This window comes from Hemibagrus wyckioides, linkage group LG17 (genome assembly GCF_019097595.1).
Source record: "Hemibagrus wyckioides isolate EC202008001 linkage group LG17, SWU_Hwy_1.0, whole genome shotgun sequence".
NCBI classification, from domain to species: domain Eukaryota; kingdom Metazoa; phylum Chordata; class Actinopteri; order Siluriformes; family Bagridae; genus Hemibagrus; species Hemibagrus wyckioides.
In genome coordinates, this window is record NC_080726.1 from 15985440 (window position 1) to 16099405 (window position 113966).

Genomic DNA, 113966 nt, shown 5'->3' on the forward strand with positions numbered 1-113966 from the left:
CAATGAGAGACAGTCTAGATATCACCATAAATAAACAGCAGCTCTTCGACAGAGCGACGGAGCCCCGTTGGCTTTGGTATTATCCTTTCACTCTAATGCCAGTTCCTGTTGAACTTACAGAAAAAATGCTCAACACATTGCACGAGCAAGACAAGAGCACATTCTTGTGTCCACGCCAACCATTACATATGTTCAGCTTTCTCGTCTTCTGAAGCTGATAGAGGTTCAGAAAGGCAAAGAAAGTCTCTACAAGTCTCTCCCACCCCCTGTTTCCCAAACAACTTCTATTGGATTTCAGCTCTTTAATTGCTTTGGCTCAGAACGTAGGTATTTTTCCCCCTGTGATTTTTTTGTGTCCAAAGCCTTCCTCTTTGAGTGAAAGAAACGGAAAGCACTGCAACACTGATAAAGAGGGCGGGTTTGCCTTTCGCTTTTCTCAGTTTATACAAATAGAGGGAAGTATTGCACAAAGGAAAGCAGATTCTAAGCTAATCAGTTTAAACTACTATGTTAATTTCTCTGACCTGTGTATCAGTATGAGTCCATCAGGCTTGATTATAAAAAAACACTGGAACAAAGAGCAGTTATAAATGACACAATCCAGTATTTCAGTTGGCCTTTGTGGTATGAAATAGCTGTCAGTTCTGTACCACTTCTAAGCTTTCATTACGAATATGTTCTTGATATGCAGCACACTGAAGCTTTGACACTTCGAATTCGGAGTCAGTTTGCTGACTGGAAGAATTTCTTTCAGCTTAAAATGCTGTATAAAAAGCATACATAACTAATCTCATTTTGTATCTCAATGTATCTCATTTTAAATCAACCTGTGTTTTGCAGGTTTATATTTCCTGTGCCATATTCACACCATGCCTGAGGGGGCGGGCCGCGACAGCCAGAAAAAGCTGAGCAATCAAGGTCAGTAGATACAAGCTGTAACTGTACGCTAATAAAAGATAGAGAAAATAATCATTCATGTGAAGGAACTGACAATTCTTAATAGATGAAGTAAAAAAAAAATAATTTGTGTTATTATTTAAAACTGAAAAATGTGAAAACAATTATTCATTCATTCATTCATTCATTCATTCATTCATTTATTTATTTATTTATTTATTTATTTATTTATTTATTTATTTATTTATTTATTAACTCCACCACCACCAATAATAATAATAATAATAATAATAATAATAATAATAATAATAATTATTATTATTATTATTATTACTATTAGTAGTAGTAGTAGTAATAGTAGTAGTAGTAGTAGTATTATTATTAAAATTATTAAAAATTATTATTATTTAAAAATTTCATCTGAAATGTTTAGGTCTAAGTTGACAGTGTTACTTGGTTTTTAAATTTTAAAAGTAATAGAACAGCTTCGATACTCTGGTGGGTTGTAATTTCCTGATTAAAACCACTGTTCGAAAAAAGAACCAAACAAACCACAGTCCTGGATGTGCTTCATGGCCTCTTGGAGGTCTTTGGACCCAACTTTGAGAACCAGTGCTCCAGAGATGTAACTTCCATACATTGAAAGTTACATACAAAGCTCACAACTAAGCAAAATGTATCTGACAAAAATGAATTATTTTTCGACTGCCAAAAATGTGAATGTGCATGATAAGAAATAACCCTGAAATGACCGTAGAGGATTGAAGTGAGGAAGTCCATATTTTTAGATTGTGGTCTCGTCCTACATCACAAATAAATCTGGCTTATAAAAATAAAAATTCTGACGAATGCAGTTGTTTGGGACTGCTCATTTCCCTTTAATGCACGGACAAGGCTCTGATGGAAGGTCCAAAGGAAACACATTTTGCATCACATGACATATATTTGTGCCTGCATATTTTATATAACCCTACATCACCAACAGTAAGTCCAACCCTTAATTCCTTTCATTTGCTTACTGGAAAGTACCCATTCATCGTGTGTGTTCTACAGTGGTGTTTTAGAAAATATAGCAACAAGACACCAGTTTATATAAAACTGACAGCAACATGACGAACTATTTGCAAAGGTTTTCCGCAAATATTATTGTTGCACATTGAATAATGCTGGCTGCATCACATTACACATTGGTGCAGTTTCAGTTTTTCAGGTTTGTGCTTCTGACTGGTGATGTGCATCGAACACTTTTAGAGTAAAGCTCAGGTTTTGACCACATCCTTATAGGCAGGTGCAGTTGTCACATTTCTGCATCTTTGCAAAAAAGATGAACAGAGGAAGTAACACCATTCATGTAAGAAAACAGCATAAATTTATCCTGATTGTGAGTCCTTATAGGTGTAATACTTACTGCATTACTAAAATAAAAATAAATAAGTGAAGAAAATGTGAATGTACATGGTAAAAACATGCCTTATTTGGGTATAGGGAAGTATGAAAAATGATGAAATGCCTGCCGTCTAACTTAAAGTAGAAAAAAACACATATCAAGGGGCAGAAAAGCATGTTGTGGTCATGCGTCATTGACCACATCAGCATGCATTAAATACTTGCATTAGCTTTCAAGCAAATGCAACATAATATTGAGTTGTTTTCTGATTCTGCAAGACAGCATGCTGATGTGGTAGACCGGAAGAAAGGGGTGTGGATGTGACACATAAGTCTCTAGCTGTCTGTGGGTGCAGTATAACTGTTTTTTCCTGGGCAAGGGCTTTTAAACAGACACTTAACTGACACGAGTGCTGGCTTTCGCTACCGGAAAAAGAAACATAATCAACTGTAATATGAGAACGGAGCTAGTGCACCCTGGATTGGGCTTTACAAGTTTACTGGGCTTAAAAACGTTTTTAAATGATTATTGTTAATCTAGCTAGCTAACCAAAGGTGATGATCATCATTAGCCTTGTCTGTATATAATCTGTGGCTCCTCACAGCGCGGATCAGGTAGGTTCTCTTGTTTCATTTCGAGTTCTCTCTGATGTGGCTATGTAATCTCTGAATCCAGGCCAAGTAGATTTTTTACTGGCCATCACTGAAATGGTTCGATTTGAGATGACATGGTGTAATAGTGAAAGACGTTTTTATAAATAACAGTCATGCTTCAAAAATGGTTTTATGCTTGGTTAGAACTGTCTTAAATGTAGCTCTGTAGTCACATTTAATGAAAGCAGAAGAAGTAACTTTTAGCTATAAAACAGCAAGTCACATGGGCGTTATGAATTATGAAGGCCAATTTAATATATATTTCCATGTTACAGTATTGTGAACAAAGCTATAGGCAAGAATATTTATTGAGCTGGGATGCTTGGAAGCTGCCCAATTCAAACATTTTATGTGAGCATTTTACAGCAAATTTGTGCCCTTGTTGATGACATCCAGTTTCCATATTATTACATATAATTATGAAGCATAAGGCTTTCTTCCTCCCTCCGTTTCTCTCTCTCTCTCTCTCAGTCTCTCTCCTTCTCTCTCTCATTTTATTTCCTTTGTTTGCTTTCTTTTTATTATAGCTAAGATGAATTCCTAAAGAGCCACATCAAATCCTTTGCCTGCAAGACTAAATAATGATTTGTGTGTGTGTCTGTTCCAGAAGATGCATCCGCTTTACATTATCACACGTCATGCACTTGTCAAATAGAATTTATGTTAAGCTTTGAAACACTTTGGCCCTGCATTCTTTTTTCACTCAGTATAAAAAATCTTGGAACTGGCCCACTCGTGTACTCATCTAACCTTGATGTGACCAGCTGATGAAGTGACCAGTCTAGCTAGCAATGATCTATGTTTAGCAGTGGAAGGCATTACTCACTTATTTGCCTTATTTTCACCCCTTTTTTGTTCATCTCCTCACATTTATTCATTTGAAACTGCTGCCATATTGCTATTGATTTTGGAAAACAGCCAGCAAAAGATAAATACTGGCTTTCGGGCTTTTTTATGAGGAAGGCTAAATCATATTCAGACAAAGAACATAGCCAAAGTGCTTTCAAAACTTGGGACCAGGGAAGTCTTTGTTAGTGGTTTCAGTGATTAGTTGGATGACTGGTCGACAGACTTGGCCGGCAAGCCAGCACGGTTTCTCACTGTTGGGTCACAGGAAATGGAAGACTGTACGTCTCAGCTGGCTTCTGTTCCATAAATGGGCCACCATTGTAGAGGCCATGGCTGTAAATTCTCCTTCTAAACAATAGCCATCTTTTGTTCTACAGTGGCCTGTTTTTCTCTCTGTGATTGCCAGACTGCTAGTGCATGGTTGTATACATTATTCTTTCCAGTTAGAACATTACTGTGATATTTTAAATAAACTGGCTTCTACAGGATGCATTCTGTTTGAATAAATCACTTGTTTACAGGTTTGGTCATCCATGAAATTGAAGGCAGGAAGTTTTCTTTTTGTTTCCTGTCTTTTCAGGTTGTGGTTGCAGTATTTTGGTGCAAAGTTGTGTGATTGACACACATACACTATTGTGTGCATTCAGTTTTTGCTCAGTCACTTTTTCAAGAGCGAGAAGGTTTTTAGCAAAAGTGTTTGTATATGAAGTATATGAAAAACTACACAGTAATAATGATTAACAATGAGAAAGGGAAAGAGAAAGTACTAGTAGATAGCAGTCTGACTCAAGTTTCTTTAGCTCTCCCTTTGTGTCTCATATTCTGTGTCTTTATTTTTCTCCTCAACTGTGCGGGTGTGTAGCTGCTAAGCGGCCTTCCTCTGTGTCCTCTCTGAGTGGTATCGTGAGCCGGATGGCCTCTTCTGGTGGCACCTCTCGTGGGAGCTGCACCTCTGTCAACACTGTTTGTTCTGACAGTGACCGGGGAGCGAGTCTCAGCTCGTCCACCTCCTCTGCCTCACTGCAAGATGGCCACTCATCCTCCTCCTCATCTTCACTGCCCTGTGGAGCTGTTCCAGCCTACCCATCACTACCCCAGCGCAATGGCTCTGACATCAGCCTGGACCTCATGCCGTTGTCAGGCCCACCCTCCTCCTCATCCACAACCATGCCGAAACTTTCACGCTTACAGCGGGTGTTGCTGGAGATTGTTGAGACAGAGCAGGCCTATGTGAGAGACCTAAAGAGCATAGTAGAGGTATGAGTTCTAATTCCTACCCTTATCACACACACTATTTGCTTTCCATTGTTTTAAGTTCAACAGAACTATGAGGCATATGTAGTCATTCGGACAAAACCAGACGCTCTCAGTCGATCTGTTTATCTTCAGCAGACTCTTTCTTTTTCCAAGCTGTACATGCCTGAGGCATTGTGACTGAGTTAAAAGAATCCAGACTAATACAAAAGCCTTTATCTTTACATTAATGCTATCATATTTTCTTCAGATGTAATATGAACTGGTTGTGTAGGTGATAGAAGAAAAAAAGCTGGACTTTTCGCAGTGCCAGCGGCTATTTCCTCAGGATCACCTCGAGATGCCACAGCACCATTCATCACGCTCTCAGGTGGGGGGGTGTAGGCCATGGCAGTGGATAAAAGCAACAGTAAATTTAATCTTCCACATCAAAAGCACATTCACAATGTTTCTCACTGGGGTCAGTCAACCAAGGACAATGAGGAGGTTGTTGTTCATAGCTCCACACACACATACAAACACCAATCCGATGGTGGTGAATAGTATAACAGTCTCTTTGTAGAAACTTTCAGCACAATGGTTATATAGTACATGGAGTTGAGTCACTGACCTTGGGAAAAGGTTGTCAGGCTTCTATCAAGAGTGTTGAAATATAAGAGGCAAGCGCTGTTAGAAAAAAAAAATCTATTATATATTATTCTTGAGATAGGGGTAATAGTGTTAAACTCATGTACAGGTGCATACAATGGCTGCTGTATGCATATTATCTTTATCACTTAATTGACACATGCATGTTTAGCAATGTGAACATAACAGCATGAGCACAATGTCATTCAAGATGTCACTTCTAATTTCTCATTGAGGTCAAGAGAAATGTTTCTAGTATTCTGGTGCTGCTAAGGTGTGTTTTAGTTCAGACTTGCCTCTAGTGGACACTGATGTACAAAATGGTACGCAGGGTATTACGCTAAAATGTACTCAACCTATTTAGGAAGCTATGTACATCCTTATAGGAACCCTTTATGTCAGAGTTTATGGGACGTCTGTTTTTAAAAATTCCATTAAATTTCACTTAATATGTGCTGCTCTCCAGTATATGCTTGGATCCCCTCATTGAATGACTGACAATTTGATTTACACAATTAAACTAGATTGTTTATGTCTTTAGCAGGTATCATTTTGGTGCAGCAAGCTCTCTTGGGCATTAATGGCCATAGCGTGCATTCGATCTGAGAAAAAAATGGTTCCTTAAGAGGGTTCCTAAAGGAGTTGGATTCAGAAACCTCTCTGGGAGAGGTGGGAAAAACACTGTTCCTCCAAAGAGACAGATCAAAGGAGCCTTTAAAGTTTAAGATTGAACTTTATTCCCTTTTCTTGAGGTAATTTTTATGTCAAATACAAAGTGCGAAACGTTCTGCAGGTTACAGAATGTGTCAATAGACCTTATCACTGATGGGGCTTTTGAAGTTTAAAAATAAGTGATAAAAAGAGAAGAAACACTAGTGTGGCCCCCTCAGTGAAGTAGAACATTAATTATTTGCTGAAAGAGTTGTCTAGTGGAGGAGTGCTGCAATTTTATCAGTCTGCAGCCTCAAAATGGGGTGTGATTGTAAGATGATGTCAGAGTGCTTACACTGGGATTTGCACATATCACATCTCAAACCCTGGCTGAGCTTCTATTAGCAAGAGCTGTCTGGTTTTAATAGAAAGTAAGTGAGCAATGATGTCTAACTCACTTGAAAGAAGGGCCAACGTTTCCTGCCCCCATATGTGTGTCGTGCTTCATATGTAGAGTTTTTATTTGTTTGTGAGTCCTTTAGTATTTATCTGCAGGAGTGTATATGTGTGATTTGGAGAATTTTTGGGGTAACAGATTGAGTGAAGCCCCCTTTTTCCTTTTTCTAGGACAGGAAACAGGGGGGATGGGGGTCTTGGCTGTAACCCCCTTTCTGGAGCACAAGCAAAGGGGCCCACTCACTAGAGAGGGACAAACTTCTCCAATCTCTGACCTACTTTCTCAGACAAAGGAGAATATGTGCAGCTCCTGTAACTTTCAGCCTATACCCCGTCTCCGTCCTGCTCTGGATCTCATTCCTTTGTCTGACTTTTAAAGAAAACATCCTTCTGCAGTTTCTTTTCCATCTCTGTTCTGCCACTCTGTGGTTTACTTTCCTAATCTTATGCTCAGGTTTCGGTCTTCTGTTTTGCACTTTTCCCTGTCCCACTGTCATATCCCTTCAATCATTACCCCCCTTCACCCCCTTCTCCCCCTCAAGCTCCTAAGCAGCACGGCATCTGGGGAGTTTTTCTCTGGCCTGTGACAGACTGTAAATCAGCATAATAACGGTGGCCCATACCAGGATTTGCCTTTAAGGGTTGATAAATGTGTCAGACTCCTCATTTTCCACCCCGTTTTGACCTACCACGTCCTGTTTGCCTTCCCCGACACGCTGGTGGCTCTGGAAACAAACAAAAGGCAAGAAAGAGCTCCTAGTTTTTGCACTGGAGGAATGTGAGTAGATTATAGGGACAGAGAGAGAGGAGGGGGACCAGTGTGCTTTTCTCTGCCATGATGTCTTGCATGCCTCATAATGTTTGCTTGTTTAGAGCTATTTATTCTACCAGACCAGTCTGGGACACTTTGGTACTTTCTTTAGTGTTTGTTTTGCCTGCTGGCTGACTATAGTGACTTTTCTCATGGTAGATTACATCAGAAAATAGTGGCACCCCCAAATTTTTTTATGTGTCGCATGTTTGTTTGCACTAAAAAGCTGAACAATTAATGAGTTAATGAGGCCAAGCAGTGACCACTGATAATGTGCTGAAGGATGTGCCTGACTAGCACAGCACAAGCATAGCTTATCCTGGCACCAGACAAAAAAACATGGCCTTAAAGATATAATTTGACTGAAAGTGATATCGTATGACATTAGTATTTATAAATGGCACTGATTTGATTGCAACATGTGTTTTCCACATCAAGTCGATAAAATAAATGGATCACATTATAATTGAACTTTTCTCCATACACTGCACATTTTTGTGTTCCCGCTCCCAAACCATCTGACTCAACTCATCAGCTCTCCTGATGAGAGTAAAATTGTGCGTTAGCGCAGAGAAAATGAAAACAGTCCAGAGGGGATTCAGGACCAGTACTGGGAAAAACTGGTCAATATGTAAAAATCATGAACCTGAACCATGACCCTATTAGTCTTATGTATTAGCTCATATGAGCCCCATTTTTCATATTTTGATCATTCATCTTCTTCAGTAACTGCTGTATACTGGCCAAGGTAACGATGGATCTGGAGCCTGTCTTGGGAATGAGGGGTGTCAGGTGGGAATACATTGAATGGGACGCCAGTCTATAACAGATCATCATACACACACACTCATACCTAGGGGCAATTTAGCTGACACCTATATGCATGTTTTTGTCAGGTGAGAGGAAACCATGGACCCACATAGACACGAGGAGAATGTGCGGAATTTCTGCAAAGATAGTAACCAGGGATCCATCCTTAAGCTGTGAGGTGGTAGCGCTATCCTCTGTCCTACTGTACCACTGTATCTAAAAGTCTTTCTAATCTTAATTAGTAAAGCTGCCTTCATATCATTGTGTGCTCTGGCCAGAATAAAGTTTGGAAAGGCCAAAGGAAATTGTTACGATTCTGCATGATTTACCATTTGCTATTTGGAGTTCTTGAATTAATAAAATTGTCTATGTTTGGTTAATTTGGGCCCTTTTCGCTGATCAACTCAGTTTATAGTGAAGCCTAATGGGATTGGAAAACTCCTGCACTCCTGATGTGCTCAGTTGCATCTGCATGTCAGTGATTACTGAGTAGACTCATTTTCTCACGAGACCAAGTGATGGCTTTGTTTCCTGGGTCAACAGCACCAGAGTGCAGAAAGATAAGATAATAACAGGAAGGGTCTTCTACCATCCATTAATTGCATTCCTCATTTTCTTCATGCATTAACATGGTTTTAGAAGCTTAATGTCAGCCTTTCCTCTCATTAAAAAGCCTTCATGGAAATTGTAACAATGATTATTGTTGTTACTTTGCTCAGAGGTGAGAGGACCTGCTGTGGACAGATTACTTGTCTAGATACCCTTCCATGTGCAACTGATTTATGTCTAATTGCTTATAATGGAAAAAAGATAAATGGAAGTGAATTATAGGTAATTACTGGCAAATAAAATGTCATATAGCTCATGAGTTTTTGATAAACTATTGCCAGAGTCCTGGAAACACTTTATCTACAGCTGAACTAATGCCTCAAGGTTTCAGTGCATTCTTTCTTTCTGCTTTGTCTCTCTCAGGACTATCTGGGGTGTATCATTGACTGTGGAGACCTGCCTCTTAAACCAGAAGAGGTCAGCACTCTGTTCTGCAACATAGAGGATATCTATGAGTTCAACAGGTGAGTGTTGCCATGCTCTGCTTTCTTTCACTTTCTCTGTCCCCACTTTTTTTTTTCTTTCCCACTATGCCCCTATGTGTTTTGCAGTCATGTCTGGGTCAGAGGCATTATGGTCAGACGCTGCTGCTTGGGTGGTTCTTCTATCTGTATAACGTGACTCACACAAAGTTTGGTCCAGACTGTAGACAATTGCAATGAAAAAAGACAAGGTCCAGGCTGCAGCCAAGAGGAACACTGTTTTGTTTTTGAGCCTCTCCAGAAGACTCTCACTCCCAGCCTTGATTGCTATCCTGCACTACACTTAACCAACCTTAGTCAGGAGAAAAGGAGCGTATGGTTCATCACATCCTGGGTTCATACAGGGAGGAGCAAAGTGGTTTTACGACTAAGGGAATTTTTTAATTATTATTATTATTATTATTATTATTATTATTATTACAAAAAAGATTTAAAAAAATAAAATAATGAATATTCCTAAAAAAGCTCTTATATTTCAAGCTTTACTTGTTTTCATCATTTCAAATTTATTATTGGGCCAAAATTAATGAGCAGTTTTGAATGACCCAGATGTGTAGCAGCAAGAAGGATAGATTACTGCTCATTCATGGCTAATATGGAGGAATACATGCTTTTTCAAAATAGCTAATAGAAGATGACATGCCAACTGAGAAAATCAGCAGGATTTTTCCGATGCTGCAACCTAAGAATATTTTAATCACCCAGCAATTATTTATGCATATTTTGAGCCTATTTTAATCATATTTTTTATGAAAACAGAACGACTTTCCGGAGTGAAAACAGAAAAACATTCCACATCTTAATCAGAGAACAGCGTGTAGAATAAATTATTGTACTTCCAAGCTCTCTCTGTTCATTTTGTCATGCACTATAGTGGACAATGATCATATTTCAATTAATAATTATTTGATTTCCAGACTTTACGTGGCAAAACAATTAGAAACGATTCAAAAATATTCGTTCATGAAAGTGAATTCATTTCCCGTTGAAAAAAACAGCAAGACAAGAAGATGTTTATTTGTTTTCCCATTGTCTTTTTGAATTGGAACGTGAATGGACAGAACACTATACATACACTGGCCATATTTTCTGCACGTATTTTTTATGTCTCTCTGTCTTCCTTATGGAAAATACAGAAGAGGTCATGGTAGTGTGTGTTGATCAGTAATCATGGTTTGGTTCTTTTCTCCATAGCTATTATTTAAAGTTGAAGTGGAATGATTTTTACTTGAAGCCTTCAGTATGAACTCTGCTCATCAGCTGTTTCCTTGCACCACTCACTAGCAGACACATGTATCCAACTTCAGTGTGATTGAAATTTTTAGGATACTTGTAATGCCTTTCGAGGAAGCATCCTCATGCTTCTTACTTTTCATCACCCCAGGACCTCTCCTGCTGAGGACTCTGTTTTCACATTTCACTCTCTCATATCCACTCCAGGCCGTTCTCATTACAGGACCTCCTCTGACATTACTAAATGATGAAGTCCAACATGACGTTTTTTCCAGCAGCCCCCAAGGGAAATCTGCTCTGCTATGTGGTAACAGAAAATCTTACAAAAGCCCTGGGTGTATTTGCGGCTTATTGTATAGTAATATCTATAAAAATACAGGTCATCAGAGCCAAGATTTTGTTCCCACCTCAGGCACATTTTGCCACTTCTCTGAAATTTGATTTGCGTGTAAAGGAACACGAGTTAATCACAGTTCCGCTGCAGCACAGACTTCTTCCTCATTCTTCCCTGTAACTGTTTAGAGTGCAAGACGGACCTTGTTTTGTTCCCACAGTTTATACTTAATTTCTTCTCTTCTTCTTGGTGTCTTATCCATTTCATCCTCTCATTTCTATGGAATGAGGTCCCTGTTTTTGCTCACAATGCTCTCGTATCTTTTTCTTGGCACTAGTCAGTGCATACAGATGTCATTTTACCTGGAGCCAAAGCAGCCAGGCTCTGAGGTAGTGCTCTAGGCCTCTATAGCGATTATTCTACATATGGCCTGTCAGACAATGAAGGCACAGTCAGCCTGCTGTCTCTTCCAACACTCATCATACCTGTTTCATTGCAGCACTATACTGAAGTGAAACGCTAGAGTCTCTTCATTGTACATTCACTGTAGAAGTGGACATTATATTTAGCACCTTCTGAATTCATGTATTCAACTCTGTACTGAAGGGAAAATGGAAAGCTAGCAATGAAATGACCTTTATCAGGTATGTTCCTTGTTTTTGCAACATATATGGAGCGTATTCATCAGAAAACATTGTTAGTGCACCGTTAATTGTTCGATGAACGACACAGTGAATGAAGTGCTGAAAGTTTTACTCCCGTGGATTGTTGCCCATGATGTTATTTGTTTGATGCCAGACTCTTTAATAAGCATTTGTAGAGGTGATGTTAAGCACGAAATATTCTCCATGCAATATTAAAATGCAGCATTTTTTGGGATATTTCTGAATCTTGAATATATATATATGTTAACCCTAACTCATTCTCTTGCATAAGCGATGCAGAGCACAGTCTCACTTCAAAAGCATTTTTCTCACCCTGGGGGTCAGAAGGGGGCATTTATTGGAACCACCAAGGGAGATTCCTCAGCTAAGTGAAATTTAGACCTTTGTCTGACCTCCATCCACTGTTTTCCTTATCTGAGTTCTTGCCTGGCTTTGATATTATGCCCACAGTGGCACATTTCCCTAGTTTGAGGAAGGACCCATGTTAAGCAGCATCCTTTGCTGAAGACAGACATGGAAGAATTTTCCCAGACACTTCTACACCACTATTGTTTCATATGATTTTGCAGAAACAAAAAGGTGTAAAATTTGGTGTCACTTAACCATAGAAATGTTGCCTCACCTGCTGATACTTTTGTACACTTTTCTATGCATGGGACAACTTTTCAACACCAGGATATAATAAGTTTTTAAAAGTAAAATATAGTTACTGGATTAAAAAATGTTTTATGTGAAACAGTGGCGTGTAAATGTGATTCATTGTTTACAATGTAAGTCGAACCACCTCTTCTTGTGAAAGTAAGCTGTTCTTGGCCACGTTTAGTGATGAAATGTATGACACTCTAGCAAAGCCTGGAGTCTAGCTCATGAGGCTATGTGTCACTTAAAGAGGAATTATCACTCCAAACCAAGAAATGGAGCAGAAGCAAGTGCCTCTGGGTGGAATCATGTCTGCAGTGCAACTTAAGGTTTGACAGTTTATTAAAATACATGAGCGCAGTGAAAAATGCTTGAATAAAGTAGTTTTTTTCTGTACATACCACACTAACTGCATTAGCAGACAAATATTGAGAGTGAAAAGGAAGCCAGTATGAAAAGTGTGAAAGAAGCCAGATGACAGTAGGCTGAGTAAAGGGATAGAATACGGGGCCAAGTAAGTCTTAGAAACAATATACAAAGAGGTTAAGGTGGAGATGGAAGGAATGAAAAAAGACAAGGAAGGGAGTTTTTGAATGTAAGGTCCCTTGCAGGTAACTCCCTTTCCTGTTCCTGGTTGTAACTATAGGCGGTAGAAAGAGGGATTATCGGCATCTTTTCTTTTTCTTTTTTTTCCCCCAACACTGCCAGTGTTAAATTCCCCCATCCACTTCATTTTCACCACATAAGGATTCCATAACAGCTCTTTTGGAACACATGTGCTTTCTACAACCATGATTCATTATACTGTATGCTTTATTAAACAACTCTGACACATTTAAAGATCTGATCAGTACTTGGCTTACTTTTCCTAATGGTGTTAAAAGTCTATGTAAGTGTTTTGCGATTGACAGCATGGAAAAGTAATAGCAAGCATATAACTAGCATAATTCATGTCTTTGGCTCAAATGAGCCAACACTTTGACTTTTAGTGCTAAATTCTCCCAGTTGATATTATGTCCATCTAGACTACCAGAGTTTAAATACAAGTAGACGCATGGCCTGTGATCACAACGATATACCTCTTAGGCTTTTAGCGTATGGGGACGTCTTTGTTCTGGAAAAAAATGCATACTGCCAAGTTGCATAAACAATATTGTTTTGTTCTGCCTCTCGATTGTAATCGAGCCTCGAGCATCACAAACCGTAAATGGCACTTAGGAAAAGCCAGCTCCTTGGTGTTCCCTACAGCAGACAGCCAGCATGAATTCCCCTCCACTTTTGTTATAAGCAAAGTGAAGCCCCCTCACCACAAAGGGCAGCTGAATAACACGCTCTGTCTCTAGAGGAGGAGGGAAAGATGCTGAAAGCTTGAGCACAGCGGTTTTCCCCGTGAACTTTTCCCCTCGGCCACATGTAGGCATGATCAGAGAACTTACAGGGCAACACGTTGTTTTCTTTGGAGGTTCGGGGAGGGTTCCCCACAGACTGACCAGTATAGTAGCATGAGGCCTTTTTAGTGATGATAGTTCAAAGTTTGCTGATGAATTGAATGACGTTCAATGTGTTCAGTCAGCTAAATTCTCACCAAGCTCTTGTTAGATCTTCAAGGGACGGGTTGCAACCTCACACCAAAACCCCTGGAGATCAAGTGAAAAATCCCAGTTTTTCTGTTTCTTGTCTGACTCACGATAGTTATTGTTTTACAAAAAAACCAACCCTAAATCCCTCTACTACTCTTCTGTCCCGCCAACGATGCTGTCCAAGATAATCCGCGCCTGCTGTTTTTGATTCATTTAGTCACTATAAGGAGTTCTCTTTTGCTTTCTCTCTGCTCACTGCCATTTAAAAAATATAAATCATGCACACTGTGTGCTCAGGAAACATAATCATCTATGTACCTGTGGTGATAAAGCAATAGACATCTCAGTTAAAGAATAAAATGTGAGCTGGCAGCACACTCATGCCATGCACATATTCAGAATTATTTAGCATTCTGCTCCAGGGCTCTTGTAACAGGAAAATCCAGAGAAAGGGGTTCAATGTCTGCAACGTCTGCTGTGGGGATCTGGGGGAAATGGGACGAGGGTTGGTATTTGAGCCAAAATAAGATGTATTCCATCTGTGTGCTCTTAAGAGATAGTGGGGTTGAACCGATGGAAAAGAAACAAATGAACGCTATGTGGAAATGGAGACAGGGATCGGGGTTTACTGTAGCCAGGACCGTCCTTTTGAAACACCAGTCCCAGATGTCTCCATAGAAGGAGAATAACACTGCTTAAACAAAAACCAGTCCCAAGGTTTTCCTAGCTTAGGAAAAAAAAAAACCCCTGAACTTCCATGTTCTGTACTGTGACACTGCATAGATTTGAAACATTTATCATTCCGAGTTTAACTTCTGAGATATATTTGTGTGAATATGAAATCAGACAGCAGCAGAGGTCTCACTTTGTGAATCACATCAAGATGTGAGTTAAATATTTTCTGTATCAACAGTGAGCTTTTGGAAGATCTGGAGCGCAGCCCCCATGCAGCCGCTATAGCTGAATGCTTTGTGGAGCGGGTGAGTAAAGAAGCCATTTAAACTATATCACTGGTGCAAAATCATTGGCACGTAAATCTGTAACCTATCACATGATGCCCGTGCCATACAAACAGCAAAAAAAAATGTTTTTACTCCCACAAAAAAGGAAGAAAAGTAGAAAGTCTGAAAGTATGATTTAAATAGTCTTAAAATCTTTTATGTTTCCCTTGGATTGACAATATTGCTTATTCAACCGCAGCTTTTGTTAAACTTGTTAAAAAAAAACAGCTGTGCGAATGTGCCATATGCCTGGCAGTATAGCCGAGGCACAACAGTGGAATATTGTCTGTGAGGTATTTGTGTGAAAGACAGATGGGCTTTGTGAATGAATCCCAAACATATCAGCAAACTGTGCTGACCTTTGAACATGAGCATGTGTGTGAGCTGAGGGGGTTTGCAGTCACTTTTACTGACACACTCCACACTACAGTGACAGGCTAATGATCAGACCCGGGTGGCATGAGAGCACAGACAATGCCATCTTTATGTTTGGCGAGGAGTTGAATATGTCACTGCTCTCTTTTTTTAAAGTCTTAGAACAAAACCTCTGTTAAATAAGTATGCACTGTTTGCTGATACTATCCACCTCTCTCTCTCTCACCACATTCTCTTCTTGCTGAACGGAGCATTTTTTGGATCAATTAGTGTTTAGTTAAGGACAGTACATTGGATTCAACCATTAACAGTGAAACTGTGTTTCCAAAGCAAAGATTCCTGAGCTCGACATTATGCTCTAAATAAAGCACAAATCTGATATATGTAAATGCTTGAAGACCATATCTGGCCAGATTTTTTATCAGTCCCCAGTTGTAAAGCACAGTATTGAAACTTCAATGGCAAGGTGGTATCTCACAATTCTTAACACTTCACACGTCCGGAAACCCCTGTTTCGAACCTGAGCTTGGGTTAATGTCCATGCAAAATGTTGCCTGTTCTCCCTGTGTCTGTGCGGGTTTCCTCCAGGTTTTCCTTTGGTTTTGTTCCAGCTCCCAAAAACATGCCTGTAGGTGGATTGTCTGCACTATATTTCCACTAGGGGTGAATATTTGTATGCTTGGAACCCTGTCATGTTTATTCCCACCGTATGTTCAATGATCCTTAGATACCAGCACAAAGTGGATACTGAAGACAAATAAATTAATTAATGGAGCATTTTAGGATCTTCTTAAAAAAATACATACTAAGTACATGCCAGTAGCAGTGGCTATTTTTAAGGACTAACCTTATTTGGACTAATTTGGCCTTTTCTCAGGATCTCAGTGAAAAAAAAAAAATCAGACACTAGTATTTTTCCAAAACAAAGATTTCTGAAGTGGACCTCAGGCTCCAAATAAAGCCTAAATCAGACATGTTGTGAAACACAGTATCCAAAGCAGATAAAGGACATCACGTAATTATGATGCGATGATGAAAATAGTAGTGTATGAGGGTAGCTGTGGTTTACATTTTGATACATGGTTCCAAACCAACAGCTGCGTGATTGTGGGTTTGAGTCCTAGATGGATCATAAGAGCTGCAGCTGAAGATTACCTCCATTATGCTAATTGCTGAACCCTATAAGTTTCTATAATGAGTTCCATATTTACTCCGGCAGTGATGCACATATATGAAACATCCACTGTTGTATATGTTTGTATGATTTATGAATAGTTCAGCTAGTTGGTTTGTATTATTGATAAACCAATTATCCTGTGTAATTAATATTTTTTCCCTCTGGTTTAGAGTGAAGCTTTTGACATTTACACCATTTACTGCATGAACTATCCCAAGTAAGTAGATTTATTTACAGTGTGCTTGTGTGGTTTGGTTATGTAATGCTTTGTCTTGTATATATCTGAGTTGCACACACCTATCTCATTTCAGACACAGTAACTCACTACATGTTGACTATACAGCTGTTGTTATGGCTTGTAATTAAACTTTTATGGAACAAACTACCATGTACACCACATGTACATTCCTTTAAAAAACAAATGTTTTCATGGAACCCCTTAAACTATTGGCTTTTTATTAAGTTATTCATCTTATAGCATATTATTTAGTAATTACTGTGAATTATTTGGTAACTACAGTGAAACTAATGGGACAGATGTGTAATATAAGTCAGAGGAATGTAAATCTGGACCCGTTCTGAGAGCTAAGTAGCATAATCTATGGTTTAAAACAATATACTGTATATTTAGGTCCTTAACCTCAGACATTAGATTATTAATTAAGGAAATTGCTTAATGGTTTATCTTAGCTGGTGTAAACGAGCTAACACCTTTTTGACCAAAATGCCTTTGGAGGAGAAACCTAAAGAGAATTGTTTAAGCATACATTGTCCAGTTAAATTATAACTTGCCAGTGGGCTTAAAATTCTTTAAAATAATAAATGACAAATGCAGCTGCTTGTAATCAGTTTAATAGTAATGCCGCTTATCATTCTTAACCTACCATCAATGGAAAGTTATTGATAGACATTAGATTTTAACCAGCTATCCATCACTGGCTCACTGCTTGTGACAGCTTTCATGTGAATGGACTGCACGTCGGTTGTGTTCCCATTTCTTCTACTTCATTTCCCATAGGCCGATAAAATGCATCAGCTGCAGATGTTCTGCTCAAGCTGATTCATGACCACAGTCATATTTACTCGCTCATATAGACACACAACCCAATAACACTGGCTCCGGTGCACCGTTTTCACTGTGCTAGTATGTGAGTGTGAACCTGAACCAAATGACCCCACTATGCCTCTAGGACCAGCAGTATTTTCTCCTGATGCAGTTTGCAGACACCTTAGCAGCTGCATTTTGAGACACTGGGTGTTTTTGTAAACGGTTTAGATTTGTCAGAAGGAAGTTTTACTGAGCCATCAGCTGAATCCATTAACACAGTGACATGAAATGCCTGCCAGGTAGAACTGCTTATCTTATGTTTCCCAGTGGTCCACCCTGACCATGACTGTCTACATGCCTTCTTCCTAAACACCAGCTCAGTGGCCGTTCTCAGGGAATGCATGAAGAATGAAAGCCTGGTGCGCTTCTTCCAGGAAAGGCAGGCCACTCTTTGCCACTCGCTGCCCCTAGAAACCTACCTGCTAAAACCTGTGCAGAGGATCCTGAAGTACCACCTCTTGCTGCAGGTTAGTGTATGGACAGAAAATGTTTGACATAAGACTGTGCTCTTTATAGTAAAATATCTGGCTGTTAAATATCTAAGATTTACATAATTCTGTAAACCTTTCTTTATTGCTAGTTCAAGGTAGTAAAAGAGAATGCTCTCAGAAAGAGTATCAAAGCAACATAATAACTGAGCGAAGCAAACGCCTGAATAGTGTGTTGTAGCTCAAGCATCTGCATGCGGCAGCTTCAAGACTGTGATCAATGTCTCCCCCTTCTGCCAGGAGTTGTCCAAGCACTTTGACAAGAGTGATTCAGGTTATGAGGTGGTGGAAGACGCCATCATCACCATGACAGCTGTGGCCTGGTACATTAATGACATGAAGCGGAAACAGGAACATGCAGTACGGCTCCAGGTGCAAGCAGAAACATTTTTATGTCTTTCTGGGCAAAATTTATTTTTTTAAGAGTGTCTCTTGGAAATCAAAACAAGAGGCAACACGAGCTAGGGGATTGCATCATCAGACACACAAGGTTATATACAACAGAAGCTTAATAACTAGACAAGCAACCTAAGCACTTAAATAAAGACACTAATCAATGGGAAACCAGAGTGATCAAGATAGCATATGTCTGTCCACAAAACATTGTTCCTAAAAGACTTATCTCTGATCATGAACCCCTTTTATGGAGATACAGAATGCAAAACCTAATGTACCCTAAGACTTAAAGGAATACACTGTAACTTTTATTCACACTTTCTGCATGTTTGATTGTTGTTTATCTGAATAATTGTTTTAAATATATTCTTACATAGCACACACAAAATCATACACTTCGATTTTGAATGTACTATATGTGACAACCACAAATATTTTTAGAGGGGAAGAGGAGATGTGTATATCTAAGAAGTGATAAATGCCCTTCATTTAAGAATTCTTTATAAGGCTTCTATCAAAAATATTCTCATTCATACAGTTTTCCAATTTTAATACCTGCAACATGCACATACAGGTCAAGAGTTTCCAGTAATGTTCACATCAAATATCAGAATAGGGGGGAAATGTGATCTCACTTCTTTTTTTGGTTGAGTGTTCACACATTACTTGTGCAATCAGGTGTTTGATGTATCTGAAGCTCTTGACCTCTATCATGATTTTAAGCATTGCTTAGGTAAGATAATCATTTAAATCAGTAAGGGCACAGTTATTCATATTAAAGTGACCAGAAAGTATACATTAAACAGTAATAACCTAAACCAAGTCTGTATTTAGTGTGTCCTCGTTTGCATTTCAAACCCCAATTCTCTGAGGTCATGAAATGTTATAAGGAAATTGAAGGACATCTTGGAGAACTTGTAGCTGTTTGACCGTCTTTACCTGCTGCAGACCTAAATAATAGTTTTATTAGAAATGTGCCCTATAAATAAAAGTTTTCATTTCTTTAATGTTACAGGGAAATAATTCCTAGTAACTTCAAATTTCTGGGAAGAAATCTAAAATGAGGTGTTCAAAGAAATAAAAAATAGATGGCCAAAATGAATGTAATAATTAAAAGCACTTATGACATCTGGTTAACCCCTGTAAAGTTAACCATCAAATTGTATTGATACACACAGTAGACACACATACACACAATTAGGGCTGAAATTGTGAATAAATATTGAAGTGGAACCTAAAAAATTTGCCACATCCTGACAGGAGATTGAGAGTCTGCTGCTCAACTGGACTGGTCCTGATCTCAGCGGCTTTGGAGAGCTGGTTCTGGAAGGTTCCTTCCGGGTTCAGAGGGTTAAAAAGGAGAGGGCCTTCTTCCTCTTTGACAAAATGCTGCTTATTGCAAAAAAGAGGATGGAACATTTCATCTACAGCACACATATTTTTGTGAGTCAACAGTGTTTTAAATTGCCTTTGAATGCATGTTGCATGTTTTTAAATGCATTGCTGCGCTGGAATGTTTATAGATGAGATCAAACATGGAATGCACATGTGTCTTTTGCAATTTTCAAGTGTTGTAACCTGCTCCTGGTGGAGAACATGAAGGATCCTCTGTGTTTCAAGGTGTCAGATCAGACAATTCCAAAACAACAGCACATTGTTCAGGTAGGAAATGGAAGATCAGAGACATAAAGGACATACAGTGTGTACAGTACATATTTTAAATTCTCACACACACACACACACAACACACACACACACACCCACACACATGCAGAATGATGTTCTAAAAGGTACGTCAACTAATACTATGGTGGTTTAGAAGCGCATGGCTGAACAGGTGTTAGTAGTGTGCAAGTGTACAGCAGTAAACATTACGTGGTAATGTTATTGTTTGTGGTATAGGTGTGGTACATCAGTTAAAGCACCAGCCTCCAACACAATAATCCAATTATTGCCAGCCAAAACACTGACACTAAACTGACACAGAGTAGGGCTGTCCAATTTGTTTCAGAAAGAACCTGTGTGGGTGCATTTTTTATTTTTATTCAAACCATATAGAGGCCACTCCTTATAGTACATTAAAAGCCAAAATCAACTGATTATGCAAGTGGAACCAGGTGTGGTGAGTACAGCTTGATTAGAATGAAAACCTGCATCCTGTGCATCCCCTTTTCATGGATAAGATTGGAAGATTAACACCTGCTCATGGAAAATCTACTCCTTTAACCTTCAACTGCTTAGTGGCGTACTGTCTCAAATGTCTGTGGATAAAAGTGTCAGCCAAAAGCTCAATATAGCTGCCCCAGTATTTAAGAGTACCTGAATAAAATGCTGTCCACTTTCCACTGAAACTCAGCTATTCATTAAATCAAAATTTCTGCACCATTGATATATCTTAATGTTTCTGTTTTTACTAGGCTAAAAACCAGGAGGAAAAGCGATTGTGGCTGCACTACCTCAAGAGGCTAATAGTAGAAAACCATCCTGCATCTCTCCCTCAGAAGGTAAGATTTACCCCAAGACATGCATTGTGTTCCCCAGTGTTTCAATTTAATAATGACCGGATTTTGTGTGAGGAACAATACACATGTTTTATTCATCCTATATCACAGCAATTTACTAACAGTTAGAAATTTGTATTCATTAAAGGACAGTGTAGCATACCTTTCAATCTATTTATAGTTATACTCACAAGCACTTTACTAGAAAAGCCTATACACCTACACATTCATAGAATGATCTAATCTAATCATGTGGAAGCAGTGCAGTGCAATCAGAATTCACATCAGAATCTGGAAAAATTTGATCTCAGTGATTTTGAACGTGGCAGGATTGTTGGTGCGAGATGAGCTGATTCAAGTATTTCTATTACTGCTGATTTCATGGGATTTTCACCCACAACTATCTCTGTTGATTATTCAGAACAACCACTGAGCTAGAATTCTCTGGACAGAAACACATAGTTGATGCGAGAGGTCAGTGCAGCATGGCCAGATTTGTTCAAGAAGACAGTAACCCCAATAACCACTCTCTATCATTGTGGGGAGCAGAAAAGCATCTCAGAATGCACATCGCATTAACCCTTGAGATGGATGGGTGACAACAGTTGAGGCTATAGTGGGCACAGGCTCACTAAAACTGAATGTTTTCTTGGCACACTTTTGGCCTCTTAATACTAATCAATCATCACTTGAATGCCACAGCCCATTTGAATATTATTTGTAATCCTGTATCCCCCTCCAGGACCACAATTAACCCATCTTCTAATTGCTACTTCCAGCATGATAATGCACCATGTCACAAAGCAAACGTCATCTCAGACTGGTTTCATGAACATGACAGTGAGTTCTGGATCTAAATCCAGTAGAATAAATTTGAGATGTGGTAGAATGGAAGATTTGGATCATGAAAGTGCCCCTGAAAATCTGTAGAAATTGTGTGATACAATCATGTAAACATTCACCTGATTCTCGAAGGATTATGTCTAACATCATGTCACAAATGTCACTTAGACAAGTTAGTTCCTGCTATCACTCTGAAGCAGCCATAAGCAACGTTAATTTAAAGCGCTAGTGTGAGGTCTTCAACAACAAATCTTAAATTAATGCCTTCTGACTTATCACAATCAAGAATTGTACAGTGCAGTGCTGTGGAAACTTTAATTGAGAAAGCATAAATGATTATTCAAAAATTATCTTGGAACACTGTGCATAGCGCCTCTGTGGTAAAGAAGAGTTTCTATGAGTAGTTTTTTAGTAGCTAACTTCAGGTGTTATTTATATATATGTGTATATTATATAATATTTTGTTTTCACAGGCAAGACAGGTCCTTGGTGATAACTTCTGTCAATGTAAGTAATAGAGGCATGTTTAAATAGATCTGGATTTGCGTAAAGTTTAAACTGAAAAAATGGACAAGCACAACCATGCTTAAGCTAATAACTACAACTATTTAGGGTTTGCAGAGAAAAGCAAGCCTTAACATCAGCTCATCTCATGTGTACAGATTTCATGGACTGGATCAAACAATGTTATGAAATGTTTAGTATCTTCCATTTGTGTCCTTTATGAATAAGCTATTTGTTGCTTGACTTTTAGCACCTCAGTTTGAGCAAGAACCAAACCGAAAGCCTGCTCCTTCTCCTCGATTAGATGATGCCCATGGATTTCATAGAGGAAGAAGACAATCAGGTTTGAAAGTATAAAGTTCACACTTTTTTCTGAAATGCTACTATAAGGTGTCATCCATTTAAATGTGAATGGCTTCACCATGTTTATAATCTGACAATTATTTCAGGGAGCAAGTATTAACCATAAGCTTTCATGTACATTTAAGAAACTGAATTTAATTATCCTGTATTGCTATTTTGTCTATGCTATTCTTTAGAACCCCCTGAATTTATCTACACCCCTGAGAAGGCCAGGAAAAGCCTTCCCTTACTCCTGGAAGGGAACCTCCCTTATCGCAGAGGGCGCAGACAGTCAGGTACCAACTCGTAGAGTACAGTGAAGTGACATATAAGTCATTTTATAATAATTTGTGGTTACTTTTGGCTTGTGGATTACAAAATGACTGCTTTTGCTTCCAGCTCCTGCCAAAGACATAGAAGCAGCATTCCAACAAAGTGGTGAGTTCTCCATAATAAATGGCATAGGAAATGAATACGTAACTCCTATAATATATATTTCAATTTCTGACATTTAGTGAAAAAAAGTTTGGTTCTAATTTCGCTGTGTTTTTTTTTTCTGTACCATGCACCATTGGACAACAGCCTCTTTAAAGGTGAGAACTGTCTTTTAAAATTTTAAATGAAAATACCAACATGTGCAAAACAAAATGTTCTTATGTGTTTGTATTTGTGGTTTTCTAGGCTGGCAGTGAAGGTGAGCTCTACACACAGGTTGAAAGCTTGGCCTCCTCAGGCAGTGCCAGTACTCTTGCATCATCAGTCATTGAGGTTGGTTCAGGCCAGGATAAAATGGGTCTTGGTCAGGATGAAGATGAGGACATGTCACCTCTCCCTTCACCTCCAACGCTCTCCATCACTGAAGAAATCATGCAGTTTATCAACGAGAGTCGTGCACGAGAGGGCATGCCAGAGCTGTCTTCTAATGTGGTAAGAAATTAAACAGAAAATTAAAAAGGACCACTGATATATCTAAAACTATTTGCAGCGCATTTTATCTAAAACACACATAGCTCTGTGCTTCTGTTAACACAACAAAATGTGGTGTTTACAGAGTATTATGGAAATTTACCAAATGATAAAGAAATAATTTAAATTAACATATTGATATTGGTATGAAAATCATAAGTATCCTGTAAACTGATAATATGAACATGAAAAAATATGACATATGTTGCAATCAACCCCTGATAGCATTGGCTGTTAATCAGACTATTGTTCTTTCCACAGAGTGAGCCCAGGACAGAGACCTTGGACACCCAATGCACTAAGTCAGAGGACCTAATGGAATATCAGAAAACACATGTAATAAAAGAGGAAGATCAGCTCCACATTGTTTCCAGTAACCCACAGGAAAATCAACCACTAGTAGATATTAAAATAAACCAAGAGGATGACAATGAACATTTTTCACATAATGTACTGCCTGACACAACCTCTTATAATGATTTTATGGATGATGTTTCATCCTTAACATCCTCTCACATGGCCAAACAAAACTATGGGAGTGAAAGTGAATTGACGGAATCTGAGGTCGTCATGGCAGCTCTAACGCCTGAACAGCTAATGGGACAGGAAGGTGAGAACACTGCTGCCAAAGATAAAATATCTGCCTTAACACATAAAAGGGAAGGAACAGACATTAGTGAGCTAAGTGAGCTGAGTGATGAGTCCTCTTCCATACACAAACCAACTGATACCCAGCTCCTGCCTAAAGAAGAAGCTGAACAAAAGCTGACGAAAAGTAATCGGCAGATCATTGAAAAAATTCGCAGCTACTATGAAGCAGCAGAAGCAGTGGCGGAGGATGGTCAAGTTTCACGGAGGAATAGCTTTTCTAACATCCCCACTGGCCTGGTAAAAGACTCTGTGTCACGCTTTAATTTCTTTGTTCACCAAGTCAGTGTATGTGATTCTGAGAGTGGGCGCTCAGATTCCAACGAAAATGAAATCACATCCGCATCACCTACCGTACCTGACCAAAACACAAAGAATTTCAGTCAGCCTGACTTCACTGGTGTCGATGCTGCAATCCGACATAACAGTCCAGGGCAAAGTAAGACTGAGTCGAAATCTGATGATGATGAGAAGATTTGTGAATTCAAACCCTGTATGGAGCTCTGGAAAGAGAAAGAGAGAAAAGCGTCAGGTCTGCAAGAGAAACCGAAAGTGTATGCCTGTAAAGAGGGTGGATTTGCAGATGATAAAGAAGTATGTGCAAAAGATCCAGTGTCTGATAGGAGGATTCCTGTGTTCAATGAACGGCTTGTACCTGAACAGGACCTGAACGAAAGCTTAGAGCCTAAGAGCCCTGAGCAAACAGACAAAATTATCACAGAATCTCAGTCCACTGCTGTGCCCAGAGACAAGACTTACCATAATGGCAGTTTGGAAGGTCTACCAAGTCAAATTAAAGTGGGACGATGGTCTCGCCATGGTAAAGCGATCACCTGCAGTAGGACACTATACGAAGGCATTGCTGATGTGTCAAGTCTAGGATTCTTTGAAACCGCTCCAATGGATCAGTGTTTAGTAGAGAACTCAGAAAAAATTCTGAGTAAGGTACAGATGCTAGCACAAATGTATATGGCCAAGTCAAGCTGTATGAAGGTACCATTGCATCAGAAAAGAACCCGGTTTACAAAGGGACCATGTAAAGTGAATATCCCTTCAAAGTCTCAGATACTGCTGCATCAGGCAGAAGTGAAAACACAGAATCAACTCTCAGGTGAGACTTTATTTATATATATAATATCTCAAACTATGCATAAGTGTTTGTGATATCAATTCAGAGCTTGTTTTTCTTATTTGACAGATATTCACATGGAGTCTGTTTCTCACTCTGCACCCGAGTCATTTGGGCATGTGATTGTTAAAGAGCAATTCACTTCAACCTTTCACCAAGAAAATTATTGTGATATTAGCGGACAAAAGGAGCAAGCCACAAATCTTGGGGCTAGTGCAACAGAACTCATTTCATTTGAGTCCTCCAATATTTCAACTGAGTTATCCCCTGAAGTAATGGAAGATAATTTGGCCACAAATTTGGTAGTAGATAAATCTCTGACCTTTAAGAGAGAAGATGAATCTCAAAGTTTGGCTGTGGACAAACCAGTGATGGATTGCTATTCTAACTTGTTAAATGAATCAGATGTTGTGAGCCTTAAAGAAGAAGCCCACAGTGTTGAAGAGAAAACTGATGGTTTATTGAATAAGCCTTGTGAAAGTTTACTGTCTACAAGAGATACACTGGGTGATACCCAGCTGAGGGAAATGGTAAATTCTGATTCCAGTGATGCTTCCATATCTTACTCAGAGAACTCCACTCCTAACGTGGCTGTATCCCCTGTTGGCACTGTGGATACATCACTCCCAATAGAACTGGCAATGTGTGTAGAGAATGGAGTCTCAGAAACAACACACAACAGAAATTCCCAAATGTCACCAGATGTGCTCAACTTTGATGCATCACATCAGCCATGTTCTTCACAACCCCAACATCAATGTTCACCTGAAACAAGCTGTACAAATGTACCACCTGTGCTTGGGTCCAGAGGAATTGTAAATCCAGAGTTGGTGGAAGGCCAAGAGGTAATGCACAATGATTTATCGGAGTTGAGCCACCCACAAACTTCACCTCTCTGTAAACCTGGCATAGATAATCTTCCAAAATTCAACAGCCAAAGACCTGCCAATCTGCTTAATGTGATGGGAAGAAGCTTGCCTACCTGGAACTCATCAAACATTTCCTCTCAAAGGTAACCTCAGTGTATGATTTTTGTTTTTTGCACTTAGCTAACTTCCACATAATAAATACCCTGAATGGCAGGGTGTTTATTATGTTATATGTAAAAAGAATAGAATATTTTCAGCGAATCTGACACAAGAGAATTTTGAGTGAAAAACTGAAAGGGTTATGTCTGGTTAGTGGACTGCAGGGGCATGATAAAACTGGCACAAGCCAGTCTCTTTTTGGTGTCCAGAAATCATAAACAAAAGCCTTTAGAATGTAATAAATGGAAAACATTGCATAATATGGAGAGTCACTGTGAACTCAAAAATATATAGAGAGACTGAAATACTTAGAATGAATGATAGACTTAATAAAATACTTAATACCTGTCCCCAGTTTTGCTTATATTCAAGAGCTTACTAAATTTCATTTTGATCTTATTTCTGTTTTGATTTTAGACTTTCACCGATACAACCCTGTTTCAGGGAACAAGACCAAGGCACTTCATCATCAACTTCTTTGATCTCTAACAGTAAACCTTTATGTGATAATTCTACAAGCATCTCCCCAAGTTCATCTGACTTAAAGTCACCATCTGCCTTCAGCTTTAGCCTTCGGATGCGCTCACCCTCCCCTAATATAATGCATTCAAACTCCTCTACAAATTCTTCCCTTGCCAGATCACTAGCTGCTTCTTGTATTAGTCAGACAATTTCACAAAGCATGGCCAAGAGGAATGCTCGCCTGCAAGCTACCACTCCCCCTGGTAGTCCCAGTTCACTGCATGCTTCCAGTCTAAGAGTAAGGTCTCCTTCCCCTAAATCTGTCACCCAGAACTCGTATGTACAGTCTGATTCTAGCATTTTACCCACTAAGTTGACAGGAAGCCAAATTCCAAAATGTCCGCCTTCTCCTTCATGTTCTAATAGTCTGCGATCTAGCCCAGCAACTGTACAATCCCCTCCTCCTTATCGCAGCCAAAATTCTGTGTCCCCTGCTTCCCCTGTCCATCAACCAGTACCCTTTGTTACTAATACAAGGGCTGATCATCTTGAACAGTCTTCATATATTCCTCTGAATAGCAATAACAACAATAACAATAACAGTATTTGTAGTAATGCCTGGACAAGTAGTAATAAAAAGTCATCATCCTCATCCTCATCATCACAACTGCACAGAGCTCCTCAGTCTCATGATCCACATCGAGGGACATCCCACAACAGAATTGCTCGACCATTCCTGTCCTCTGAGCCTAACTCACGTGTGCAGTCCCCCATAACTCCTCAGTCACCAACCCTGTTCACACGTATCTGTTCCCCACCACTTGTCCAGAATAGTGCTGGCCCATTAATAACCAAGCCTCCAAATCCACGGACCCCCAGACAGGGTAGGGCCAGTCCTTTCACACCTTTGTCTTTAGAGCTTTCTCAAACACCTTCAACCTGCTTTTTGTCCCCATGTGCAAGTCCACGGGTAACCTCCCCGCCTCCTATTGGCATTCCTACAAACATATGGTGTATTGTAAGCCCTCAGCCAAGGAATCCACTAGTGACACCTTCCTCCCCAACAAGTGCAGAGGCAAGTTCTACTTCAAGAGGCTCCAGAATCACTTCACCAGTGTTGGGAACATCTCCTTGTTCACTGTTCTTCTCTCAGAACCAAAGAAAACCAAGAGGAAGCAACTTGGTATTTGAGAACCTGAGAGCCAGCCCATCAAGTCCATTCAGAAATGAGCATAGGTCCTTTGCTGAGAATGGACTATGGGCAGTAGATGCAGATTCACACCCAAGTAGTCCCCAAACATACTCCTGCAATGGCTCCCCTATTTGTGTTAGTCCAGGACCTCAGTCTCCTATTGGGGGGACTGCTGGGAAGACCAATGATGCTGGAAAGCACCTACCAAACTTTAACTGGCCAGAAATACATGAAATGTCATCTGTCTATAACTCAAAAGACAACTCTCAGAGTAACCTTTTACCCTCATCATCTTGTCCTGAAACTGGACAAGAGGAGCCAGAACTGGGGAAGGCTACTTGCCGGAGTAGCCTTATCTGTGCCTATGTGGCTAAAGCCACCCCAGGACCTGAAAATAACTCTCATATTCAGTGCTCAGATGATGGAAAACAAGTGGATAATGTGCCAATACAGGGGACTAAGACACCATTAAAAACAAGTTATGCCACAACTGTCAACCTACAAATTGCTGGAAGTGGGAGAATTGCATCCTTTAGTAATGCCCAGGTAAGCCTGACTCAAACTCTGGCACCTGTGACAGAGAGCCAGGGCATGAGAAAGGTCAGCATAAATGGCTGCACACTCTCACTGCAGAACTGTAAAAGGCTCTAAGTGGAACTCATCTGAGGCATATTAGAGTGCCTCCTGCTTTAACAACATTTACCAAGCACTTTACCATGTGTAAAAGGAGGCGGATGGAGATTCATGTCCACTTTACTGAGATTACGGGTGTCAAGAAATTTGTTTTCAATGCTCATTGCTTACTCATTAGCTGCAAAGGGTGCTTTACATACAACTCAAGTTTGGAGTACTGCTCAACCGGAATTTCTGGTTTGTTTTTAAGCAGTATTATTTTATTATTTTTATATAATTGTAAAATAATTTCTAATTTCTATGTAACTTAACCAAAGCCTCTGTGACAATTTTTTTTCTTTAGCTGAAATAGGCAATTCTCTTATTTATGAAGTAGGGATTTTTTTATGGCACTTATCTCTTTACTGTATTTTGCACAATTTCTTATGTGGTCCAGACATATATAAATGATTGTTTTTTCGCAGAATGAGAAAAGAAATTTGTATGTACAAGGGACAGTAGAAGAATGTTGCTTGGTTTTCAATAAGGTTAATCAAACATGCTTTAATAGAAAATAAATAAATAAATAATCATCATTCCAAATTCATTGTGAGTCCATTTATAGACCTAATCCACCACAACCTTTGAAAGCACCTTAGTAATGTCTGTGGTAATGGAAAGGTGGGCTCTATTATTTACCAACGTTTCATAAAATGTTGCTAGTCTGCTTTTGTACAATAGAAACAAAAAATGAAACATCAGAAGTTATTTAAAAATGAATACCATAATACAGCCCATCCTGCCTGCCCTTCCTGCAATAAGAATAATCAAATCAATGTGCCACATTTAATGATGTGTAGTTATAACTGTATTGTTTATACTATATATTGTATAATTTTATACTATACTATGTATTATGATAACTACATAGTAGATAACTATTAAAGTATGACTTTGTGAGTTTAAAGAATTTGCAGCATTTCATAATGTATAGTTATTTCCAATGTGTCGAACCATTTGAATACACCCTATAAGAATTTGTTCCCTCATTATAAATAAAAAATATGTGTATGTCTTTTTTGAATTGTCATCCGTTTTTAATTTGACACTTTGGCATTTTAGATTCCGTATACTGTATATACACGCGCCGTCCACTTTATTAAGAACACCTGTACACCTCTACTTCATGTGGTCATCTAATCAGCCAGTCATGTGGCAGCAGCACAATGTGTGAAATCATTCAGATGCAGGTCAAGAGCATGATCAAACATCAGAATGAAACAAAAAACTAAATCCTGTGATCAGAGGGTCTGCAGTCTGAAACACTTTGTGGAGAGTGTGGAATAAAAATTCTACTGTACTCACTACTAAAATCTGACTCCAGCTCCACACTGACCTGACAGCTCAGTCTAAGTGAGACTCATAGTTAGTAAGGCCTCAAAACTAAATAAGCCAATCAAGCAGACTAGATGAATGCAGATAAGAGATTTTATTTTGTAATCAGCGCTGACACAAGAATTGAGATGCTCACGCATGAACGTCCCTACAACCTCTCTCCGGGGAACTCCAACTACAGCCTTTATATACATTTCCCTTATCTTCCCAATGCAACACGTCACTGGTTCTTTGCCTAGACAATCCCACCCATCTTTCTTTTTTAGACCTTTTAGATTCTTTTTTACACCATTATCTTTGAATTTATAACTTTTCAAATACCATTATAATTAAACTTCCCTAAATCATTATATTAAAAATTGGGCGTTTCCGCCCCCACCAGTGGGATTGTCTTCGGCCTCACCTCAATCTAGGGTGCATCTCTGCCATTGATTGGTCCAAGTTTGGAAAGCCTGGTACCGCAGAGAAGGCCTGCCAGACTGACATCATTGATACAACTATTTGTTCTTCAAAGCCCTTGCAGCCTGTGTGCAAGGCCCGTGACAGGCCAACATGCCGTGTTAAACCTTATATTGTTCTTAAGCTCAAACGACCTAACGAATAAACCTTACCTGAGAACTCACTCCTGCTGTCCCCCGATTATTTCACACTACATCAAACACACACCTCATACATATATCCTCACTTACAAAATTATCTCCCACAAGAGAGAGAGATCAGAGGAGAATGACCAGATTGGTTTTAGAGCTGATCCTAACCCTAACCCTATAGTAACTCATATATGAAGTTTTACAACTATACTGAGCAGAAAAGCATGTCAGAACACACAACACATCAAACCTTGTGGTGGATCATTAACATCAGGTCAGGTCGCATCAGGTTCCACTCCTATCAGCTAAAAACAGAAATCTAAGCTTATTTTGAACTCAGACTCCCCGAACAGGGCTGTTGAGGACTGCTGTGTGTAGTTATACCTGTGGCTGTGGTGTACAAAAGAAGCAGGATTACAAGTCTGGGGGGAAAACATATTCAGCAGTTTGATGATATCAGCATCTCGTTGGCTGGATGTAGTTGTTGTAAACAAGTAACTCTCTGTTCCTTTTATTCGCCTAAAAATTGGGTGGTCTGCAACCAAAGGTGCCAAGCTTTTTCAACAAATCTAATGAAATGAAATGAATGCTGAAATTCTTATCAATCAACTTTTGATTTCAAACCCAGATATCTGTCAATCTAGAAACGAAAGTGTATATCTTGCTCGTACCCATGCACACAAAAAGTCAGAAAGGAAATGATTTTGAAGAACACTATGTCCTGTTAATGTGCCAGATGACAGACTGGGTTATATAAAGTTTTAAGCAGAAGAGGGCGTTTCTTATTATGTAAAAGTCTTTAATGCACTGGGAGTCAACACTTTGACGCTTAAGATCAATGCTTGATGAGTGCTGAGTGGGAGAGGAAACAGCTATTTTTATTTATTTATTTATTTTTTTGCGTGGAATAACGTGCAAATGCTTTCTTTTACGCACCCTGAACAGACCCCCAGTTTGTTCATGTTTGTCACTGGGGTATAGTAGAAAGTCCAAATGAATAGGTGTATAGGTGTATTCTGTGCGCTTTAGGTATGTCTGCTGCAGATTTCTTAAATGAAGGCGGAGCTTTTCTTGATTTCGTATCTAAGAGATGTCAAATACACGCTGGTTATTGTCAGCACTGTGCAGTGGACCCAGCACTCGGAGGGCGAAGCAGCTCTATGCTTGTGTGTTAACTGCAAGTCGTTTGGAAAAAACGTGTCTTTCCTCCAGTCCTCTACTTTTGTTGTTGCTGTTTTCTCACGTGCATGTTGCGCTTGTGGATTTTCCCTGGAGCCTAACCGAAGCTGTACTGCGTTTTAACTGAAGCAATATGTGGACATGCGGAGAGACGTGGTGCGAGTGGCGAGCTGGAGCTGGACCATGGTTTTGAGAAGAGCAGACCAGCACCAGTTTTACATGGAGTTAACACCATTGCTTTTTTATTTTGGCGCTATGGTTTTGAGACAAGCCAAGTGTAGCTCACCTTGCAGTTTGGAGATTCAAAATGTGGTGAAGTCTTTCCTGGACGTGCTTTCCAAAGTGGTAATGAACTGTATTCATCTGTCAGATCTTTCTAATCTGTTGTTTGTTTACTGTCGTGTTTTTGTTTTCTTCTTCTTCTTCTTCTTCAAATGCACACGTTTCTATTCGAATGAAAGAGAAACTAGCTCGATTACTTATTACTTAATTCCTTACTTGCATAGCCGATAGCTATAACTAGTGATCCAAGTCCGTGTGGTCCAAGTATCTTTCACATAAAAATACTCATTATATAAAGCTGTTTCTGCTCTGGACGTTTGCTTCAGCTGTTACAATATTTCCTGACTATTAAACAATTAAATATATATATATATTATATTTGTGGCCACATGTTTACCACATGTTTGACCTACGGTGAGCCTTTATAATGAAGATGAATGAATGGACTGAATAACGTAGGCCCTAAAATCAGAACTGTAAAAGCCAAATTTATTGATATTTCCGTCTGCATCTGCCATCTGTTAAGCTGAGTTTAATCATTTACTGGACGAGTGAAATGATGACAAATGGCTATTAACTTTATTGTTGTTGAAAATGTTCGAAAGGGCAAGCAATTAGTTAGTAATCAGATATCCTAATAACTCTACAATAACATAATAAACTAAATACAAACCTGGGCGTGAAATCAAACAAACCCTATAATAGAGTATCTAATGATATATTAGATATAATTAATTAATTTATTTGGCTTGACTAAAGTTTTTTTTTTTTTTTTTTTTGCCGTGTGTGTGTGTGTGTGTGGGGGGGGGGGGTTTGATGGTATCATGGTATTTTTCCATTTCTTTGCAAAAGCTACAAAACAAATCTCTCTCTCTCTCTCTCTCTCTCTCTCTCTCTCTCTCTCTCTCTCTCTCTGAGACACCTCTTTCCTAGGCTTTTTTCAAAAATGAATATCGAAAGTTATTATTAATCTAACACATGGTGATGTCTTAGAACTAGTAAGAACACCAGGGTGCCATGTTCTATCTGCATTCCTGCTTCACCACATTGCTCCTCAGTCACTGAGCTAAACATTCACATTGAGTCTCTCTCATAAACAGTGCCAGTATCACACATACACTATTTTGCTAAAAGATTTGGGACATTTGACTTTTTTCATTCACATGAAATTGAATGACATCCCATTCTTAATACACATGATTTAATATGGAGTTAGCCCACTTTTTGCAGCTATGCCAGCTTCAACTCTTCTGGGAAGGCTTCCAACAAGGATTCGGAGTGTGTTTATGGGAATGTTTGACCATTCTGCCAGAAGCTCCTTTTTTATGTCAGGCACTGATGTTGGATGAGAAGGCCTGGTTCGCAGTCTCCACTCTAATTCATCCCAAATGTATTCTATCGAGTGGAGGTCAGGTCAGCCACAGCAAACTCACTTATCCATGTCTTTAGGGACCTTGCTTTGTGCACTGGTGCGCAGTCGTGTTGGAACAGGAAGGGGTCATCCCCAACCTGTTCCCACAAAGTTGGGAGCATGAAGTTGCTCAAAATCTCTTGGTATGCTGAAGCATTAAGAGTTCCTTTCACTGGAACTAAGGAGACAAAAACAACTCCTGAAAAACAACTCCACACCATAATCCAAAGTTTACACTTGGCACAATGCATTGAGGCAAGAACCATTCTCCTGGCAACCTACAAGGTCTGTAGGTGGAGGTCTGTAGCTACTGACCCTGCAGAAAGTGCCTCATCATGCGCTGAACCCACTGTGTGACTTTAAGTGACCTGCCACTCTGTGGCTGAGTTGCTATTGTTCCCAATTGCTTCCACTAAATACCATTTAAAAGTGAATATTTAGTAGTGAGGAAGAAATGTGAGACGTGTTCAATAAAAGGGCTTAGAGCACAACCAATTCCACGTTTCCACTTGTTGCGTGAGTCAGTGTAGAGAAAATAGAGTCTAGACTTTCTTTAAGATTTTGGTGTTTCAGGTACTGCTTAAATGAGCTGCTAATGTATATTACGGAATGGGAATGAGTCATTCATGATTAGATGCCAATTCTAAAAAACTGTCTTGGGAGTTTCCTGTAGTTAGTTCCTAAGTTTTGGAAAATGGCAAGAAAACTAGTCACTGTTTCCAAAGAATCCAGTAATTTCCAGTGATTTTTTTTTGTGTATTTGGGAAGAGTGAGAACAGAAGAAAGTAGAACAGAAATAAATTACCCAAAAACACAATCCTGATGTCACATTCATAACTGAATGCTTGCCAGGATTAAATGTATTAAATGCTGAGCTGAAATCAGCCAAAGCAAGTTATAAGGATAGTGCAGACATTAAAGAATGTAAAGTGCCTGACAGTGTCATCAGCAGAACTGTTGGCTCAGTAGACAGTGGATTCAATGGTGATGATGAGTGTAATTTAAGGAAGACAAAAATTAGACTTTCAGTTGTTTTTTATGGACTCATATGTCATTAAAGTACAGCAGTGCTGTGGTCGTCAGGGTCTCTTGCATATGGTGCTAGAACAAGACAAGAACAAGAGGCTAGACAGGGGGTCGGAGAAGTAACATTTAGTACCCATTGTTGGAAGAAAAATATTGAAAACATCTGTAGCTGCATCTTAAATGACTTACTACACACTATGCACTATGCTGATTTTAGAACACTAATGATTTCTTTCACTTAACTGGACGTGTAAGCTGTTTCCCAAACAAAGGCACATAATGCAATGCTACTAACATTAGCAGAATAGAGTGAATTTTGAAATTGTTGGAAAATAAGTCACACAGTGTGGGCTTATTCAAAAGACATTTGTGTGATATCTTGGTCACAATTGCATTGTCGGTCACCTTGATTTTTTTTTTTCTTATCCAGCGTTGGCACTTGGTAGCCCCACCCCCTTTAACTATAGTAAATATATAAAAAGTTAACACACCCCTGTTAAAATGCCAGGTTTCTGTGATGTAAAAAAAAATAATGATGATAATTTCAGAGCCTTTTCCACCTTTAATGTGATCTATAACCTTTACAACTCAATTAAAAAACAAACTGAAATCTTTTGGGGGTAAAAATAAAAAACTAAAATAATGTGGTTGCATAAGTGTGCGCACCCTCTTATAACTGGGGATGTGGCTGTATTCAGAATTAAGCAATTACATTCAAACTCATGTTAAATAGGACTCAGTACACACCTACTATTGTTTAAAGTGCTTCTGATTAACCCCAAATCAAGTTCAGCTGTTCTAGCAGGCTTTTCCTGAAATTTTCTTTGTCACATCCTACACCAAAACCATGGTTTGCATAGAGCTTTCGAAGCATCAGAGGGATCTCACTGTTAAAAGATGTAAGTCAGGAGAAGGGTACAAAAGAATTTCCAAGGCATTAGATATACCACGGAACACAGTGAAGACAGTCAACATCAAGTGGAGAAAATATGGTGCAACAGTGACATTACTAAGACCTGGACGTCCCTCCAAAATTGATGAAAAAACGAGAAGAAAACTGGTCTGGGAGGCTGCCAAGAGTCAAAAAAAACAATAAAGGAGCTTCAGGAATTTCTGGAAAGTACTGGCTGTGTATTACATGTGACAACAATCTCCCATATTATTCACATGTCTGGGCTATCGGGTAGGGTGTCAAGACAGTAGCTTTTTCTAACTAAGAAAAACATCCAAAACGGCTAAATTTTTGCAAAAACACATTTGAAGTCTTCCAAAATCATGTGGGGAAATGTGTTATGGTCTGATGAAACCAAGGTTGAACTTTTTGGCCATAATTCCAGAAGGTATGCTTTGCGCAAAACAGCACTGCACATCACCAATACAACACCATACCCACAGTCTAGGATGGTGGTGGCAGGATACTAGGCTCTGATTGGGAACAGTGCCAGTATCACACATACACTATATTGCCAAAAGATTTGTGACATCTGCCTTTTACATCCACATGAAATTTAAGTGACATCCCATTCTTAATCTGAAGGGTTTAATATGGAGTTGGCCCACCATTTACAGCCATGACAGCTTCAACTCTTCTAGGAAGGCTTTCCACAAGGTTTAGGAGTGTGTTTATGGAAATCTTTGACCATTTCTCTAAAAGTACATTTGTGAGGTCAGGCACTGATGTTGGACGAGAAGGCCTGTCTCTGCTCTAATTCATCCCAAAGGTGTTCTATCAGGTCGAGGTGCAGGCCACTCAAGTTCCTCCACACCGAACTCACTCATCCATGTCTCTATGGACCTTGCTTTTTGCACTGGTGCACAATTATGTTGGAACAGGAAGGGGCCATCCCCAAACTGTTCCCACAAAGTTGGGAGCATGAAATTGTCCAAAATGTCTTGATATGCTGAAGCATTAAGAGTTCCTTTCACTGGAACTAAGGGGCCAAGCCCAACCCTTGAAAACAACCCCACACCATAATCTCCCCCTCCACCAAACTTTACACTTAGCACAATGCAGTCGGGCAAGTAGCATTCTCCTGGCAACCTCCAAACTCGGACTCATCCATCGGATTGCAAGACAGACAAGCATGATTTTATACACCTGTGGCCATGGAAGTGATTGAATTCAATTATTTGGAGGGATGTCCCAAAACTTATATTTGGCAATATAAGTGTATAAAATACTTGTGAGAACTGAACTGGTTGGCTGATGTATTAAATGTTTATACCGAGCTTTGGTGGACAGGATTCCCATAACTACAACAATATTTTCAAGCTGTTTAACAGATCATTCCATGTGGTGTATATTAGACCTGACGTGTTGTGCAAAACGAATAAAGTGTATGGTTTTACAATGCATATAAATGTACAGAGTATTCATCTGAAACTACAGAAGAAGAAGGTATTCAGGAAAATCTTATCACCTCAGGCATGTATGAGGGATGCTTATCCCCAGGTCAGCCCTTATTGGATACTGCAAGAGCAGATGGTGTATTAGATTTATTAATAGATCTCAGTGTCGATATTGTTGGGAGGAATGGCTGAAATGGCTAAACTATAGGTTACAACAGTGACAGTGTGCCGACACAGTGGCCATAATGACTGGCAATAAAAAAATGTACTTAAGCAAAACCTTATGTTATATCCATATTTTCCATTTGTTTCAATAGTAAGTTGCACAAACTGCTTAGAACCATCTAGATCCCACAGTGTAAGCAGGCTCATGTTTGCAGATGGGGTTTGCAACTATTTTGGCTTAAGTCATCCCAGCTGCAAACTGACATCCTGTGCGATTGCTCATACAGCAGGCAACCCTTTTAGAGTAGACCCAGTAAAATATTTCCAGTACATGCTTCAAAATATTGTTCTCAGTGTTCTTCACTCTGGGCCTCAGTTATCTTTTTTGGGTGTAATGTTTGGAATAAGAAATTGTGTTTGTGTTGTGTTTGTCTTGTTGTGGGTTTGTGTTGATTAATTTATTCCATTAAACAAAATGGCAAATTTTCACCAAATTTTCTTGATGATAATCTTAGTCCCTGGCCCAATGAACTGGCATAAGGCAATACAAATTGCATGCAAATTATATGATGTGTTTTTGCTCAAGACTCTAAAGCAATTCTATAAGCAGCACTGGATCTGCTAAATTCTGTAAAGTAATACAAATAAGCACCTTAACATCGGCAGTATATTCAGTATATATAAGTACAGTAATCCTTGCAAATTCTGTTATTTAAAGTTAGTTAATAAAAGTTGCATAGATTTCTCATGAATACCCGTTTTACTGTGTACACATTGTACAGCGAATTTCAAGAAAATGAGGTTGATAATGAGAGAACTTGTCTTCACTTGTCTGCAAACATATAGTACAGGTTTTGTGACCATGCTTGATTATGCTTGGGTTATGCTCCCTGAGGAAGACTGATAATATCAATGATTTTGCCACAACAACATGTTTAAAGTCCCATCTAGGAGGATGAAAGCTTGACGGGAAAGCAATCAGTATATTTGTTTGTCTTTGAAGCACACTGGATATTGCATGGGCTGTTTCATGGCAGACAAAACGAAAGTGAAAGCTTTAACATGCTAACACCATAACACAGGCTGTTACCTTGGCAATTGCTGTTAGATCTGCTTAATTGACTTCATATGGCCACACTGTTTTTAAACCCTGGACTCTTAGAACCATATGTGAGCCTTCCTCTAAAATTGTCTAGAATGTTTTTGTGTGCTGTGAGGTTAAGAGGTCAGAGCATGAACATGTTCCAACATGACAATGTTCCTGTGAGAACAGAAAGACATAGTTTGTGATGTGGTTTGGAAGAACATAGGTGTCCATACATCATCTGCATTGCACATTTTGGGGATGAACTGGAATGACACGACTCCTCATCTTACATCATACTCACTCGTTCTTAGACTGAATAAACACAAATCCTCACAGCCACACTCCAGAATTTAGTGGAAAGCCCTCCCAGAAGAGTAGAGGCATCAAAAGAAGAACAACTGAATATTAAAGGCCATGTATTTGGAATGAAATATGTAATACTTATGTGTGCACATACTTTTGGCCATATAATGTAGGAAAGGTGGCTCTTGTAGGTGGTTCATTTGTCTATTATTGTCATGATAAACTGATTAGAGATAGACGCACATGCAGTTGAGTAATCATTTATGTCACCAGGGCAAACAATCTAAAACGATCTTCAAACAAAATATGGTTGAGGCACAATACAATAATGAAGCATGGAAGCATGAATAATATACAAAGCCTTGGCCATGTCAGGTCAGGTCATGTCATGTGTGTGTGTGTTCTGAGGATTGTAAATCCTGGGTATTCATGTTTGTGGGCTGCAGTATTTGCTAAGAAGGGGAATTTGTAAATTGCTGTGATAATTATGTGAAATCCAATTAGTATTTTTTTAGTTACTTTGACACTCTTACTCAAGCATTTTATATATATATATTTAAAAAAGTGCTGAAACCAAAAATAAAGGTGAAATTAAAATTTTAAGAACATACAAATTGTAGTAGATTAAATGCATGCAGATAAGTTAGCATCACACTAGCCAGGATGCCATGTGTGGAGCAGGTTGACATTCAACAGGTTGGATAATAGATCCTAGAATCCATTATTTAGAATCCATTATTATATCTCTGATTTCTTTATCTTACATTAACAAGCTTATATAATAATAAAAGTTACAATTTGGTCATTTTGAAATTGATACCAATGTATTCTTCTATCATAACAGGATTTATACAATTCCACGCTATACACACCAACGCTAAACAATTATAAGGTATGTGTTTCTTGCATGTAATAGTATTCTTCATTTTAATCTCTGTAGCTAGTGATTACACTTCTTATAAATGTGTCTGAGATACACAGCTCTGGAAGAAAATAAGAGACCACTGCCCAATCTCCAGATTTGAACCCTGTTGAACACCTCTGGAATGTCATCAAAAGGAAGATGGATGGTCACAAACCATCATGCGAAGCTGAGCTGTTTGCTTTTTTTTGCAAAAAGAGTGGTGTAATGTTACCCAACAGCAATGTGAAAAACATGCCAAAGAGCATGCAAATCGGGGTTATTCCACCAAATACTGATTTCTTGATGTTATTTAGCCAAAGCATTAACACAATTTGTTTACAAATGATTTGCATTTTGTTTTATTTGAGTTATTAAAGCTCTGCAAATACTGCATGATCTTGGGTTATTTTGATGTGTTGTCATTTCCTTTAAATATACACTCTAAATAACAATAGTTATATTTTGAATTTAGGAGAAATATTGTCAGCAGTTCACAAAAAATTAAACAAAACTGTTCATCTCACTAATGCATACACTTGTAAGAAAAAAACATAAGAAATTTTTTTTATTTCATTTTAAATTATTTTGCAGTGGTCTCTTATTTTTTTCCAGAGCTGTATATACTTTATTATGCTGTTAATTTATTTTTTTAAATGTATTTATTTTAAATGCATAGTTATAAAATATTCTGGTGTTTTTGCCTGTGTTTACCATAGAGGCTTCAAGATGTTGTCTTCTCACTCCAGCAGAACTGTTCCAGATCCACACTGAAGTGCTTTGGAAAGGAGATGACCGTTCTCGTTCAAGAGACAGATTTACCCCAATCTACTATATCTACTTTACCCAAAAGGCTCCATGAACTCGCACGACATCTTAGTGTGAGTATGATGTCTTGGTGTTAACTCCCTAACCCCTTATATGTTGTGGAAGAACATTTGAAGACATATTTGTGGAGTTTGATCCGTTGTGGTCCAATGAAATGAATATTATTATATAAGTGGAATCTCGGCATACGAATTTAATACATTCTGGAGTTCTTAAGGTGAAAATTTGGATTGCGAACAGATTTTCCCATAAGAAATAATGTAAATGCAGATAATCTGTTCCAGCCACACAAAAATATTACCAATATTACCGATACGAAGCGTATGTAAACTGTATGGCTGCTTACAAAGAACTGACCGAAGCCAAGCATTCCATGTCAAGGGTCCTGCCACCAAGCTAAAAATAGAACAGACCACCCACACCACCAATCTGTTAACAAAAAACGTGTGAAAAATCACGTAGCTTTTGAACGCATGTCAAAGGCAACGCTGGTATCATGGGTTGAAACTTTCGAAACAGCTTTCGCTGACTGAATAAAATTTTGTAACATTTGTAAACTTGCTTCACTTGGCTTTCCATTGAATGAAATGCTAGTTCTTAAGGTGAAAATTTGTAAGGTTCCATTGTACAATAAAATCATTATAATGCTTGTGTAGTAGTGTACGTTAAAAATATACAGTTTGTTTACAATGATTTTTGCAACCAAGTCCAAAATGTAGACTGAAGTTTAAGTCTATAATGAGGACTTATTTGTTCATTCTCCAGCAAGATGGTTTTAAGTCATTTCCTCTGAGACCTTTCCTTTTGTAAGATAAGATAAAGCTCAGGCCTAGGGCTGTTTATCCTTTGACTTTAGAATTTTTTGAGCATGGCACATTTCCATCATGAACTCTTACTGCCAAACTCTATAACGTATTGTATAGAATGTATACTGGTCAGTGCTATTTTGTGTATCATCCTCTACTGTTTTGCTCTAAGTTGCACACAATACACTTGTTGTGGCTTAGTCCTTAGCTCTGTGTTGTTTATGTAGCTCTGTGTCATTTTTTATGTAGCTCTGTGTTGTTTTTTATGTAGCTCTGTGTTGTTTTTTATGTAGCTCTGTGTTGTTTATGTAGCTCTGTGTTGTTTATGTAGCTCTGTGTTGTTTTTTATGTAGCTCTGTGTTGTTTTTTATGTAGCTCTGTGTCGTTTTTTATGTAGCCCTGTGTTGTTTTTTATGTAGCCCTGTGTTGTTTTTTATGTAGCCCTGTGTTGTTTTTTATGTAGCCCTGTGTTGTTTATGTAGCCCTGTGTTGTTTTTTATGTAGCCCTGTGTTGTTTTTTATGTAGCTCTCTGTGTTGTTTTTTATGTAGCTCTCTGTGTTGTTTTATGTAGCTCTGTGTTGTTTTATGTAGCTCTGTGTTGTGTTTTATGTAGCTCTGTGTTGTTTTATGTAGCTCTGTGTTGTGTTTTATGTAGCTCTGTGTTGTTTTATGTAGCTCTGTGTTGTGTTTATGTAGCTCTGTGTCGTGTTTTATGTAGCTCTGTGTCGTGTTTTATGTAGCTCTGTGTCGTTTTTTATGTAGCTCTGTGTCGTTTTATGTAGCTCTGTGTCGTTTTTATGTAGCTCTGTGTCGTTTTATGTAGCTCTGTGTCGTTTTGTATGTAGCTCTGTGTTTTATGTAGCTCTGTGTTGTTTTTTATGTAGCCCTGTGTTGTTTTTTATGTAGCTCTCTGTGTTGTTTTTTATGTAGCTCTCTGTGTCGTTTTTTATGTAGCTCTGTGTCGTTTTTTATGTAGCTCTGTGTTTGTGTTTTATGTAGCTCTGTGTCATTTTTTATGTAGCTCTGTGTCGTTTTTTATGTAGCTCTGTGTTGTTTTTTATGTAGCTCTGTGTTGTTTTTTATGTAGCTCTGTGTTGTTGTTTATGTAGCTCTGTGTTTTATGTAGCTCTGTGTTGTTTATGTAGCTCTGTGTCGGTTTATGTAGCTCTGTGTCGGTTTATGTAGCTCTGTGTTGTTGTTTATGTAGCTCTGTGTTTTATGTAGCTCTGTGTTGTTTATGTAGCCCTGTGTTGTTTTATGTAGCCCTGTGTTGTTTTATGTAGCTCTGTGTTGTTTTTTATGTAGCTCTGTGTTGTTGTTTATGTAGCTCTGTGTTGTTTTTTATGTAGCTCTGTGTTGTTTTTTATGTAGCTCTGTGTTGTTGTTTATGTAGCTCTGTGTTGTTTTTTATGTAGCTCTCTGTGTCGTTGTTTATGTAGCTCTGTGTTGTTTATGTAGCTCTGTGTTGGTTTATGTAGCTCTGTGTCGTTTTATGTAGCTCTGTGTTGTTGTTTATGTAGCTCTGTCATTGTTTATGTAGCTTTGTCGTTTTATGTAGCTCTGTGTCGTTGTTTATGTAGCTCTCTGTGTCGTTTTTTATGTAGCTCTCTGTGTCGTTGTTTATGTAGCTCTGTGTTGTTTATGTAGCTCTGTGTTGGTTTATGTAGCTCTGTGTCGTTTTATGTAGCTCTGTGTTGTTGTTTATGTAGCTCTGTCATTGTTTATGTAGCTTTGTCGTTTTATGTAGCTCTGTGTCGTTGTTTATGTAGCTCTCTGTGTCGTTGTTTATGTAGCTCTCTGTGTCGTTTTTTATGTAGCTCTCTGTGTCGTTGTTTATGTAGCTCTGTGTTGTTTATGTAGCTCTGTGTTTTATGTAGCTCTGTGTTGTTTTATGTAGCTCTGTGTCGTTTTATGTAGCTCTGTGTTGTTGTTTATGTAGCTCTGTCGTTGTTTATGTAGCTCTGTCGTTGTTTATGTAGCTCTGTCGTTGTTTATGTAGCTCTGTCGTTGTTTATGTAGCTCTGTCTTTATGTAGCTCTGTCGTTTTATGTAGCTCTGTGTCGTTGTTTATGTAGCTCTCTGTGTTGTTTTTTATGTAGCTCTGTGTCGTTTTATGTAGCTCTGTGTCGTTTTATGTAGCTCTGTGTCGTTGTTTATGTAGCTCTGTGTCGTTTTATGTAGCTCTGTGTTTTATGTAGCTGTGTTGTTTTTTATGTAGCTCTGTGTTGTTTTTTATGTAGCTCTGTGTTTTATGTAGCTCTGTGTTTTATGTAGCTCTGTGTTGTTTATGTAGCTCTGTGTCGTTTTATGTAGCTCTGTGTCGTTTTATGTAGCTCTGTGTTTATGTAGCTTTGTGTCATTTTTTATGTAGCTCTGTGTTGTTTTTTATGTAGCTCTGTGTTTTATGTAGTTCTGTGTTGTTTATGTAGCTCTGTGTTGTTTTTTATGTAGCTCTCTGTGTCGTTGTTTATGTAGCTCTGTGTTGTTTATGTAGCTCTGTGTCGTTTTATGTAGCTCTGTGTCGTTTTATGTAGCTCTGTGACGTTTTTTATGTAGCTCTGTGTCGTTGTTTATGTAGCTCTGTGTCGTTGTTTATGTAGCTCTGTGTCGTTGTTTATGTAGCTCTGTGTCGTTGTTTATGTAGCTCTGTGTCATGTAGCTCTGTGTCATTTTTTATGTAGCTCTGTCGTTGTTTACGTAGCTCTGTGTCATTTTTTATGTAGCTCTGTGTTTTTTTTATGTAGCTCTGTCATTTTTTTATGTAGCTCTGTGTTTTATGTAGCTCTGTGTTGTTGTTTATGTAGCTCTGTGTTTTATGTAGCTCTGTGTTGTTTTATGTAGCTCTGTGTTTATGTAGCTCTGTGTCATTTTTTATGTAGCTCTGTGTCATTTTATGTAGCTCTGTGTTTATGTAGCTCTGTGTTTGTTTTTTATGTAGCTCTGTGTCATTTTATGTAGCTCTGTGTTTATGTAGCTCTGTTTGTTTATGTAGCTCTGTGTTGTTTTTTATGTACCTCTGTGTTGTTTTTTATGTACCTCTGTGTTGTTTTTTATGTACCTCTGGGTTGTTTTTTATGTACCTCTGGGTTGTTTTTTATGTACCTCTGGGTTGTTTTTTATGTACCTCTGGGTTGTTTTATGTAGCTCTGGGTTGTTTTATGTAGCTCTGGGTTTTATGTAGCTCTGTCATTTTTTATGTAGCTCTGTTGTTTATGTAGCTCTGTCGTTTTATGTAGCTCTGTGTTTATGTAGCTCTGTGTTTTTTATGTAGCTCTGTGTTGTTTATGTAGCTTTGTCATTTTTTATGTAGCTCTGTGTCATTTTTTTATGTAGCTCTGTCATGTTTTATGTAGCTCTGTTGTTTTTTATGTAGCTCTGTGTTTATGTAGCCCTGTGTTGTTTATGTAGCTCTGTGTCGTTTTTTATGTAGCTCTGTGTTTTATGTAGCTCTGTGTTGTTTTTTATGTAGCTCTGTGTCGTTTTTTATGTAGCTCTGTGTTTTATGTAGCTCTGGGTTTTATGTAGCTCTGGGTTTTATGTAGCTCTGGGTTTTTTATGTAGCTCTGTGTTTTTTATGTAGCTCTGTATTGTTTTATGTAGCTCTGTGTTGTTTTTTATGTAGCTCTGGGTTTTATGTAGCTCTGTGTTTTTTATGTAGCTCTGTATTGTTTTATGTAGCTCTGTGTTGTTTTTTATGTAGCTCTGTGTTTATGTAGCCCTGTGTTTATGTAGCCCTGTGTTTATGTAGCTCTTTGTTGTTTTATGTAGCTCTGTGTCATTTTTTATGTAGCTCTGTGTTTTATGTAGCTCTGTGTTTTATGTAGCTCTGTGTTTTATGTAGCTCTGTGTTGTTTTTTTATGTAGCTCTGTTTTTTTATGTAGCTCTGTGTTTTATGTAGCTCTGTCATTTTTATGTAGCTCTGTGTCGTTTTTTATGTAGCTCTGTGTCGTTTTTTATGTAGCTCTGTGTCGTTTTTTATGTAGCTCTGTGTTTTATGTAGCTCTGTCATTTTTATGTAGCTCTGTGTCGTTTTTTATGTAGCTCTGTGTCGTTTTTTATGTAGCTCTGTCGTTTTATGTAGCTCTGTCCTTTTTTATGTAGCTCTGTGTCGTTTTTTATGTAGCTCTGTGTCGTTTTTTATGTAGCTCTGTGTTTTTTATGTAGCTCTGTGTTGTCTATGTAGCTCTGTGTCATTTTTTATGTAGCTCTGTGTTGTTTTTTATGTAGCCCTGTGTTTATGTAGCCCTGTGTTTATGTAGCTCTTTGTTGTTTTATGTAGCTCTGTGTCATTTTTTATGTAGCTCTGTGTCGTTGTTTATCTAGCTCTGTCGTTTTATGTAGCTCTGTCGTTTTATGTAGCTCTGTGTCATTGTTTATGTAGCTCTGTCGTTGTTTACGTAGCTCTGTAGCTCTTTAGCTCTTATCTAGCTCTGTCGTTTTATGTAGCTCTGTCGTTTTATGTAGCTCTGTCGTTTTATGTAGCTCTGTGTTGTTTACGTAGCTCTGTGTTGTTGTTTACGAAGCTCTGTGTCGTTGTTTACGTAGCTCTGTGTCGTTTTATGTAGCTCTGGGTTTTATGTAGCTCTGTCATTTTTTATGTAGCTCTGTTGTTGTTTATGTAGCTCTGTCGTTTTATGTAGCTCTGTCGTTTTATGTAGCTCTGTCGTTTTATGTAGCTCTGTGTTTATGTAGCTCTGTGTTGTTTTATGTAGCCCTGTGTTGTTTATGTAGCCCTGTGTTGTTTATGTAGCCCTGTGTTGTTTTTTATGTAGCTCTGTGTTGTTTTTTATGTAGCCCTGTGTTGTTTTTTATGTAGCCCTGTGTTGTTTTTTATGTAGCTCTGTGTTGTTTTTTATGTAGCTCTGTGTTGTTTTATGTAGCCCTGTGTTGTTTATGTAGCCCTGTGTTGTTTTTTATGTAGCTCTGTGTTGTTTTTTATGTAGCTCTGTTTTTTATGTAGCTCTGTGTTTTATGTAGCTCTGTCATTTTTTTATGTAGCTCTGTGTTTTATGTAGCTCTGTGTTGTTGTTTATGTAGCTCTGTGTTTATGTAGCTCTGTGTCATTTTTTATGTAGCTCTGTGTCGTTTTTTATGCAGCTCTGTGTTGTTTATGTAGCTCTGTGTTTATGTAGCTCTGTGTCATTTTTTATGTAGCTCTGTGTTGTTTATGTAGCTCTGTGTTGTTTATGTAGCTCTGTGTTGTTTATGTAGCTCTGTGTTTATGTAGCTCTGTGTCATTTTTTATGTAGCTCTGTGTCGTTTTTTATGCAGCTCTGTTTTTTATGTAGCTCTGTCATTTTTTATGTAGCTCTGTGTCATTTATGTAGCTCTGTCATTTTTTATGTAGCTCTGTGTCATTTTTTATGTAGATCTGTGTCGTTTTTTTATGTAGCTCTGTGTCGTTTTTTATGTAGCTCTGTGTTTTATGTAGCTCTGTCGTTTTATGTAGCTCTGTGTCCTTTTTTATGTATCTCTGTGTCGTTTTATGTAGCTCTGTGTCATTTTTTATGTAGCTCTGTCGTTGTTTATGTGGCTCTGTGTCGTTGTTTATGTAGCTCTGTCGTTTTATGTAGCTCTGTCGTTGTTTACGTAGCTCTGTGTTGTTGTTTACGAAGCTCTGTGTCGTTGTTTACGTAGCTCTGTGTCGTTTTATGTAGCTCTGTCTCGTTATTTATGTAGCTCTGTGTTGTTTATGTAGCTCTGTGTCGTTTTATGTAGCTCTGTGTCGTTTATGTAGCTCTGTGTCATGTTTTATGTAGCTCTGTGTCATTTTATGTAGCTCTGTGTCGTTGTTTATGTAGCTCTGTCGTTGTTTACGTAGCTCTGTGTCGTTTTTTTATGTAGCTCTGTGTCGTTTTTTATGTAACTTTGTGTCATTTCTGATGTAGCTCTGTGTTTATGTAGCTCTGTGTTTTATGTAGCTCTGTGTTGTTTATGTAGCTCTGTGTTTTATGTAGCTGTGTTGTTTATGTAGCTCTGTGTTGTTTATGTAGCTCTGTGTTGTTTATGTAGCACTGTTTTTTTTATGTAGCTCTGTGTTTATGCAGCTCTGTGTTGTTTCTTATGCAGCTCTGTGTTGTTTTTTATGTAGCTCTGTGTTGTTTTATGTAGCACCGTAGTCCTGGAGAAACGTACTTTCTTTTCACTGTGTACTGCATCAGCTCTATATGGGTCAAATGACAATAAAAGCTTCATGAATGACTTGAATTGAAGAGAGTTTTTTAATAGTGCTGATATGATTCCAGTTCACCACCTATCATGTGCAACTCAGACAGTTTTAGCCATCTAAAACACATTTATTCCTCACTTGAAAATAAATTGAATAATTATAATATTATCAGCATCCTAATACATTAAAAGAAACATTGTGCCTTGGTATACTAACCAATTACAGCTATTTGTCATGGTAGTGCCACTGGGTGCTGACCTCGACTAACCTTCAGCCCCAGCAAGTTACATGTCACTAATCACTCTCACCCGTGTCTTGTTATATCTTATTAGTTCCACTATTTAAGTTCCAGTTTTTATTGTCTCACGGTCAAGCTTCTCTTTCAGTTGGTCTGTTATTAATTACTGTTGTTAATGACATATCCACAGTTCACATTTATGGTACTGTTCATAATAAATGAACTGCGCTCACATCCACCTATATTACTATATATTATATATATTATACTATATTACTTAACAGTAAAATTCATGATCTTTTCTTGTGTGTTTGATTACAGGACAAGATGCCTTGCCCACAATGTGAGGTCTACAAAGCAGAAGAGGCTAAAAAATTTCTCAACACTTTGATGAATATTTTGGAATATATTTGTTCAAGCAAAACCTGAATCCAAATGATCTAACAAGCTTCAGATAAGCTAGGTACTCAAGAGAAATGTGTTCCTGAGTGGAACCCATGTTCCGTTTGTAGCCCATCTGCCTCAAGGACTGAAATGTTGTGTCTTGGGTTGTAAAGAGTGGTTATTTGAGTTACCGTATTCATCCTGTTAGCTCGAACCTGTAAGCCCATTCTCTACTGACTTCTCATAAACAAGGTGTTTTTGCCCAAAGAACTGCTGCCCACTGGATATTCTTTGTTTTGTTTTTCTTTTGCACTCTTCTATGTAAATTCTAGAGACTGTTGTGTTTGAAAAACACAAACCAGTAAATAAAATACACAAACCAGCCCAACTGGAACTGACAACCATGCAATGATGAAAATCTTTAAGAGCATGATTTTCCCCATGGAAATGTTTTATGTAAACATTTCTTGATCTCTTGACCTGTACTGGCATGATTTTATGCATTTTTGCTGCTGCCACATAGCTAGATCAGCTAATTAGATAACTGCAAGAACATGCAAGTGTACATGTGTTCTTTATAAAGTGCAGTGTGATTTGTTTATTTTATTTTATATGGAAACTACCTCTGGGAAATATATAAACACAAAGGATTTTTAAGAAGGAATGCAAAGTCAGCTTTCAGTGTATCCGTATCTGTTTTACCTACTTATCATGTTTAAATGTTTGACTACATTTAAAATTTGTTGACATATTTGTATTAAATAACCTAATAGCTATGTCATTAACCGATTGTTGCACAATTCTTACAGTAAAAGCAATATTTTCTTATGATATTTATTTGATTTATGTTATGTAAACAATTTAGTTTTTGCTTTGTTACAAATAAACAATCTATCATTTAACTATTTTTTTCTACACGTCTTCATCTGGGACGTACATTTTTATACTTTTTATGTTTGCTAATCCTAACATCCATCTTGTTTTAAAATATAAACAACTATGAGCTCAACGGATAGAACCCATTTTGCTCTGATAAGCTCAACTGGATAGAGCTTATAGAGATACATACATACACTATATTGCCAAAAGTATTCGCTCACCCATCCAAATAATTAGAATCAGGTGTTCCAATCACTTCCATGGCCACAGGTGTATAAAATCAAGCACCTAGGCATGCAGACTGTTTTTACAAACATTTGTGAAAGAATGGGTCGCTCTCAGGAGCTCAGTGAATTCCAGCGTGGAACTGTGATAGGATGCCACCTGTGCAACAAATCCAGTCGTGAAATTTCCTCACTCCTAAATATTCCACAGTCAACTGTCAGCTGTATTATAAGAACGTGGAAGTGTTTGGGAACGACAGCAACTCAGCCAAGAAGTGGTAGGCCACGTAAACTGACGGAGCGGGGTCAGCGGATGCTGAAGCGCATAGTGCGAAGAGGTCGCCAACTTTCTGCAGAGTCAATCGCTACAGACCTCCAAACTTCATGTGGCCTTCAGATTAGCTCAAGAACAGTGCGCAGAGAGCTTGTGCAGAGAGCTTCATGGAATGGGTTTCCATGGCCGAGCAGCTGCATCCAAGTCATACATCAAGTGCAATGCAAAGCGTCGGATGCAGTGGTGTAAAGCACGCCGCCACTGGACTCTAGAGCAGTGGAGACGCGTTCTCTGGAGTGACGAATCGCACTTCTCCATCTGGCAATCTGATGGACGAGTCTGGGTTTGGCGGTTGCCAGGAGAACGGTACTTGTCTGACTGCATTGTGCCAAGTGTAAAGTTTGGTGGAGGGGGGATTATGGTGTGGGGTTGTTTTTCAGGAGCTGGGCTTGGCCCCTTAGTTCCAGTGAAAGGAACTCTGAATGCTTCAGCATACCAAGACATTTTGGACAATTCCATGCTCCCAACTTTGTGGGAACAGTTTGGAGCTGGCCCCTTCCTCTTCCAACATGACTGTGCACCAGTGCACAAAGCAAGGTCCATAAAGACATGGATGACAGAGTCTGGTGGGGATGAACTTGACTGGCCTGCACAGAGTCCTGACCTCAACCCGATAGAACACCTTTGGGATGAATTAGAGCGGAGACTGAGAGCCAGGCCTTCTCGTCCAACATCAGTGTGTGACCTCACAAATGCGCTTCTGGAAGAATGGTCAAAAATTCCCATAAACACACTCCTAAACCTTGTGGACAGCCTTCCCAGAAGAGTTGAAGCTGTTATAGCTGCATAACAGCTATAACAGTAACATATATATATATATATATATATAGAGAGAGAGAGAGAGAGAGAGAGAGAGAGAGAGAGAGTTGTGCTTAAAAGTACAAAAGTTTGCATACCCTAAAAGAAATTGGAAATTAAGGATAGTGGTCATGTGAAGTCATTAATTATCACATAGTTGTTTGACTCCTTTTAAAAACCCAATGATAACTGAAATCACCCAAACAACCCTGATCAAAAGTTTACATATCCTTGAATGTTTGGCCACATTATAAACACACAGGTTGACACACAAAGGTTTAAATGGCTATTAAAGGGAAGTTTCCAAATCTATGACTAAATGTAATTGTAATTAGTGTGTCTGCATAAATAGCCACTGTTTCTCAGCTCATGAGGTGATGCACTAACTTGGCTGGATACTGCACCCTGAGGAAGCCAAAAGAGCTGCCAATCGACCTGCATAATAAGGTAATTGAACTTTATAAAGCAGGAAAAGGATATAAAAGGATATCTCAACACTTGAAAATGCCAGTCAGTACTGTTCAAACTCTGATAAAGAGGTGGAAAATAAGAGGTTCTGTTGATACTAAGCCAAGGTTAGGTAGATCAAGAAATATTTCACCCCTACTGCCAGAAGAATTGTTTGGGACTGAAAGAAAAACCCAATATGAGAGAAATAGTGGCTGCTGTGATTAAAAAAAAAAGAAAAAGTGTTGTTGTTTTAATCACAGTCTCCTGACCTCAATATCTTTAAGCTACTTTGGGGAGTTCTCAAACATGCAGTTTGTGCAAGACAACCAAAACATTTATAACTGGAGGCATTTTCCTCATTTTCTTTATTGCCATGTTTTGTTTGATGATTGAATGATATGAACTTAAGTCCTATACAAAATAAAATAAATTTGTTTTGCCTTCTCACAAGGTATGCAAACTTTTGAGCACAGCTGTACCTCTTTAACCTTTACTGGGTTCACTTTCTGTCGGCAAAACTTTTTGTTGTTTAATTTCCAAAAATAGTTTTATGGTTCAGCTATTAACTCTAGGAAGTGTATGCTGGAGCTCGTCTACCAGTCTGACAAGTTCAGCCTGTGTTTTGACAGGTTAGATTATACAGGATGGCCCAAGATGGGTTGTTCAGAAGGCTTCAGGTACTGGATAAAGGTATTAGAGTGCACTTAATTGTATTGTTTCATATGTGGCGACTCTCTCTTAGATCCATATGGTGACTGGCTATTTTCCCTATAAATCAGCACTGTCCATAAGCATGGCGGCTTAGTAGTTAGCATGACATGGGGTTGTGGGTTATTCCTGCCTCTATCCTGTGTGCGTCGAATTTGCACGTTCTCTTCTGATTTAGAGGTTTCCTCTGGTCACTCCCATCTTCTCTCTATGCCCCGCTCTCATTGCCGTGGCCCAGGTTCAATTCCTGGTCAGGGAGCTAACCCAGCCACTGAAGGGTTAACTCTCAGTGCCAGTCCCAAGCCCGGATAAAATGGGAGGGTTGTGACAGGAAGAGCATCTGGCTTAAAAAAAAATGTGCCAAATTGAAGCATCTGGACTAAATAATCTCCTGTGGCAAAACAACAACAGCAGTAACTTGTCTTCCACAAACATGAATTGTTGGCTGCTTGGCATCTCTAAATTGTCTGTACTGTGTGTGTGGGTGTGTGTGTGTGATGGTTTGGCACCCTGTGAGCTGTCCCCTGCCTTGTCCCCTGAGTGTTATATGGTTGAAAGGACAACAAAAGCTTCTTAACCTGACTTCGTACAGGTTGATGTAGGTCAGGGGTGATGTCCAATCTTATCCTCAAAGGGCCGGTGTGGGTGCAGGTTTTCATTGCAACCGTGCAGAAGCCATACCTGAGTCTACTGAAAGCCAAGATCTACTGATTAGCCAGTTGGAATCAGGTATAGCTTCTGCTTGGTTGGAATGAAAACCTGCACGCACACCGGCCCTTTCTGGATAAAATTGGACACCCCTGCTGTAGGTATTCACACACGCATGTATGGGAGTCGTGCTCCTCCAGGGCATGCGGTGGCGCTGTTCCTCTGTTCGGACCGGAAACGGAAGCAAAATCTGTTTGCGGAGGATGCTCAGTGAAAATATCCGCAGTGTTCTTAGCGCGAGTGTAGCGGTTTAAAACCCATTATTCTCATAATTAAAATCTTTGTTAGTTTGTGTTAATATTGTTCACATCCAAAGGTAAGACTTTTGCTTCAATAATAACTATGAATGGTTTAAAAATACAGCATATAGACTTTAAAAGCGAGCTGTTACTGAGCACTGCTACTACTACTGGCTATTAAATCCCGCTAATCAGTCCCGGTTCGTTAATTATAGAGGATTGTTCGATTATTTTTAATAAATCACCCAAACCCTGTCGGTGCAAGTCATTTGCCAAATTAAACCCGTACTATTTTTATGTATGTTTTGTTTGGAAGGCTGCGTTTCACTAGGTAGCAAATATGCTAACAAGCCACTAGATTACTGTTCGCTTATATGGCTGATCGAGCGACGTCTCCATTTAGCTCAACTTTGTTTATACATTTCATGTGAAATTCACACATCACGTGTATGCCAGTTTATTTTGTTACGTGTTTATTCTTCAGCTGTACTCAACTCTTTACACACACACACTCCTCTCTCTCTTTCTCTCTCTCTCTCTCTCTCTCTCTGTGTGCGTGCGTGTGTGTGTGTGTGCGCGCGCGCGTGTGTGTTGGTGAAACACAGTGATGTCTGACAGTGAGGATAGCGACTTTTCAGAGGAGGAGAGGAGCAGCGAGGCTGAGGAGGTCGAGGAGAATGAAGTAAAGATATTGAAGTTGCTCCACAGTGAAAATGAATCCTCTGTGTTTTAGATTATAAGAAGCAAACATTTAGGAAAAGTGTAAGAGGCAGCCGGGGAAAACCCTTCACATGGTCAAATTTGGACAGTTTTTGCCATATACACTATATTGCCAAAAGTTTGGCCCCTTAGTTCCAGTGAAAGGAACTCTTAATTCTTCAGCATACCAAGACATTTTGGACAATTTCATGCTCCCAACTTTGTGGGACCAGTTTGGGGATGACCCCTTCCTGTTCCAACATGACTGCACACCAGTGCACAAAGCAAGGTCCATAAAGACATGGATGAGACATGAACTTGACGATAGAACACCTTTGGGATGAATTAGAGTGGCGACTGTAAGCCAGGGCAAAACTGGGATGGCTAACTGTACATGCACATGACTGTAATATGGAGTTACATTCATGTGCTTTAACGCCCTTTGCAGCTTTAACAGCTTCAAATCTTCTGGGAAGGCTTTCCACAAGGTTTAGGAGTGTGTTTATGGGAATTTTTGACTATTCTTCAAGATGCAAATTTGTGAGGTCAGGCACTGATGTCCGCTCTAATTCATCCCAAAGGTGTTCTATCAGGTTGAGGTCAGGACTCTCTTCCTCCACACCAAACTCTCTCATCCATGTCTTTATGGACCTTGCTTTGTGCACTGGTGAACAGTCATGTTGGAACAGGAAGGGGTCATCACCAAACTGTTCCCACAAAGTTGGGGGCATGAAATTGTCCAAAATGTCTTGGTATGCTGAAGCATTAAGAGTTCCTTTCACTGGAACTAAGAGGCCAAGCCCAACACCTGAATTCAGTGATCTGGAGGGGTGTCCCAAAACATTTTGCAATATAGTGTATACAGCATATACTGAATTTCCTGTACTGGAATAACTTTCCCTTATTTCTGGCTGTGTGCATCTCAACTAAAACATGTTTTAAATTAAATTCTTCTTACCCATTACCACCAGAAGTGAGAAGGGAGAAAAATAAAGATTCCTTCTACATTTACAAACTAACCATCTGTCAGTCATGAAAAAATTACAACCTAAGGTAAAACTCACTCAAGGCATTTAAGCATGATCCTTATTGTCATCCTTTCACTTGACACATCCTGACATATTATTTATTATTTGCCCTATTTCTTTTCAGTTTGGTCATTTGCCCTTCTGTGGCATTGTCGGGATACAAACTTGTGATCTCACAGTGATCGGACAAACAATATCATCTGTCCATAGGCTTTCTGTTATGGTTCAGGATATTTAAACAGCAGCTGTCTGATTACAGTCTGAACTGATTAAGCTTATATATCACTACAGCACGTAATTATCCAAAAACTTAATCAACTCAAATGAAAAGCACACTTTTGGATATCTGTAGAGCAGATGATGTCTTGCTGTCTAAATCAAGTAGCCTAAAAAATAGAATAAAGTTAAAAACAATGAAGTGAAATGATATTTTACCACCCATTGATAAATGTTATTGCTATGGCAACCAGTTGTAGGATCGACTATTGTTGATTTCATTGAACAGCGAGTGGAGACTTGCAGAGATAAACTCACTGTATTTGTGAACTTCACTGCAATAATTAACATTGTATGTAAACAAAAAGCCCAATTTGAGTAAATCAGATGCTATAACCTTCATAGTTACCAGCCCTTAACTTAATTAAAAACCTTATAAAGAATTGTAAAGCTATGTGAGAGACAGTGCTGTCCATCATCATCTCAAAACTCCAACCAAGACAATCTCTTTTGCTTAAATGCTATAACCAGATGTCTAAAATCCAATGCAAAGTCTCAGCTTCTTACTGGGATGCTTTCATTTTCAGGAGGATGAAGGGCAGGGAAGTGTTGCTGGTAGTGACAAAGCTGAAGAAGAGGGGGAAGACTTGGAGGAAGATGAGGAGGAGTACGACGAAGAGGAGGAAGAGGATGACGACCGTCCAAGAAAGAAGCCTCGTCATGGAGGCTTCATCTTAGATGAAGCTGGTAAAACTGCACCACATCTAACATCTGGAATCGATCACTTTTCATAAAGCGCCCATTACTTGCATTAAGGTTATACTACTAATTTATGGCCGTGTTTCTGTCTCGTGAATAGACGTTGACGATGAGTATGAAGATGAAGATCAGTGGGAGGAGGGAGCCGAGGATATTTTGGAAAAAGGTAAGCTAGTCTCCTAATCATAATTATTGCTTTGTTTGATTAAAAAAAATAGTTTTAATATTGAATTTTAAGATTTATATTTAAATCCTGGGATGTGCTAAATTACTGCTTACTGCTAATACAGGTGGAAGAACTATTATTAATTGATCAGGCATGTTAAAGACCAATGTTAGTAAGAGAAATGTTACTAAATTTAGTAAATTGACTAAAGTGTTTGTCTAACATAATTTAACTGGTGCTAGTTAATTTGATTGTATTCCTTGTGCTCATAATTCTTTATCTCTTGTGCATGCCTTCTTCAGTTAACGGTAAACCAACTCCAGATTTCTCTGATCTTTCTGTTTTCTTTGTCTAATTGACTTAAATTCTCACAATTCCCATATTCGATTAAATTCATACCCATACTACGTGGCTCGTATAACATGTCATGCAGTTGTTTTGCTAATGTTCAGTATGCACACGTTCTAGTTGAGGAGCACAGACGGCAAATACATGTTTTGGCTCTTCTCTCTGGTTCTAAAAAAAAAATACTTAAATTTCTGTAGTTCTGTTTATGACGAATACATTTTTATTGCTATTAGTTACATAAAGTTAATGGTAAGTTCTCATGGGAAACCAACTGTGATCGTTTGCCTGAAATTGCTCCTTTTGGTTAAAGAAATGTAGTGGATTTAGTGGAACTCTCATGCTTATTGCATTGCATCAACTAACAAGGACACTGGCATGATCTCCATCTCTAAAATAAATACCATTCAGTGCCTGCTCATTATTGATGATTTTTTTGTTTTCTATTTCCTTTTTCCCCCCTTTTGGTTTATGTTGTGTATGTATCTGTGCCCTTGCCTGCAATTGCTGTATGCACATGAAATTGTATTATGGCTCATGTTCCTCCCTCTACAAATCTCCGCTGGACTCAAGCAGAGGAGGCTGAAGGTATGTGTCTTACTACTGTAATTACAAATGCATCCAGTCTGTCAACTCACATGAAGACTCTTTACATTTTTGGTACAATTTATTCCATCCAAGCTGTGACGAATTTTATCCCTACATGATATTATGCTGCCACAATGTCCACCGACACAAGTTCCAAAACAATGGCAAATTGGGAGAAATGGGAGATTGATTAGCTCGGGTGTTTTGAAATTTCCATTACTGTCCCTGAAGCTCCATCTTGTATCCCTGAAGCTCCACTCCTTCTGTGGAACTGATCCAAAAGGATCCAGATAAAAATATCTGTAATATTGTTAAATTAAAAATAAATTTTAAATCTAAAATAAGTTCATGGAGGATACTGAGCAGCATAGTTTATACTGCATGGTTGATTAGATTAAGTCCTTCCTTCATGTTTGTAATATAGATAACAAGTAAAAGCTTCATACGTTAAGCAACTAGAGTTCACTGCAACCTGTATATAACACTTGTCATGTCTTATCAGTAAATCAGCCAATGGGACAGTGCCAAGCACTCTGTGTGTATTCTTTTGGATCAAAGAAAGAAAATATAACATATTTAATAGCATGCTGTGAGAAAAAGCAGCAAGTGTATACATAGGCCAGGATTATTATTTATCCAACTGCACTGCATTGCTCCATAAATGCAGCTCTGTCAGCTTGTGGCTGAATCAATATGTGACCAGGCCTCACAATCTGAGAAAAGAATCAGTTCCTTCTGCACATATCTTTGCTGATTATCCTAAACATGTGTTACAGATATATTCACTATTTTTCTCAGTGACAGAACTTCCGCATCTGTTCTGGCAAACCAACATCGCATCTAAACAATACAATCATGTACTATACATATATACACTATATTGCCAAAAGTATTCGCTCACCTGCCTTGACTCGCATATGAACTTAAGTGACATCCCATTCCTAATCCATAGGGTTCAATATGACGTTGGTCCACCCTTTGCAGCTATAACAGCTTCAACTCTTCTGGGAAGGCTGTCCACAAGGTTTAGGAGAGTGTTTATGGGAATTTTTGACCATTCTTCCAGAAGCGCATTTGTGAGGTCACACACTGATGTTGGACGAGAAGGCCTGGCTCTCAGTCTCCGCTCTAATTCATCCCAAAGGTGTTCTATCGGGTTGAGGTCAGGACTCTGTGCAGGCCAGTCAAGTTCATCCACACCAGACTCTGTCATCCATGTCTTTATGGACCTTGCTTTGTGCACTGGTGCACAGTCATGTTGGAAGAGGAAGGGGCCAGCTCCAAACTGTTCCCACAAAGTTGGGAGCATGGAATTGTCCAAAATGTCTTGGTATGCTGAAGCATTCAGAGTTCCTTTCACTGGAACTAAGGGGCCAAGCCCAGCTCCTGAAAAACAACCCCACACCATAATCCCCCCTCCACCAAACTTTACACTTGGCACAATGCAGTCAGACAAGTACCGTTCTCCTGGCAACTGCCAAACCCAGACTCGTCCATCAGATTGCCAGATGGAGAAGCGCGATTCGTCACTCCAGAGAACGCGTCTCCACTGCTCTAGAGTCCAGTGGCGGCGTGCTTTACACCACTGCATCCGACGCTTTGCATTGCACTTGGTGATGTATGGCTTGGATGCAGCTGCTCGGCCATGGAAACCCATTCCATGAAGCTCTCTGCGCACTGTTCTTGAGCTAATCTGAAGGCCACATGAAGTTTGGAGGTCTGTAGCGATTGACTCTGCAGAAAGTTGGCGACCTCTTCGCACTATGCGCCTCAGCATCTGCTGACCCCGCTCCGTCAGTTTACGTGGCCTACCACTTCGTGGCTGAGTTGCTGTCGTTCCCAAACACTTCCACGTTCTTATAATACAGCTGACAGTTGACTGTGGAATATTTAGGAGCGAGGAAATTTCACGACTGGATTTGTTGCACAGGTGGCATCCTATCACAGTTCCACGCTGGAATTCACTGAGCTCCTGAGAGCGACCCATTCTTTCACAAATGTTTGTAAAAACAGTCTGCATGCCTAAGTGCTTGATTTTATACACCTGTGGCCATGGAAGTGATTGGAACACCTGATTCTGATTATTTGGATGGGTGAGCGAATACTTTTGGCAATATAGTGTATATATTCACACACAAACACACATGCATAAAAAATCACATGACCAAATATCTGCTATCCAGTTTTTGTGGTTGATTAATACTGGTCAGATTCACAGTGGTTTATGAAATTTGTTTAAATTTTATTGTTTATTTTATAAGTAGAGCATGCTAAATTTATATTATAAACAGTAATAACTGTGGGAGTGGGTTGGGTTATGGGATACTTGGGTTTGGAATTTAAAAAATGTTTTAAAAAAGTACCCCACACTCACACACCTTGTTACTGGTCCAGAAACCCACATGATGAATTACTTAACAAAAGTAGCATTTAAGTAACTCAGATACTCACCCAAAACGTCTATCAGTGTTTTTGTAAATTAACTCAAATGCCATTTAAGTTTAATACTAATATAATTAGCTACTGAGATGATGAGCTAGCTTACATAGCCAGACGTGGCTGATGAAAGAAAAAAGCAAGCTGGATACATGGTGCTTTCAAACTGTGCATTTTCCTGATCAGTATCATTGTTTCCCTTCCTCTAGTTTCCAACCTTGATCCTGTAGCTCTGGATGAGGACCATTCCGGTTCCCGCAGACTGCAGAACCTTTGGAGGTATGAGCAAGCAAACGTGCTCGTGTTTGTGATTACTTATGTTAGTATGTACCTCTGGTAATGTTTGTTTGTTTGTTTGTTTGTTTTTTTGTTTTTTTTTGCCTGCAGAGATTCCAGAGAGGAAGCCTTGGGAGAGTATTACATGAGGAAATATGCCAAGTCTTCAGGAGGCGAACAGTATGTCATCTTTTTATCAGTAGTTTATTTTTCTTCGTGTAGGCCTTGATTATTTCTGATCATATCCTGTTAACACCTTTTTAATCTTTTTTTTTTTTTTTTTTTTTTTTGTTCCCAGTTTTTATGGCGGATCGGAGGATCTTTCTGATGATATCACTCAGCAACAGTTGCTCCCTGGTGTTAAGTAGGTTTAAGTCTGTAGATCTTCCTTGTCAAATGTGATGAATGTAGATGCCTATTTATTTATTTATTTATTTTTTGCCGTGTGACAAAATGTGTTGTGTTTCAGGGATCCAAATTTGTGGACTGTCAAATGTAAGGTATGTACAGGCTTAGATCATGCATTAACTTAAGGAATTAACAAAAGGTTATTGCTCTGCATATGTCTCATTTATATTAATATTCCTCTTTAGATCGGGGAGGAGAGAGCAACTGCCATTGCGCTGATGAGAAAATTCATTGCCTACCAGTGCACTGACACAGTAAGTTATTTACATTGATACCCTGCAGTGTTTACTAAAAATATTTCTGGCTTTTGTACACTTCTCGTCAACGTTTCTTTGACTTTGAGTATATTTATTTAGAATATCCCTTCATTATTATTTCCTTTCTCTCTTCTCAACACAGCCACTTCAGATTAAATCAGTAGTGGCCCCTGAGCATGTGAAGGGATATATCTATATAGAGGCGTATAAGCAGACCCATGTGAAAGCTGCCATTGAAGGAGTTGGAAACCTGCGAATGGGCTACTGGAATCAGCAAATGGTGCCCATTAAGGAGATGACTGATGTTCTCAAAGTGGTGAAAGAAGTGACGAACCTTAAACCTAAATCCTGGGTCCGGCTTAAAAGAGGCTTGTACAAAGATGATATCGCACAGGTGGGTTTCTTGCGTTCGTCAGTGTGAAAATAATACATCTATGCTTACATTGGAAACAGATACCTTCTTCACCCAGTAAACTTACCGTAATGCTATTAGTCTTTTTTTTTTTTTTTAAGCTATTCATGAAATTTATGTTTTAGGTTGATTATGTGGAACCAAGCCAAAACACAATATCACTGAAAATGATTCCTCGAATTGACTTGGATCGAATTAAAGCAAGGATGAGCATGGTAAGAGGGGTAATATATGTAATCATAGTTTGATCCAAAACGTTTTCTCACCCAAAGCTCATTTTACCTCTAATCAATCTTACAGAAAGACTGGTTTGCAAAGAGAAAAAAGTTCAAGAGACCACCGCAGAGACTCTTTGATGCTGAGAAGATCAGGTAAGAGGGAATGGAGTGTCTTTGTAAGACCTTTTATTTTATTTATTTTTTTTTTTTTTGAAGAAATATAATTTCTTACAACAAAGAATTTTATTCTCTTTAGGTCACTTGGAGGGGAAGTTAGCCACGATGGTGATTTCATGATATTTGAAGGCAACCGATATAGTCGCAAAGGCTTCCTGTTTAAAAGCTTTGCCATGTCTGCTGTGGTAAGACCCATCTTATTTTAGCCCTCGAGATATTTACAGATAATCTAATGATGAGCGGTTGATTTTAATTTATTTTCTTTTAGATCACAGATGGTGTTAAACCAACTCTTTCTGAACTGGAAAAGTTTGAAGACCAGCCTGAGGGTATTGACTTGGAAGTGGTGACTGAAACAACAGGTCTGAATTATATTCTATGAATGGGTGCGTCAGACAGAGCTGTTGATATAGGATGAGTTATTAACTGATCTCTATAGGTAAAGAGCGAGAGCACAACCTCCAGGCTGGGGACAATGTGGAGGTGTGCGAGGGAGAGCTGATAAACCTTCAGGGGAAAATTCTCAGTGTAGATGGCAGCAAAATAACAATCATGCCCAAGCATGAGGACCTGAAGGTACATGCACATAACCTGATACCAATGAGCAGTCTAAATTTATTGCTTGAACTTGTTGCTTTATATCTTTCCACTATGTGTGAATGATCCCCCCCCCCCCTGTATGAGGCTCCTTAGCAGTGGTGTTTCCAGGCATTAGTACATAAAACTGTAAAACCTTTTTATTGCTATTTTTTGTAGTAGAAGTAGTAGTTGTTGTTGTTGTTGTTCTATGGCCACCTAATCTATTAATATTACTACAATTTTAAATTATATTTTTATTTTCCGTAGGACCCTCTAGAGTTCCCAGCTCATGAGTTGAGGAAGTACTTCCGTATGGGTGACCATGTGAAGGTCATTGCGGGCCGTTATGAAGGCGACACAGGTCTTATTGTTCGTGTTGAAGAAAACTTTGTAATTCTCTTCTCTGATCTCACAATGCATGAGGTGAGCTGCTTCACAACACCTGTGTTTTAGCAATCTGTAAAATTGTGTAACATGCAAAGCCTTGGTTTTTCAGTAGTCATTGCACCCTTAAAATCACATAAGATTGCAGACATTTTCCACTGTACACTCGTTCAATACTTGATTATTTGATAATAGGATAATTTTGCCTCACTACCAAGGCATAATTTTAAGATGATTATCATATTATGTGTATTGTAGCTTAAGGTCTTGCCTCGAGACTTACAGCTATGTTCAGAGACTGCATCTGGGGTGGATGCAGGAGGGCAGCACGAATGGGGGGAATTGGTACAGCTGGATCCACAAACTGTGGGCGTCATTGTCCGGCTGGAGAGAGAGACCTTTCAGGTAGAGGCTGTCCAGTCATCTGAGGATCTTTTAATGTACCATAAAATGTCATTATTATTATTATTATTATTATTATTATTATTATTATTATTATTATAATAATAATCCTGGGATGTTTGGACCTTCTCCTAGGTGCTTAACATGCATGGAAAGGTGCTCACTGTGCGGCACCAGGCAGTGAATAGACGGAAGGACAATCGCTTTGCTGTTGCCCTGGACTCTGAGCAAAATAACATCCATGTGAAGGATATTGTCAAAGTCATAGATGGACCACATTCTGTAAGCAAATTTCTGCCTGTGTATCTCAGTATATCTAACTCAACTGAAGAATAGCAAAATCAAAATACTTGAGGTAGAAGTATTTTGTAACCTTTATTATTATTATTACGAATAATAACAGCGACTTATTAGATGTAAGGCTGAAAGAAAAGAGCAAAGGGTTCAACAATACCTGGATACCTGAAAGCTATTATGTGACTGATTTTTGAAGTAAATCAAACTCCCATGGACTGAAATTAACAATAAAATGGTGTTTGAATGATCCATTTCTTACATTAATCCAATTCAATTTATTTGTATAGCGCTTTTAACAATGGACATTCTCTCAAAGCAGCTTTACAGAAGTATAGAAACAAAAAAGGGAAAAAAAAAAAAGATAAAGTTGAAATTAAAGTTAACATTTTATCCCTACGTTACACTTGTATGCATTTGTTCTGGTTACATACAGTATGCCTCAATAGTTTCTAGCATGAGAAAGAAATGTAATTTCCCAGCAACATAAACTATGCTTCTCATAATTTCACAGGTAATCTCAGCTGTTGTAAGTGATTACAGGAACTAACCTGTATGAGCGTGGGTGTATGTTTTATACAACTTTGAGGTATTTACATATAGCAGTGCTTTAGTTGTATTAGTGTTTCCCAACTTGGTGGTTTCTCGCTCTCTCATGCCTGTCAAAGAATGTACATAGATTGTTGTGTGTTGATTTTCAGTGGCAATATTAATATAAATATTTTAGGCAACTTTGTTATTGTATTGTAACTTTTAAACCGGTTACATGTGTGTGTCCTTTTATAATTAGGAATGTGGCTGTGTTCAGAAACTGCTGGTCACCTTCAGACTCACGTTAAGTAGTAGTTAATACGTTATTAAAACCAAAATAAAGTGCAGCTGTTCCTTAAGGATTTTCTGACATGTCTGTTGGATGCTACTTTCAAAAGCCATGGTTCAGAAAGAGTATATAAAGCGTGACTGAGATCTGGCAGTTGAATGGTGTTTTATAATTACATTTATTATTACAGGTGTTTTTAGTACAAAAATAATATAAGATATGAGAACACAAGGAGAAATCTGCTCAGGGGCCTACTGCACCTTTGAAGGAGCTGCAGGAATTCCTGGAATTACATTTCTGGAAGCCAAAACATATTTAGTCAGCCAAACCATGTACTGAACTTTTAGGCAGCAATTCCACAAAAACACACACAGCACATCAAAAGAACACCATATTAATGGGGAAGCGTGATGGCGTACCAAGCTTACCCTTAAATTTTGTACGTGTAGAATATTTAATGTATTTTTCATTTATATTTTCAAATATTTTTGAATACATTTGTGTATACATACATGCACACAAACACGCCTATGTCTTGTGTATTATTACAGTGAAGTCGTTAAACCTTAAAAGAAAGGTATCTAGAATATATTTAATGTGAAACATTTGTAATGTTCTCTTGATGTTTGACAGGGCAGAGAGGGAGAAATTCGTCATCTCTTCCGAGGGTTTGCCTTCCTTCACTGTAAGAAGCTTGTTGAAAATGGAGGCATGTTTGTCTGTAAAACACGCCATCTTGTGCTGGCTGGGGGTTCAAAGGTAAGGGTGTTGATACAGCTTGTAGTTTGTGCTCTTCCTCCACATACCACTAAACAAACCTAAAAAAAGCAACTGTATTTTTACTTATAGTATATTGAATGCTAAATTTATTTAGAATAAAAGTAACTCTTGTTATTTTGGTATTGCAGCCTAGAGATGTGACCAATTTCACTGTTGGTGGCTTTGCTCCTATGAGTCCTCGAATTAGCAGTCCAATGCATCCAGGAGGAGGGGGTAAGTGGTGCTCTGTCCCCAGCAATGTCATGAATAATTCTAAAATGAATACTTAAACAAGTGGAAGATGTTTTTGTGTAAACTTTTTAAAATTCTGTTATCTGCACCACCAGGCCAAATGCAGAGGGGAGGCGGCGGTGGAGGAGGGATGGGGCGTGGCCGTGGAAGACGAGACAATGACCTGATTGGACAGACTGTCCGTATATCCCAGGGACCATACAAAGGTAGGACGAATGAGATGGCTCTTGTGTGATTTGTGTGTCTGTCACAGTCACTGTCTGGAGGAGACTTCCAACACAACAATAAACTTCATGAAGGAGAAAATGTGGAAGGTTTCTGGCTGGTTAAGTCAATCATCTTAACCCAGTGCATGTATTTCATTTTCTAAAAAGGAGACTGAAGGTAGAAACAAACAAACAAATGCAGGAAGCTATAGTACAGGCCTGGAAAAGCATCTGGCAGCAATGCACATAAGACCATGCAAATATAATTTCATGAACATGAGTTCAGTGTTCTTAGTCATCTGATCTGAATGCAGTAGAACACCTTTTTAGGAACGGGATATTCACAACATGAAAGTGCACCTGAAAAAACTGCAGGAATTGTGTGATGCATTCATGCTAGCATGGACAAGAATCTTAAAGTAATGTTTCAACATCTTGTGGAGATCATGCCAAGCAAAACATTGTAAGCCTTTTTGAAGGCAAAGAGATGCCGTACCCAGTATTAGTATAGTGTGATAAGTACATAGTGTATAATGCTGCACACAGTTCCTGTGCTGAGGTACATAACTTGACTTTCAACTTACCTTCTTCTTTTGTTTTTCTACCCCATGGTGCATGGAGTCAAAATACAATAAATATTCCTGCATGCTGTGTTTTTTTATAGGTTACATTGGTGTGGTCAAGGATGCCACAGAATCGACAGCAAGAGTAGAGCTGCACTCAACCTGTCAGACTATTTCTGTGGACCGTCAGCGTCTGACCAGCGTGTATGTCATCCTTTAAAGTTTAATCTTAAAACTCTCTATAGCCCAAAAATTGCCTATGGACTATAGAACAGACAAAGAAAGGTATTCTAATGTAATCAAATGAAAATAGCTTTTTAATTGTATTTGTTCTTTAATGAAACAGTGGTGCAAAGAGACATGGAGGAATGACATCCACTCATGGTCGAACTCCAATGTATGGTTCCCAGACACCAATGTATGGTTCAGGCTCTCGTACACCGATGTATGGCAGCCAGACACCCCTCCACGACGGTAAGGCCAATCAAGAGATATCACTAAAGGTATGACTGTTTTTGGCTGGTTTTCCCAGAAGTCTGATTTGTTTCAGGAAGCCGAACACCTCATTACGGCTCCCAGACCCCGCTGCATGATGGAAGCCGGACGCCTGGACAGAGTGGAGCTTGGGACCCCAACAATCCAAACACACCATCAAGGCATGAGACTCTCATTTATTATAAGCCAGTTTAATGCACCTTTTAATGATTCTATTTGTCCTAAACATAATGTTTTTTCTGTGCAGGCAAGATGAGGATTATGAATTCAGCTATGATGATGAACCCTCCCCGTCTCCTCAGGGTTATGGGGGCACGCCTAATCCTCAGACCCCTGGTTATCCAGAGGTGCCCTCCCCCCAAGTCAATCCCCAATACAATCCCCAGACCCCCGGAACTCCAGCAATGTGAGACAATTTTTTTGGATATCTATTAGTTCATGGTCGTGCTTGTTTTGGCCTGATTGACTGATGGATTGACCTTTGGGCTGTATAATTGTTCTGCAGGTACAACACAGACCAGTACTCTCCATATGCAGCACCATCTCCACAGGGCTCGTACCAGCCTAGCCCTAGTCCGCAGAGTTATCACCAGGTGGCCCCAAGTCCAGTGGGTTACCAAAACACCCACTCACCAGCTAGCTACCACCCAACACCCTCACCCATGGCATACCAGGTACTTTTTTTTTCTTTCTTTTTTTTTAAGTAATGCTTTTCGTAGCTTGTTGCACATTGTGAATTAATGATGGTTAACTGCATGACTTTTAGGCAAGTCCAAGCCCAAGCCCGGTAGGCTATAGCCCTATGACTCCTGGAGCACCATCCCCAGGTGGCTACAACCCTCACACCCCTGGCTCAAACATTGACCAGACCTCCAGTGACTGGGTCACTACAGACATCCTGGTGCGTGTCAAGGACACATTTCTGGATGGAGGAGTCATCAACCAGACTGGTGTCATTCGCAGTGTGACTGTAAGCTGTTTTTTTTTTTTCTATTGTTTATTTTTTTGTTTATCTTTTGATTGTCATGTACACCCATGAATGTGGAGTCTTACTGTAGGCCATTTCATAACATTGATCATCTGCTTTTAAAGCCCTTTCTTTGTTAACTTGGACTTACTGAAAGGTGATATTTTACTTTGTCATTTGTCTTACAGAGGACTGTGTGTTTTGTGCCAAAATAGATTGCTAGATTCCCTCTATTTTAACTAGAGTCCCAGTTTAAGAGGAGATTGTGTTCTGAATAGGCTTCGTGTTCTTTGGCTGATAAACTTGTCTTTTTTGGTGCTAGACATATTTAAGAATTATCCCCAAAAAGGTATTCTGGCTATAATACAGTGGGTCATCTGGTTTTGGTTGATTTAGGCAGGCTTGGATGTCTTGGAAGAATATTAGAGTGCTGACATGCAGGGAGTGAGGGAGGGAGTGAGTACTTGGCAGTTATTCCAGCAGCTCCTTTAATGTTGGCAGCCTCCCTGATGTCATCTTTTCTTTAAGGCAGATTTGGAGGGGCTGAATGTTACCCTTTTCACCATGGAGTCACATTTACTCAACTTGCTGATTGCCTTCTTGCATCTAATCTTTGGATTGTTTTTTACATCCCGCTCCTGTTTGAAATCTTTCAACAATTAGACTTTGTACATGTGTGTAACCTCTTTGTGGACCATGGCCTCAGCATTTGGATATAAAACCGATGGCAAAGTTCTACATAAGCAGCTTATCTTTATTGTGAGTTAATCTGTAAGGACCCCCCCGCCCATAAGGATTCTTATTTTTGAGAGTAGTAGGTAGCTGCTGAACTGGTAACTAGCATACAGTTAACAGAACCCATGCGTTTCAACCTCCTTTATGTTGTGTGTACATAAGGGCTTAGATAAATGTGAAGATTTTTTTTTCTTGTCTTGAATGAATTTAATCTGTGAATATTAGAGCTGCACTTTATCACAAGTGACTCTAAAGAGTGATTTAAAAACAAAAAGCTTAATGTGCAAATGCATGTGTGTATGCAAGGCAATAGGCACTGATCTCCTGCACTCGGTTTGTGTTTTGCACGCAGGGTGGCATGTGTTCAGTCTATCTGCAGGATACAGAGAAGGTGGTCAGCATCTCGAGTGAACATCTAGAGCCTGTGACTCCGACCAAAAACAACAAGGTACAGTTGCTTTCCATTACTAATCATATGAAAGACGGCTGGAACAAATGTTTAGCATCACTAGGAAAGGCAGAGGCTCGCTACTTCAGGGGATGGCAGTAATCTGTATTCGTAGGATACAAATACAAGATATTGTGCTCTTGCCGTAAAGAAAGCATGTGTCCCAAATTGCTTACTATTATATTAAATAGCATATTACATAGGGTTCTGTGTACCAGTATCAGGACCTATAGTAGTATTTTAATGAGTGCAAATATAGCAAAACAAATAAAGCTACCATGTTTACTATACTATCACTCTGCTTAAAGCATCTACTCAGTAGCCCTCTGTTTACGCATTTCACTAAGAAATGTAGTTAGTAAGTAGGCTTACTGAATCAGATAACTTGTTGCAAGGGAGACAAAGTCTAACACCACAAACACCAAGTGTACAGACTCAGGTCTGCATTAGCTTCCTGTTATACAGCATGGAATTAAAAAAAAAAAAGGCCATGAAAAAAAAAACTTTTTTGGGAAAACGGTTGTATCATTGTATCAAAAAAAAACCCACCAACAATGCAGTTCCCTAGAAATCCAATAACACAGCAAAAGAAATCTTATCTCCAACAGAAACAGAGAATTTCCTTTCGGATTTTTAAAAAATAAATGCTGTGCTTTTCGCAAACCAGACTCGAATTTTTCAAATAAGCCGTTTGCCTTTATTAAATGCAGCTGCTGTATAGAACAACAGAGAATTAAATAACCCCATCGCTTTACTCTGATAAGTGCGGGTAATGTGAAACAGAAGTGAACAGGACCAACTAATAGTTCCAATGTGCTGCAAAACCTACAGGCTACAGTTTAGCAATCAGGGTTATTAGGCCAGAGATTCTCAATTTTTGTAGACAGGCTTTAGCTATATTTTTGAACATTAATTAAATATACAATAATTTGTTGTGTATTTTTTGGAGCCATAGAGCTTTCTTTTCTGTTGCTTACAATGCCACTGAGAAAACATTAGATTAGATCCAAGTTGATGTTATTTACAGACGGTCTTTGTCGTTTGAGTTCTTACTGTTTTGCTTCAAGTGACCAGCTAATAAGGCCAATAACAATAAGAACTAAATAATAAATAGAATCCATGAGGGTGCAGGCTGTGTTTTTTCCAACAGCTGTAATAAAATGAAAATTATCTTCATGAGCCTGACTTTGAGAACCACTGACTTTCCTCTGACACATTTTAGGTTTGGTTGTGTGATGAAATCATGTAAAGACTAAAAATAACAGCTGCTGAGGCTGTCAAAGCACTGTAAGAGCTATCTCGCATTGCGTGAATATCACTGTGTAATGTGTGGATGTGGCTTGTAGGTAAAGGTGATTTTGGGAGAAGACAGAGAGGCCACCGGTGTCCTGCTCAGTATCGATGGAGAGGACGGCATCGTCCGGATGGAACTGGACGAGCAGCTCAAAATTCTCAACCTCCGCTTCCTTGGAAAACTGGAAGTGTGAACAAACGAACTCTATACAGTGGCAGCGTGCTCACCAAGTTTTTTTTTTTTTATTTTTTTTATTTGTGGTTTTGTGTCCCATCATAGAGTTCAATCAAATAGTAATTCAAATGACTTGCTTTTTTTTTTTTTAGTCAGTGTTGTTTTAGTGGCTGTAGATCATCACCCATGTCTTGCTTTCTGGAAAATGGATTCCATGTCAATAAAAAAAAATTTTCAACATGATCCAGGTGCTGTGGCTATATGAGCATGCTCAATTATCCTTTCAGTCTTAAACTTTTTTTTTTACAGAAACTGCCAAGTCCCTTAATACAGACTAACATATAAGCAGATTACTCAGGGTGGCATGAAAGCCTCTATAGTCAGTACCAGAGAGAACACTGACTATTGCTGTGTTCAGAGGCATGGTTGTTCAGGATGCTCGTGGTTTATAGGGAAGTAGAAAATGGTGGCGTTTTTGGGACAGGGGTGTCCGGAAGAAGTGTTCGTCACCCTGCTGCTCTTGAGTTCCTCTACCGCATGGCATCCAAGAGTCACATTCTTCGAAACAAAGATCTTTAACTGAAGCCACGCCTCTCTTTCCTAAAGGCAAAGAAGAGAGCTGCTTGTTTACTGTACAGAGATGAATCACTGTAATAAAGCAGTTCATTTTAAACTCCCTGCAGTCATGGTGCTTTGCTGATGCATGATGAATAGCTGGTGTGCTGACAGGAAGTAACAAGTAGTTTTTCATAAAACTACAGTAGCCTGAATTAAGCTGGCTTTGAGACATCTGTACATCCATCATATAAAACTATCTATTCTATCTGGAAGGAAAAACACCTTAATTATCCTATAATTAACACTTCCAGTATAACAGACAGTATTTGGTGAGGTAAATATCAAGCAGGAAGCCACATTCCACTGCACTAGGAACTCTAGGAAAATGGCATACAAGCAAGTTATGAGTCACCTAAGTCAGAATTCCCTGGAGTCAGATTTATAACAACAGCATGCATTTTAACAAACAGTGAGCACTGTTTTATCTTTTATGAAGCATGCTGTAAAAACCTGAATAATATTTTTGGTATCCACATGTAATGCAGTTCCTCCCCTGATTAGCCACTTTGTTAAGAGAAATGTTTGTCAATGAAAATATCAAATAGGCTTCATTGTTGCTGTAGTAATTGTTGTATATCCTCAAACAATTCTTTTCAAACTCTGAATGGACTTCCAAACTCAATCCAGACAGCAGGATCTATCGTTATCTTCAAAAAAGACGGCTAAAAACAGCAGGACTGCACAAAAAATTGATTGGAAGTCCAAAGCAATTTTGTCTCTTGATCCATTGTCTACATGAATGTGGGCAGGGTTAATAATTGTTAAAAGGACAGTAAATTTGCTTGTCTTGTTGGCCACCATGTTAAGATTATTTACTGACCTTCTCATCCTTCACACACTGTAACACAAAGTCATCTCCAAGCATTGGTTTCAGTGCACCGTGCAGATCGTCGTACTAAAACCACAAAGTATAGCTTCGGTCAAGGAGGTTTATTATATTGCACTGAATATAAAATGTCATGAGAAGACAGTAAATTTACCTTATATGAAATGTTGCAGGAAGGTTTAATGCCGGCTTTTTCCAAAATGCTGTTCACAAGAAAAGTAAGTGTTAATGTTGTTAGGTTATTTTTCCAGTGCTGTATCCAGAAGCAAACTGTGTGCTATGGTAATAGGATACATGACACCTACGTATCGAAGCTGTAGAGGAGCCGCAGCATGAGAACCGTCTTGAAGAAGAGAAAAGGAGAACTCATGTTCTCCACACAACCTGCACATGTTCCGTGTTTAAGCCATTCGTCTTTCCTGACAAAAGCCATGAGAGATTCAAACTAGTCAAGTCTTAAATATGAGATAAACCACTTCAATGTCATTAGTGAGGAAGAAATAAAAACATTCCAGGATGTGTTGCTTTTTCTTACACCACAGAGACATGCCATCTATTATTATTTACTTTTATTAATGAATGATGTCATACTTTTTAAACAACAGATTTAATGTCCACTAGATACGTGGGTTCATGTCATCACTTATGTTACAGCCTCACCAGTAATTCTTTTCTTTCTCTCAAAATAAGACAATAAAAGATTTCGGCTTGCCACTGGAAAGTCCTCTGTCTTTTTGGTTTATTTTTATTAGGTAAGATTGTGTAAATTCCCAAGTAAGTTGTCTTCCCTGTTGTAATTTCAGAAAAACAAGGTGGCAAAGTGACAGGTGATAAAATCATATCCACAGATTTTATACACATTTACGATGTGTGTTTTATACAAGGGGTCATTACCAGAATGCGAAGTTGCTCCTTGTTTTTATTAATGAAGGCCAAAGCTGAGAGATTTCTGGCTCCAATTCCTGGAAAAGCAAAAGTTCAAGAAATTGTGTAACACTTTTGTAAGCTGTAATCTGTTCTGAAGTCTAGTGGACCTGATTACCTGAAGATGAGATTGAAATATTGGCCAACAGCTACAGCAGTAATGACCCTTCAAAGGCCTTCGAGAACCACAAGAAGAAAAGGTGATGCATTTTCAAAGGAACATTTTCCCACATGCTATTGGTATCTGTTGCAACCATGTTGTAAATTATTTATTATTTTACTGAACAACATTGCATATATTTAAAAAAAAAAAAACATGAACTGATTGATTCTTCCCATGCAAATATTTACCAAAGGCCATGGATAGTCCAGTTCTGGATATTCTCTGGTATCCTGCAAATGTTTTTTTTGTCGATGTTCTGTAGGAAAGCAGTAAAAATACACACTTCATGTAATGATTTTGAATAAAACGTGTGTCAGTGTTCTGTGATTATTTTCAACTGGACCATTTTACAATCTTTACTGCTGTATTTAACTCACCAGACAGAAGCTTCCTGGCCACTGCAGTGTGAAGAGCATGCAGGTCCAGTTACAAGAGCTGCACATGGACATTTTCAGTTAAAAACTGTTCTTGAAGTATTCATTTAATCAAATTAATGCATGCTGTTAGAAATATTAGGTGTGTGTGGTTAGATAGGTGGTGCTCCTCCTGTCCAACATGGTGTGATAGACAAAAGACATTTCTGTCTAAACCTGCTACACACAAAATATCTGAAGAAATTATATATTAAAAAAGGATTTTAGAAAAAAAAATCTTTAGACTAATAAACATTATCTTTTTTTTTTTAAACAAAGACAACTGTGTAATTATTATATTTAAAATTAAAATAGTTAAAATACAGCATACACCAACCAGGCATAACATTATGACTACCTGTCTAATATTGTGTTGGTCCCCCTGACCCGTCATGCACTGTGTATTCTGACACCTTTCTAACAGAACCAGCATTAACTTCTTCAGCAATTTGAGCAACAGTAGCTCGTCTGTTGGTTCGGATCACACTGACCAGCCTTCACTCCCCACGTGCATCAATGAGCCTTGGTCACCTATAACCATGTCGCCAGTTCTCCACTGTTCCTTCCTTTTGATAGATATTGACCACTGCAGACTGGGAACACCCCACAGGAGCTGCAGTTTTGGAGATGCTCTGATCCAGTGGTCTAGCCATCACAATTTGGCCCTTCGTCAAACTCGCTCAAATCCTTACCCTTGCCCATTTTTCCTGCTTCTAACACATCAACTTTGAGGACAAAATGTTCACATGCTATGATGCCATGATGGTGCCATGATGATATATATATATATAAATCTTCTATCATTTTTTTGACATCAATCTTTTTTAAAAAAAATGTTTTATGTTAAAATATGCTGCATTAAATATTAAAATATTTCAAAAGTGGGCCTTTCTAAGGCTAACTTACCTACCAAAAAATGCATGAGAGTGTATACATACAACTATTAAAGCAAACTAGAAGCACACATTCTCCACAAATAGACCTTTATCTTCACTCTGATTTAAATAAGTGAAACTTACTGGCTTATCTCACTCGTAGCCCAGTGCGGCTGATCCTGTGTGAGAACCCATCCAATGAGTAGAACAGAAGAACAAACCCAGATGATGAACGTCTTATCTGTAACAATATCAGATACATTAACACTTTCAGAAGTTCTGTAATCATGCTGAAAGAAGCTCTTACAAGTAAATACACTTCAATATGTACAGTATTTAACATCAATGTGCACTGTATTTTCTCAAACCTTTTCAATTTCATCTCAAAATAAACATTTTGGTTTAAAAATCACCAATGAGTACTTACACAAGGCCATGGCAGTGCTGCAGTGTTTGCAGTTTACAGCTCAACATCACACTCAGTTCCTTTTTCTGCTGATGTTCACAAAGCAGAACTGTAACAAAACACACGCATGTATCAGTTTCCATATTTAAACATCAACAGAGAAGTGATACAATCATTAGGAAATTCTTGTTAAAGACTGAAAGCACAATTGACCCTAACAATTCTTTACAGTGTGCTACATCTGGGGTGGTTTTTAATGTTATGGCTGATCAGGGTGTATATAAACATTTCAGCCACAACATTAAAACCACTGATAGCTGGCATGAATCACACTGACTTACCTGCTTACAGTTCTCTCGAAGACTTGGATATACACCAACCAGGCATAACATTATGACCAATTGCCTAATATTGTGTTGGTCCCCGTTTTCCTGCCAAAACATAGCAAACTGTGATGCACTGTGTATTCTGACACCTTTCTATCAGAACCACCATTAACTTCTTCAGCATTCTGAGCAACAGTAGCTCGTCTGTTGGATTGGATCATACGGGCCAGCCTTCACTCCCCAAGTGCATCAATAAGCCTTGTCCACCCATGACCCTGTCGCCAGTTCACCTCAGTTCCTTCCTCGAACCACTTTTGATAGATACTGACCACTGCAGACCGGGAACACCCCACAAGAGCTCCAGTTTGGAGATGCTCTGATCCAGTGGTCTAGACATTACAATCTGGCCCTTGTCAAACTCACTCAAATCCTTACACTTGCCTATTTTTCCTGCTTCTAACACATCAACTTTGAGGACAAAATGTTCACTTGCTGCCTAATATATCCCACCCACTAACAGGTACCATGATGAGGAGATCATGTGTTATTCACTTCACCTCTCACTGCTCATAATGTTATGCCTGATCTGTGTATTATTAGGCAGTTCTGGAAGTTGTACATGCCCATGCTGACCCCTGTCTATTACTAAAAGTGCCTACAGTGAGCATGTGAGCATCAGAACCTGCTCATAGAGCAATGAAGAAAGTACTATTCTGCATCACTTACCTGGAGAAGAAGGCAGTGTGATATTTTGGGCCAATGTTCTGCCAGGAAAACTTGGTCCTGGTATTTATGTGGATGTTACTTTGACATGAACCACCAACCTAAACACACCAACCCAAAGCAGTATTCCCAAATCGCATGACAAGAGTTGTATTACTTTTTTTTTTATTTATATTTTTAAAAATGTAATAAATGTTTGTATATTTTATACATATCCATATATACCTCAATCAGAGATTTGATGTAAACATTAACTGAACTAAAGCTCATAATCTGTAACTGCATGTTTGTTTGTATTGATCTAGAGGCACATGATTGATTAAATACCTGCATAAACAAGAAATTTGGGGGTTGTAGTTATTTTTTATTTATCAGAGTCTAAATATCAGTTGTGTTGTCCTCACCATCAAATAAATATACATTATGTAGTCATTTTCCCCCCAAAAAGTAAACCAACATTTATTCATCTTTGGTTACCACTTTATCCTGATCAGGGATTCACTGGATGTGGGGCCAGGCTCAGAAACACTGGGCATGAGGCATGAACTAACTTGATCTGAGCTGCCTGTTCATCACAGGCACTATGTACATACACTACCACTCAAAAGTTTGGACACACCTTTTAATTCAATGTTTTTTGTTTAGGGATTTATTTTCTACATTCTAGAACAATACTGGAGATTTCAAAACTACAAAATAACACACATGGACTTAAGTAATCCATATGTAATGACAACAAAAAACAGTCAGTTGTTATTTTAAGACACGAAGGTCAGGTGTTCTGGAATAGTTCTTGCAAGAACAGTATTGTCAAGTGCATTTGCAAAACCCATCAAGCACCATGATGAAACTGGCTCACATGAAGACCATCCCAGGAAAGCAAGACCAAAACTTACCTCTGCTGCAGAGGAGAAGTTCATTTAGAGTTACCAGCCTCAGAAATCACCAGTTAACAGCATCTCAGATTAGAGCCGTTATGAAGGCTTTACAGAGCATCAGCAGCAGACATATCTCAATATCAACTGTTCAAACGACATTATTGTATATTTCGGCCGCCTTCAGCATTGTTTTACAATGTAGAAAGAAATAAACATCACGGAAAGACCATGCGATTAGAAGGTGTGTCCAAACTTTTGACTGATAGTGTATGATCAGGTTTTTGGGAGGTGGCAGGAAACTGGAGAACTGGAAGAAAGACATGCACACAGAGAGACATGCAGACCTCCAAGCTGACAGTGACATGAGCTCAGGATCGAACTGGGGGCACTCGTGTAGGTCAGGATGTCTTTAATCATTTCACAATGAATTTTGTCTTCATTTCGTAGTCATTCATTTCATAGTTCACTCAGTTTTAGGAAAGAATATGGATAAAACCGTGTAATATAATATTGTAGCAAACTGATAATGTATATATTTGATTGTCATTTTTGATTAAAGCAAGTCAGAAGTTTGCTTTTGTTCAAGTCAGTTGGATTAAGAGCTTTTTTAAAGTGAGAAACTTTTGTGTTTCAGCTTTCTTTATTGGAATCATATCATTTTAACTACATGCCTTTATCAGCCTGATCAAAATGATTGGCTCGGTACTATTCTGAAACTGTTTATACGATTACTAATAATGTAAATAATATAAATGACACCGGCTACTTATCCTGTAGCATTCAAATAATTTTTCAAACAGAAGTCAGAACTTTCATACTGAAGTTGACAGATTTCAGAGGGTCAGCTAACATTCACTTCTCTGTTTCAAACCACATAGATCACATGATTGCGTTTTTTTTTGTACTTGCCTGTGTCTAGGTTGGAGTTAGTTAAAGATGTATTCAGCGGAAGTGGAATAATCTTGTAAAAAGATATGATTATTTATTTGGTATTTTAATCCATGCAGGCGTGATAAAGTATTTACTAGAAACATAATAAAGTAGTCCAACAGCAACACTGACCAATATTTTATTCTCTTCATATTTGCTCAGATTATTAATCCTGCCTTTTATTTTGTGGTAAGTCTAACACACAGAAGAGCAGAGCTTAAAGTTAGATATGATTTGTTCTCTCCTGTACACCATACTTGGCCTCTGTTCAAGAGCTCTCTGGTGTGTGTGTGTGTGTGTGTGTTCTTGCATGGTCTCACGCTAGACAAGCAGCAGGACATTTCGCAGAGAGCAGTCGGACATGAGACACTTACTGGTAAACACTTTTGCATTATTTCTACATTGTTTTGGTTTTGGCTACAACACTATTTATTCTGTAAAGAGTGAAGATGTAATCTGATTTTAAAAAAAAGGAATTTATTTATCTGAACAGGCCAATAACAGCTTGACCTCTGGACTTGTGTGTAGTACTGGTGCCTGACTAAGAGAAAGTATAAACAGATGTTGGGTTCTGTCTCTAGATGTTTTTTTTATTCAGAAATTTAATCTTGTTGCTTTGGAAAAAAAAAAATAGTAATAAAAATATGCAGCAGGAAAAGAGGAAATGTGTTGGCCAGAAATAAACATTGTCAACTGATACTGAGGGAGCTGCTTTATTAGGAAGCCGTGACTGTCGTAAAGTCTGGTTTAAGAAATTCAGCTTTCATCTTAATCAGTTCTCTTAAGTCACCTTCTGTAGAAAATAACAAAAAGAGCTTTTCGTGATTTTCTAAATTTGCATCTCACACCTTCCCTGATTCACGGAAAGTTTTCCTCCAGTGGATCTATTTTCAAATCGCAGAAAGGGAAAAGAAAGAGGTCACTTCAGTGTCACTGACACACGGTCCTGCTTTAGCCTGCGTACATGTGGAGACACACATAAGTTATGGACGACGGGAGCTTCTCTGCCCCACCCCTATCAGTGACCTGTGCTCTGATTGGTCTGTGAACATGTTGTGCAGACCCAACAGGCTAATCACACAAGCGACTCCATTTTCACTTGCACATTTGACCTTGGACACCATAACACTCACTTGCATGTCTGATTAATGTGTAACAAACAGGTGACTGGACTCAGTACACTTCCTGCTGAAATCGAGCTGCTTGATGAAATATAACGTTAGTACAAAAAATTTACAGGAGCTTCAGACTGCCTATAAGCTTGCTAAGGGTCACTTCTTTGCATGAGCTCAGAAGTGATTTGCAGATTTTTCTAGAATGTTTAAATGTTTAATTCGAGCATTTTGTGTGCTTAAACCATTTTATGATCAAGAGTTATACAGCTCTTATAGGTACATGTATTGGTGAGATGAACAGTTTTGTTTCATTTTTTTGTGAACTGCTGACAATATTTCTCCTAAATTCAAAATATAACTATTGTTATTTAGAGTGTATATTTAAAGGAAACACATCAAAATAACCCAAGATCATGCAGTATTTGCAGAGCTTTAAAAAATGCAAATCATTTATAAACAAATTGTGTTAATGCTTTGTCTAAATAACGTTAAGAAATCAGTATTTGGTGGAATAACCCCGATTTGCATGTGTTTTGGCTCCTTGATCTCAACCAGTTTCTCACATTGCTGTTGGGGAAATTTATACCACTCTTTATGCAAAAAAGCAAACAGCTCAGCTTTACATGATGGTTTGTGACCATCCATCTTCCTCTTGAGGTTTTCAGTAGGGTTCAAATCTGGAGATGGTCTCTTATTTTTTTCCAGAGCTGTATGTATGAAAATATATATCTTGTTTCAAAAAAGAATCAAGAACTATTTTTGTTGCCATGGCTGAGCATCAGGACACTGGAGTTGATATTAAACACTACGTTAAAGCACAGAAAATAATGTAAAATCAGGGCATTTACAGTGGAAGGAAATAAGTATTTGTTTTTTTTACACTTTTACATTCACATTCATGCAGTTATCTAAATCAATCATGTGGCAGCCGCACAATGCATAAACTCCTGCAGATACAGAACAAGAGCTTCACTTAATATTTACATTAATCATCAGGAGGAAGACACAGATCTCTGTCTTTAACTGTGGCATGGATGTTGGTGCTTGATTGGCTGATTTCATAAACTGTTGCTTTCCTGTAATTTAGGAGGGTTTGGAAAAACAAGAAACACTGAGTGACAGTCCTGTGGGTAGAAATGATAAGAGGTTCAGAGGAAAATGGCCAGAATGGTGCCGGAAAGGATAAAGTAACTCATATAATCACTCTATAACCATGGTAAAAAGAAAAGCATCTCAGCATGCAGACCATATCAAAGTGCTGCTGATGTGATACTGATACTCATGAATGGGAAAAAAAAAACAGTATAGGGAAAATATTCCAGAGAGAAGATGTAACGAAAAACAAACAAACTGCTGCTCTCCACAACTCAGCTTAGCTTTCTGACTACTGGACTATTTAACCTGACAATGATATTTACTATATAACTAACTGCAATAAGTCTACGCTTGTTCATGTTTCATGTTTTTTTTGTTAACAGCAGTGTTATAACAGCGTCTCAATAAACTATAAACTAAAATAAAACAACTAACCAATTAAATATGTCTGATTCTAGATGACTGACCGCTGTATAATGTGAGAAGGTGTGCAGTGGATCAGTAGTGATGATCGCTTTGTGTCACATGATAAAAATGCACTTGAAATCTGAGCAACAAGCTAGCTGAAAGTTTTTTTTTTTTATTGTTGTTACTCCGACAAAGTGAGAGTTGCAAACATCAGGAAAAACTAGGGGCAATTCTAGCAAAAATGGTGGATCGGATATCAGCAAGGGAAAATGTCTGAATTCACTCTAAGTATGGAACAAATGTAGCCTGAAATATTAACTGATTGTAGCTAAACAGTGGAAATCAGGTTAAAGTAGCTCATGCAGTAGAACAGTATCCATGTGGCCTGACGTTAGCATCCTGTCAAACTCATCACAGCGGTAAAGAAAAATATTATTAAACTAAATAAAAATTTTATGGAGCTGGAAATGTTTATATTTAAAGAGACTGTATATTTTGTTAGATTCATTTATATTTGCTAGTGTACATGATTTGGGGGTGAAAGAGTCTAAGTGAAGTCAGGATTTGTGCTTTTCCTGTGTTTTTAAGTGAAGGCCTTTAGTCACAGAATCACTTCCAATCTTCACAAGATTTTAATTTCAGCATCCAGTATCAGAAATGTCATTTTTAATAAACACCATCACTGTACTGCATCTGTAACATTTTCAAGTATCAGATGTTGGTTCTTTCATGTCTTTTACTTCAGCAGTCAGACTGTTTGCTCTCCAAAGTTCCTAATGTCAGGAAATTCCTCCCTTTCAATCTTGGCATGCAAAAGCTACTTGAGCTCCCACTTGTGGAGAATCTTCTGTTAAACTTAAAATATAAAATTACAGCCTGGCCAGTAAGGTGCTTCAAATGTAATAAGATAATAATACAATCTTCCATCACATGGCACTGGTATATTTCATGTTGAGGTCGATGTCCATCAGCTGCACACTTCTGCCAGACTGGGAGAAGTATATATAGAAGTATAAGTATTTATATATAAAATAATTGCTCTAGAAAAAGATGATCAAGAAGTGGTGACCCATACAAGGATCCTGTTACTTCCTCTAACAGGAACTTTAAAATTATGTTTAATATATAAAATAGGCAAACTAATATTCTCTATAACATTTATTGATTTATATGCAAAAGTAGTGTAAACAATCAAAAATCCTATTTCAGCTCATTAATATTTGAACTCATTGTTCTTTCCTATAAAGTATTAGCCTCTGATCAAGGACACCAAGGATGTGCCTAGCATAAAACAAACCAGAAAAAAGGAGATCCACATGATGGCCAGAAATAATTCTCCTTCTGCCAGACATCTGTATAAATACTTTTTTCTGTTTTGTTGCTAAAAAAAAGAGCAACATAATCACTGACTTCCCTTAACACAAGTACGATCATCAGAAAAAAAAAATGACAGCTGTAAATTTAGTGAAACTCTACAGAAAGAAGGTGAGAACAAAATGTCAATAACAACATACACTACATAAGAGCACAGTGTATGTGGAAACCTGACCAATCAGAGCCATATATCCTTGTGAGCGTCCCATTTTTTCAATTGAATCCAATTCAATTCGATTTTATTTGTATAGCATTTTAACAATGGACATGGTCTCAAAGCAGCTTTACAGAACATAAGAAACATAGTACAAAAGCTTCAGAATTAACATTAGACAAAAAGTTTAAGATTAATATTAGACTTATTTATAAATTTGTACTAATCCCTAATCCTAATAATGAGCATGCCTGAGGCGACTGCAGCAAGGAAAATCTCCCTTAGATGGTAAGAGGAAGAAACCTTACGAAGGAGCCATCCTAATTTGGGTGACACCAGAGAGTGTGAATTACCATAAACACCAGAGAGTGTGATTATAAATAATTTCCTTTCTACAGTCATATATACGGACAGTTGGAGTTGTGTAACCAGGAGCTTCTGAGCAACTAAATCAGCACAAGATCTGGGTTATATTATAGATTCAACACCAACTCCTCCATGATGAAGCCTTCATATATGCGCAATGGTGGAGATACAGAACAGATACAGCAGATTCAATCCTCCTGTTATAATCACTTTCACTCTGCTGTTAAGGCTTCCACTAGATTTTGGAGTGTGACTGTGCAGCCACAAGAGCATTAGTGAGATCAGGCACTGATGTTATATGATGAGGTCTAGGTTGAGGTCAGGACACGCAAATTCTTCCACTCCATCTTCAGTAAACCATGTCGCTCGCTTTGTGCACTGTCATGCAGGAACATGTTTGGGTCCATTATTTTCAATAAAGGCAAAATAACACACTACAGCATATAAGGACATTTTAAACAATTATGTGGTTCCAACTTTATGGCAACAGAGAGAGAGAGATCATTGGTACCAAATGATTTATACGGGTTTATAACAGGACTCAAAAATTTCATCTACAACAGGTGTAATCTTCCCATGCTGATTGGAATAAGCCATAAATTTAATACTTTTTGTGTGAAACATCTACAGAGCCTTCAACGTGTGGCCACCAGGGCCTTCAATACAACAGCCAGGCAGATGAGGAACAGGGTTCCAGAGAAGCAGAAGCTTTTCCAGGTAAGCAGCATGTTGTAGGGAAACACTTATATAGAACTCTACAGTTTTGTGTTCACTCCAGTATTCAAAACAATAGTGTATTTATTGTTGAAATGTTTTTCAAGGAGGATAACGGTTTGCCGGTCCACATCAAAGGGGGAAGCACTGATATGCTACTCTATCGTATAACCATGACCATCACTATTGTTGGTAGGATAAGGCATCATATTATACAAATCTCTAAATCCAGTCTACATCTTTCAGTGCATTATTGCTAAATCCCCTCTGTCTGGTTGTGTTTAGGCACTGGATTATCCTGTTACTGGCTCCTTGTGGCTTCGATGCCCAAAAGCAAAGCAGAATAAAAAGAGGATCTGAGAGAACTGTTGCTGTGTCATACGAATGCAGTTAAAATGACTTTTCTGTTGTACAGACCATTCTGATTAAAGAACTTCTTGATGTTTAGTGTGTATAAAGTAAATGTTGACACTGTGCTTCTTTCATATAGCAACACTAGGGTCTTCACATTACACAATAATAATGAAAAACAGAAAAAATAAATAAATAAAAAAGCAAAAATCCAAAAAAAAAAAAACAACAAACTGAAAAGGGAAAAAAAAAAAATCTTCAGGCTTGTCTTGGACTTGACTGCCACCTAGTGTTCACTTAAGAAAACACAGTTCAACTCATAATGTTCATAATGTTATGTCTGATCGGTGTATATATATATATATATATATATATATATATATATATATATATATATATATATATATATATATACACCGATCAGACACATGGCACCAGGATGCACTATGGGAAGAAGGCAAGTCGGTGGAGGCAGTGTCATGCTTCGGGCAATGTTCTGCTGGGATATATATATATATATACACCGATCAGACACATGGCACCAGGATGCACTATGGGAAGAAGGCAAGTCGGTGGAGGCAGTGTCATGCTTCGGGCAATGTTCTGCTGGGAAACCATGTGGATGTTACTTTTACACATACCACCTACCTAAAGCATTGTTGCAGACCATGTACATCCTTTCATGGAAACTGTATTCCCTGAGGGATGTAGCCTCTTTCAGCAGGATAATGCGCTGTGTGACAAAGTTTGAGGTGTTGATTTGGCCTCCAAATTCCCCAGATCTCAATCCAAACAAGCATGTGGGATGTGCTGAACAAACAAGTCCTATCCATGAAAGCCCCACCTTGCAACTTACAAAAATTAAAGGATCTGCTGCTAACATCTTGGTGCCAGATACCACAGAACACCTTCAGGGATTTAAAAGAGTCCATGCCTCGACAGGTCAGGGCTGTTTTGGCAGCAAAAGGAGGATCAACCCAATACTAGGCAGGTGGTCATAATGTTATGATTGATCAGTGTATATCAGCGGTTATAGTAACTGGTATTCAGTGATGCCAGAATGTCTCTGAATTCCTCTAGTGGGTGGCTGCAGTAAATGATTTAACCCACACACATGCCCACATTACATTTTAAAATACATAAAATCCAAATTATTTTTGGCAATAGTGTTCTGTCAATTGTACAAGAAATTGCAAACATTAACCTCCTGCAATAAGAGCATAGTTGGTGGAAGGATTGACAGTTTCAGATATTACAGTCGAACTTCCTGAATTGCTGTGAAATGTTGTGACAGACCTTCAGCAGGACCGATCTTGCTAGAAAGTGTTTTCTGGAATCATTCTGTGTACTAAGAATATAACTAAGAAACCAATGTGAGTAATAATAAGATAACTTTCATGAGACAAAACAACCATTAAATTCAAGTAAAAAAAAAAAACAAATATAAGAAAAACAAACAAACAAAAAAAACAATAATATTTTATAATAGGTCACATGACTGCTCAGAATGAACTAATCACATTCAATATCATGTTCAGAAGTTACTGCAGCAGGGCTGCTCCTCTTCCCCTCTATTCAGTATAAGAGGAAATCATGAATAGCTCCAAACAGATGAACAGACAGCTAAAGATAAAAAAAAAAATATTTGCCTTCTTGACGGAGCCTAAAGCACAAAAAGTCAATAAAGAAATGCCTTCAGAAAAAGACAAAGACGGATATTTTGGAATAGTCCTGTCCCGATCTAAATCTACACAAACCTGAGGGCTGTGCACTTCAGATTTCCTTACAATTTGATAGATCCGGAATAAGAATGAAAAAAATCACACAAAAAAGATGTGTTAATTTGGTAGACTAAGTTGTCATTACACTCAAAAGGTGTTTAAAAATATTAGCTAAGGAGTGTGCACACTTGTGCTACTGTTAAGTTTTAATATTATTAGTTTTTCAGTTAACTTTTGTTGGATGCTACATCACATTATAAGTAGAAAAAGTTCTGATCTTGATCTGCGGTTTTAACAGGGGTGTAACAATTATTTCATTAATGATATCATTCCAAAGTTCTTTTCACATGGAGGACATCAGAGATGGCATCTTAACATTTCTTATCTTGAGGCGATTACAGTTATAGCTAATTATGCAGCAATGCAACGCATTTACATTTACGCCATTTGGCAAACGCCCTTATTCGAAGCGACTTACAATTTATCTCATTTTTATACAAATTGTGCAATTGAGGATTAAGGGCCTTGCTCAAGGGCCCAGCAGTGGCAGCTTGGTGGATCTGGGATTTGAATCAGTAGTCCAACACCTTAACCACTAAGCTATGCCAATGTAATGCCAATATGAGAGACTCCTACTGGATGTTTATTTTGAATTCATTTGCATGCCATCATTTAACTAATATAGTACTGCCTTTTGCTTTTATCTTACATGATATCACAAAAATGATCAGCTTAACTTTACCTCTGTAAACATTTCTGTGGCTCTGAACAAAAGGCATTGTGCGACAGAGTGAACTGTGAGTGGATTTCTTCGGGGTTTTACTTTCAATACAATACAAACGCATTTTTATTATTTTTTAAAAACAGTTATTAATACAAATTAAAAAGCTGCATACACAAACATGCTTCTGAAATCAATAAATGTGGCTTATATGGAAGGCTTTGTGTCACATGGTTACATTAAGACTCTTTAAATCAGTAGAATTAGTGAGGTAGGCATTAGAGAAAAATTCATTACACTAACACGTGAAATGAAGAAGAATGCATACAAAAACGCCTATTCAACAACATTGAGCCCTGTCTGAGATTTGCAGTGACAGGAGTTTTATCTTTAGAAAAATACAAGGTAAATACTGTCCGTGAGATATCTCGTTAGGATCAATAATGATATCTATACGAAGTTAAGTAGTTAAGTATTTGTATTGTATTTGTACATTAAGTATTAAGTAGCTGTATAGTAAATTATTGCGACAAAATCTGGACTACAAAAAAAAAAAGATCTGTAAACTGAAGTTTTTAAAATGAGCTTTTGAAATAATTAAAGCTTTAATTTTTTAATAATCAATAAATGAGGTAGCCTGTCAAAAGCTACGTCTTCTAAACCTCTTGCTAATAGCTAAAATATTTCAGCCTGGGCAAAATGAAATCCTTAACAAATATGCTGTCATGCATTTTAATATTTTGCTATGATTCTTTTCCAATGTTATAACACCTTCAGGGTCTAGTCTGTTATACTTTATATGTTTAGTGAAAAGGAGCTACATTTACCCAAGAAACTGTGAGATGCTTTGAGTAGCAAGTTCATTCTCAACAAAAATATAAAATCATGCATAGTCACAGTAAAGCTAGTCGAAATGAAAAAACAATCAGACATAACGGCTTATACCAAATATCTCACAGACTGAAATATGACTAAAAATCCATATTTCACCAAATATACCATTCACTTATACATCATCTATCCAGCTCGGACAGTAGGCCACAAAAATAACAGCATTCCAGTAAATATTATAAAAACATATTTTTCATGTCTGTGGTGAAAACAGACTATACCTCTAAAGACCACAATAATTCCCTGTGCTTCTTTGAAGGCTGTTTATGCTTCAGCGCAGGAAGCGGATGCTCATCTTGTGGTCAATGTCGACCTTTTCTAGAGACTGAAGCAAAGAAAGAATATCAGATATCAAGCTGAGCTCCACAACAACAAGTGACCTGCTTAGAAATCACAAATACTGCTGACACCACAGTGCTCTTGAATGCTCTACTCTAACTGGGTGAAGGTGTTTGTTGCCTGTAATGACGACTCTGACAGAAGTTCTAGCTGAAAGGTTTATTTTAACGTTCTCAGTAGCATACAAGCTGTCTTTAAAATCAGGAGGAAATAGCTGTTCATATTGCTTGTTATACTGATAACAGGAACTAGACTGTTTCGGGAATCTTCAAAATAAACTGTAACTATAAATTGCAAACTCATTGGCAAACTGCTGTGGTATATGAGAAAAACGTTTCTGAACATCCTGTTATTGGTAAATCATCCACTTCACAGTCAACTAGAATTGTTTTACAATAATATCATGTCTGCCATTTCTGATTTCCACATAGTAAATTTTTTATAGGTTTCTGGTAACTGAATATACACCCTCCAGAATAATGCATAAAACAAGGTTGCTAAAAACAGCAACTGAAATGTCACTGTTTCAAAGTCTAGACATTAACCATAAAGCTACTGACAGTGTATTTATGGCGTATAATGCAATGTTACCTTCCGAAATTCTTCGAAAGATATGGCATCATCGTTGTCTAGGTCTGCCTCTTGAATAGTGCGATCTACTATGCATTCCAGTTGTTCTTGTGTCACCTGGCTCTCCAGCATGGCCTGAAGAACCTGCCAATGATTTTCCGCGGTTATTTACTTTGAGAGTAAAAATATGTATATACTTTAATTATTAATAAACCTTAATAACTAACATTAGACACAGAAATACATCAGAAGTGAAATTATGATTTCGGTTATCAAGCTGAATACTAACAAAATATTTGCAAATCATTCGAATAAAAAAAATTTTAGAGCAGATATTTGGAATTAATAATAATAATTAAAAAAAAACTGTAATTTTGGAAAATCCTACTCCTGAGCCTGTGCACATTTACACATATGAAGCCTTACACCCCACCCTCATGCTTTCACAACACGTCACTGGCAAGGGCACATTGGTGTGTGAGAAATTTCTAGTCATCAAGGTGCATGTAGTATCATATTCCCTGCATTCTTGGTTTCCATAACCACCTATAAAATATATTTCTCTTCGTTTTCATCTCAAACCATTTTCCTTTCATCTCACTAGATGCACATTTAATAAAAGGTTGTTACACTGTTAAATAATTCAGATTTCTTTTCGTGAGTCAATATAATGTCTACCTCCAAGAAAGCCTGTTCTGCTGTTTGCTTGTTATTTGATGCTGTGACTTTTGCCTTTTATTGAGTTTTGTGGTCATCACTAAATGCAAATCAGTTGTGCTTTAAATGCTCCTGGCAACATGTGTGTGTATGTATGTGTGTATGTGTGTGTGTGAGAGAGAGAGAGAGTACGAATAACATCAGGGTTTCCAAAGCTTTCATAAATACAGCAGAATTATTTGTTGGGTTTGGTTGACACTAACATTTGCATACAACTTAACTAAAACATTGATACATGATTCCTAATGTCCATGCAGTGAACTCACACACATTTGCACTGACCTGTAAGAGTTCTCGTCTTGAAATCTTGCCGTCCTTGTCCTGATCATACAGCTGAAAGGCAACTACATAAGCAATGATGAGAATTCACATCAGATACATCAGGACTAAATATGTTCAAGCAGGGTAACATGCAGATCTTTCATTTTACCAGAAAGGATCATAAACATACATTTCAGTTTGTTGATTCTGCTGTTAATGGGGTCAGGCGAGTTGGGCTCTTTGGATCGATTTTTGTCGACAGGCCGGAAATGTGCCAAGATCCTCACAAATGATGGGAAGTCCAGTGTTTCCTGTCTGGAAGTGACAATCACTTAGATTTTTTAATGTCTGCCTTTTAGCCAACACCTATCTTTTGTCACGAAGGAATGAAAACTATTGTAGTCTTAATAAAATAACAGTTTGAGTGAGTTCATATTAAGAATCATACAGCCATGAATTATTATGTAGTGACCATGAATTGTCTGGCAATGCACATGTCCTGCAGTTACTTATTTGGTTTGAATGGACAACAAAATCTATTCACTTGGAGAATTTGCTAGAAGTGCAGCATGCTGGTGGTATATTCACATCACAATTCTACTGACTCCAGCATGTCTTTATATTTCATTCATGGATTGAAGTGTAATATTTCTGATCAGCTTCATTATATAATGGTTACCAAACGTTAAGGACTACTTCATGGCTTCACCTTGATATAAAACAATAACTACCATGCAACCTGAGCTCTGTACTTTACCCCTTGGAGCGGTTTGTTTGGGCACATGAGACCACAGTGATCACATCTGAATGCAGTTCAAACTACAGCAAAAACCCTGAATGGACTCGACATCTAGAAGTGAACTAAACATACTGTGTATTTTTGTGTGTGACTTTTTTTTTTTTATAGATGTGAGCTGCTTAACTGACCTAGAAGGTACAAACTGGAGCCGAAGAACAGAGGTGTAATGCTGAAGAACTGAGACATGATCTAGATACACTATATTGCCAAAAGTATTCGCTCACCCATCCAAATAATCAGAATCAGGTGTTCCAATCACTTCCATGGCCACAGGTGTATAAAATCAAGCACCTAGGCATGCAGACTGTTTTTACAAACATTTGTGAAAGAATGGGTCGCTCTCAGGAGCTCAGTGAATTCCAGCGTGGAACTGTGATAGGATGCCACCTGTACAACAAATCCAGTCGTGAAATTTCCTCGCTCCTAAATATTCCACAGTCAACTGTCAGCTGTATTATAAGAACGTGGAAGTGTTTGGGAACGACAGCAACTCAGCCACGAAGTGGTAGGCCACGTAAGCTGACGGAGCGGGGTCAGCGGATGCTGAGGTGTATAGTGCGAAGAGGTCGCCAACTTTCTGCAGAGTCAATCGCTACAGACCTCCAAACTTCATGTGGCCTTCAGATTAGCTCAAGAACAGTGCGCAGAGAGCTTCATGGAATGGGTTTCCATGGCCGAGCAGCTGCATCCAAGCCATACATCACCAAGTGCAATGCAAAGCGTCGGATGCAGTGGTGTAAAGCACGCCGCCACTGGACTCTAGAGCAGTGGAGACGCGTTCTCTGGAGTGACGAATCGCGCTTCTCCATCTGGCAATCTGATGGACGAGTCTGGGTTTGGCGGTTGCCAGGAGAACGGTACTTGTCTGACTGCATTGTGCCAAGTGTAAAGTTTGGTGGAGGGGGGATTATGGTGTGGGGTTGTTTTTCAGGAGCTGGGCTTGGCCCCTTAGTTCCAGTGAAAGGAACTCTGAATGCTTCAGCATACCAAGACATTTTGGACAATTCCATGCTCCCAACTTTGTGGGAACAGTTTGGAGCTGGCCCCTTCCTCTTCCAACATGACTGTGCACCAGTGCACAAAGCAAGGTCCATAAAGACATGGATGACCGAGTCTGGTGTGGATGAACTTGACTGGCCTGCACAGAGTCCTGACCTCAACCCGATAGAACACCTTTGGGATGAATTAGAGCGGAGACTGAGAGCCAGGCCTTCTCGTCCAACATCAGTGTGTGACCTCACAAATGCGCTTCTGGAAGAATGGTCAAAAATTCCCATAAACACTCTCCTAAACCTTGTGGACAGCCTTCCCAGAAGAGTTGAAGCTGTTATAGCTGCAAAGGGTGGACCGACGTCATATTGAACCCTATGGATTAGGAATGGGATGTCACTTAAGTTCATATGCGAGTCAAGGCAGGTGAGCGAATACTTTTGGCAATATAGTGTATTTGGAGCAGAAAAAGCAGCATGCAATACACAACGTTTTGAAGGAGTTATCTTACATCAAACTGGGCGCCGGCTCTGCATCATCGGTGCTCTTGTTTGTTTGTGGGTTTTTTTTGTAATTTATTACATATTTCTGACCATTGTTTGTTCAGTTATGTGAATTGTGAAACCAAAACAAACCAAATAGCAAGAAAGCCCAAATATTGTTGGCCCAATTTTGCTCTGTTTGGACAAACAGACATGAAAGTGCCCTTAATAATGACTGTCATTATCTCTTTAATATCATACTAGGACAATGGTTACACTTATGCCCCACTTGGGTAGCTTACCAACAAGAAATACAAGTTCAATTCACCCAACTGTAATATCTTTAACAACTTAAACCATGATAAGATGCACTCACCCTGAAGTGAAGAAGGCCCCTATTATGATGTCAGATATAGGATTCATGGCCAACTCCTTTATGGCTTCAAAGTCCTTTACACTTTGAGAAAAGTAAGTTATTTTGTTAATGACACTTTGGTCAAGTAACTACTGACCAAATAAATGAATCTGAAGCATTTTACCTAAGATGACCCTTGTTGTCTTTGTCCAGAGATTGGAAACGTTCAAACAGACGAACCAGGTGTGGACCAGTGACTACAAGAAACACAAAGCAAATGTCATACTAAAGACAGGTCTTCACTCTATCTACACTTAATGAACATTTAAATTATATATATATATATATATATATATATATATATATATATATATATATATAAAAATGTAATTTGTATCACCGATGTGAAAGCATTTTAAGGGCTGGAATTTTAAGCAGCATACAAGGAGTTATACCCAACAATCAAATCCGTTTTTCTTTTAACAGAGAATGTGTGTTGATTACATTGATGTATACCTATAACAGCATGGCTCTTACAATATTAATACCAAAATTACAGGTTTATTAATGTGCCCATAAACATGTTATTGTTCCAGTAGTAATGGCTTATTCGCATTACCTAAGCCTAACAGATTTTTTTAAACTGTATTAAATAACAAAGCTTAGTGTATAATCATTGATATTTAAAAGTAAAAAAAAACACAGAGTACTTCTTGTTATATTATGTTATTGTAGCTATATACAGTCACGTGGCTCTCCTTTTTTTCCCCTCCTCTAAAATCCTGTCATGAAGTCTCATGGAGGTTCCAAAAAAGCGTGTTGTTTATTAATAAATGAAAAATTGTAATTGTTGCCAAATCGCTGTTGTATGAAATTACTATATCTGACATACAAACTCAAGAACCACTGTAAAGTTTATTTCTTCTTAACTATCTATAATCTTCTTCTTCTTCTTCTTATTATTATTATTGCATTATTAATATAGTTGCAGCTAAAGCAGCACCCCACAGCACCCCTAATTCTCATCACTGTGCTTTGAATCCCATTTGTTACTATGCATGGTCTTGCTGCAGTACCAGTGTGTAAGATGCAGCAGTGTGCTAGGATTTTATAATACTGAGCTAGAAAGCCTAGCCTTTTCTTCCATGGACTCTTCTCAAGCCAGCAGTGATAGTGAGGTGTTTAAAACCCACCAGTGATCCTGCTAAACCTGATACTCTTGTAACAGCCATGTCAGAGTGCACAGTGTCTTTACTTGCACTTGGATTGAAACCAATTCCAGATGATTAAAGTGACTGCTATTACACTTGATCCGGTCTCTCTTGCACTTCTCTGCAAACTTTCTCGATCCATTTAGAACAAAACAAAAATGCTACTGTCAAAACAAGCTTTAATAATAATAATAATAATAATAATAATAAAAAGATTAAGCTTAGTTGAATTGTATAAATATTTCTTGAATATGATTTACCCCAAAAGGAGGCAGATCTCGAAATAGCCTATGCTATAAACACCTTTAACGGGATCAGTCAAATGATTCTGCAAACAAACAAACAAACAAACAAACAAAAACAAAAACAAAAAATCACTACTTACAACCAGTTTCTTGCATTAAATCCTCTGCGCTTGGTATTTTGGAGAGGTCGGAGCTGTTCGAACCCATTTCATACTCCTAAATAAGCTAAATAATACTAATCACTGAGTGCTTTATATTAACAGTCCAGTCCAGTCCAGTCCGGTCCAGTATTAAATCACGATCACGGGGACGCTGTACTACACCCGAACGGGCAAGCATTCAAGCTTGTGTTAGCTTAATGATTGACGTGAAATGTGACCAATCAGCAGCGACTCTCCCAGGCGAACTCTGCCCAGTAGTCACGCCCAGTCACGTTGTAATCACACAGATTCTTATCAAAGCAAACGGATTTGTTCGAGTTTACATGAAAACAAAAAATTTTGCACAAAAACAATTTTATCAGTCCCTTTGTCTCCACCCTTGAGGAAGGCTTATACAACCAGTGTTGAAATGGAAATGAACCTTCATTAACACTGGGTGGCGCCATTACGTTTTAAATCAACCAGAACATTAAAACCACCTGAATGAAATTGCCTTAAAAAAGCGGTTTAAAAGCACGTTATCAGCACTTCAGGCATAAAATTTGATTACCTGCCTAATATTGTGTTGGTCCTCTTTTTGCTGCCAAAACATCCCTGACCCTTCGAGGCATGGACTCTACTAGATCCCTGAAGGTGTGCTGTGGTATCTAGCACCAAGATGTAAGCAGCAGATCCTTTAAGTCCTATAAAGTACACTTACAGGACTAACAGGATGTAAAGGATACTTTTGATAGACACTGACCACTGCAGACCGGGAACACCCCACAAGAGCTGCAGTTTTGGAGATCCAGTCGCCTAGCCATCACAATTTGGCCCTTCATCAAACTCGCTCAAATCCTTACACTTGCCCATTGCTTCTAACATCACCTTTGAGGACAAAATGTTCACTTGCTGCCTAATATATCCCACCCACTAACAGGTGCCATGATGAGGAGATCATCAGTGTTATTCACGTCACCTCTCAGTGCTTATAATGTTATGCCTGATCGGTGTATATATTCAATGTAATATCAGTGCCAGAATGTATCATATATCAAAGCAAATTTTTTTTGTTGTAGATGTAAAGTATGCAAGATCTAGTAATACCATATGTATATAACTATATACTAATTGGAAGTATTATAATATAATATTATAATTAGGATAATTGTTGCCTTGTGGTTTGTTTGATAATTAGTTTATTTTTCTTTAGTTTCTTGTTTCCTTCCAGTAGAAACAGACTTCTACAGTCTGGAAATCCAGACATATACATGACAAAGGGATACATAATGCAGTTAGAGAAAGTCTGTAGTCTGTATAACTAAATACTGTGTAGTAGAAAATGTAGAAATTTGACCATGTGAATGGTTTCCCAGGCTGCTATGCAATAGTTAAGATTCATCATAAATTTCATCACGAATATACTGTAAGTAATGTTACCAAACAGTAAGTCTTGGCATTAAAGTGCCAAGTTTTTCAGTGTTTTCAATACATGTAGAATACATTTACATAATTTAGCAAAAAAAAAAAAAAATTACATTATTTCCCTAAACTTACTGAACTCTGGGCCCCAGGCATAAGTCCTGGAACATACTTTTGAAATCTCAGTTATTAATATCGCCAGTTATCAGCTGCAGACATGTTCAGTAAAGTGTTGGTTCATATTGCTCACTGTGGACTTACATTTACTCACTGATGTTAAAAATATTAGTTAATACAAGTATTGATTATTTGCCTTAATTGGTCTATTGTATAAAAAAAAGAATCAATTAATACAAAATTGGTATGGATAGTGGCTTAGTGGTTAACATGTTTGCATGGTATTTCTGGGATTGGGGTTTAATCCCTGCCTCTGCCTCTTGTGCATGGAGTTTCCATGTTCTTCCTGTGCTTCAGTCCTCTGCTTTACATACACATTCCAAACACATGCGTTCTAAGCTGAATGGCTTTTCTAAATTGTCTGTAGTACGTGTGTGTGTGTGTGTGTGTGTGTGTGTGTGTGCGTGGCTAATTCAAGTTTGAGTTCCTTTAAAAAAAAAAAAAAAAAAAGTTAGTTATGGTGTAATGCTGACTTTATCTACTGAGTTCAATTATGCCATACAATTTATCTCTAAATGATTACTACTATGCTGACACCTAAAGTATGTACACTGTACTGGACAATGCCTGGTTTTAGAGGTCCATTAGAACGTTTCTTTTCATGCCTGCACCGCAGCCAAGAGAGACAGTTTGAGATTACAACATTCCACTTGGCAGCCATGCTGTTCTCAGAGATATGACAGATAGTTTTATGTTTCTGTGTTTCCAGGCCAAGAGTAAAGTTTGCTTTGTAAAATTCCATGCCATTTTAGTCAGTAAGTCTTAAACTTAAAATTATTGATGGTTAAACTATTTGCTTAAATGAGTAGTTAAAGGTGTTGTGTTTCTTGTTAAGGCTTTTAATGTGCCTATAAAACAGGCATAGTACAGATTCCTGGTACTGAGAAATACAAGGTCTGTTGGGTAAACACTCACCATGGAGGATATTAAGTTATTCTGAGAACACAACATACATCTAATTTCTAAACCCTATTACTCTATAGTGTTTTTAACCCTGAATAGCCAGCATTCCAAAAGCGAGTCATTTTTACATAAGTTTATTTATGTGGTATTTATGCCCTGTGTGTTACATTCTGTTTAACTCTAATAGTACCCTAAAATTCATATAAAATAGTCTTGCTGGACTACGTCCATTGCAAGGCACACACACACACACACACACACACGTGCGCGCCCACATGCGAACATGCACACATTTATGCCTAGGGGCAACTTTCATTTTTGGAGGTGGGAGGAAACTAAAGAACCTGGAGGAGTTCTTGTATCTTGTGTGGTAACAACTGGTTCTGGGAAAACACATTTAAATGATGCCAATAATTGTGTGCATGACAGTAACAGGACTGATATCCTCAGTGGCTTGAATGACAAAAGTATATGATCCAGAGGTGCGTGTGTGTGTGTGTGTGTGAGTGTAAAATCATGTCTTTATAAGAGAATTAAATATTTGCATGAAAAATACACAATATGCACCAATTCAGGGTAGCAACTTGTGTTAAGTTGTGGCTCTGTATGTGTTTCTGTGTGAAGGTCTGTGCGTTTAGATACAGGTGTTCTTTCTTTAATTAAAACACTTAAGTTAATGGAATAATCAGTTAATGGAATACTAATAAATAGGTAAAGGCTATAAATGTTCAGTAAAGTTTGACAGACTTTTCATTTAAAGGATTAACAGCAACAAAGGATAGATGGATATACTGTAGCAACAAACTAGGGGGATAATCATGACAACATACATTCACACTGTTAATACAAAAATTGTAAAAAAAATTAAAAAAAATTAAAATAATAAATAAATAAATAAATAAATAAATAAATAAATAAATAAATAAAAATAATAATAATAATAATAATAATAATAATAATAAGTAAAAACCCTGTACTTTGAAATGACAAAGTGTATTATGTACTTGGTGAATGATACTGGAACATAAACATTCCCACAGTATAGTCATTCTAAAGCATTTTAATCATTCTTTTGAAAGCCAGAGAGACCTGAGCTTCAGTTATTGGTTTCTGTGCTGCCCCAAATCGTCTTCTTTGGTATATAATCTGTTTATGTGTGTTGTTAGCACTGGTAACATGGCAGCACTGATCTTAAATATTAAGCAATAGGAATTACCGACCTATTACCGAACTTGTTTATAGTATCAGTATGAAGGCAGAATTCTTATCATCAACATAAACTGTGATGAAGTGGCAGTAATTTGTCAATAAGCCATAGTTTGATTACATTAAACAAAATGTGATTAGTCAGAAAGATCCATGTCTTATTGCACATGAACCTTCCCCTTTCATTTGCAGGCATAAATAAATGTGGCTTGCCAATCTTTCAGTTTCAGGCTTGATAACAAAACACATGGCCATTCCACATAAAAGTATGAAAGTAAATTTCATGTTCCTCATCCCTGTGTGATGAATTAAAGGAAATGCAACGGATCACCTGTTGAACACTCCTTCGCTCGTTCTTTGTCCACAATTCCTGTAAACTGTGGCCTAAAAAGTAAAAGCCAGAAATGAAAGTAAATCAAGAACAATACGCAGCATGTGCACTTATCCATTTGTCAGTCTAAAAAGATGTAATCAGGACTGAATTCCTTTACTTTGTGCAGCAGAGAAAATTAAGAAATTTCCAGTGTTGTTTTTATTACACATGTGTATTCATTGTTTATTAACAAAGACCATTATATCACAGCACTGAGTCAGGACATGAGTAGAAACGTGTATGACGTGTATGAAATACAGCTCTGGATGTAGAACAAAAGTGAAGGTTAGAGCGTTCTTTCAAAGCCTAACCTTTCAACTGCAGGTGATTGAGACTCGCAATGAATATCTTAATGCAAAGCCTGACTTCAGAAATCCTCTGACCTATAGTCTAAGTGCACAACTTGTGTTTTTCCTGGGGTATTCCAGGCACTGTGACAAGTATGATAACTATGTTTTCAAGCATCTTAAATATGTTGGTACTTTTGACAACCATGTGTTAACTGAATACTAACTGAATGCTAGGGAAATCACTTCTGCTATTTAAAAACGTATTTCTGTCAACACATCAGAGTTATTAGTATGCGATACACATCAAAACAACATCACATGCCTTAGTACTGTTTGTTCCATGTGATGCTCTTTGCACTTCATTTTCTGGATATTAGTATGGACATAGACTTTAATTTCTGCAAATCTGGTATAGATAATCTCCATTTGTGTATAACAGGTAAAATACACAAGTGTCACTGTCTCAAACCTCCATAATGTCTGTGTTTTCTTACTTATTTTATTTGCATAATAATTAATGGGTTTGAGAGGAAACTGGAAAACCCATGCACACACAAGAAGAATAGACAGTAACCATGGGACCAGGGACTCTGGACTCTGGAGCTGTAAGGCAGAAACTCTACCTGCTGCATTACCATGTCCACCTAACATGTGATGTTGTTTTGTTGTATACACTGATGACAGGTTGATGGAGATCCACAGTAAATTCCCTCACATTTAACAGGATTTCTTTTTAAGCAAAAGATGCTAGCTTAATCGTCTATCACAATCACCAAAGTTCCCCTTGAACATCACAGTTAGTCCCTCAACGGTGTCCAGGACCTGTAGAAGCTTAGTATGTCAATCCCTTTGTTTTCTTAATCCATCATTAGGAAGTGTGTGGAAAGATTGCACACAGCATGACTGGCACAAGCCCAGACCACATGTACTGATCTGTAGGCAGCAGCCAGGAGTGAGCTGTTCAGACCACCCCAACTGTGTCCTCTGAGTGATCCGGCATCCAGGTTTAATAGAATGTCTACAGTCAAGGACAAAAATAGAGATTAGATCTCAACCCAAAACCACAAACCAGAATGCACTTTGTGAATGAGTGAAACACTTATGACTCATTAACAGCGAAACCTATTAGTCCGTCACTGATATAGCAGGAACATCCCGTAGTGTGCTTGGATCTTTTAGTAGTAATGAAGTAATTGCTGACTGACATTGGCCTGACTGTAGAGATTTTGCTAAGCTCTGTTATGGGGATATTCCAAAGTTTGATCACATTTACTACAAGCTTATCACCGAACACCAAAAATAACACTGATTGGGGAAGTTTACAGCACAGCAAATCTTCCCAGCAAGTCAAGCAAAAAAGCTTTTCTTTAAAATAATGCTCTTCTAATCTTGGCACCGCTGAATGGAAAACTGACAGCAGGTATAATGTAACTACAGCAGGTGTTAACTAACTCCAGGAAGTGGATATGGCCTGTTGGTCGTAAATTCAGTTAGATTCATGCATAGTTGGTCAAACCACCCTGAGAGAGAGTCGATCACTAAAAACTAGTGGTGAATTAAAATCATATGTTTCATAATGAGTGACTATTATACAAACCTCAAGGAAGGATTGGAATGAGCTGTTGTGATGTAGAACCACTGAAATGAGTTAGACTCACTTAACAAAGGTGAAAGCGTGAACAATGTGCCCAGCATGATGCCATGCCGACAGATGGAGGGGAGAAGAAAGTTTCTAAGAATAAAAAGACGGCTCTTAATTACAGAGCATCTGAATGGAGGATGGACGTCTCATTAGTGAGACGACAGGGACTAAATTTCTAATTGTACAAATTGCCGAAACACCATCCTTGCTGCTTCACGTCACCACAGAAGGCTCCTGTGGTGGACAGTCAAAGGGTCGTGCTGCCTATGGCCACACAGAGGTCTGATCAGCGAAGGGTTGAATCAAACTGGACCAGACATGTCTTTCTTCTCCCATCTGCTTGACTGAAGACCCACATTTTAACTAAATGCAGTAAATATATATATATATATACACTATATTGCCAAAAGTATTCGCTCACCTGCCTTGACTCGCATATGAACTTAAGTGACATCCCATTCCTAATCCATAGGGTTCAATATGACGTCAGTCCACCCTTTGCAGCTATAACAGCTTCAACTCTTCTGGGAAGGCTGTCCACAAGGTTTAGGAGTGTGTTTATGGGAATTTTTGACCATTCTTCCAGAAGCGCATTTGTGAGGTCACACACTGATGTTGGACGAGAAGGTCTGGCTCTCAGTATCCGCTCTAATTCATCCCAAAGGTGTTCTATCAGGTTGAGGTCAGGACTCTGTGCAGGCCAGTCAAGTTCCTCCACACCAGACTCTGTCATCCATGTCTTTATGGACCTTGCTTTGTGCACTGGTGCACAGTCATGTTGGAAGAGGAAGGGGCCAGCTCCAAACTGTTCCCACAAAGTTGGGAGCATGGAATTGTCCAAAATGTCTTGGTATGCTGAAGCATTCAGAGTTCCTTTCACTGGAACTAAGGGGCCAAGCCCAGCTCCTGAAAAACAACCCCACACCATAATCCCCCCTCCACCAAACTTTACATTTGGCACAATGCAGTCAGACAAGTACCGTTCTCCTGGCAACCGCCAAACCCACTCATCCATCAGATTGCCAGATGGAGAAGCGCGATTTGTCCCTCCAGAGAACGCGTCTCCACTGCTCTAGAGTCCAGTGGCGGCGTGCTTTACACCACTGTATCCGACGCTTTGCATTGCACTTGGTGATGTATGGCTTGGATGCAGCTGCTCGGCCATGGAAACCCATTCCATGAAGCTCTCTGCACACTGTTCTTGAGCTAATCTGAAGGCCACATGAAGTTTGGAGGTCTGTAGCGATTGACTCTGCAGAAAGTTGGCGACCTCTTCGCACTATGTGCCTCAGCATCCGCTGACCCCGCTCCGTCAGTTTACGTGGCCTACCACTTCGTGGCTGAGTTGCTGTCGTTCCCAAACACTTCCACGTTCTTATAATACAGCTGACTGTTGACTGTGGAATATTTAGGAGCGAGGAAATCACGACTGGATTTGTTGCACAGGTGGCATCCTATCACAGTTCCACGCTGGAATTCACTGAGCTCCTGAGAGCGACCCATTCTTTCACAAATGTTTGTAAAAACAGTCTGCATGCCTAGGTGCTTGATTTTATACACCTGTGGCCATGGAAGTGATTGGAACACCTGATTCTGATTATTTGGATGGGTGAGCGAATACTTTTGGCAATATAGTGTATATATATATATATATATATATATATATATATATATATATATATATATATATATAATTTATAAGATTAATTAAATTAAATATTTAAGAAAAAAAACATTAAATTAAAAATGAATTCAACAAATGAAAACAAACAAATAAATAAATAAATAAATAACTTGTTCTGTCTTATGTAACTGGGCTTTAGCCTGATAGTGATCTTAAACTATAGCCTGTTTGTTCTTGCATGAGAAGTTTTTATTTCTCCAGTCAAAACCTACACATTACTGTAGGTTGCTCTGGAAAACAGCATCTGGTACATGCTGTAAATATAAGAAGTACATTATTCCCTCTTTTTTTGTCATTTTAGTCAAGATGGTACCAGAAATCTGAACTAACAGAATTAGTTTCAAAGACATTAAAGCTGATCTGAAGAGCTAAGCTCAAAAACACTCACATCCAGACCTCATCCAGACACGACGTATAAACATGCAGGTTTCCAGAAACGTGATATAAATTATAGCATGAGCAGAGGCCATTGTTTCAGCTTTACCACAAACTTTTTTGAGGCAGTTACAGGGATCAGAAAGAATATTGAATAGAAACCAGTTTGCAAGCAAACGCTTTTTCCTTCCACTCCGCAGTCTTAAAAACCTCAATAAGATGAACACCGTGTAGAGCATTTACAAGTGTATAAGCAATAACGGTCTCTACATGCGAAAATCTTTTTAAAAAAAACAAATCTCTTTTGATTCCTTTCTAAACTTCTTATCATTTACTCTTATTACCACACCTTTTACTGGAAACAATATCTTTTGTTTGACAGGAGTTTCCAGTCCATGATCCAGGTGATGCAAAAAAAAAAAATCCCACAAACTCTGTCACATTGTTTAGGAACTGCTGCAGAGGAAAACAGTATGACAAAATGGAAATGTTAGATAGGTAAGTTCAGAAGGTCATTCACAGGAAATTATATGACAGATATACCACATAACATAAGGCTGACTTGATTATGAATGTGAAGTGATTTATCTAACAAAGGAAAGCTGATATAGTGAGGTTCCAATGAAATGACTCTCAAGTGACTATCAAGGTCTTTGGGACATTCAAGGAATTTCTATTTTCTATTTTTCTAATTTCTATCACTGCCTCTGTAACATGAAAAGATGTGATATTTTGTCTTAGTAACTTTAAGATATAACGAAAGAGGTAGGGGAATGAATGCTATCGTTTAATTAATAACAGGAACATTAACTGTAACTATAAATAGCTAAAAAACTAATTCATACATATATTTAAAGCAATACATTTACAATTGTAATTGCTGTGATTTTAGCAAAATAAAACATTTTAGGAAAATCATCAACTGATTATTTGACTAAAAGCACACTCCATTGTTTTTGAATTCTCACTTATTCTTTACATTTTTAAAAATATGATCAGTAGTGTGTGCCACTGATACAAGTATAGAACCGTAATTTATCTTGTCTTGCCTTAATGCCTCTGAATTTCCATCTTGTGTTCCTATATCCTTCAGATTTGGGAGTAAACTATGCAGTTTACCTTACACAGACCATCTTTGTTGTATCAGTTGTTGGATAAATAATAACGAAATAATAGATTATCTTTTTTTTTTTCACGAAAAACACTGCACATGATAATTGGGAAAGTCCTTCTGTAAGAACTCTGTAAGTTGATATCATCGTACAGATCAGCATTCCACAGAAGACTTCCTACGTTTATTTCCTGGTGATGTTTCCTTTTAAAAACCAGGATTTGGTTTTTCAGGTGGTTTTTAGGTAAGGGACATGCAAGCTCATTTTCATAGCATTTCTTCAGAGTCTAAAAGTATGGCTTAATGTCACTCTAGTGTCTAAAACCCCCTGCCTGCATATAGAGGGAATTTCCAATTACTTTAAAACGTATTCCCATAAGACGTGTACATGTAAACTGATGCTAGATAATGATTGTAAAGATTTACTGTCATGTAATTTACTGACAAGAACTGAAAATATAACAACTAAACTAACTAAATGCACCTGACTTCCTGTTGGGTTTTGACAGTAACAATTCTGTTATCATGATCTTGATTCAGTATGATAAAGGCAGGGTGGAGGACTCGGGGAAACATGGAGTTCTCTGGGTTTTCCTGACAGCTAACAAACAAGTTTTTGTTTCACAAGTAAACAGAAATGGCAATACCTGATTGTCAGGTTTGTTGACATTATACAAAACCCATCAGAGTTTCATGACAGTAACAGTCTACATATCAGTTAGGGCTTTTTATGTAGCCTATGTCCAGTATTCAAAATATACACAAAGCACCCTCAATGGAACAACAATTTTCATTACATCTCCAGTTAAATCTTTTGGTCTACTGATAAAGCGACTCCAACAGGAAACAGCGTTCAAGCGAGTACAGTCATGCTTTCAGTTTTGCTTCTGTCCTGTGTAATTGGTCCCCTTCCTTTGTCACTGTTATTTTAGACTTGCAGTTGCAGTTTGACCAGAACAGTACGTCATTACCTCAGCCGTTAATATATCACTTTCTCTCATTGAATTCCTGATAAGGTATTTAAAGTGAATTTCTCAAGAAAATACACACATCTAAATATATACACACATGTACTTATAAGGGCTTAGCTAATGGGATTGTATATGACATTCAATATGTACTGTAGATACAGTAGAGTTGACATTACTACTAGTACTACTACTTCTTATACTGCTATTACTACTACTACTACTACTACTACTACTACTAATAATAATAATAATAATAATAATAATATGATAATTACAAATTATCAGAATTATTCGACCATTAATATATTATGAAAAAATTGACCTTTTGAGAACATGAAGAAACACACCATAATAATGATTTAGTCCTGGATATGACAATTCATTCATTATCATAATCATATCAAATTATCTAGTCATCACAGATTGTGGACATAAATGACTGGATAAAATAAGTAATAAGTAATCTCTCCTCAAATGTGTTTTACTTATCTGAATAAGTGTCATAAGTGTTATGTAGTCACACTTATGTGGACTACAACAATGGACCAAACCTTCTTCTTTCTCTTCTTCCTCTTCTTCTTCTTCTTCTCAAATTTCTCCTCAATACTTCATACAAAACAATCCTCTTTGGATTCAATTAGTTAACAATTAGTCACCTTTGTAAATGATGTAAATTTTCATATTCCTTCCTTATTAAGGTTAATGTTCATGACTGAATGGTAAAAAGAGTGACTGTTAATCATTAGTTCGTGGTTACTACTAAAAATAAAGCATGACACATCAAATATATATTACAGCTCTTTTATTTTACTGGTGTGGTGCCACAGGGATTGTGATCTTTTATATTTAACATAGATTTTTTAAACCAAATTCCAAAAATGCCCAAGTTAGTTTTAAAACTCATCATCATTCAGAATCATTAAAGTACATTTAATTATTTAAAGGTTAGCTGCACTCAAAGCAATCCATTTTTAAGCTTACATGGATCATCAGGGTTTTTAATTGCTTTGAGTAAACTTTACTCAACAGGGTTTATAGCTCAGAAGTATGGCGCATTTCTGTCTCTTTTAGTTGATCGGCTCAGAATAATACTGCTTTAGAGTATTGATTAGCATATGTGTGTGTGTGTGTGTGTGTCTCTGAGTGTGTGTGTGTGTGTGTGTGCAGTTAGCCTGCAACAGATTCCCGTCCTATTGTAGGTGTTTCCTCACACTCAGAGTTCCCAAAACTGGCTCTGGATCTACTGTACTTACTGGAGATAAACGAATGAACAACCAAGTGAGCGAACGAACAAACAAACTAATTATTGTGGATGAAATAGTGTCAGTACAAACAAAAAAAAAAACAGAAACCAGTGGTCAGGGAATTAGCAAACAGCAATATCCGGGGAAATCCCAAATACCAAAAACAGGTAACATAAGGAGATCAAAAACCAAAACAACATGAATAACAAAGGCTTTGTGTTGTCTGGCACAGAAACACTGAGCGTTACTTTGAATTGAGTTTGCGAGTCCTTTACGTAGTGATGAGTGTGAATCTGAACAGGCGTTATGATCAGAAGAGCAGTGATTCCGACCATGACAAAGTGCGAGTGAGTTTAGAAATGTGTTCTGGAGTGGTCAAGGTCAATTCTGGGAGGTTGGTGTGGATTACTGGGTTCACCTGACGATTAAAAAAAATCACAATGCATATATAGGCAGATACAATCATACAATATATATTTTACCTCCTTAAACTACTTCTGTTTTCCCATTTTAGTAATAATTATACTCTCCTCTGTAGTATTGTGTACTAAATGTTGCATCATGGTCCTGTAGCTGCACTGTTTACAATATGAATAGAATGCCACACATACTTAAATGTGATTTGAGATACAAATGTGCTTAGATAACCAAGCCAAAAATAATTCATCAAATTAATTAAATATTACAGATAGTGAAACCTGTGCCAGAATCGAATATGTGGATCAGATGATCTGCTGTGCCACCCTGAACAGGGAGCAGACAAAAGTCAGCAACAGGAACAACAACAACAACTTAATAAGCACAATAAAGAAAGGGTTACATCAATAATAACTTCTCATTTGACCTTCCTGGAAAGAGTACTTTAGTGCAATACTGGAAACAATCCCTCCCTCGTTAGAAAAAAAATTATGAGAGAGAGAGAGAGAGAGAGAGAGAGTGAGAGAGAGAGAGATGGGGGGATGAGGGGATGAGTCTGAAGGTAACTTTGGAGCATCTGCATGCAATATTTTGTATCTTGGAATAATTGTCACATTATTAACATATTACACAACAAGTTCCCAGAATTGATGTGCAGTAAGTTGCCAGTGCATTGACACCTTATCTCTGACCAAACCTCATGCCCTTTTGTCACAAGCATGCCTATAGGATATCACACATAAACCCAAACTAAATTAGTGAACTAAGCTGTCCAGTCAGAGGCTACACGTGGAGACTAGCTGGCTTGCTAATTACAAATTCATGGAGTGACCAGTAAGTTGACAAAAGAAAATGTTTAATGCTGTTCATTAAGGCTACCAATTAAACAGAGACAGAAGTGGTTGAACACAGAAGCAGCCCAGTAAATGAAGGACTGAAGGAGAAGCAGATATGGCTCACATGGCCTCTCAGGTAATCTTTACTAACCTTCGTGTATTAACTGTAATATACACTAATATAGGAAGAGCTGTGGGTTTGGGTTTAAGAGGTAAGTGTTTAGAACACTGGCTGACTTTATATTTGTATTTTTTTTGCATTTCATTGTACACAGAGAATCACTGAAATTACAAATCACATTCTTTATCTGACATTAGCAAGCATGAAAGCTTTATTTTATTTTCTATGTGCAAGGGGGAGCTGCAGATTTAGGGACAACAGCAAGCAGCAAAGCAACAGCATAACAAGTGATATTTGAACTGAGATGTAACTGTTAGCTCAAATGATTCCTCGGATTTGCCCTTTGGTGCCTGTGGTCTGATGTTATTTCAGTTCCTCAGTCATAAATTTAGTTCCTAACTACAATTTACTGTGCAGAGGGATTACAAAGAAAAATTAATCTGGGAAGGAAGTACCAGAGAATGCTGAGTGTACACTGCTACAACAGTCAGCTTTTTTCTTTTTTTTTTGTTAATCTGCCAGTGTAGCTGGCATGTACAGAGCATTTACTTCAATCCACATTTATTATTAGATTATTTAATCTATGTTTAACCATTTAGGTTTAGAAACTGAGGCACAGTGCACACCAACAAGAAATAGAAGTAGTGGTTGATAGACTAAAGAAAAAAATACAAGCAATATGTATTATTTGTTTTTTGCTAGTGTGAACGTTGACTTAGCCAGCTGTTCAATATGAAAGATTCCTCTATTAATTCTGAAACCAAATCTGTGCCATTTGGTTCAAGGAAACTAAATGTCATATTTTTACCCATACATGATTTGATGTTTGTTTGTAGAAGTTGTCAAACGGCATGTTGTGATACTGGAAATGTGCCTTTGGACAGCTGTTTTCATGTCTGAACAAGACTAGTGTCTTATTTACTCAAAGTGAGAGGGATCAGGTTATCAAAGTCTGTCTTGGTTTAATCTATGTTTTTGTGTCATATCTACAGTCAAAGATGGGTAGGTATGATATGTCAGGTATTTCTGTAAGGAAAAACAAAGCAGGATATTGTGTTACTCCTGTGTATAGGAGAAACTGCATATACTGCAGTTTGAAATAAAGCCATGTCTGATAATGTGTTTACTGCCACCTAAATTTTTGGCTCTGCTTTCCCTATTAAACAGTGCATGAGCTTAATCACAGGAAAAGCCGGGGTCAGTGGCTGGATAGTTTGCGGGTCGCAAGTCACGCAGTCCTCTCTATATCAATTTATCGCTCCACCTTCGGGACATTCCACTAGAAATCTGGGCAGCTGCTGAAGTCAGTCAAACATTCTGTCATCAAGAGTCAGAGGAAGCGATTTATCCTGAAAGGTCATAGACCTTGCAGACACAGCAGAGTATGGAAGATAGAAAGATAGAGAGAGAGAGAGAGAGAGAGAGAGAGAGAGAGACAGAGAGAGACGGAGAGAGACAGACAAAGCGCAGCAGAGAGTGCAACAGCGAGAGGCAGAGAGAAAGAGAGAGGGACAGAGAGAGAGACAGACAGACAGAGCAACAGAGAGAGTGACACCAAGAGAGAGAGAGAGAGAGAGAGAGAGAGAGAGAGAGAGAGAGATTCAAGAAGCTTTATTGTCATTTCAACCACATAAAGCTGATGCAGAACATAGTGAAATGAAACGTTTCTCCAGGACCTGGTGCTACATAAACATACAAAATATAGTTCAAACACAAAAAACAACACATAGCTAGGACCAAAAGTTTGTCCAAGCCACATAAAGTGCAAGAGAGAGAGAGAGAGAGAGAGACAGACAGACAGACAGACAGTAACAGACAGAGAGAGACAGACAGACAGACAGAACAGACAGACAGAGCAACAGAGATAGTGACACCAAAAGGCAGAGAGAGAGAGAGAGAGAGAGAGAGAGAGGGAGAGAGGGAGAGAGACAGACAGACAGACAGCAACAGAGAGGCAGAGAGAGAGAGAGAGAGAGTGGAGAGAGAGAAAGACAGACAGACAGAGCAACCGAGAGAGTGACACCAAGAGGCAGAGAGAGAGAGAGAGAGAGAGAGAGAGAGAGAGACAGACAGACAGACAGACAGCAACAGAGAGAGAGAAAGAAAGAGAAAGACAGACAGACAGAGCAACAGAGAGAGTGACATCAAGAGGCAGAGAGAGAGAGAGAGAGAGAGAGAGGAAGAGACAGACAGAAAAACAAACAGCAACAGAGAGAGAGAGGGAGAGAGAGAGAGAGAGTAATTCAGCTGTAACAGAGGTATCTAGAAAGTATCTAGAAAGTAGAAGATGAAGAACATATGAATTGTTGTATTTCAAATGAAAATGAATGTGAGAAAAACAATAGATTTGACATGCAGCATATGCTATAAGCTATGACCAAATATAGGCATTTCAGTAGTTTCATTTTGAGTAACAATATGTGCAGATCATAATCACACATAAATCAACATTACACACAATTAGCCTGCTCTCAAGGTATTTCCTTCAGTTTAGCATTCTCTGGCCATCTTGTGAAATGTGGACATTAGATGAATCTAAATCAGTAAGCCTCTCCGGACTGCTTACTTCAAACAAAATCTGTTCAACAAATTTAGATAAGCCTTACAGAGGAAACAATCTGCTGGAAATTACACAGAACTTATTCACTGCCAAAAAAAAAAGCTTTGTGGATTAATCTCAGTGGGAGCATTTTTGGTTCATTTTCAGACTAAAACGTTTAACATTGTCCCTTGAGAGAGAGGGAAAGTGTGGGGAATTTTAAAACATGTAAAGATCTTGTCCAGTACATCCTATGATTTACATGAATCTACCGAGTGACCGTATGTGTTCCTCTTGATCTTCCTGACAGGCTCAATAATATTTTAGTCACGTATACGCCTCTAGTATGCATACACAACACCTGCCTCTTCTCTACTACTCAACTGACTTCCAGTAAAGAAACATTTATGTGCTGACTCAGGAAAGTTTATCTGAACCAGATGATTTTTTAGATTTGTTTATTTATTATCATCTCATGAGGTTTAAATCATGCAGTCCTGGTGGCTTAATAATCTCAACAGCCCTGTCATGAGTAACTCCTTAGATAAAAACTGTGTACTGACTGTAAACCACTGGGCAATTAGAGAAGTTTACTGATTTACCATAAAATACCAGGAAATGCAATGTATTGTGGGTTATCTAACATTTTAGGAGGGAGAGATAGTGGTTAAGATTCTCTTGGTTCTGAATATTAGTTACTTGTTTTGGTTCTTTTTTGTTAGCAATTGTTTTCGGTGAACTTTATAAAGGAATATGCCTCATTTGAATAAATCAGTTCAATTAATATTTTTATAAACATGGGTTAATTCAGCAGGTGAGGTGGCTGAAGCAGCACTGGTTGATGGAAGTGGCAGCTCAAGCTTTGAGATACAGCTCAGAAGGTCATGAGCTGCCAGTGTCTCTTATTTACAGCATAAAAAATATTTCATTTTTAAAGTTTACAAAAAATTCTAGGTAGCTCCTACAGTGCTATTTGAGTTTTGGCACACTATCTGCATCAATGATGGCAAGAGCAAGTGTAAGTTATTAGATTAAGTGCTACATTGGTGCCAGATTTGGCTATTGACTGTTAAATATAAACAGCTGCATGCAAATGTTTATGTAACCCTGGCCAAAATATACATGTGTTTTTGAAGAAACCACAACTGCTGCAGTTTAAAAACAACTTTTTTTTTGTTGCAGATGTTAATGCATAGAAAATCCAACTCCTAATCGAAAGTTGGACTCAAGAACATGTTGCAGCTGTATGACACAGTTGACAAAGATACACTACCAGTCAAAAGTTTGGACACACCTTCTAATTCCATGGTCTTTCCTGATGTTTATTTCTTTCTACATTGTAAAACAATGCTGAAGGCGGCCGAAATACACAATAATCTCGTTTGAACAGTTGATATTGAGATATGTCTGCTGCTGATGCTCTGTAAAGCCTTCATAACGGCTCTAATCTGAGATGCTGTTAACTGGTGATTTCTGAGGCTGGTAACTCTAAATGAACTTCTCCTCTGCAGCAGAGGTAAGTTTTGGTCTTGCTTTCCTGGGATGGTCTTCATGTGAGCCAGTTTCATCATGGTGCTTGATGGGTTTTGCAAATGCACTTGACAATACTGTTCTTGCAAGAACTATTCCAGAACACCTGACCTTCGTGTCTTAAAATAACAACTGACTGTTTTTTGTTGTCATTACATATGGATTATTTAAGTCCATGTGTGTTATTTCATAGTTTTGAAATCTCCAGTATTGTTCTAGAATGTAGAAAATAAATCCCTAAACAAAAAACATTAAATTAAAAGGTGTGTCCAAACTTTTGAGTGGTAGTGTACATAGCATGGAAAATTTGTGATCAATGAGATGATGAACTTGATTCACCTCGGTGATCTTACCTCATCTCAGACACACAGGGAGAACACAAAACAACTCACCATATGTTTTTGTATTTTATTATTTTGGTACTATTATGTGCAACTCACCTCTTCTGTGTCTCACAGTGTTCCCGTGACACTCATGGTATGTGTTGTGGAAACTAATCATGTCATCATCGAATAAAACACAATGCGCAGGTTACTTTATTTCCTGAACAAGTGCAGACCCAAGGACAAATTGTGATGACATTCACAGGAATCGAGGCACAGTTCCAGAGCAAACGAACTCAGATCATCTCCAACAGGTAGCCTCAGGTTCGGTACCCATGATGCACTTCCTGGTCTGATTGACAGCTTATACTTTACCAATTTATCATACAAACTGCGCTCTGTTTCATGGAATTGAAAATAAACCAAATTGTCAAAGCTTAAAGTAACAAATCATTGTAAAATAAATCTTAGTTAACTGTAAAGAGTCTTTTAGATGGAAGTATCCAGTATCCAGTACTAACATGTATATAATCTACATCATTATTATCATTAGTTATTATCATCACAGTTTTATTAATTGGTTATGTTACAGTGATGGGGATCAGAGCTGTGTATTGGCATGTCCATTAAAAAAAATTGTGATGCTTGTATAAATAATGGCTGGAATGTCGGGAATGTGCTGCCAAAGCAGAGGCTAATGACACCGGTTGGCGTTGTGCCATCACTCAGTGTAATAACGGATTAAACTGCATGCTTCTTTTTCCAGCACAGGAAAAACAGGATGTGTCTTGGGAAAAAACCCACTATTCTGGGGAATAAGGTGGAGGGAGGACTGTGTTAGTGACTTGTCAAGTCATATTTGATGTGAGAAACTGAAAAGTTCTTCCAGAAAATAATTTTTCTCTTTATTATTACATGTCGTATCAAATAACCTCCTACTACATTTGCTTTAAGTAAAGTGCTTCTTTAATCAAATACAAAATAAAGGTTCAAGATGCTTATTATCTTAAATGTTTTCTCAAATCGCCGCACCCATGATTTTTGTTTCCTTCCTGGCTTCCTGCATGGAGTAGGCACATAATTATTGCAATTAAAAGTGACGATGATGTAAACAGGGGAAACTACATAGCTCTTTAAATGTTTGCAATTCTGGTATGGCTAATTCCGATAAATGTTTTTATGAACAGGATAAAACAAACTCTAAATCAATATAAACTATTTGTCTCATGGAAGGCCCTACATGTACTAAAAATGTCAGAAGGGTCTTCTTTCGTTTAAATCTGTTTACTAAAAAGACCTTTATGCAATAAACCCACTTATGCAAAATGTTTCAAATTCTTAGTGTGAGTTTACGAGAAAAGCTGTCTGCCTTGTGACATGACAAACAGTCTTACAGCCCTTAAGGTAATTATTAAGATTTATAGCTTAGTTATTATTCAGAAGGTGACATAATTCTATAATTTGGCTCTGACCGTTGTGTCGGCTGAAGCTGAAAACAGGTTTATATTAATGTACTCATTGTTGCTATTATAACAGCTAATTCACAGGGAGGTACGGCAGACACTGCACATGAATTAAAGCTGATAGTAAACAGACTGCTGTTATTTCATGCAGCAAATCATCCTGTCACTGATAATAGTGAAGTTTTCTCTAAGCTGATGTTGTGCAGCATAACATCCATGGAAGGGTTTTTGAGTATCAGTCAGTAACTGGCAGGAAGTTTCCCAAGACAGAAACAGAGAACAGTTTAGAAAAGCTGAGGTTTTTTTTTTTGTCTTATCAACATAAAAAGAGGGAGAAACAAGAGAATTTGGAGGGGATTTTCCTTTTTGCAACTTTAACTAATAACGTAACACGTCATATTTAATTCTTTGATATGAGAATTAAGTGTAGGACACTTGTGTGGTGGGGAGGCTGTTGATTTTAAATGGGATTTTAATGTTAGAAAAATACACTGATGTAAATCTTATACATTAGAACATCAAATTAAATACACAACCATACGCAGTCCAAACACTGTATGAAACAATATCAGCAAAATAGATCTGGAAAAAACAATACTCACATAACTGTCGTTTTATTGATTTGTACCCTGTGTTTTGCAGCAACTTATCTAATACAGTAGGTTAAGAGACAATCATTGTCTATTTTTTACTCAGACTTTGTTTTCTCTTTCTATTTAGAGTTTCATTAGACATGACTTCTGTACATGACTTTAATGCACAGTTTAATCTGTTCTTCCTTTGATATATTACAGTTTCCGATAGGATTATTATTATTACTATTATGTTTTATGATGGTGCAGCAGATAACAGGATGCCCCACAACTCCAGGGTTCCAGACTCAATCCTGAGCTCAGTTTCTTTGAATTTTCTCTTGTGTCCTCTTTGCTTTATTGAATCTGTAAGCGATCTAAAGAGATGAAGTGTGAGCAAAAGTAAAAAAGTTTATCGCCTCACAGAAATCACCAGTCCTGATTTTTTTACACTGGCTTCCATGTTCAGGCACCAGACCATATTACAGAGTTACACTATTAGAAAAAGAGCATCTTTGGGATTCTATATATATATATATATATATATATATATATATATATATATATATATATATATATATATATATATATATATAATGGTATATAATGGTATATAATGGTATATAATGGTATATAATGGTTGATGTAGAAACATTGGGGAGCCACGAACCTTTTACATTGACACGGTTCAATAATTCAACAAGTGTGTAAAGATCTGGTAGAAATCAGTGCCATTTTGGAATTGTATCTCTGTGTAGAAAACAAAAAAAAAAGTTATTTTGGGTCTTGTACAGAGTGGTTCAGAGGGGTTATGTAATTATATAAGGAGTCTGAGGTCCCCTGATGAAGGATTGCAGCTTGTTCCTCACTCTAAGCTCAGGACAAAAGGAGATTGGGCTTTTGAGGTTGTAGCTCCTAAACTTTGGATCTCTCTCCTCTTGTATTTGGACATCTTTAAGAAGCAGCTAAAGACTGTTTAGACTTGCTTTAGTTTAGAGATTGTTGTGTGCGTTGTGTGTGTCGTCTTCATGCACTGTTCAAGCACTTTGTGACATCTGTTTTTGAAAGGTTCATAGATAAGTGTGTTGTTAAGTGTGTTTTCTTGGGCCATAGCAAAAACATGGGCTTTCTTGAGAATGTATAAAGAGTGCCTAATTTCGATATGTTAGAGGAAGGAGATCCTATGCCTTCACAAAGCCCTTACCTCAGGAAATAAGATGCAGCGAAGCAAATAGGAAAAACGCTTGCATAACTAACACATACATCATGAGCAGAGGAATCTAAACACTGCTTTGTTGTTTTTCTTATGAAAAAGAGGCTTTTTTCCCCACAAAGTTGCTTTGTACTCACTTGCCCACTCTGAAACATACCATTCATATTTTTAACTCTTTGAAACAACTAAACTAACGAGCCAAAAAAGAAAGAAAGACACACAAAAAAAAGGCTGGAGGAAGTAAGTAAGTAAGCAGCAAGTAACCAGGTTTTTTTTTTCTTTTCAGTTTTCTGAAACAACAGCATCAGAACTGAGAAAGAAAGCGAGGGGTTTCTACATTTGCATCTCCCTCTTTCTCCAACTTTTCCCCCCAGGTTTCACATAATTATCTAGTCAGTAATGGATAATTACAGCAACTGGTTTTGGTTCTTGCATCTAGACAGTAAACAAGGATGATTTAGCTATATTTAAGTTCATGACAGATACTACACCGTGCTTCACATTAGGTCATGTAAGGACCGGTGAATATTTTATTGCAGATTCATTGCAGATTCTCAGCTTTCTGTTTCAGTCTATGTGGTTCCTTATTTTTTTTGCAGCAACTCATCTAATACAGTAGGGTTACGCTAAGTTAATTATTATCTATTTTCTACTCAGACTGTATTAGTTCTTGTTCTGTTTAGAGTTTCATTAGACATGACTTCAGTACATGCACAGTTTAAGCTTTTAATATATGTTTACCTCAGCTGATCATAACCTATAGTTTCATATAGGATTTCTTTTATTATTATTGGCTATTATGTGTAATTTTTTAGCTGATTTCACTTTGTCATGAAGGTGCAGCAGATAACAGGATGCCTCACAGCTCCAGGGTTCCAGACTCAATCCTGAGCTCAGTTTCTGTAGATTTTCTCTCTGTGTCCTTGTGGGTTTCCTCCGGAGTCTCCGGCTTCCTCACAGAAAGACAAAAAATGCTGACGAGTGAATTGGTTCTTCTAAATCACCCATTGCACATAAGCTCTAGACGTATTGCTACCCTAAACAGGATAAATCAGTTACTGAAGATGAATAAATGATTTGATTGAGCGTCTTATTATGTTGGTTTGTTCATGAAGCATTACTTACCACTGATTTGTCATGGAATTATTACTTATTTCTCAGATTATCTATCTGGATAACAGCAATAGCATTTTATTTTAAAGCTTTAATAGACATCTCTATTTGAGATAGATAGCTAGATGCACACACACACACACACACACACAGTGAAATGTGAGGCCACTCTTTAAAATTGCAAATGAGCGGAACTGTATATTTGTGTATACGTGGATCTGTTATGGAAGTTTTTTTTTAATCCCACACACAACACCACAAGTATTTTTACTGAGGAAAAGTCTGTTCAGCACTTCCTGCATGAAAAAACTGTCTCATGAATTTCAATTAGACTGGTAGACTAAACAATTTCACCTCACTTAGACTCAGACATAAGATTAGCATTTTTGTTTACATGAACATGTTCGCTCTTCCCTGTCAATCACAGCAATGCTGGCCATTGAGTGCCTCATGAAATGGTGAGTTCGGCTTAGAGGAAGCACCTGTCCTATGATTGGGGAGTGGTGGGTGGGAATTGTCCAAGATGAATCTAGGGAGGAAAAGACAACAATCCAAAATAACAAAACAGCATGTCAGATGGTTAATGTTTGTCTTATTAACTTCAGGAGACTGAAAATAATTAGTGTTAGTTGTTTTTTCAGACAAACTAAAACACTCTGGGTCATAAAGTTATCGGAAAAGATTTCACGGTGGGAACATTTCAAACCACACTGTGTATTTTCCTATAACAGCATGTCCCAGTGGTTTTATTCCTGAAACATTTATGTACAATATCTGTTCAAAACGTTTAGAGTGAAAAACAATTCCTGGGCTTTTTAAGAAACTGCAAGCATGGGAAATTATGGTCTAATGTTTCAAGGAATGAGCCACATCTAAACATTCTTTGATGTTGTGATTGTGGTTTTATACCCTTACTAAATATGAAACTATCAAAAATGTACATGAACTTGCAAGAAACATCTGTGCTGCAGAATATCCAGTTTGATGCAGTAGTGGGAAAGGAGGATTTGACTACAAATTGAACCCAAAGCAATTTTTCGTTATGTGGGAGAGAGAGCCAAGGTAACTTTGTTTAATTTTACCCCTTTAACCATTTCTTCCTCTATAAATTGCTTGGGAAAACAGAGGAAAGGCTTTGATGTTGAGAAGAAGAAGAAGAAGAAGAAGAAGAAGAAGAAGAAGAAGAAGAAGAAGAAGAAGAAGAAAGCGTTTCTCTATGTTCACCTCAAGTTCACCAGATTTCTGTGGACTTAGTGCAAGTGAGCAGGGAAATTCGGACAACTTCCCATAAGTCTTTCCAGGCATAAATTTGTTTACTTAATTTACTTATTTCACATTTTAAGCTTGAATCATGTTCAGGAAACTTCACCTCTTTGAACCGATCACTGCAAAAATGACACTTATGTGTTTACTGTTTCTTGTGGATTATTTACAGGATTTTTTGCCAAGGCTGATTTGATTAACACAGAGTGCATTTCATAGCAAGACTTACACTAAACTGCTGCTCTGTATTTATGGTATTTTCTTTTTTTCTGACAGGAAGTGCAACGCCTGACTATTTTGGAGATGCAGTCATTCCAAAGTACCACTAATTCTACTTCCCTTTCCTTAAAATCAGTGCCCTTTACACTGACGTGTCATAGTTTCAGGGCTTAGTTTCGGGCTTACTTTTAATGCGTGGAACCCAAGCTGTGAAACATTCTGAAATTGAAATCAATGCCCGTCTTTACATGCAGAATTTGTAAAACATTACACCACCGTTTGTAGTATGCTTACTTTTGGGCTTATGAAGAAAGAATAAAGCAAAATTTCTTTAGAA

General features: G+C 38.2%; 5 protein-coding genes across 10 annotated transcripts; 3 read left to right on the top strand and 2 right to left on the bottom strand.

The window, feature by feature from the left end:
• The first annotated feature begins 31516 nt into the window (after positions 1–31516).
• Positions 31517–48704, top strand: il15l (interleukin 15, like). 5 transcript variants are annotated; one of them, XM_058414588.1, is made up of 4 exons: positions 31518–32218; positions 39341–39388; positions 40150–40278; positions 47762–48703. In XM_058414588.1, exons 1-4 carry the CDS (start codon positions 32015–32017, stop codon positions 47867–47869), a joined length of 489 nt encoding a protein of 162 aa, XP_058270571.1. In that variant the 5' UTR covers positions 31518–32014; the 3' UTR covers positions 47870–48703. The 5 variants fall into 5 exon arrangements, with proteins under 5 accessions (XP_058270572.1, XP_058270573.1, XP_058270571.1 ...); XM_058414587.1 differs by having other exon boundaries at positions 40147–40278; positions 47762–48702; XM_058414586.1 differs by having other exon boundaries at positions 31519–32218; positions 40117–40278; positions 47762–48702.
• A 3398-nt stretch (positions 48705–52102) lies between these two features.
• Positions 52103–68764, top strand: supt5h (SPT5 homolog, DSIF elongation factor subunit). 2 transcript variants are annotated; one of them, XM_058412842.1, is made up of 30 exons: positions 52103–52241; positions 52770–52846; positions 54695–54854; positions 54967–55032; positions 55951–55965; positions 58611–58680; positions 58789–58857; positions 58976–59041; positions 59147–59177; positions 59271–59339; positions 59485–59736; positions 59880–59969; positions 60055–60125; positions 60229–60334; positions 60418–60511; positions 60589–60725; positions 60996–61151; positions 61371–61517; positions 61650–61796; positions 63262–63387; positions 63537–63621; positions 63735–63845; positions 64510–64612; positions 64755–64882; positions 64959–65064; positions 65151–65309; positions 65409–65577; positions 65670–65873; positions 66958–67053; positions 68400–68764. In XM_058412842.1, the coding sequence occupies exons 2-30, from the start codon at positions 52772–52774 to the stop codon at positions 68538–68540; spliced, it is 3249 nt and encodes a 1082-aa protein (XP_058268825.1). In that variant the 5' UTR covers positions 52103–52241; positions 52770–52771; the 3' UTR covers positions 68541–68764. The 2 variants fall into 2 exon arrangements, with proteins under 2 accessions (XP_058268825.1, XP_058268826.1); XM_058412843.1 differs by lacking the exon at positions 55951–55965.
• rnaset2l (ribonuclease T2, like) lies at positions 68579–72866 on the bottom strand. Its single transcript, XM_058412844.1, has 10 exons — positions 72768–72866; positions 72485–72581; positions 71430–71487; positions 71241–71308; positions 71008–71065; positions 70860–70927; positions 70271–70384; positions 70120–70168; positions 69960–70034; positions 68579–69121 (listed from the first exon to the last, which is right to left on the bottom strand). Exons 1-10 carry the CDS (start codon positions 72775–72777, stop codon positions 68936–68938), a joined length of 783 nt encoding a protein of 260 aa, XP_058268827.1. The 5' UTR covers positions 72778–72866; the 3' UTR covers positions 68579–68935.
• Positions 72867–75824: 2958 nt separating this feature from the next.
• LOC131367517 (cytochrome c oxidase subunit 7A2, mitochondrial) lies at positions 75825–81276 on the top strand. The gene is made up of 4 exons (XM_058412846.1): positions 75825–75979; positions 80746–80832; positions 80937–81021; positions 81115–81276. The coding sequence occupies exons 1-4, from the start codon at positions 75965–75967 to the stop codon at positions 81174–81176; spliced, it is 249 nt and encodes an 82-aa protein (XP_058268829.1). The 5' UTR covers positions 75825–75964; the 3' UTR covers positions 81177–81276.
• Positions 81277–83730: 2454 nt separating this feature from the next.
• On the bottom strand, positions 83731–90848 carry chp2 (calcineurin-like EF-hand protein 2). Its single transcript, XM_058412845.1, has 7 exons — positions 90623–90848; positions 89211–89283; positions 89048–89128; positions 86591–86715; positions 86422–86483; positions 85444–85566; positions 83731–84838 (listed from the first exon to the last, which is right to left on the bottom strand). Exons 1-7 carry the CDS (start codon positions 90687–90689, stop codon positions 84785–84787), a joined length of 585 nt encoding a protein of 194 aa, XP_058268828.1. The 5' UTR covers positions 90690–90848; the 3' UTR covers positions 83731–84784.
• Positions 90849–113966: the final 23118 nt, after the last annotated feature.

Excerpts from the sequence above, each read along its gene's own strand:
- il15l (XM_058414586.1), top strand. The coding sequence starts at position 32,015 with ATGCGGAGAGACGTGGTGCGAGTGGCGAGCTGGAGCTGGACCATGGTT. Across the intron at positions 32,219-39,340 it reads TGGACGTGCTTTCCAAAGTG|GATTTATACAATTCCACGCT; the intron begins GTAATGAACTGT and ends CTATCATAACAG. Across the intron at positions 39,389-40,116 it reads CAACGCTAAACAATTATAAG|AGGCTTCAAGATGTTGTCTT; the intron begins GTATGTGTTTCT and ends TGTTTACCATAG.
- supt5h (XM_058412842.1), top strand. The coding sequence starts at position 52,772 with ATGTCTGACAGTGAGGATAGCGACTTTTCAGAGGAGGAGAGGAGCAGC. Across the intron at positions 60,335-60,417 it reads GCTTTGCCATGTCTGCTGTG|ATCACAGATGGTGTTAAACC; the intron begins GTAAGACCCATC and ends ATTTTCTTTTAG. Across the intron at positions 65,065-65,150 it reads AATCCAAACACACCATCAAG|GCAAGATGAGGATTATGAAT; the intron begins GCATGAGACTCT and ends TTTTCTGTGCAG.
- rnaset2l (XM_058412844.1), bottom strand. Across the intron at positions 70,928-71,007 it reads TATTTCAATCTCATCTTCAG|GAATTGGAGCCAGAAATCTC; the intron begins GTAATCAGGTCC and ends TTGCTTTTCCAG. Across the intron at positions 70,385-70,859 it reads AGGAGCAACTTCGCATTCTG|GAAAGACGAATGGCTTAAAC; the intron begins GTAATGACCCCT and ends GGCTTTTGTCAG.
- LOC131367517 (XM_058412846.1), top strand. Across the intron at positions 80,833-80,936 it reads AGAAGCAGAAGCTTTTCCAG|GAGGATAACGGTTTGCCGGT; the intron begins GTAAGCAGCATG and ends ATGTTTTTCAAG. Across the intron at positions 81,022-81,114 it reads CATGACCATCACTATTGTTG|GCACTGGATTATCCTGTTAC; the intron begins GTAGGATAAGGC and ends GGTTGTGTTTAG.
- chp2 (XM_058412845.1), bottom strand. The coding sequence starts at position 90,689 with ATGGGTTCGAACAGCTCCGACCTCTCCAAAATACCAAGCGCAGAGGAT. Across the intron at positions 89,129-89,210 it reads GACAACAAGGGTCATCTTAG|TGTAAAGGACTTTGAAGCCA; the intron begins GTAAAATGCTTC and ends CTTTTCTCAAAG. Across the intron at positions 86,716-89,047 it reads GGGGCCTTCTTCACTTCAGG|ACAGGAAACACTGGACTTCC; the intron begins GTGAGTGCATCT and ends TGTCACTTCCAG.